This window comes from Chaetodon auriga, chromosome 7, assembly GCF_051107435.1.
Source record: "Chaetodon auriga isolate fChaAug3 chromosome 7, fChaAug3.hap1, whole genome shotgun sequence".
Lineage (NCBI taxonomy): Eukaryota > Metazoa > Chordata > Actinopteri > Chaetodontiformes > Chaetodontidae > Chaetodon > Chaetodon auriga.
The window spans coordinates 22150748-22294926 of record NC_135080.1 but is presented as its reverse complement, the minus strand read 5'-3'; the positions used below and the strand labels follow the sequence as shown (position 1 = coordinate 22294926).

General features: G+C 42.8%; 5 protein-coding genes across 6 annotated transcripts; 3 read left to right on the top strand and 2 right to left on the bottom strand.

Annotated features, from left to right (window-relative positions):
* Positions 1–42097: 42097 nt before the first annotated feature.
* On the top strand, positions 42098–44070 carry foxl2a (forkhead box L2a). Its single transcript, XM_076736057.1, has one exon. It carries the CDS (start codon positions 42289–42291, stop codon positions 43207–43209), a length of 921 nt encoding a protein of 306 aa, XP_076592172.1. The 5' UTR covers positions 42098–42288; the 3' UTR covers positions 43210–44070.
* A 9297-nt stretch (positions 44071–53367) lies between these two features.
* Positions 53368–105673, top strand: pik3cb (phosphatidylinositol-4,5-bisphosphate 3-kinase, catalytic subunit beta). Its single transcript, XM_076735375.1, has 24 exons — positions 53368–53656; positions 66452–66524; positions 83480–83675; positions 85951–86179; positions 88147–88376; positions 90381–90560; positions 91566–91733; positions 93801–93890; positions 94540–94794; positions 94920–95016; positions 95137–95267; positions 95626–95676; positions 96658–96846; positions 97262–97383; positions 97658–97801; positions 97918–98017; positions 98477–98673; positions 98777–98886; positions 99033–99111; positions 100630–100797; positions 100948–101071; positions 101173–101318; positions 103433–103565; positions 103891–105673. The coding sequence occupies exons 3-24, from the start codon at positions 83517–83519 to the stop codon at positions 104026–104028; spliced, it is 3240 nt and encodes a 1079-aa protein (XP_076591490.1). The 5' UTR covers positions 53368–53656; positions 66452–66524; positions 83480–83516; the 3' UTR covers positions 104029–105673.
* Positions 105674–110054: 4381 nt separating this feature from the next.
* LOC143322973 (period circadian protein homolog 2-like) lies at positions 110055–128040 on the top strand. 2 transcript variants are annotated; one of them, XM_076734449.1, is made up of 22 exons: positions 110055–110217; positions 113879–114454; positions 116467–116559; positions 116887–117041; positions 117200–117321; positions 117416–117617; positions 118577–118628; positions 119289–119431; positions 119656–119734; positions 119826–119932; positions 120042–120195; positions 120310–120418; positions 120535–120808; positions 120941–121100; positions 121277–121413; positions 121586–121783; positions 121917–122162; positions 122458–123623; positions 123774–123996; positions 124157–124394; positions 124660–124810; positions 125091–128040. In XM_076734449.1, the coding sequence occupies exons 2-22, from the start codon at positions 114000–114002 to the stop codon at positions 125241–125243; spliced, it is 4617 nt and encodes a 1538-aa protein (XP_076590564.1). In that variant the 5' UTR covers positions 110055–110217; positions 113879–113999; the 3' UTR covers positions 125244–128040. The 2 variants fall into 2 exon arrangements, with proteins under 2 accessions (XP_076590564.1, XP_076590565.1); XM_076734450.1 differs by having other exon boundaries at positions 110076–110217; positions 120944–121100.
* A 3499-nt stretch (positions 128041–131539) lies between these two features.
* On the bottom strand, positions 131540–134515 carry her13 (hairy-related 13). The gene is made up of 4 exons (XM_076735436.1): positions 134101–134515; positions 133851–133937; positions 133681–133762; positions 131540–132965 (listed from the first exon to the last, which is right to left on the bottom strand). Exons 1-4 carry the CDS (start codon positions 134185–134187, stop codon positions 132499–132501), a joined length of 723 nt encoding a protein of 240 aa, XP_076591551.1. The 5' UTR covers positions 134188–134515; the 3' UTR covers positions 131540–132498.
* A 3271-nt stretch (positions 134516–137786) lies between these two features.
* Positions 137787–139330, bottom strand: her8.2 (hairy-related 8.2). The gene is made up of 4 exons (XM_076735719.1): positions 139214–139330; positions 138961–139056; positions 138792–138870; positions 137787–138542 (listed from the first exon to the last, which is right to left on the bottom strand). The coding sequence occupies exons 1-4, from the start codon at positions 139274–139276 to the stop codon at positions 138172–138174; spliced, it is 609 nt and encodes a 202-aa protein (XP_076591834.1). The 5' UTR covers positions 139277–139330; the 3' UTR covers positions 137787–138171.
* Positions 139331–144179: the final 4849 nt, after the last annotated feature.

Here is a 144179-nt window from a genome sequence, read left to right as displayed (position 1 = left end):
GACTCGAGGGAGGAAGGAAATGGCTACGGGTTTGTCCGTTTCGGATTAACCGCCATATTGATCAACAGGCCTCCCCTGTGGCCTGATGGGCTGCTGATGACGTGCAGATAGAGTTTTTATTGCTTCGAGCCCCCACCAACATTTTAACACGTCTGACAGCTCTGAAAGGCTCCGCACTTTGACTTTTCAGACATGTGAGGTGTGTTTTCGATGTGGGAGTGTGCACACGTATTCTATGTCTGCACAGGTTTAGCGTCTGGGTGAGTGTGTGTATGGCTGCAAGCTAAATATGTGCAGATGTATCATAATATTTTCACTGTAAGAAAGCGTCTTTGAGGGACAATAACCTGCAGCTGAATCAGCGTGCTGCCCCACCACGCGAGTGCCTTTCATATGAGCCACCCAACTATCTGGAGAATGTGTAAGCTCGTTCAGGGTGAAAGTTGGAGCGCTCATTTTCTCTTTGCTGTTTTTTCATGCACTATTATGGCCTGTGTGTATATACAGTGAGCCACTCCGACATCAGCTTGAATCTACTGTGTGTCTTTCTTTATCTCTTTCAACACACACCCATGCTTTGACAGCACCGCCCTCTCCGCGCACCGTTTCATCCACAAATATGGTTTTTGGCACCGCTACTGATATCACACACACCTATGCATGTCCAGAAAACAAGGCCGCTTGATCTGAGACACCACTGTTTGACTGCACGCAGCCCCGTTCACATTTGCTGATGAAGGGAGTAACAAGTCTGCTGTGGGGGGTATTTGGGGCAAACAGTGGGGAGATGAGATGTAATCACAGGCTTGTACAGCTGGGTCTTGTTTAGCTGGTGGACACTGTCGAAGGGGGAGGAAAACTAATTCCCAATCAAAATACATCAGCATCAAAGAGCCTCCGATGAAGCCTGAGAGTGAAGGCTCCGAGCCGTCATGTGAGTTTGGGTGATCTCTAAATACAGAGCTGAATTAATGGAATTATGAATAGACTTTTGTGTGATTGACAGAGTGTATCACACTGATATGTCAAATAAATGTGAGTTTATTAAGTGTGGTGTAATGAAAACACAGCAGCAGCTTGTGGAGCTCGTGGATTTGCTTTGCGGGTGTGTGGGGAGAGAGTGCAGATTCACGAACAATGCCGGCCACAAGTGATTTTTAAGACTGATTTTCTTCCTAACGTCTCTGTGATCACTGTCCTCTCACTGTCCTGTTACCATAGTTCAGATGAGAGAAGATCTGAGCTGATAAAGTATATTGATTTACCCATCTGAGTCGCATTCAGTAAACACTGTGCACTCAAAGTAATAATCTTAATGAGTGGCAGCAGCAGTAGTGAAACAAGTGCTTTTCAGACTTTTTCTGACCTGGATTTCGCCTCTCAGGTTACATAGAGACTGCCCTAATTTACTGGTGCGGGCTGCTGAGGCTGAAAGGAATACCACTGACACTACGTGAACAGGACTAACTAGAGGTACTGTAAATGTCATTTTTTGTGTTAAAAAAATCATTTTATTTATGTTTTTTTACATTTCATATTGTTCTAAATATGCTGGAATTAAACATCAGTTTAAAATAACCGTTAAATACAGAGCTTTTTGGAGTTTAGTTTGTAGTAAACATATCATAAAATATCTGGTTTATATTGCTTGTTATTGTTATGTAAGTGTTGACTACAACCAGTTTTATCATAATTTGCTGTTTGCTCAATTTATTTTTTTACTTTATTGTAAAACAAACTACCTCAAAGAGACGTAACGTTCCTGTCTACCTTCCATTCAACAGTTTCTAAACCCACCTCTGATGTGCACAACCAACACATAGATCACTCTCTTGATTTTCACTTCATTTATTTCCATCTTTTTCTCTTTATCTTGCAGAATAACAGAAAAGGAAAACGTCAGTTACACAAAAAATAACACGGCAGATCGAAGGAAGAAACTGTGCATTGTAACTGCAGTCATGATCATTCTGAACATCCACACACTGATGGCCTCTTCAGACCCTCACCCTCTCTCCTCGCTCTATATTTGCAGGGCACAGCATGTGATCTGCAAGGTCACCCTGCACCCACTGATGCACAGGCAATGTCCAAAAAATGAACATGAGTGTTTGTATTATGTATTTTCTGTGCAATTATTTCTGTATTGAATCTTTGTATCAGCATATACACAGGTGGGTGCATAACAGTTCACTTGAATGCACCACATAAGCATGCTGAAGGAGTGTATGACGACATGTTGTAACCAAAACTGCAGATTGTGTCTCGACTCCTTCCTCCACCCCATCTCCAAATCCCTCACACACACCCTCAGTGCAGAGCCAAACAAATAATAAAAATAATTAGAATATACATGTACTTTATCTCCCAGAATCCACGGATGTCTCCACACACAGACTTAAATATGCCCACAGACATGCATGCACCAAAGCGCTCATAAGGACCGACAACGTGTACTCGCAGACAGATGCAGTACATCCATGTGTTTATAGTGTTTTTTGGCAAGACAATAGCTAAAGGTAACTCTTTTTGCATGGTTGCATGCATGGGAAGCCGCTGTAAAACCACAGTGCCTGCATATACAATACAAAACAGTGCCTTACACATTATTCCCAGATGATGACCTTGCATGAGGGGAAAATGAAAGCAATGAAAAGAGACTAAAAAAGGACATAAATAAAGAAGTCAATAAATACATAACCAAAAACAGACACACTTTAGTGTATTTCTAATTTTCAAGGTTTGCTATTCTGTGAAACTCATTGTAGTAATGATTGATATTATGAGTAGCACCACTCCTGATAATTACAACTTAAGTTTGTAGTTTTGGACATTTACTTTGTTTTGTTAGTTGAGATAACATTGTTACTAGTTAACTGCCAAGATGCAGTTTTCCTGTACAATGAGGGTATTATTACCAGATCGAAAACCTCACTTTTGTTTACCCCACATGAAGTGGTTTAGATAATTATGCTGGAAAAAAAGGAAACTTGTTGACAAGAAGTCTTATCATTTGGCTGCCGGTGTTTCTCGGCCCTCCAGACTTTGCTGGAACAATGTCGCCGTGTTCCCAGCTCTCTGGAACAACTTTGGTGTGTACAGTAACATATTATCACTGCTGATAGAAGTGATGGCCATAGCTGCAAAAGTCAGACCAGGAACAGGAATTCTGATTTAATGTGTGCACATATGCACATATGATATACCAAAAATGTAGACACTAGGGCTCATGAGTTTTTCCTCAATATTCCAAAATTACTTTCTAGAACACATAATAAAGGGTGTCAGAGCTGCTGGGATTCATGAAAGTGGAGCTCCTGCTTCCATATTTCCTGGAGCCAAATGTTAACTCCATCCTTGTAAATGTTATAAGACATGTAGGTCAACTTGAATTGAGGTTTTTATTGTGGCTTTTATTATGAAGCAGCCACAAGCACTTGCATACACAATGACAACAAGATATTGCTTAAATAAAGCTGATCTGAAATTTAGATTTGAACATTTTTGTTGTATTTTTAATCAACAGATGGGCCAGGGGCTCCTACTAGATAATGCAGAATATTATTACTTAATTTCTTCATGTTGGGCAGCTCTGGTATACATGCATATATGCAGAAGCTTCCCTCCGTCCACTCGCCCCAGCCCCCCTCTCTCCCCTCCCTCTTTTTATTCTATTTGCTGAATAAATATTCTGCTGGATCGCGGTCTCGTTTGGATTGACAGCCTCTCTGAACTCCACAGAAAAGCCTCTTTCTTTCACACTCTGGACCTTATTGGCTGAGCTATCTCTCCATCTTTGGCCCGGCTGAACCTCTCCATTTTCTGGCCTGCTCTCTATCTTTACATCTCCGTCTCTTTGCCTCTCTTTCTCCCCTGTCTGCATGTGTCTGTCCTCATCTATCCCCTCAGCTTTTTTTTTTTTTTCCAGAAACGCCTCATTTTATTACCTTTTCCTGCATTTCTCTCTTGGCCAAAACACATATTTGTACAAAATCATTTAGCGGTGGAGTTCTAGAGGCTCATGGGAAAGACCTATGTTCTTCAGCTGATCTCTTTATCCCTGTTTTCGCCTGCTTTTGCATCATTTTTCTTTTGTTTCCCTCTCTTTGTCTTCTCTGTGGGTCCACAGCAGCGTTATTTATGTTTTACTCACTTGTCACCTCATTATTTGTTGTGCCACGGTACAGTAAATGTTTCTGATAGAGATAGGAGCCACTGGAAAAGCACTCCTTCATTTGTTTTGTGTTTATTTTGTTATCCTTCCCTCACTCTCTTTCTCTTCATCTCAGGGAGGCGAGCAGGGCCCAGTCTTTATCTGGTAGCCAAGTTTACACACTGGAAGGGGAGAAAGGCTTCAAACAAACAGCTTCGCTACTCTTAATGTAAACACCAGCACTTTAACTAGACCAAATATTTACCTTTCGCCCCCGTTCATCCCTCTGTTCAGCTTCTTTTTCACCTCACAGTGCCACACGCCGGCAGATGGATATCACACACTCCATAATTTGGCTTGAATATATGGAGCCGATGGTGAGTGAATGAATGAATGACTGGTGCTTTTACTTTTAGTAACAGGAAGTATTGAAAGTAAATAAAAACATGTATGACAAATAGTGTCACACACATCAGGGGTGGGGGGGAACGCATGCACATGGGTGAAAAAACGTACCTTGTACCTTCATTACTACAAATCTGCTTCATGTGTGGGGTTTGAGTGTCGGGGAGGCACCGCGTGAGGAGCACCTCTACTGTCCAGCTGCCTGGTAGAAAAAGAAGCATCACCTGTCTTTTGACCAATGTGATGATGACAGAGCACAATCCAGAACAAGAGGCTGCATCCAGCAGCAACCCCTGGCCACATCTGGCCACACTTCCCATCCCAAAATCTGAAAAAGACAACAGTTCCATGATAGTGCGAACCTTAACTCTATCTCCAAACTCCTTTTCTAACCTCTACATACTGCCACAAGCACATTGAAGTAGGTTCCACTTCCTGCAGGAGAAAATGTATTTAGTTAGCTGTCGTTAGCTATGTTAATTGTTTATGTGTGATGTTAATGACTTTAACTCATCTTATAGCTAGTGGTCTGCTGGGCTTTGAAATTGGTGTCCTTTACAATTAGTTTGCACTGCCCCACACACCCTAAAAGATATGAAAATGGAACTAAGTTGTTCTTTGAGTAATTCATGAACCAGGTACTTTGTCACTTTTACTTGAGTCATATTTTTATGGGAGTAATTGTACTTTTATATGAGTATAGATTTCCCGTACTATAACATTTGTTTTCATATTTATTGTTAAAATAATGAATCAGCTATTCTCTCTCTCTCTCTCTCTCTCTCTCTCTCTCACACACACACACACACACACACACACACACACACACACTTGCACTTAACACACAGGCTTTCATAATGGCCTTGGCTATTATGGCAAACACACACACGCACATCTTAGCAAGCACTTGATTGTTTGTTTTCATACTTGTCTCAAAAATAATAAAACATAAGTGGCTCTCTCACTCTCTCATGCGCACACACACACACACACACACACACACACACACACAAAAACGCTATACACACTTGTGCTTTTTAGAAGAAGTTGGAACGAGGAAGGATATGGTTTGGGTTTGCATGCCTAATGCTCAGATTCACACATAAACACAGTTTTGCAGATAAGCTGACTTTACGCTGGAGCTATTTATAGCACTGTTACATGCGTGTGTGTGTGTGTGTGTGTGTTCAGCTCTCTCAATGCTCATTGTGCTTGCGTGTTTGTTTAGGGGCACGGCTTTTGTTTGCTCCTGTCAGACACCCCATCACTCTCTTCCTGTGCCATGTGTGTATGTATAGCTGTATGCATGTGTGTCTGTTTAAGTGGGTGAGACGTGTATTTCTGGATTTGGTTTTCTTGATTCAAAGTCAGGTGAGCCGTGCGTTAATTCACACTTTGGTAATCATTGCTGGTGGTCCATATGGGGCTGGATGGTGCAATGCTCTCTGAATCGTGACCCCGAAATAGTTGACAGTGAGGCTTCTCTTCTTACTGTGACACAAAGAAAATGTCCAAAATGCCCAACAGGCAGGAGTGAATAAATCTCACCGTGTCTCAAGAAAATCACCTCACATTCTTTGCTTAGCTAGATACGACCTTGCAACATTTTAATGAGCATACACAGGGCTTATGTGTGTGTGTGTGTGTGTGTATCTCGTTGAAGAACAGCTGCAAGCAACAGCAATTAAACTGAGAGTTAGCACTGAGTGTCACTTCACACTTGAGCCCTGAGCCAAAGTCTGCTGTTTTTTCCACCCTGTCACTACTGACACCTGCTGCAGCACACACACACACACACACACACACACACACACACACACACACACACACACACACACACACATGCACACACCAATCTTTGAGGTGGCTCTGCTGTAAATAGTGCAGTGTAGATAAAGATCATTCAATCATTCTTTGAGCCTATAATTGTTCGCGTGGTGTAGGGTAGATCCAGCCTGAAGGTAACAGTAGTTTTCTTTGCGCTCACGCAATTCTGAGGCCTGACTGTGTGAAGACATACAGCACACAGCACCTTACAGAACCACGACCACAAAAAAGCTCATGGATACATGGTACTTTTGGAGTGTTTTACCCAAACAGCTGTTTTGACCATGGTAAGTAAATTAATTTAATTGAATGGATAATAATGGATCGTTTTGAATCATTTGACAGATTACTTAGTACATCCTGAAGTTTGCCATGCAAAGAGTTTTCGGTGTAGAAGCAAGTCAGGTTTAACTGTCAGGAGTCATTGTCAGGACGATACTAACAGATGTGTCTTTCGTCCATCCACAGCAAGAATGAGCATTTCTTTCACCGCGTCATACTGTGTATGTTACAGTATTTATTAAAACATGCATATGTCATACTGCACCAAAAGAATATGCCAAGAATCAGTCTACATGGCAAACCCCATTGAAAATGCTGATGTTTAAAGGCAACCAGCATATCTGTAAAGATGTTGTCTCAATAAAAGAAAGCCAATTCAAAGTTAAAAGAGTGGGGAGACATTCAACTCATCCTTTCAAAGTGTGGGTGCAGCGTCTCTTTTGTCTGCACTGGTCCTCTGAGGCATGTACTGAGAGCACAGAGCAGTGTGTCTGTCACAACTGTGACAATGAAGAAAGAGAAATGTGTTATTTTTACACTGTTACATTGTTAGAATTTCAATATACATACAGTTTAAACAGTCACTGTAAAAAGTTTAATGACACTGAAAAGTGCAATCGAACATGAAATGCAGTTTTGTCAACATTTCTTATAAATGAGCAAGAACATTGTCAGACTTACATTTAAAGTTAAATTATACCAAAGTTGTTCCACATTTGAACAAAATAGCACCTGGTATAGATGTGGTCTATTATGTGTGATACCCAAGTAAATTTTTGATGATCCAGCCGTAATCAGAGAGCACTGATCATGATGGGAGAAGTGCTGTGTGTGTGTGTGTGTGTGTGTGTGTGTGTGTGTGTGTGTGTGTGTGTGTGTGTGTGTGTGTGTGTGTCTGTAGGTCCGTGAGTACTGGAACTTGCAACACAGTAACATTAGGATGTTAGTGTGTGGCCAGGAAAATACAGCAAAAACCACAAGAGCTACAGCAGACTCATCTTGGAGAGCACAAATGAGAGCAATGCTAACATTAGCAGCCATAACAACAAATGAGCAATCGTTATTTCAGTTGAAAAGCTATCTTTATCATGCTAAATGCAACAAAACTGCAAAGCTGATACTAAACAAGTTGTGTTTGTCGTCCATCACTGTGACGAGCAAGCGATTGATGAGCTTTTGCAAAACGTGGGTCGAGCTCGCATTCATCACAGCTCCATACTGACAGGACCACAGTCATGCACGTGGAGGAGAAATGTTGCCTAAAAGTACTTCTCTGCTTGCAGATACTGTTCTGTGTGCTCGTATCACATGCATGCCCCTGGTTTTCATGTGCGCAGGGTCTGAGACTAATTAAATGTCATAGAGATGCCATTTCTCGCTCGTTATCAGTCTTCGCCTCTTTTTTTTGGTGCAGCCAATGCAGCGTCTCGTGAGATATATCTCAACACGCATAACACTGAGTCAGTTATATCCCGTGAGTAGTCAGTTTGCTGAACTTGGGTCCACGCCATTTACCCTGTTTTGATGGTCCTGAGGTTTAGGCCTGTGTCTAAATTCATATTGACTCATAAACAAAGCTGGAGTCATTTAACACACACACACCACATGGACTCGCCTCCCTGCTGGGTGGAATAGAAACTCTTAAAGGGAGCACACAAGAAATGTTGTTGCATTGTTTTGCACCAGTGTGCTTCATTTCTGCTTGGAGAGATAAAGCACCAGGCTTTGGGCATTTCCCTGCCACAGCTCCTCACCACCATCCTTCCTCCTCCCATCCCACCCTGGTATTTGGGAGCCTCTCACGAATACCAGCATGGACAAGCGTGTCCTACCACTGAACCCCATCCCACCTCCCTGGTGACACACACACACGCATACACACAAGCACACACACTTGCACCCGCCCTTATCGCCAGCATCATGCTGCAGAGTAGTTCGCTTCCTGCTTTGCTCGCACACATATATGCATGAGGCACCGACAGAGCACGAGCACACACAACTGCCACAACACACATTCTTGCACTTTCACACAAACAGCATCATCGTAGCATCAACCTTATCTCATTTGCTGAGATTCAATCACACATAACTTTATGCACTCTCATACTCAAACCTCAGACAGAAGCGTACACTCACTTGCTCTGTGGTTTGAGATGGTGGTGGTGTGTGTGTGTTTGTGTGTGTGTGTGTGTGTGTGTGTGTGTGTGTCCTGTCTGAGTTTTAGGGGAGATGCCTATCTGGACCCTACAATGTGAGTTAAGCAGAGAACAGAGGAGAGGACAGGGAACGGGATAAACAGACAGAAAGAAGAAGGACAATGACTCAGAGACAGACGAGCTGAGCTGTTTTATCTTTTGCTTCCAAATTTACCTCATCAGACTATATACAGACACACACCCAAAAACTGCTTCTAATTATGGATTTGTCACCTCTAATGTCTGCTGTGACTAAAGGGAATGCTCTAAGTGCTGACACTAAACGCAGGGAATAGTTTGACATATTATTCACTTTCACTTTCTTTCCGAGAGCTAGATGAGAAGATTGATTTGACAGAGCCAGGCTAGCTGTTTCCCCATGCATGTGGTCTTCATGCTAAACTAGTGTGCTAGCCTGGTTCTAGCCAAAGAAAACAAACTACCAGCACCTCTAATGCTCACCACATAATTTGTTAATTCTTGCTTGTTTAATTTGTGTGAAGTGTTAAAGAAAGTTAACTTTAAAGGTGCTCATAGATGGATTTTGTGTACTACCCTGGCTAGCTGTTTTCCCATGTTTCCAGTCTTTATGCTAAGCTAAGCTTGTTAGCTAGCTTCATATTTACCACATAGACTGAAGAGTGCTATTTCTGTTTTCATCTAACTCTCAGCAAGAAAGAAAATGAGCACATTGCCGATAATATCAAACTATTCCTTTAATAATGACAACTGTAGCTTAGCTCAATGCATCAGTTAGTCACACAAGCAATGGAAAAATCAAACATAATTTCATTTGTTTTCACTTGTTTCCACAAAGATGCCTGTAGTTAGTTTGCCTTTGGAGTTAACACATTTTATTTTCTTATGAACCCTGTTAAAGGAACTGTGACTTTAAAGGTAACATTTCTCAAGAATCTCCAGAGAATCATCTCTCTCTCTCTCTCTCTCTCTCTCTCTCTCTCTCTCTCTCTCTCTCTCTCTCCTTCTCTCGCTATCTCACACACACACACACACACACACACACACACACACACACGCACACACACACAAACTAAAATTAGCAGTGGCTGTGGCCCGGAGGCGGTGAGACTTGGTAATAAGTGCTTGTTGATGTTTTCCAAATCTTGCTAATAGAAAGAGTAAACATGGCCTAACCTTTTAATTGAGTGATGACATGATGATGATGGAGAGATTGTTAAGCACTCAGTGTGGAGCCAAAGAGGAGTTTCCTTGTGATCCCTTCTTTCATTTCACCCCTCCATCCCTCTCCATCCATGTGCCCAGTTCCTGTTTGTGTTAATTAGCGCTGCTCACAACGTCAGGATGACTCAGGAGAGGGTATTGTTTTCATTTCTTCTCCTGTCTGGTCAGTACAGCATGCCTGTAACTTTCATACCCTTTTTGAATTTGAATTCCTCTGATCTTCAGCAAATCTTCCTTACTGTCAGAGGCACATGAGCAACAGATAATGCTGCAGTCCTTCCTCGTCTTCTCCTCCTCTCTCCCTCTGTTGTGAGATCCCCTGTCAGAGCCCTGCCAATGCTAATCTCTGTGATAGACTCCTGTCCTTTATTTCCTCTCTACTAACCCCCACTCTAACCCTTTCTTCCTTCATTTTCTTTGTAACGCTGACCCTAGGGGTACTGAAGAAAACACAACCTCACCATGTCCATGTAGCTTTGGTCAAAATTTTGTCTCATGATTGGCAAATATACTAAATCACAGCACTGAGCATACATACTGTATATCCTTTGTCTACTATGGTGCCACTACTGCATGATCCATTTGATCTATTATTTTGTTAAATTCTTATGAATCAACCAAAATTCTTATTGGAAATATAACTCTTCTGGTGTTTGATCTTTTCCACTTGGCTCAGCTTCCAGGTGATCCTAGTCCGTCCTACCAACGGTGGGCAAAAAGAGCTGTTTATGAATGATGGTGCAGTTCGGCTCCCAGTTTATTGTGATTTCATTTTCCCCGGCTCATATGTGGTGATGAGGGTTGAACTCTTACCCTGGAGAAAACTCCTGTTGGCAGTCTGGGGGGTTCAGTCTGGGGCTGAACCATGAACTTCTGTGAAGTTGGATCCACAGATGTTTTGTCCTCCAGCTCTTTTAACTGAGCTTGTAGCCAGAACAAATAACAAATGATTACTGAACATATAGTACAATCTTAAAAACGTGAAGGTAAGTGTGGTAGCAAATAGCCTTTATCATGGAGGACATGCTGACTCACCAAACTCACATTTCATATTATTTAGACTACAAGCTATAACTACCTTAGCACTAAGGTGGCTAAAGCATTAAACTGTTTATCCCATTTTAAATTAGCCAACAAATGCTAACTTTGCAGTAGCATTAATGCTAGATATCTTATTTAGTTGTTGCTTTGTGTGCTTAGAAGAGAATAAAAACAGTCCTTAAGGACAGATGGCATTATTCACAATTATCATCAATGCCAGCTGTGCTTAATGTCTTCCAGCTACAATAGACATTTTCATTTGTCAAATACATGTATAACTAGCATTAACAATGACTGCATTTGGGATATTGTGCAAGGTCAATGTTCTGTCACACCTAACTGAAACCAAGCCATCATCGGTGTTATCAGCTAACTGTGCCTTCCCTGCCATGACATGTCAAAATGTTGGCTTCAAAAAAGGCCTCACAAGAGTGACTAGTACTTGGAGAACAACTGTAGCTGGTGAGCTGGCTCTTAGCTCACTGGGCTAATGCTACTTAATCACAATAGCTCCCAGAGCTCCTCTTTATTTCCTCTCTGTTGTTCTGTTTACTTCCCTCTTGGCAAATGTCTCTGTTTTAAATCCCAGTGTGCAGCCTTTAAGTGTCTTGCACACTTGCACACAGGTGTATTCAATTATCTGATTAGAGCTCTGCTCAGGTTGAAGTTTTGTGGAGCTACTCTGGGAATAACATGAGGTCCACAAACTTGGCAAACCAATATGGCAGATAAAAGTGTGGGTAGACAAACAAAACTAACAGGAGAGTTCAGCAGATTTCAATCATGCACTGTCTCTACATGCCCAAACAGAGCTCTAATCAGGCAAAATAGGTAAGGGCAAGTAAGCAGTGTAAAGGAGTGTGTAAGAGCCATTCTGGGGTTGTTTTTCTGTGTGTGTGTGTGTGTGTGTGTGTGTGTGTGTGTGGGTGTGTGTGTGTGTGTGTGTGTGTGTGTGTGTGTGTAGGATCCAGTTGTACAAGACAATGTGCTTGTGGGCCTTTTCAAATCTGTCAACATGCCATTTGGAGGAAGTGAATAAAAGCATCCAAGTAATGCTTTCATCATGTTGTATGTATTACAGTGCCATGGCAGGACACAGTGACATTGCAGTGTGTGCCATGCTGTACGATCTGAACTCAAATGCATATGTTTGGAAGTGTTAAAAAGCTGACCCGGAGCATCCAAGGTCAACACAAATCTTCAATTACAGCATGTTAGTGCTTTCAAGCAAGTTCACATGTATGATCACTTCCAAACTGTTGCTTTATAAAGATGGTGATCTCCACAGGATGTGGCCACATTAAAAAACACGACCAATTCTCCACATCAGAGCACAGCGAGTACTTTCATCCCTCCTCCGCCTTTCCCCTCTCCTCCTCAGTTTGGCTTCAGAATTTCAGCTTCACTTCCACACAAGTGACAAATGTATGTTGAGCGGCTACAACAACAGACAGGTGTACACTGACTCTGCCCCCCCCCCCCACACACACACACACACACACACCCGCACACGCACACACACACACACATTCACATGCACACAGTTGAGTGCCAAGTCTGTATCTGTCTGAGTGTGGGGGAGGTCCATGGCCCCCAGGGAACCAATAGCAGGTCAGCATTGCGAGGCCGGGGGGTCTGTCAGCCTATTAGAGAGCCGCAGAGGAATTCTCTGTGAAACAGAGACCAGCCGACTGACAGAGACACCACACAGCTGCAGTGCTGCAGCGCCGCTGACAAGCTGTACTCGCCGTCTTTTAAACCCATTTTCTGCGTCTTCAAACCCATTTCCCTTTGTTGTCAATCTTGTGCACTTCCTCCAGCTGAATCCACTTGTTCAAGTGGTCACGAAAGACAATGAGGGACAGACACTAGTCTTTTGAGGCAGTATCTGCAAACAAGTAGCTGTTATTAAATAGATAATCAGTTGGACTCACATAAGTGTAATAATATGAAGATTTTATGCTTGTTGGAGGCAATAGTGAGAGTTTAGTGTGGCAGGAGAATTTTGGATTTTCCTTCAGTAGATATGATGCGATTTGCACCATTCCCAGCACACACACACACAGACACACACACACCACCTACCTTAAGTTTCAGCACATCTGGGGAATTGGGAGGAGGGAGAGGTGTGTGTGTGTGTGTGTGTGTGTGTGTGTGTATGTGTGTGTGTGTTGAGATATGAGTGTATCACACACACCTAGTGTTTGCCTTGGCCTCAGAGGTGCAGACACAGACAGAGAGAGAGAGAAGAGCAGGGGAGTGGAGAACCATGCCCTGCAGTGTTTAGATAATGAGCTGTGCGTGTGTGTGTGTGTGTGTGTGTGTGTGTGTGTGTGTGTGTGTGTGTGTGTGTGGTAGGATAGAAGCAGCATGTGGATTCTCTTCCCACCAGCTAAATGATTTTCATTCTTTCAGCGTGTGAATTGAGACAAGACATTATCACACATGCCAGTCAGTGCTTCAACAAGGAGAAACGCCACGCAAGAGCTGCACGAAACAACTCTCTGTAGCCACAATGTTGTGTTTTGTCTCATCCGATGAGTGTGTCAAATGTTTCGCTCCCAATTCATTTCACTCCCCCAACTGGCATGACATACAGAAAGGCCAAAACTCGAGTTATTCTTCAACCATATAAACCACACACATAAATACGCGGTGACAGCGACGCTCTCAGACGCACACTCTAACATACACATACATGTGGTTTTGCGGTGTGGCAGGTTGATTGGCAGGCAGTAGAAAGGAGAGGAAGTGAGGCTGACAGGACTCTCAGGTGGTGTTAACTCCTGAGTGACAGGCAGGCCGCGCCCTCACTCAGAGCCAGAGTCAGTTAACTCTTTCCTTGCCCAGACTTTCTGCAGCATGCGTGAGTTAATGCCACATTTTTCAACATAAATGATTTTTTCTTTAATGGGAGAATTGCTTTGGAAAGTAGCTGAATGTCATGTAACAGAGGTCATGAAACTCACCTTGACCATGATGTTGAACCAATATGATCTTGTGACATTCATTCTTTCTTTCATTTTTGAGTGTATTACATGCGATTTTACTGATTCACTGTTTAGAAATGTTGACCTTTCAGTCGTTGCTTCTTGTCTTTGTTTCAGTCTCAATTTTTTGGTCCCCCCTCCTTCTCCACCTCTCTCTCTTTCTCTCTTGTTGAGTACTATCTTGCATCTGGTTCCTTCTGTCTTCTCCTGTTTCTCTAGAGTGTTTCTGCTGATCCCTGACTTTCCCTGCAGTTCCCCAGGGTGTGTGTCTGTGTGTGCATGTGAAGCCAGGTGTCTGCTCTTTGGGCTGTGTCTGTCAATGATGTCGGGGTTAGGGGGGAGGTGGAGGAGGTGTGAGTGTGTGTGTGTGGGTGTGTGCATTGGTGTCTGTGTGTGTGTGGTGAGTAGGAGCTGCTGGGGCACTGTGACCAGGAGCGTCTGGGAGAAATTCCCTACATTCCCAGGGATCTGCCTGGGATAAAAGCTCTACAGCAGTGCCATGCACCTGGCTGAGAGGAGGAGACAGAGATATACAGGCATGGCCCGAACCTTGACACACACACACACACACACACACACACACACACATGCCCAGAAGCACACACACACAGCCATCATCTCTGAACCAATTAACCTGAAATGTAAAACTACACCATCAAGTACAAAGGTCAAATAGAAAAATTGAACCCAAGGACCACCCCTCTCCTTTCCTGACCAGAAAAACAGATATTTCACTCTTTCATTTGTTTCTTTACAAATAAATGCCTTTTCAAACAGCCTTCTTGGATGCTGAAAAACAAATATGAATGGATTTTCAGACCGACGAATAAATACAGCAGAAAAACTGAACATTCAGGCCTTTCCTCTTGATACCTTAGAGTATAATTTTCATCCTGTTCTGCTCTGGAGGGGTCAAGTCAAGCTGAGTCTATAAAAGCGGGTGTAACAGTGAGTGAAAGTGTGCTGGTGAAGCTGTTTGTGATCAGAGGCCCTTGACAGTCTGTCATCTGTCAGCACTAGTCATCAAGAGCACTGTGAAAACAACCACAGACACAGACAGGCACAATGTGAGGAGGGAAGAGTGTTATAGGAGATGAAACCTTGGTTAAATGTTTTGTTTATATGGTGATCTAATACATGGTTATATACAATGCATGGATACAGCAAGTCTGCACTGGAAAACATGAAGGGATGAAGAAACAATACACTTCCAAATATGTCTAGTGTGAGTGGAAGTGTTCCATTTAATAATATTTAAGTGCACTTACTCAAGTACTGTCCTTCTGTACAAGTTCTTCTAACGTCTCAAACACATACAGTCCACGGCTTACATTTATTTATCATCCAAAACTGCACAAATATTTTGCTATATTTTGCTTGTAAACACTGCCTATATATTTAGTTATATAGTTAGTTATTTATTTTATATATTTAGTTGTTTAGTTATATTGTATTATATTTTGTATTATATTATTATAATATTATGTAATATGTATTACACATTATAACACATATTATATAATGATATATTTAGTTTTACTTATTGTTGTTATATGTATTGTTATATTGTTATTTTCTGCTTTTTAAACCACCACTTGTAAACACTGAAAATTGAACTGTGTCCCACTGCAAAGATGTTCCCTTCACAGACTCCATTTATTCCTTGGTCACTTGCCAAAGAAAAAAAAATACAATACTAATAATTTATATTTTCACAAGCCATAGGTCGGTTTCCCTGGTATCACCTGAGTTTGGCTAATACCTGGAATAATAATTACTTGGCACCGGGAGATATTTCTAGTCCACTCAGTTCATGGAACCATTTGGCTCTGCTATGAGCCAGAAAGCTAATGCCATGATAGCAAGATTCAAGGTCAATAACACTGTGCAGAGTTTTCAAACAGTAAATATAATTTGCTATTATGTTAAACAACAAGACTAGCTAGATATCCATCCGTATCTTTGTCCCCAAATCAATATCAAGATTTTCACACACACATGACAGGCCATGTGCACTGTTGGTTGCAGCCTGATGAAGTGAATGGGATGTGAGGTGAGACTTATGGGATAAAGCCTCAAAGTAAGTCAAGTCTCAGCACCATCCTGTGGTGCTCAGAAGATGAGGCACTGGAGGACTGTAAGTAAAGAAAAAAAAAAAAAAAAAAAAAAAAAAAACATTGTCTTTCAATGTCAGACTCAGGTGGAGGCCAGTATCTTTGCCACTTTTCCTGTAATGTTTAAGTGTAGCTTTAAACACTGCACTTTGAACCTGGTGTCAGTCATGACACTGACTTCAGTTACATGACGATTAATACCGGCCCTCAGACTCCTTAGGCTGGCAACACTGTACTGGACTGGACAACAGCATGAAACTCCCATCGCATTTCATTGAGAGCATCATTGGTGTTAAGTCCTTGTGTCAGATCTTAATATTTTTCCACCATTGATCAATTCATTTGATGTCACAATTTTTTTCATACTTGAGTCATATAATTTATATTAGCTGTAGCTGTACAAAAGATACAGGATGTTCTCCAAACTATTACAATATAATGTGTATAACATCACTCCCAGCTGTGGTGAATTAAATCTTACCTACACTAACTCAGTTTTAAGCCTGTCTCTTTGATTCAGAGCAAGTGTTTACTTGTACTTCACTCCCCTCCTGTTCTTTTGTTATTCCTCCCTTTGCTCTCCTCATCCCACCCTCTCTTCTGTGTGTATGTGTTTCAGCACACATCTGTGTGTGTACATGCCAGTGTGTTTTTGTATGTGCTTGCGTGTGTGCGTGTGTGTGTGTGTGTGTCTGCTGGAATGTTGACCCACACGGAAAGAGGGTGAAAGACTTCCCAGACATCAAAGTGCAGGTAGCTGACAGGGAGAAGAGGGGCCGATAAGTTCAGCTGGATGACAATAGACCCCAATGCACACCTGGACTGTATGGAAAGGCAGCGACGTGGAGAGAACTGCACGCACACACACACACACACACACACACACACACACACACACACACACACATATGCGGCACGCTTGCCGCTCAACACATTCTCATTCATTTCCCTCTCTAGTTATGCTTCAAACACACACACATCCTCTTAAACGCCTTCAAGCACTTAGCTCAGTTACCATGCATGTCTCCGCAACATTCATACGCACCTCTCAGCCTCCTTGCTATCCACCCACAGAGACCCCCATCCGATCCTCATCCCCGACCTCTGCACCCACAGGTGTTAGGGTCTTTGTCCTTGGACATGTGTGAGCAGCCCGATGTTGTGACGAGCACTCAGACTCTCATCCACCCTGACATCTCTACTCTCAGGTGCAGCAGGTTCTCAGGTGGGTTTGAGAGGGGGTTGGGGGAAGGATGAAGATTATGTATAACTTCACACCTCACAAGTCAAAGCATTTGTGTTTGGATCGCTGTGTATTTTGTTTATTTGTGTCTATTTTAGACTTAAATCCTTCACTTGGTCTGACAATTTCATTCAGATGATTCAGAGACGTTGTACATCATACAATCTACACGGATGTGTTAAATATTCAAGGGCCTGTTTTATGGGAGCACATTACATTCACCAAAGGAAAAAAAAACTGGAGACCTTATCTCATTATCATGACTTCAGTGTGTCATAATTATTTATTATTATATTATTGTCATATAATTATTTACTATCTCACAATTATGAGAAATAATTGTATATATACATATTAAAATGTATACATATGAAAAACATCACCTTCAAAATGTTCACAGTTCAGTAACCTGAAGGCTACTACTGGATGAAAGCACATCTTGGTCTTAACAATATTTTTACATTAACAATGGATCTCATGGGGCTGCTCGTATCGATGAGCCCCACAGAGAATAATGTGCAGTTCCCTCCAGCATTACAGAGCTTTAACTTTCAGCTCACTGTTTTGGTTTGATTACTCACAGTTTTGCTCTTTTGGTTTGTCCACCGCTCTCATAAAGTTGTGTTGAACTGCATCAGGCAGTTGTTTTAATTGAATAAGCCCTGATAAACCCAAGCTACCTGCTCAGCACCAAAGGACAGGCAAAGACAATGCAACTAGATGCTGAACTGAGTGGAGCATTTAGCAGCTAATGGACACCAAAAACAGCACTAAAAGTGGGACGAAATATTGTACATACATTCACCAGGTGGCCAGATACATGACTCTAAATGAATGCTAATGTTTCACCTTAGGATATAACCATGATCATGACCTTTAACCTTGAATAACTGATTTTTGGTCACATGGGACCAGAAGAACGAGCCATAAACACATTATCATATTATCACCTGATAAAGTTGTTATGGTAAACATGTCAACAACAAATTGACAATTTACGCATGACATCGTGTCTCTGGCCACCTCCGTCCAATACTGACTGTGTTTTATAGAGATCTGTCTCTTTAGCTGCTCATGGTGCCACTATGCACAATAGCTAGAGAGCGCAATTTGTCTGTCTGCAGTTTAGTGCCGGGACGATACCGTACAGAGGGTTTTGAACCAAAATGGAAAAGCCAAAACCAAAACAATGAGCTGAAAGAGGCTAAATGGGAACTGTAGGATCGGGTGATAGAGTTGCTTCATAATTCTCTGTGGGTTTGTCACTATGTGCAACAACTTTCACGTTGCACACCGACCCATTGTTCATATCAAAGTCTTGAATTCTGCAGCTTATCGGTGCAACAAATGTGTCTATACACATAATGCTTGTGTGTCGTGTGTCGTGCTCTCAACAGGTTAAATGTCTAACCATTGTGTTCACAAACATCTCCAGTGGGATCCTGTATAACTTCCTCTAGGAAGAAATAGCAAACATATTATACATGTCAAAACACTGTGTCCTTGATACAAGCATCAGCCTACAACATCAGCTGGGCTCGAGACCAATGGTTAAAGTTCTCAGAAAGGGGATTTTATCTGCCTAAAAAATTGTTTCTCTTTTAGGGGGTCAAGCTGGGTCGCAATGATCTCAAAGAGGCAGAGAGGTCCACGAGTCTGAGTGGCTCATATTCATTCTGTTTGTCCAAAAAAGACGCTGAGACATGACTAAACTATACTCAGAATAAAACGAAGGATAAATGCTCATCAGCAGTACTGTCATTGTTTGGATTCTTTAAACTTGATGAACCTAAGAGCTTGTCTTCTGGGTAGAGAAGCAGCTATTTTGACTGATAACTAGACCAAGGACTCGGAGGGGAGGAAGAGTTGGAGATAACAGAGAATAGAGAGAGCTTGATTAACAATGACCTCGACTTACGCCCTATCATTGAATGGTAGTACACTGGTGTGGATAGCAATAGGAGGTGCAAAGGAGTCACCGAGCTCTGGGAAAGACTGACAAAGGCATCACAAATTGCCCACGACTTTAAATATCAGTGTATGTTTATGTGTATGTATGGGTGTCACATGTGCATTGAGTTACTAAGTCATATGTATGCCCGAGGCATGTTCACATGGTTGCCATGTTTATTTTAAGTGACACAGTCCCATTAACACTGGTAACACAAATGAAAGAGGACAAAGGGGCTGCACGCGAGCAAGGAGGGGTCTAATCAGAGTCACTCCTTGCCCTCACTTCCTGTTTTTCCTGCCGGGATGTCCCGTCACCTTGGCGACCCAGTGGCACACGCAGACTTTCAGGACCTCCTTTCTTCAAAGCGGTTCGTAAGCTGCAGGAAATTAGTTTAAGGTCTCTGAGAGGGAATCAGTCCATTTCCTAATGGGCACTCATTAGAACAATGGTCGACTGCCAAGTCCACACTGCCTTCACTGTGACGTGTTTTCTTTCTTCTTGTTGATTGCGTTTGATTCCCGACCTATTTCATGTCCCTTTTTTTTTAACCAACATCCTAATTTGTACTCTCTCTTTAGATTGCAAGTGTATTCAGCCTGTAAAACCTTAAAAACCTGACCTTTAGAAAAAGTTCCAGTTTGTCCTTCAATCAAGATTTAGTGCCAGAAAATTCAGTGACTGTGTTGTCTTGATATATACCAAGTGAGACCTGTAAATATATTGAATACTGAAGTGTTTAAGTTGGATTTTCAAGTTGCACTTTTTAGGCCACAAGAGCAACCACAATAGTATCCACAGGCTAACAAGCTAACAAGCAGACAGCCTACTGACAGTACATGAATAAATCTGGCCTTTTCACCTTTTTGACGGTAAGGCCTGTGCCTGCCAGGGAAATGGAAGGCGTTTGATGGCGTTGCACAATATACTGAGTACATGCTGATCGCTGACAGCAGAGAAGCTGGCATGGAGCCAGTTGCCAACAGGGTAGCCCTGTCACATTAATCTGATGAAGCTATTTCATTTCAATTGCAATCAGAGATAAAATGAAACATGTTTGAACTTTATTGTAATGTTAATTATTCAGAGGTCACTTCAGTATCATCCGCCACGACTTTCGAAATTGTCTGTAAACATCTGTAAATATGTTGGCATTGTCCAAACAGTGGCTTGTCTGGTCTGTCTGCACATATTGTGGCCATATGTTCTTTGTCTGTTTGTTGGAATCAGGTATGATTGGCCTCTCATTACACATATAACATCTGTCAGTGACTTAGTCAGGCTAAGATTACTGTTGATGTAGCTGCAAAAGTACTAGGCTTGGCTGACATATGCTGGCCACAAGGATGTGGTCCCAAGACTATGTGGTCAGGTCCTTTCATGGCATCTTCCATGACACTTTGGCTTTCCTTAGGCCCATTCAAAGACATGAATACACGCTATGGTTAAAGCATAGCCTAAAGTTGAATCAAAAGATCGCACATGCATACTTGCTGGCATATAACCATGCATATCTGTATGTGGGTGTTCTCCATCAGGTTGTGCTAAAGGTCAGGACCGAACCTCAGGGAGACGTCTAGGCACACGTTCACCTCACACCCCTCTGCCCCATGCACCATTTTCCCCTTTCATTCATAATAGGGTTAACGAGATCTGTCATCACCTCGCCCTGCGTTTATTATGAGTGGGCTCTTTCCTGTGTCAGGTAAAAATAATCGAGCAGTTCCACGGACGCATTTGGCCACTGGGGTCCTCGGGGGTCCTAGATGGCTGATTTGTTTTTATTGCAGATCCTCCAGGGGCAACGTGTTGGATGGAGGGGAGGACAGGGAGGAAGTGACTTTAGCTTTTAGGTTTGGAGTCAGGAATGTTGCCACCATCTCCAAAGGATTCTCATCTTACCTGCTAAAATTCACACTGAAAAATATCTGGGTATTTAGGGGCTCACTTGATTTTGAAAACACAAAATGTGACCACTCATAATGGCAGCGACAGTTAACGGCATAAAACATTTCAACTGGAGCGAAGAAATATTTCAGCAACATGTACACATTACAGATAGAAAACAATGAATAATCTTACTTCTAATATTAGAAATTAAAAATGTTTACCACATTACTGAAGACAGAGACTTCTTAAATTATGTGATGTCGCAGTGCAACCATCGACTGTTATGTAACTCTGTGCAGATGCCAACAACTTCATTTGCTGTAAAACCAGAGGAGCCGAATCTGCTCTGGGGACATATTTAATATTCAACTGACAGGGGTGGGTAGTAACGCACATGGGTAAAAAAGCAGTTTTTTTTAGAGAATGAGTACTTTTCTATTTATACCGTCATTACAACTAGTCTGCGTCATATGCATGGATTGAATGTTGGGGGGGGGCATTGTATGAGGAGCTCCTCCACCTCAGATGCCATGTTGCTAGCTGCCTGGTCTTTTGATCAACATGATGGTGACGAACCAAAACCCAGAACAAGAGGCAGTGGCCAGGAATAGCCCCTGGCCACATCTGGCCACTCTTCTTACACCAAAATCTGATCTGATCTCCACAAGCACAAGTTGCACATCCTGCAGTTGAAACTGTATTTCTTAGCTATCATGCAGCATTAATCTTTGATGTGATGATAATAACACTAACTCATCCTGTGGCTAGTGGTAATGCCAACAGTGTTAACATTACTTTCATATGTTTCATACTTTTTTTCCAGAGGTGCCCCACACACCCTAAAAGATATTCAAATGGAAAGTAACTTGGTCTTTGAGTAATTTATGAACCAGGTACTCTTTCACTTTTACTTGAGCAGATTTCTCAAATGGTAACTTTCACTTTTTTTATGGGAGCAATTGTATTTTCAACTAATTATAGATTTCAGTGCTCTACCTGCCACTGCAAATTAATGATGTGCTTTTCTTGAATCAGAATCACAAGTAGTGCAAAAATATAAAATAAACACTAAATAATGTATGCAAAGAATGATGTGACAATTTACAAAGTGTGGTACTATTTGCAGGGATTTGTGTTGACAGTGACTGAGAGTGGTGAATGCACATGTTAAAAACTGTTCATTAATGGATTAAAAATGGCCAGTCAGTGGACGTTTTGGTGTTAGAGGCTTGGCGACACTGTGTGACTGCTAACTGTTCATCAGGGTTGATGAATTAAACCTTATAAGTTTTGGCTTGTGGCGTCCTGTGGGTGGCAAAATGTCTTGACATCCAAATGTTATTTGAGGTGATCAGAAGCTGTAGTGTCTGCTGTCGAAACTGCCTCCACTCGTTCTGCTTTGACTTTTACAAGTAGCAACTTTCCACCGAGCACTTCGGTTTGTTTTGGTTTGATTTCATTTCCCTTCTATCATTTCACTCTTTCTGACTTGAGGCCAAGTTTTCATCATGCCGAGATAGCAACCTATACCTCACAACTCTCCTCACTGCACCCTCTGCCCCCATTTCACACCCTCAACTGACTGCAAGTCCCCTTGACCAAACACGCACACGCACACACACACACACACACACACACACACACACACACACACACAAGATATCAAGAATGCCTAAGTTGATTATGCACCTGTCAGCAAATTTGGACACCCACAAGCATTCACAGCCGCCCACACACACACACACCACACAGGAGCTGTTTATCCCAACGGGGGTAGAGATGTAGGTCCATGTAGGCCAATGTCAGTGTTAGGAGAAGCAAAATATTTTCATTGCGAGGGTATCTGTTCGTGTCAACAATCTGATAGGGCACTGGGTAGAGATAGGCGGTTCCCATGAGGCCTGTGGCCTCGAAAGCGACAGGGAAGGGGGGGGTGGGAGAGGTAATCAGGGTGAGGAAGGGGTTGCCGGATTGGTTGTTCCCAGATATCAGGAACATGGTGAGTGTCAACACCTCTAGAGGGACAGATAGAGTGAGGTCAGGATGTGACAGACGGGTGATAACCACTGTGATACAGGTGATTCTGCTCAGAGACATACTTTGAACTCCTTTTCTCCCGTCCCTGCACTGCAGCAATATTCTTTCTTAGTTTCGATGCATGTTCAGATAAAAAATTCAGTCGTTTGTCTTATCTTCAATCGTCTAGCAAAGTGGGAAAAATTGGAGCATACCAATTGTCTCTCAAATGTCAACATAAAGAGTTTAAGTTTGACCAACAGCACCTGTCATCATGTCTCTTTCTAAGCCTGAGAGACAGGAAAAACAGAAAGGAAAGAGAGGAACAAAAGACTATTTTTCATTGACTTTAACATGACTGCCTCCTGTGCTATCTGCAGGAGAAAGCCGTGTATTCACTGTATATATAGATTTATTTATTTTCCCCACTGTCAAAGATGATTATTTTTGCTTCCATGGTGCATATTCTTCAAAAGACTGTGTTTAACCAACATAACTGTCATACAGTACAACAAACCTGGGTCAGGGTGCAAATATTAGTAGATTTCTCGAAGCTGAATGGGCTGGGAAACATGTATTTGGTGGCTCTGATGGGACCCACATCTTATTTTTGCCCCAGAACCACCAGCGGGCTCATTTGGCCATCGCAAAAATTTGTGATTTTGATGTACCGCCTCTTCAAATAACACCAAAATTGGCGATGGCTTCAATACATTAGTTTTCCAAACATAAGTACAGCAGAATGCTCCTTTACTGAATAACTGACTGTGTCTGGAATGTATTTACATTCAATTAGATCCGTTTGCCTGTTTTTCAGATGTTGCATCCTCTGTTTTTCCACCCTGTCTCTAATTATGTTTTGCTGATTATTGCTATTTATTTATTGTTATTCAGTATCACTATCTAGTTCTGTCCTTCACTGTTGGATGTCTTTTTCCTATCTAAATGTATTTGCACTCCTACTTGTGAAAGAGGTGAATTCCCTGCTGCCGTCCTTGTACATACGAATGTTCTTAAATGACCTGACTGCTGTCGTGAAGGACAGCGGAACTTGTACAAGTGAAAATCTGTGCGTGTGTGTGTGTGTGTTTGTATAAGTCTCTCCACAACACCGGCCCAGCACTGTGTCATAGGGAACACACTCTTTAAGCATCTGTCATGGGGAGATGCATTTCTGGCGGTGATATAACAAACTCATTTCTATTCATCCGACACAATGCAAATTGATTGGAACTGCAAATTTATCTTCTCTATCCCATTACCTCTGAAATGTCTTTTAAACACTCCATAGTGCTGTCATAATATTAGTGTTACATCTGTCATAACATGCAGCGGCGTATTATGCCTACGGCAGTTTAAAAAAGAAAAAGCAGCCATTACCCTGGCAATCATTCCTTCAACATTTACGCGTCTTAGAAAACAACAAGTCTTGTTACTTGCTAAATCAACCTTCAAGCATTACATTTGCTGAGTGTATTTAAAAAAATAAAGCCCGATAAGCACGGTCAAGTGTCTAAAAATGACGAGTAGGGTGAGAGTTACAGAAACAACTGTCGTACATTAAGAGTTACATAATAGGGAGGTTTGGTATTTGTTTTATTCTTTCATTCTATTCATAATTCATAAATAAGATCATAGTTTGGTTATTGCATAAAAAGTCAAGCTGAAACAGGCTAAATTACCTTCCTGGTTAATGCTTTTTCACAGCAGTATATGATTCAGACATACTTAATAAAGCAGTGACATTTTCCTCCTCCTGTAACCAAGTATTTACTAATGTGAAGTAACGTTAATGCTGGAATAACCGTCTAAAAATGCAGACCGAGGCTCTACCCTTGAGCAGCATTTGGAGAACTTTCTGAGCTGATGTCTGTGACAATCTCAGCCACACCACTGCGACACCGCCTCTAACGGGACACATGCCGACAGGGCCGGCGATGGCCTTCGCTGAGGAACGCTTAGCCTTGACTCTGGAGCAACAACATCTTGGGAAAATATTTGTGACTTTAAAAATAGTTTTTCCGGACTGAACAACACTGGCTAAAATCTAGAGTCTGATTCAAAACAAACAAAACTGTGGCTATTAGTATTATCATATTAATTAATAAAACCTAGACCAATTGTACCGTACTTACTTAAAACTACTTAAAACTGCTCTTATCGATATTTATATATTACCAATGAAAGGGCTCACCTACTGACAAACAGTTAGTTAGTTTCAGCTCATAGTTTGGATTTTATGACCCTCTACCATGAAAAAGCTCCCATAAACAACATCAGCTGCCTGTGCAGAACTGAACAGCAGGCAGACAATGTTAGCAGTTAACTGCTGAAAGTGGCAGAGTTTTTGCTAAAGAGCTGAATATTTTCCTCAGGAGATCGTGAAAAAGAGAAAACGAAGAGTCAGTATCATATTTACATCCATCAGGTGCCCAGAAACATGGTTCCACATGAATGCTCCATGTCTGCTGGATGTGTTCATGGGCAGCTGTTTGCTTTCAGAACATAAACTTTATAAGCTAATAATATGTCGGTGTTGTGTTTACAGCTTGTTCCACTGCCCCCAAAAGTCAACTAATGCATTAATTAGCACACACACAACAGCATGTATTTGTATTTAGAGGTTTTATCAACATTGTCCACCATAAGCTTCGTCATACCAAACAAAGTAATCCTGTAGCAGCAAAAAGTGCATTTTATTGCTTCTGAATTCAACTTTTCACTTGTGGAAAGGGGGATAGGTTTGCTCTTTCAAAAGTTACATTGTCTCAATTAAAAGCAGGTTATGTTACCAGATTTCCTGTCATTGGATAGTGCAGCATCACACGTATTTCAGGTTCTACCTACACACGCAAGTTATAAATGTCTGTGACATTGTACGTATTTAATGAACCTAGATGGCCCGAAGCAGCTGCAAAGCCGCACAAAAAGGTTTCGAGAGGGCGACGTTTTTCCTCTGAAGGTTTTCTAAGTTTGATGAATAGGACTCCAGACAGACGTTCCGTGTCACTGAAGCTTTTGTGCACCCAAACAGCGAGTCGTACCACTCTAACGCCCAGCTTCCTTCCACAAGCGTTCTCTGATAAAGACACAGTGCTGATGTGAATGTGTGCCTGCTTGTGTGGCACAAAATACGTGTAAGAATTTCAAGCCAAACATGTTTATTTATCGCATTTATTTCTTATTCTTCGATTTATTTAAAAAAGGTGAAGTTAAAAAAGTGAAAAAAAAACGGCATAGTGAAAGAAGATGTTTGTGTATTTATAGCGTGTCTCCTCACATCTGAAATATGTGACTGCATGGACGTGTTCACGTGGCTGTGATCTTTTTTCTCCTTTTTTTTATTTTCATGATACCCTGAACTGGAATACAGAAAGGGGGTGTATCAAGGGGAAGAAAAAAGAGATTGACAAAGAGGAAAAGAAAGAAAGGGTAAAGGAGAGGTTAGCTGGGAGGCAGACATAGGAAGGAGGAAGTTCATCCACCTGTGTCTGATTTACAGCAGTCGGATATAATCTCCCTGACCAGAGAGAGATACAACTCTTTTTTCAGATCGATATGCTTAAACAGGACTACATACGATGAGGCCTGTTCTTGATATCCGACTACAGATATGAGACAAAGGAGGTAATAGCATTGCAGTATAAGAAACGTATGGCTGTACCGTTTAGAGATCAAAGAAGTGAGAATTCAGATGTTCGAGATTTGTTTTGTTTATTTAAAAGATGAAATGTATTGCTGGATCATTTTTTTATTACATGTGCACAGTAATCAATGCTGTCAACAAACCTTCAGCCTGTCATTACTAACATCAAAACAGAAACTAATTTAAATCCAACGTGAGCTTTCGAGAGTCTTTGCATTAATCGCTGCCAGGAAGTTCACTGTTTGCACGCCTACCTTCCATAGAGAGGTCAAAAGTCAGGTTCAGCTACAGACTAGTGCCTCAGGAGTTGATAGGTTTCTGTTTCTTGCTCATGGACACTTCGGGCTGACACTCCATTTGGCCCAAGGTTTCACCATGCTGCTGCTTGAATATGCTTGGAAAGATGGTGCGAGACATAGTGCCTTTATTTAGTCCAAGCTTGTCTTCTGCCAGTCGAGTTTCTCCAGAAGCGAGTACAAGACTCAAGGGTCGGATGTATCAGTGTGCTTCCTTCAGACACATCCTGCACTTTAAAGCTGCATTCAGTGACTATTCTTTTCTTTTGGCCACTTGAGGGCGACAAGCTGAAAACACAATACAGACATATTATCACCGCATAAAGTGGCAAATATGCTATCAAACAGTTTTTATTTACACACCGGGCAGACACAGAGCCCCATTAGCATTTATTCTTTAGCTGCTAAATGCTCTATTATGTCCACCAGTTAGCCACAAACTTTGTGTGTGAGCTGTTTGGTGCTTGGAAGGTAGTGTACCGTGATCTTAACCCTGCGTCTGGAATCAAGGCTGATGAGAGCTAAGAGACTGCGCCAAAAAAGTAAAGTTTTGGGCCTCACAAGCAAAAAGCCTGTGAAAGCAATGAAAGATGCTAAACACTCTGAAGAGCTGACGGAAATTAAAGACGATGATAAATCTCTGGGGGTTTGTTATTTTTTGAGGGGCACCTTTTACGTTGTATGTAGTCATTTGGTTCATTGGTAATTTAAAAATACTGACAAGTGCAGCTTTAATGCTTGTGTTATCTATCAAAGAACTTTTCCCATTATTTGAGCCTTCAGCTAGAATGTGCTCAGTATTCTCCTATTTAATAAGAGGGACATTGTAAATAGCAGATGATACTAATTAATACAGTTTGCAGGGGTCTGTTTTGAATGGAACATTGCCTTTCTTTAATTATGCAAATTTGCAAAAAGACAAAAGAAATGGCAATGCCAGGAGACACAAGAGCACAACATCCTGCACCAAAATCATTTTTAGAAGTCATAACGGAGCCGTTCTCGTCCTGCCCAGCATGACCGTCTGCTGAGCTCCTGCAGTAATCTGCCACCAGTTGTGGTTTTCTTGAACTTTCTCTGTTGTGCATCTCTTAACAGAAATTCAACTTGATGTCTTTAAGAGGTTTGGTTAGTGATAAATCTAGCTGTGTTTAGATCAGCACGCATGAAAGCATTGAGGAACTGGACATGAGGTGAAACTTAGGTTTTTGTTACTGCTAAACAGATGGAAACTCCTTCTCCAGTTCTAATTTTAAAGGCCTTTTAACTCCGGCAGCCACACTTCATCTCCAGCAGCTATCTCTGTGCACGGAAGAGCTAATCAGCAATTAGTGATTAGTTGCGGTATGTCGTGCCACCATCGTAACCCCACCACAGTGACATTTCCTGGCGGCCGGGGCCATGCTGACTGACACCCTCCGGTTCTTGCACTGTTACAGATCCCTCTCAAAGAATCTGATGAAGCAAATATGGCCGCTTGTTACGTCGTCCGCACGCTTGCAGCCTCCTCTTCCCTCACTCTTTTCTCTAATCACGGGCGAAACGGGCCTCGGCTCTCAGAACAAAGGGTGGTGTTTGTTTTCTTGCACGACTTTTACTTCAGGCGTGTTCCTCCGTGTGCGTGTGCCGGCCTTTGATGTATAGCACACCAACGTTCGCCTCCGCCGCCCTGCTCACTGAACTATGTGGGCCCTCGACAAAAGCTTGCAGAAAGGAGGGAAGGCGGGATACAAGGGAGAGCAGAGGTGTTTTCTTTCCTTCTCAATCACTAATATACTCTTTACAATTGAATGTTTGTAGGCAGGACCTTTTCATTCAGTTCAGCTCTAATCAGCTCACGTGACAATGAACTTGTCAACTTCAGCACACGACAGACCTGATGTGAATCATTCCAACTCAAACTAGACATATAATGACAATCATGTTTTTTTTTTCTCTGGCCCCAGCTGTTTATCTCAAGGAAACTGTGCTGTGTGAAGCTTTTTTTTTTTTTAACTTGCTTGTCGGTTTCATGATATCTCTATTGAAAACTCCTCTTCCTTTGTTTTATTTGTCTAGACAGACTCTGAATCACAGAAAAATACATGATATGTGTCAGAAAATACAGACCACTTATGGTAAATGATGCTAAGACATATTCCGAGCTCAATCATGCTGATTGTCTGATAGGAGGGAGTCCCCTCTCAGAGACAAACAGACAGATGATGAAGAGACAGAAGCTGATAAGGTGGTGCTGTATGATGAGACCCCCCAAAACACACACACACACATACACACTTCTCCATCGTCTGGTGGATATTATGCTTGACCTAACGTGGAGAATGCCTGCGTGTCATCTGTGTGTGTGTGTGTCTGTGCGCAAAGCAGGGAAGGTGTGAAAAGTGTGACTTCTAATTCACCTCCCTCTGCATAGGGGTTAATTCTTCCCTTCCATCCGGCTTACTTAAGATTTAAGAAAAGGGGGGTCTGAAGTGGCAACAGATGCATAAATGTGCCTGCGTGTTATTGAAGGAACGACCTCTCTCAGATTCAAATGTCTTACCGGTGCCCCGGCTCTCACACACCCGCAACCTTTAATTATTTGATCATTTTGAGCACCACCCTGCTTCCTAACATGAATTCAAAATGAACACACATTTCTGATGCAATGATTATCATTTCTCCCCTCTGTGTTTTTGTAGTCTCTCTGAAGAGACGGGAGCTGTTTGGGATAACACGTCTACAAAACCAACAAAAACAGACTGATATCAGGCTGGGATCAGTCAGTCAGACAGTCAGTAAAAACCTCTTCTCTGCAGCGGTCCACAAGGGGGCAACGTCTGTAGGCCAAATCTGTGACATAATTAAGAGCTGTGTCTCAAGTCCATAGTATGCACTTATTCTAGTAGGTTTTATTCAAACTAGAGGGGAAAAAACACAAAAAACATCAGCATGCTTACAAAAGACACTTCTGAGTGTAATGTTGTTGGACACTCTTGTTCAAGAAGCACAGAGGAAGTGGAGCCCCGCACTGCACAGATACTCTAATACAGTAAGGATGGTGAGCAGCTCCAGGAGGATCTGGGAAAAGAAAACTATTAAATCTTTGGACAAACATTTTGTTCTTTCACCATGTATGTGCAAAATGTGTCAGAAACCGTGATTGCTACGGCGCATTTTTCAGATATCCAGTGGGTTTTAAAATTGTTTATTTAGCCAAAGAAGTCATCCGACTCACAGGATGTAGGCTGTGGGTATAAACCTGCCATTGGCTGCATATCCTCAGCATTCTCCTCCTCTTCCAAGAGCTTTAACTTACCATTTTCAAAGTCCCCGTCGCTGTGTGATACAGCAACAGCCTGCGAGCAAGCAACCTGCTATACGCTGAAAATGGCAAGTTACTCGAACCCTAACCTGTTCACTAAGGGTTTGATCCTAAACAAGGTCACAGCTGTTATCTTTTCTTTTGTGGGTATTTAGCCATTTTAATGCCGGGGCTCCCCTCCCCATGTGTAAATGTTCTACATGAACAAGTCCCCTTCAAAACTATCCTGCAAGGACATGATGCTGCACCCTGGATTTGTTTGAAGAAAAACATGTGTGGAGTAATTGTGACATTGTCAAGCAATTTTAGTCTGCATACATATATTTTACATGTAGCTCATTTTATCACATTCCTAGTGTGAAAGCCTGACACACTTCATAACCTGTTCGGAAATGGTGTAAAGACTCTCTCTGAGCAGCGTGAATGAACACAACAGAAGTAGAAGAAGGAGGAGGAGGAGGAGGAAATGGTGAAGAAGAGGAATTCTGGATGTTCTGGAAAATCACTTCTTCTCTACCTCCACCGCCCCTCGCTGGTAGCCAGTCCTGGTAATACCATACATGCCCTGCGAAGGCTCATAATTGCCAAGTGCTATTAGATGGCCAAACGGGATTATTTCTTCAAAAGAAACATTAGCCGCCTTTAGGAAGGAGTGTGAGGGATTGGGGCTTGCTGCTCCCCCTAATCTGGCAGGAGACCCCCACAGTCACACTCCTCCACCTGGCTCCCATTACCCCTCCACAAATCCCTAATCCCTCCGTTTGTTTTCCCGGATAGAGACCAAGAAGAATGGAGGAGAGTGAAGGCGGAGGAGGAAAGGGAAGGCAGGAGTTGGGGTCATGGGTGACGGTGATAATTGTGATTTGACAGTGATTTGCCAATGCTGATTTACAGCTGCTGAATATTTATGTCAAAAAAACAGAGATTTTGCTCCCATTTATATTTAGAGAGAAGAAATTTGTCTTTTTCTCTCCCTCTGTGCGTGTGTGTGTGTGTGTGTGTGCGTGCTTGGCCTCAGCGGCCTCCTCTCTTTAATAAAAGTATTGTTTGTGTTTCCCCTGATTGGGAACACATTGGGCTTGGGTCAGGCCCTGCCGGGGCTGGGGTCTGGGGTCTTGGGCAGACCGGGGGTCCTGTTCTCCGGGGGTCTCTCCTCTGGTCCTTCCTCATCTCTCCTCAGAAGTCCCGTCGGCTCGGGGGGCCTCGAGGGGCGGCGAGGTCACCCCTGAGAAGTGTCCCGCCGCGGGATGACCCCGCGCTGCCTCTATCAGGGGGTAACCTTAGTCCTCTCCTAACGGACCCCCTCCCCTCCCCGCAGGGATGTAATACATGCACACACACACAAGCCAGTCACCAGACAGCCACACAGGGTGATGAAATACACGTGCGCACACAGAATTCGCATACCCAGCCATTGTTCTCTCTGTGAAATACACACATACATTCACACCCTTTTGCCCGCCCAGTCGCTTACTAGACGCACACACACACACACGCACACACATTTACAAAGAGACCATCATGCAGGTTGAGCCCAGCTCTGCCTGTGTGGTTTCAGCTTTGTTGTCTTGACGACACCCTGTGTTTGAGATCTGCACATCTGATAGTGTTAAGATGATCAAATTCAAGCTGTTAGAGCCATGTCGCTGATCGAGAGACACGGGGAGAGAGAAGCCTTGCTCTTTTCTATCGCTCTAACCGTCAGTGTGATGATAAACAGGAGAATAGAAAAAACATACATGGCCAAAAGGATCAAAATTAGGCGGTGTGACGGCAAATAAGGAAGCATGGGATGAGAAAATGATAAGAAACTGAATTCGGAGATGAAGAAAGAACCCATGGCCCGCCACACCTCCACACAGCATGAATAACGAACACATGGACTCTTTATTAGCTCATGGAGTTAACAGGCAGCAGCGGCGCTCTGACATGAGCTCATGTGTTTGGACAGATCTGCTGAAGGTTTAAGACCAGTACCGAAGCCTTATCTGATCCAGAGATAAAGTCTCTCTCGCTAAGAATGAGAGGAAAACACACACAGAGGCAGCCAGTGTGAATGAATGGTCAGAGGAGAGCAGAGGAGAGAGAAATGTGGCTTATGTACGAAGGGGAGAGAGAAAGAGGATGAGAGGGAGAAAGTCTGACCCTGGGTAGAGACTGAAAGAGTGTAAGCGTGTCCTCGGAGACCTGCGGCCATACAGTCGACACAGGGTGTGCATTATTGATGATGTATGTGTGAAATACAAAAGTGTGGACAGATATGAGAACAAAAGTCACCGCAGACCTCAGTGTGTGTGTTTATAAATGAGTGTGTGCATAATTGTGTGTGCGTACTTCTATGTTATTTCAAGTGGTCAAATTTTATGAATGAACGTAACATCTGTATGAGTGTGTGTGGTACATGTATTATAAGCACAGCTGCATGCAAATAAATTCCCCTCTCTAAATATGAATGACCATGTTTTTGATCTCATATTCAACTGGAAAATTCAGCCCAGTGTATTATGACTTTTAGCAGTTTCTCTTCAACTGTGTGTGTGAGCTGCTTTCACTGCTTACACGTCAACATTCAATTCCAGCGCTTTTGTCATTAATTGTTTATGAGAGTTCATCTTCAGACATCACTCCCCGCTCAGTGTATCACACTTTGATGATTTCAGTTCCTCTCTGTGCTTAAACTGAATCTGAACTTAAATTAACACTTCAGCTCCATTTGGTGCTTCCACTGACACTAACATTTCCAACTTCTTTCAGTATTTCAGGTGCTTTAGATTTTCAGTTGTGAGCAGTTGCCTTTTCCCTTTTCTTTGGAAGTTTCTAGAAGTTTGTGGTCATCAGAAATTAAAGTAGAATTTGTCAAAGTCAAAGTAGAATATGGCACATTACTTATGTATCAAGAAAATGTTTTTATTATTTTCATTATTGAAGTTTTTTCAGTGGCTGAGGAATATCTTACCAAAAATGTTTACACAGTTCGTCATCTTGTCATTTTGGAAAACGCATTCAGTATCAGAATTCTCCATGCATTTCATCCTGAAGACCGTTTCTTGAAGTGACATGCTGTAACATTCAACTCTTCTCCCAAAGACATAAATACAGTGGCTCAACCACTTGCAGTACTTCTTCAGCATCTCACGTCAATTACATTTGACTTTTTGCACATCTGTATGTCTGTCCATTATTGTACATCTGTAGACAGCGCACATCAGTACCAGATCTGAATGGCCAGTGCTTGCCAAGGCTTTGGTGCCCAGCGTGATGTTGCTTCCTGCAGGAAGAGGGAGAGCAGAGGAAAAGCAAAACAGGACATCTTCAGATCTGTCAGGGGAGCAGCCCCACTCCTCCTTTCTGCCCTTGGGGGAAAACGCACCAAAGGAAGCGCTCTCTCCCTCCTTTTATCCCCCCTTTTCTGCCCTCGCCCTGCTCTGCTCTCCGTGGGATGTGTTCTTCCTTCTAATACTCCTCTTTTCCCCGGTGACACTGAATCCAACAGTAATGGATGTCACCTTGCATGATCTCAGTTTCTGTCAGTCACCTGTTTCCCTCAGACCAGCGTTAATTCTTCATCACCATAGTGCTACTTTCTATTACAAGTCTTTTTTCTTTGTAAACATAAGTTCATTAATAACAAGAATCATGTTTCACACAAGATTTTCTCAAAATGAAAATATTTCTCAGAGGCACTTTTATTTCTTTTTGTTTCACTCATTTGAATTAATTGTACATTTTCTCATGTGCTTTGCCTTTACCAACCACGTCATCTGCTAGAACTATGCAGAACTTTCATGGTTTGATAGATTAGTCTTTTGTCTTTTCAGTCAGTGTGATCATTAAAAAAAAAAAAACTTGCAAACAGCTTGCAAAAGCAACCAATGTAAAGAACAGTACACAGCCAAAACCTTGAGAATATGGCGTCTCCTGGGGGGCATAACTGTGTACTGACTTTAGATGGATCAATATTCATATTCCCCACATTTTATTTTCCAGCAGTAATTAGGTGTTTATGACTGGTCCGAGTGGAGCCAGAGGGGATTCTGCTGTGTTCCAGTTGGAAACAGTAACCCTAAACTCTGCTCTCATCCTCTGCTCCTGGCGAGCCCACTCTTAAACCATCGTCAAGGTTACCACAGCCACTGTACGTGCTGCTTGTGTGCGAGCATGTGTGCCTGTTTTCTTGAAATGTGAACGATTATGTCTCTTCGTGCGTGTGTGTTCCATTGCCTGGGTTTCCTGTTTGCTATTGTGGTCATGACGGAGGCAGGAGAGCTGGAATTGGCGAGGTTTGTGTGGTGTGCTGTGTGCAAGCGGATCCAACAGAGAATGACACCCTTCTGGCTGAGCCCAGTGTGTTTTAGTGGTGCGTGTGGTTTCAAGATCTCATCTTCGAAATATACTCTTTGGATCTGTTTGAAGTCAGCAGCGGTGGCCTCGAACATCATCTCTCAGCATTTCCAACATAATGTGCTGAAAGAAAATGATCTCAAATTCAAAAGTCTCTGATTGCCTCAAAGTCCCTGTTTGATGCTTGATTGCACAATCGTTTAGTTTGTTTGTGGTCATTTATTACAGTGAAAAAGCTGTTTCTTTGCATTTCCTTCATTTAACATACTTTTATTTTAGATCCTAAAATATATTTCACAGTGTGTCATTATGTCTGTACTGCTGTGCTCAATACATATCCTACTTCCCTTTTCTTTGGTAGGTGTATGCATGGAGCAGCATATTAAGCTGTAATGCATGGGAGCCATCTCTTACAGCAGCATCTGTGGCACCAATCAGTAAGATTGTCATTAGTAAAGTAGCATAGCATGGAGGCCGATCTATATCTGTGCTTAATGAATATTAAAGGGATGGACAGATAAAGGAGCAACACAAGAACAATGTGTAACACTGATGAGAGAGAGAGGAAACAAGTAGAAAGACTATAATGGACAGCTGGTGTTCAGTGGAGACTGTCTGGCTTCCCATTGCTCTCTTTCCATGCAGCGATTAGATAACATCTCTTACCTTATTCACTGCAACCCACATACACTCTGCTCTATTGTACACGGGTAGGCTGGCATGTTAGGGAAAGGAAGAATAACCTTGCCTGGCTGCCCTAACAACACTGTGGTTCAAGGGGAGGCTGCAGGGTGTGTAAAGAAGAGAAACAGAAAGAGCGAGAGAGAGAAGAGTATTTGGTCATTTAAAAACACTAAAATTACAAAATGTTTCAAGTGCAACTGTCAGATAAAGGGCGTGGTGCTTAAAAGCAGGCCCAGCGTTGAAAAAGTTAAGATGATGTGAGACTAGCAATAAGTGGAACAAGGCCTGAAAGTGGCTATTATTATAGACTTGTCATAGAAAAGAGCCACATTGACAGGTACCACATCCACCATGTCCGGTATCATTCCTCACCAGGATAACACACACACACACCACCAAAGCAGAGTACCACCCCTAGCACTGTACATGCAGTACACCTCTGCCGTTCTGCACCATTAACACACACTGTTCTCACATGCAGCTCAACTGTAAAGGTTGCTCTGTTCACCTCTGATTCATCTCCATCTTTCAACTGCAGAATCCCCCTGCCTATATAAAGGAAGTGCGTGAAGACGAGGGTGTGTGATCCGTGTGCATGCTGCCATGAACCCATTCACACAGCTAGTTGTGCACAAGTGAGAGAAAATGAGAGAATGTGAGTGGTTAACAAGCCAGTGTTTGAATGTTCTCCTCCCGCTCCTTGTCAGGCCCGCACTTTGATCTGTCTTCAGGGTGTCAGCTGGCAGCCATGTTTGTTTGCCCAGCGAGGTAGGCTACCTGTGTAATTACCTCTAACGAAGTGACTTGTTTTGATTTGGCCTGAAATCTAATCCCTAGCCGGGATGAAGATGTGGGAATGGGTTTGAGGTTACTTGGGGATTTTGAAGTGAGTCTGGCGGTGGCTGTGACTAGTTAAGCTGTTTCAGGGGTGAAAAAAAGGTTTGGCCGGTGAGTTTCCACAAAATTTATGTTGTGTGGAGGAGAAATTTGGCTTCGTGTTAATTTGACTTGTTGGTGTTCTTTTCTTCACACCCACCTAGAGCTTTGATAATCACCAGCTCATCTTATTTTTCTCCTATCTCCCTCTATACCTCTCGCATGAATATACACTAGTTGCACAAACACGCCAAAAAACGTACATGTTGACTCAAAAGCTCTCTGTGAGCTCGAACATGCGTACAGTACACACATACTTGTGCTCCTGTGAATCATTTAAGCCCTGGCAGCGGTTCAAGAAAACCTCAAAGAGAATCTTGTTGGCAGGAGGCTGCAGCACTTCACCTCCCTGTGAAGGTTAGCAAGACCACAATGTGGCTCTCCTCTGCTCTGTCCTCTCTCCTTGCCTCCCTCCATACTCTGACTTGTCCTTTTGCCTTTATCTAACCTGTTACATCCCATGATCCTTTCATTTTTTTTTCTGTGATTGCACTTGCAGAAAATGATTGTCCATCCTCGATTTCTGCATATTACAGCTGCAAAGGCAGCTTACTACTATTATATCCACATGCCACTATATTCATTTTTCACTTTGTGCAAAAAGTACTGAAGCAATTTTATCCAGTGTCTGGGTCATAAAAACCTGTCAACAAAGTGAAATATGCAAGTTAAAGTGTGTTTTGTTGTTTTGTTTTGCTGTGTGTTACAATTTCTCGTAATTCAGAAACTGTTCCTGTGAAATTGAATTTGGGGCATCTTTACTTTGATGGACTATGTGCATGTCAGAGGAGTTACTGTGGAGGACCATAGAACTTCCCATAGGCTTCCTGCAGCCGATAAGAAACGTAAACACGCCAGGCCACCAGTAAGAAAAAAAAAACACGCCACCCTCCACACTGGAGCTGATGAAGAGTGCTGGTAGGGGAGAGGTGGGGGGGTGGTGTACTCTCACACAATAATCTGAGTGTTTGAAGAGGGGATGGACTGTACAAAGTAAGGAAGTGTCCCTCACACACCACCCGCTGAGCATCCCCCCTAATAAGACATTTTTTTATGTGAGCTCACACATATACACACATAACACCTCAAAAGTGAGACCATGTGTGCTTATGCATATGTGTTTATGTCTGTGTGTACTCCCACCCCATCTGCATCCCCCTGAACCTTAATCCATGCGGGCGGGGATGTAAAGATGTAAAGGAGATGGGTGGAATCTGGTGGTCAGTGTTTATTTGCTCTATCTCTCTCTTCTTTCTGAGAGGAACAAGAACCATGTTGGAGACGCTGCATGAGGGCTGAGGGTACATCCTTCTTCTTCCTGTTCACCTCATCATCCATACTATTGCCCCCCCCCCCCCCCCGCCTCTTCCCTGCACCTCATAAGAATTCCAGAGAGGAGAGGCAATGTCTTGTTGATCTTTAATGATGCAGGCAAGCAAGATGCAAATGAACCAGAGACCAGTCCAGAGAGATCAGACTGGGACAACCCATGAGAGATGTTTCTCCCTTGTGCTTATGGGCTCAAGATACAGCACATGTTTTAACACTGAAACATGTGACTGATTACGACCAACACACATTAACTCAGACATAATATCGGTGTATTTTACCCAACTTTATGCTACAAATGTAGCATGTGTAGCACGTGTGTAAGGAAAAAACAAAGTAAGAGCATCAAGGATCAGAAATAAGCTGCAGGGCACTCCTATAAATTTAATAAACACCAAAATTAATTAATTTACAAACTGAGTTTGGTGACTATAAATCATTCCATTCAGCCCTTAAATTCATCTCATTTTTTAAAATTGTTTTTCCAATTCTTTCATTTCAATGTATTTTCTTCTCTTACTGAAGAGATAACATTTGGGTTGATAATCCTCTAATCTTTCCTTTTTTTCAGCTAAAGCTTCAGCTTTATTCAAAAAAGTTGGAGGTATCCTTGTGATACATAAGGAGATATATATAGATATATGTATACATACTGTATTGTTGTTTAAAAATAATGTCAGTAATAATAATATCAATGATCCAGTGTAAACTAACATCATTTTTAAAAATGTCATAATAGAAGAAGAAGAGGAAAAAGAGGAAAAAGGAGAAAACCATGTAATTAAAAAACGTAATAACTATAACGACATGTATTTTGTCATTATACTCATTGTTTTGTTATAACTGAGTGGTTATTACTACTTACTGATTACACCATACTGTATGAGAGGGAATAATAATAATAATAATAATAATAATAATAATAATACCGGTTTTTCTGCCTGTTTCTACCTTGTTGCCAGAGCCTGACTGAAGCCTCTCAGCCCGGGTGGTTGTTCTCCGGTCCCGACCTGACCCGACGGATCCGTCCGCCGCATTCCACCCGCACGCGCTATCATAAACATCCTAGTTCCAGACCTGCGAGGGCAGGATGTGCGCGAGGACAGGAATTCCACTCTTTCAAATTACATTACAGCCGGTTACAATGATGGCTCTTCAGTTTATTGTACCACACGCACACCGCGCGTGTCCGGACACAAGTGGGTATGTCAAATAAAATATACAGTATTTGAGACAAATAGCACTTTAAAGGATCTAATCTCATTTTTCTCATCACCCAGTTCACAGTTATGCAGTTGCCTTTTGGGGGTTAGGGACAATAGTGCTGTAGCTTGTGATTGTGACAGATGGCCTGTTGGTCTCATCACTAAAACATAGGCCCGTGAACATACATGTCAGCAAATAAGAATGCAAATCACGTTTCTAATGTTTCAGTATAGTTGTGGCAGTGTGTGTCTGAGCGAGTTCGATCTTTTTGTGGGATTTTTTTTTTTTTCTCGAGGTGTTGAAAGACTTTCAGACGATGAATATCCACGTGAAGAAGAAAACACTGTCTCACTCAGGTCATGCAGCCCAGAAGATCCACTTTATACACGAGTAGCAATGCATGTTCACAGGATACACCATGGTAGGCAAATATGGTCAAATTAAATCGAGTCAATCTACAAATCATACCTACATTTTGAGCACATCAGTGAAAACGGTGTCAATGCCGGTTTGATGTGGTAAATAAATAAATCAGAAATTGCTAGAATTTTGAGAAACCATGCATGTGTCAAAAATACATTTTAGGTTAGCTGAAGCATGTACATTTCCATCATATGAGCAATTAGCATATCAGCAGGCACTTATTCCAAAAGTTCATTTTTATTGTTACTTATTTTGTTTTACTCATGAGTTTATTTGTTCATATTTTTATTTATCGCCTACTAAGGACCGTTGCCTTCAGATACAGGCCGTCAAATTAGCATTCCGCGGCCACGGATGCCCTCAGCCAGGTCAAGTTTCAGGCTGCTTGTTTTGTTTACGGATTGTCCACATGCTAGTTTTCAGCTTTGTGGTGACATGACGCGCGTGACTGCAGCAGCTCAGACGCGGGAAGGTTACAGGTAATGGAGGAGGAGGGGGAACTAAAACATTACTGCAATGACTTTAACCTGAAGATACAGTGTCAGCTGTCAAGTAACTAAGCTATCTTTTGCAACAGAGAGAAAATATTTACAGCCTTTTCTAACCATGTAAAGCATAAAACTACGGTGCCTGACAGCCCTTGGGGTGAAATAAAGGTTAGGCTAATTGGTGAAGTTTGTGAGGACATTAGCATTACCATGAAACTTTTTCACAGCAGGGAGGCTGACAGGAGCATTTTCCAGCCACTGCAAAATGCCTGGTAGATTTTACTATTTGTGCATGAACTCAGTCGCATAACTATTCCCAAAGGCATGGGCTACATGCATTCTTTGGGAAATGTGTGGTTACATCTTAGCATTTAGCATTTTAGCCTAATAGTAGATAATAACAGTGTCTGTAACAGTGTTTTTTCGGGTGATCTACGGGGACCACCATGGGGTCCTTGAAGGGGTTATGTTAGTCTTATAATTAAGAGGACATTACTGACAGTGACAGTTCATCACTTGCCAAATGATGACTAAATTGGACTTTTTTGTGACGTTTTTCATACTCATATTTTCATATTAGGTGGAAAGATTGTTGTAGTTCGGTGCAAATGTTAAAATAGTCGCGTAAACAGACCACATGGCAAATTTCAACAAGGTCTTCATTCCGAAGTTTGTTCGGTGATTCCTACTTTTATTTTTGTTTGAGTTCAGAACCAGGGAAGAGGAGAAGACCACAGACTTTCTCTGGAACAATAAAAGAAGACTAAACAACTCCCATAGTCATGAGGTAAACCTAAACACATAGGGGGCTTGAAAAAAAAGGAAGTTTATTTTGTGGTTTCTGCTTTATTTTGACCAAAAAAAAAAAAAAATCAAACAAACAAACAAAAGAAACACTCCACCATATTTCTGCTGTGCTGTGTGTTTCATTTAAATTAAGACTAAATGCTTATCATGTTATTGATCTGCAAATCGATAACTGAATTGATCTCATCGTGCCTTATTTGATAGCAGTGTTAATTAACATACTGAATGATGTAATGTTTTAACTAAGCCAAATACTTAGAAGGCAGAGGCATAAGTGCTGTTGAGATTATCGGGAAATGCTCTCTGTCTTAAACATGTGAAAAAGACATTTAAACAAGAAATAACATCGCGCTGTAACGCTTGAATCTGTGAGTCTGCGGTAATTGCACGTTGAGAGATGGTTGGCTCTCACCGCGGCTCAGCTGCTGCGGCCAGGCTGCAGACTGGGTGCAGGGTGATGACACACATGCCAATGCTGTTCCACCTGCACAGACTCCCAGAGCACGGAAATACACTCCCAGAGAAAGCCGAGGGGACCCTCATGGGTGGCCAGAGAAATGTATACCTCTCCGTGCACTTCCCTCTCTGTATGTGAGCTAATTAAGCCGCACTATCTGTCCAGATTTTCTGGAGCTGTGGACACGCAGCCGTTTGCTAATGTTGCATGGCTTTGGTGTGAGATGTGAGAGTCTCCATTTGACAGAATTTAGTCAAACATATTTGGCCATAGTTTGACTAAAGTTGTTTGAGACCAATGTTTTTGAGAGGATTGTCTGTCCAAACATAGCAAACTACGTAAAATGATTCTGTTCTAACGATTTGCAATCGATCAAACCTATAATTTCTTCTTTCTTTACTGATATGCTTGCTTGTTTTCGAACCGAAAAAAACAAAGCATAAGAAAAAAATAATTCATAGCCTTTTATGCAATAGATTTTTTTTAAAAAAATGGAATATGACACGTGCTTAAACAAATTGCTAAATCTATTGAAATAGCCGTTACGTTCGTTTCCCAGTGATTTTTGTCGTTTTTGAATGCAAATCGATGTTTAATGTTTTTTGTGTGCTATTTTGACCCAGGAGTGATATAAACGAATTTCAACATGTGATGATGAGTTGATCATTTTTTCATTCACTGTAAGCACAGGAGGTGGAACTCTAATACACACTAATCACGAAGCACTACGTCGGTCCATGCAGAGCGTTGGCGCAAAAGCAGCCTGTCAGTGCGCCTGAAAAAAAAAAGAGGAAAGGGCTGGGCTTACTCACTCAGAAACCACAACTGGGGTTGCGCCTCCATCAAAAACCAGTTTAGAAAAATCCGTGTTGAAGACAGAGGAAGGACTGGTGCATGTCACCTACTGAGCAGCAAAATCTGTGCGCAGTTTGGAAGACAGCTTTCAGTTCGAGGTGCATCGTGAGGCTTTGCAAGACACCATTCTGCTCGAGCTTACAAGCGCCATTGAAAGGTTTACTTTTCGCAGTTTGGACTGAACTTGTTTTGTTTTGGTGTGCGCAATGATGGCCACTTACCAAAACCCGGAGGATGACGCAATGGCCTTAATGATCCACGACACCAACACGACCAAGGAGAAAGAGCGACCCAAAGAGGAGCCGGTCCAAGACAAAATCCCGGAGAAGCCGGATCCGTCCCAGAAACCACCGTACTCCTATGTCGCTCTCATTGCCATGGCCATTCGGGAGAGCTCAGAGAAGCGCCTCACTCTGTCCGGTATTTACCAGTATATCATCAGCAAGTTTCCCTTCTATGAGAAAAATAAAAAAGGTTGGCAGAACAGTATCAGACACAACCTGAGCCTCAACGAATGCTTCATTAAAGTTCCGCGGGAGGGCGGCGGGGAGAGAAAAGGGAATTACTGGACACTCGACCCAGCCTGCGAGGACATGTTTGAGAAGGGAAACTACAGGAGACGCCGCAGGATGAAGCGGCCGTTCAGACCCCCACCAACGCACTTTCAGCCGGGGAAGTCCTTGTTCGGAGGAGACGGCTATGGCTACCTGTCTCCACCCAAGTACCTGCAGTCTAGCTTCATGAACAACTCTTGGTCATTAGGCCAGCCGCCCACTCCGATGTCCTACACGTCCTGTCAGATGGCCAGCGGCAACGTGAGTCCAGTGAACGTGAAGGGACTGTCAGCCCCCTCATCTTATAACCCATACTCCCGGGTGCAGAGCATGGCGCTCCCCAGCATGGTGAACTCTTACAACGGCATGGGTCACCATCACCATCCTGCGCATCCCCACCATGCCCAGCAGCTGAGCCCGGCCACCGCAGCACCGCCTCCGGTCTCCTCCAGCAACGGAGCGGGCCTTCAGTTCGCTTGCTCTCGACAGCCCGCGGAGCTCTCGATGATGCACTGCTCTTACTGGGAACACGAGACCAAACACTCGGCGTTACACACGAGGATTGATATTTAAAGTTTACCAAATGCTCTGTGTAAAATGAGGACTCCAAGAGTGAGAGTTAATTCCTGTGATTTCAAAACAGAACCAAGAGTATTTTTTTTGAAGAGACCATTCTGACGGGCTGTTTGGGTCCAGCTGACATCCACAAATGCAGATGGGGAGGTATGCGCGAGTTGATGTGGAGAACGTTTTACAAAATGGAATCGGGAGGTAAAGAAGTCATCAAGACACATCAGGTAGCACAACCTCATGGGAGTAATGTCGTGCGCCTGTATTACACATGGACTGATGGCCATAACTTGGTGTTGTAGTCAAAATTGTGCCTTTGAAAAACTTTACGGGGATAGACATCGCTGACATCGCTTCAGCTGTGTGTTATTGGTATGCGTAATGATTTCTCTCAACTTTACGCACGGCTCATCCAAACTATTGCCGAATGAAACATGAAACATAGGTTAGAGCTTTAAAATGTAATTGAATCAGGGGTCAATCTGGCCTTCATAGTAACTTGCACTAAGCAAGGCCCGCATGGTGAAACCTCACCTCGTATCATGGTTGTGAACTTTGTTGGGTTAAAAAGTGGAAGTGTGTGTAGAGATCCAGCAGACTGCCAAAACGACAATTCAGGGTTTTTCATATTTCTTGATCCCATATGTATGTATGATATAATTTCTAATATGACACCAGCTAGTGCCAGGTTTTGTTCGTCTTTCTGATTATTATTATTATTTTTTTTTTTTTATAAACGTGATTAGTTATATTGTCTCATTCATGTTGGGGCCATGTTTCATTTTAATTAGCACTTTTCCCTCTTTTCTAGGTTTGTGAATTTCTGAATAAACTTGTATTTCTTAAAGTAATACAGTGGTCATGAAGTAATCTGTTTTATGTTTTAGGCTTGATAACCACTGTTACTAGAAAAACGGCGATTAACAATAAACAACTCTGTGAAGGTAACGCAGCATAAATGTATTATATTATTAACGTAGTTTTGACAGGTTGTTAAATGCCAGGGACATAATGATCTTAAGTAAACCATTGTGCAGGCTTACGAGGCTTGGCTCTGCGCCTGTTCCACCGTTTACCGCGTAAAATGTGTGATATGCAGGTAGACTACGACGTCTCTGAATTTCAGTGAGTGGCTCATTATTTACTATATTAGTGGGACTGGATGAAAATAAAGAACTTCTCATCTGAACTCAATACTACTACTATTACTACTGCTAATAATGCTAATAATAATAATGTCCGTTTAGGCTATTTAATATGCTGTGTGTAAATGTCTTTCGGCTGCTCCCCTAATACTTGATATAATTTGAATTTTAATACAATTCACAAATGATCCCTTGTCAGTAGTAAAATGGCGATGCGTGGAGACTATCGGGTATTTTTTCTTTTTCTTTTCTTTTCTTTTATTTGTTTATTTATTTATTTGGCGACTCCATTCCAAGGCCGGTTAAGAACCAAAAACACACAGATCAGATGAAGTGCAAAGTTTTCCACCCGCAGTTTGATATTACTTTTGCGTTGGATGTGTGATCACATAGCCTACCGTGATAGTCCCAATCTAAATAACACCAAATCAATAGCAGCAGCAACAATAACTATAATAAAAGCAGTGATCGTCGTAGTAGTAATAACAATAACAACAATAATATTAATATTAAGAAGCTTTGATGTCACGATGAATTTGCCAGCGTTGCACTAGTTGTGTGTTTCCTTCTTGTAGTTGTGGATGTTGTTTGTTATATGAGGACTGGCAAAAACAAAGACAGTAATGTTGATGCAGTTAACTCGTCGACTAAATAATCCAAAACCATGTAGGAAAAAAGGTCAACAAAGACAGGAAGTGACATGAAAAAATCGGCAGCGCTACGTCTTGTTACAGGCGCACATATTGACTCTTTCTAAGGTCGTGACATCATACATCGACAGTCATTTGCTAAAATGTTGACATAAGCCGCCAGAGTCTTCAGCGGAGGATGAAGGTAGCAGGTTATAAAATTCAGACAGACAGCTCCTCCTTCTTGCTGTGTTTCAGTGAGAGACTGTTGAATTACGTAGACATGTTCCCATGAGCCCCACAGGACCATCCCGCCGCCCTGAGGCCCCGCCGGCTTCTTCATAAAAGAGACATGTTGACGAGAGAAACGCCTTCATACGCCGACTGATCTCAGCCCGTCCCTCCTAAAATCACCGTCATATTATCACTACGCATCGATATATTAGTGCCATCTGGTTTTGACTTTTACTTGAAGGCGTGTATCACTGAAAAAAGTTAGCTGTTTTGACAGCACATCACTGCTATCATGCGCACGGAAATATTATTTTAAAAGATGACCGATTACAGAATATTGCGTTTTAACATCGAAAGGCATGATGTTAATTAGATTGTAGGATCACCCTTAAAAGATCAGACGCATTTGGCGAAGAAGTTAACGCCGAAGCCCAGCACAGTCCAGAGTCTCCCGACATGCCTCCAGAGCGCCTGGAGGTGTATTCACACCTTGATCGACCGTCTGTGTAGACCCTCAGCTGTCCACAGCGACCGTCAAACACAGGCTCACCATCCAAACCTCCTCTAGAAAAACTGAAGTGAAGGAAAACACTTACTACACAGCCAGTATATCAATGGCCCGGCACACGTGTAGCAATAGAAGTGGCCCTTTAACTCTTGTAATAGCTGCTGTTATCATGAGTACATGATCGTAGGTTAATTCATTAGTGGTATTCGCATTAGTGAAGGGTTGTTTAGATATGATAAACAGTTTGATTTGAGGTTTCTTCATTTGTTATACTTGCCCATATACGACCCAGCAGATTAGTTTTATGTTTAAACTCCTCGACTTAAATCCAAGTGAATGGAGGCAAGAAAAAGCAACGAGCACAAAAAGAAGAAGAGGAATTTTAAAATAAACAAGGGGAAAAAAATAATAGTCATGAGGTAGGAATTTATCATTAGGAAACATGTAGACGGAAACCTCTACATACTAATTAAAACCAAAAATGAACACTACATTGATAATATAGATTTTTTTTATGTTCCCCATTTTTGTGTTTAATCTACCGACAATTTTGTTCACGTAGGCAAACAAAAATCATTAAAAAAAATTTCAATACAATTTTTTTTTTTTTTTTTTTTTTTGAAAAGGCGATTTATGTTGCATATTTATATGACTCACTCCCCCCTAAATTGAACCCTGCCTTTCTTTTTTTTCCACGTGTTATGTATTTTTGCGGAAGTCCACACATCTTTGTGTATCTATATATCAGATATGCCACAAGCTCATGATCCTTTGCTGACAGTTTGGCGTATTTTAAGATTATTACAGGAACTGAATGGGGCAACATTCAGACACACCAGTCCACCACGCAGCGCGAGTATAGCAAGAAGGTATAATCACACTGCTAAAATGGGAATTTTATGAGCCAGAGAGTGGAGCGGTCTGCAGGCTGCAGGAGACTAAGCGTCTTCTTCTCAGCCAGCCGCCGGGAACCGTGAGCACAAACAAGCTCCTCACGTCGTCTGCTTGATAGGTCTGTCACTGCATTAAATAAAACATGAAATGAAAATGCCGTCAGCTTCGGGACTATTCACGAGTCGTGGTCGCAGTCGGAGTCACACTGACACTCCATCCTCCTCCTGTGTGCAGAGGCGAGCCTGAAATGTAGCTGTGTACGTTCTCTGCTTCCTCACATTAATGTTTTGTAAACAATAAGGAGATAAGGGCGCGTTTGAAAGGCAAGTGTATTCTAAACACTCTTCCAAAAATAATAAATACAAGTGTTTTACTAGAAATTATGTTTCGGCGAGTGTAACTAACCTTTACATAAATTGTACAGAGATGGATTTAAGGATAAAGTTCCTCTTGATTTAAAGTTGAGGATCTTAACACATGATATCATTAAATGTTGTGTTTTTGTTTTTTTTAAATCGACTAAGAAAAAAAAAACACATTGTTTATTGTCTCAGGAATAGCTTACATGCGTTTTATTACTGGCATATGCCAACCTGGTATCACATAGCGGTTATGCTTACGTATATGTGTATAATCTATTATGAGACATAGTTCTAGGTGGTAGTTTCAGCTGTTTATTTGTTTAATTTTACTTTTAGTCCTGTGTTTGCCGGGGGAAAGTGTGAGTTGCCCATTTGTCAACTATCACCATAACATGATCCTCATACAGAATTTTACCTCTGCAACACGCGCATGCACAAGTAAGACATAAATACACACTACACACACATATACCTTTTTTTTTTCTTTTTTTTTTTTTAATCGGATTTTGAGCCCTACATCTCCTCTGGAAAGGCCGTAAACGGAGTATGTGTGGACCCGGGCGCGGCAGGTGTGCATTTGCGCATAAAGGTTGACAGTTCAGCCGGGCGGTCGGGAACAATGGGCCTGCATACAGGATGTCTCAGGGGCTGAGGGAGATAAGGCCAGCCGAGCCTCATGGCTCCAACACAGGCCTGCTTTAAAATGTAGTCTTCTTTTACACTGATTATACAGCCAGCAGATCAACCGCTGCGCCCAAACCATGTGCCTCTTGATTCGTTTATGAAATATGTTCTGTACATTGGGTGTTTAGAACAATTACTAGTTCGAAAATTAATTAACTGATTAGTATTATTAAATTAGCTTAGATATAAAACAGTTTATGTCACTGTCGCTAGGCCGTTTGACTTTTCTATTAGATACCCTTGAGTTGTTTGCACACCTGCATGATTCAGCTGGCGCGAGTTTATTATGGTATTATTGTGAGTTATAGCTTTAACTAAAACTTGACTATTTATAGAAATTATTATAATTATTATCATTAACCTAAGTGTAGAATTAGGGGTCTTGCAACAATAAAACAACAAAAACTCTTATCACGCTTCCAAATATGCAATAATGTGTACCAACTGTTAGGCAGGGGTAAAGGCCCTGTGAGAGCTGAGCAAGCTGTAGAGGTGATGTTTCTGTTAATTCCCCATTATTTGTGCAGGAGGTGAAAAAGGTTTAGCGCAATGTGCGCTTCGCTTTTATGCGTCTTTTCCGCCGAGCGCGCACTGAATAACCGTGATTGTATCCTTTGTTGTGCTCTCAGAGATGACAGATTATAATCAACAAGACGAATGAGGTCAACTCATTGTAGAAGCAACACATTTGACCCGCGTTTCATCTTCGTTTTACACACACACACACACACACACACACACACACACACACACACACACACACACACACACAGAGGAGCGTACCTGGACTCGTTCCGGGTATGACAGCTTGCATGCTCGACGGGGCACCGGCGATGCGACCCGGCCGGTCAAGTCACACGCAGGTTGCAGGTTTCCCAATGCCTGCACACAATTGAATTCCTGGCATTCTCGCTAATGTTTGAGAGTGAAGAGCAACAGTTTCCACTTAGAAGCGGCGCACATCACCCCAAACCCATTGAAAAGCAGAGTGGGGGTCACCACTGTTTGGTATACATCTGTTCCAAACAGGAAAATATGCAAAGATTTGATTCGCAGAAAATCCGGCAATTGTTCCAATCAGCATGAGTGTTTTTTCTTTCTCTCTTGTTGGAGCAGAAATACTAGAAGTTTCGTTCTGTCCGCCGCATATCTGTGCTATTTCTATGACGTTACTCAATATAGAGCTGTTTATTTTTAAAACGCGTCCTCTGGTGAATCTCCAATGTAATCAACTTGTCACGGTGATCTACGTGATGTTTTCAGTGACTGCTGATTTCTATCTTAATGACAACCCAGCGAAACAATAGATTACATGTAGTAGTACTTTAATAAGCCAAAATAATTACAATAGAGTGCGCGGTTATACCGCCACAGTTGATAAATATAGGAACCCGTGCGTTTGTTAGCAGGACCTCTGGTCAACAGAGGTTCATCAAATGTCTAGAAATACAGTGTCTATAAATACACAACAGTGTCATCTATTCAAGGAAAAGGTGGGCTGTCGTGAGTTCACAGAGAGAAATCATCGCTGACCTCTGTTTACCCTCCAGCCACCACCGGGCCACTCAAATGTCACACGCGCCATCAGTTTGTCCAAATGAGGGTTTACATTAGACTACATAAAGGTTAATCCACTTTGGAGAGTTTGGAAAATACACATATCAGTTAATCTCATTTGTGATAAATTCTCATCAAGAAAATAAACTTCATGCAGCAACTCACTTCACCAAACCAACGTGTTTTTATAATATCACCTCAAAGCAACGTGCCAGCAGACCTGTTTGAACAGAAAAACGCACCAGCCAGCAGTCACCAACATTAGGCTGATGTTCATTTCTGCTGTGGATGTGGCGGAACTGGTCAGCTTATACTGTAAAGGGAAATGCGATAAAATGTTTCCGTTCTCTTGATTATGAGCTGCAAATTGCTTTGTCGGGATTTAAATGGCACGTCTTTTCCCATCGTGCACTGATGGAGTCTATTTTTAAACCCCTTTCCTTTCGCCCCCTAAAAACTTCCGCAGGCTTGCCAACAAGAAGCTATTAGGATAACTCTTCTCCTGTTAACATTCCAATTAATCAAAGATGAAATCAAATTCCCACAGGGATCATTAAGGGGCAGCACCTGTTCTTCTGATACTGTATAATAAACCAGTACAACTTCTTGGTCAGACTCTGGCTGACCTCTGGGGATGGTGTGGGACATATAATCACTGCAAGCCTATTAGACATCAGCCCACTATTAGTAATAGAAATATGACCTAATTCAGATATGACTGCCAAACACTGAGCTTATTTCACAACCAAAACAATTCCAATGTGCCATCTTACTCATACTATCTGGATTTCCTTAAATTTCATAACAATGCAGCCTTATTAGGATACAAATTGCACGAGAGGCAATACACAAATTTAACGACACATTCTTCAGTTAAATTAAGTGAAGACACAGTCACTTGGCTGTTATTGAACTAGCTCTGCATCAAATGTGTACGCCTTTATCATATTGTTATTTTATTGTCATATAAATGCCAAGGTTTGTGAACTAAGTCTCTCTATTGGCTATAAAGTATGCATGCAAAACAGGAAGCTGGCCTGAGGCCTGACACTTGCCCCGCCTCTATGTACACCAAACCCAGTCCCAGGTCAGATCCCAATTTCAGCCATATTTCTTTCAAGCAATTACATACCTCTTGGCAAGGCCTCACAATTAAACAAATGATGATATTTTGATATCCATAATTATACGCATTCACATAAGGTACCCTTTCAAGTTAAATATGCTTTTTATTACACGCTTATCATCTATGATGAGATTATGCACAGTGTGGGTTTGGACTGAGTTAGGGTACATTTAATCGAATAAAAGGAGCAGTAATGGAAGCATGCTGGACCCAGGACTACACTACATAGGCTGCTCCCTTTGAGCCCAGCTTATGTTTAACAAATTTCAGACAATGAGAGTGTTATGAGGGGAACTCTGAGGGAGAGCCTTTAACCCGTGCCCACCGGTAGGTCAAGCACACAACGCAATTTCTCTCTCTGTGGTGAGGTGCACCACATATACCTGTGGCCTGGGGAGACTGTTTAAATGTACATAACTTTGACAAAATAGCTGATAGTTCGGTCTTGGTGAGACACGGTGCTCCCAAAGAACTTCTCAAGGCCAGCTGTACCCATTGCACTGTGCAAGGCAAGTATCCACGTGCAGTTATGGCACTGAATACCATCATTCAACCTTCATTGAAAGCAGTCACATTTGGAAGATAATTTTTAACAGAACTCACCCAAATGTGCTCACTCTCATCTTTAGCTCTGCCTTGGAACTGAGTCACAGTTGGTAAAAGTCTGCTGTGTGGGTTATTGCTGCCCCCTTGTGGCATGAGGAAAGCCGTCGTTTTGTCATGTGACTCACCGCTGCCTGTTGCTTGAATCAGCCAAAATGATGTTATCCTGACAACCAGAAACACAGTTAAAAGAGTGTAAAATACAGTCGACAACAATTATAAACTAGAAACCATCTGCTGTGAGCATTTTTTCATGGACATTGTGCTTGAACATACTGAGCATTTCTAAAAGAACAAAACAGTTAAATGTGTCAAAATAAATGTCCCTAATAGATAGAGATGTCTTACAGTCACCTGGATCATTCATTTCTACCAAGAAGGAGCAGAACCCACTTTGCATCTTGTGTTAAGAGGTAAGTGAGTGACTTTAGAATCTCTGTATTTCCAGCAACTGTAAATCAGACGCTGGCACATAATTTGTAGATATTACCTTGAGTTTGTGATAATATCCCACACAGTGACATCCTAATCGTGCCAAAATCCCGGTGGCTTATTTAGTTCCGCACTTATGTAGGCAAGATCAGAACTAGTTTTCATTGAGGATAAACCTCTAATGATGAGAGATTTACAGAGAAGCCCAATGTCATTGCCATGGTGAAAGAAACAAGGCCCTGTTAATCAGAAGACAGTTTAACATGTCACAGTTAAAAGCAGAAGTAGAAATAAAAAAGGACTGATGGCTGAAGCTGTAGCTGTTTCACTCTCAGGGTTCTGGTATAATATAAAGGCTCACTGTCACAGTTTACTGGGACACCTGAATAAAACAGTCATTATTGATGTTATTTGTAACACCTTTTCCAACCATAACCAACAATTAAGTATATGATTCTGCCACATATATATTGACTGATGGATCACCGTGTACAAATTGTTAATAAGGATTTGTCAAACTCCTAACATTTCCAATGACAACCAACAGTACCATTCTTCGATTCAAGACCTGTATAATAAAGTGTGGTCTCATTATGTTTTGAGCTGAACAAAATCAATTTGATCAGCAGAGGGCAGCAAAGCTCATCATTCACTGCCAAACGCTCTTAGACAGTCGTATGTATTTCATGAAGATTACAAACTGGGCCATTCCTTAATAAGGATGTTTCGTGGCTAAAGTTGGTGTTTAAGGCCTAAATAAAAGACTAACAGCGGCTACAGAGATGTATATCATCGGCTCATGTCTACAAGCAGACTGCCATGTGAGCGTTGTGTCTGTCTGATACGTTCACTCCGGGCTTTCGTAAAGGGAAAGTTGAAAAATATTGTTTCCGGGTGAAATCACTGTTCAGAAGTTTTGTGCCGGGTGTATGCGGTTGTTGGAAGAAAGCCGGCTGCCCTCCATGCTTCATCCGGAGAACTGCACCAAACAGTCTTAGATAGACAGAATAAAACCAGAAGAAAGGAAAATAGGCCTTCACAATAAAAGCCTAATAGGCTGGCTTTGGAACAGCAGGCGTGATTTCGATCAAGTGTTTTCTGTTTGTTTTGTTTTGTTTTTAAACAGTGATGAATGCAAACGATGTTATCTTATTGTGTTTTTCCAAGAATATGTACCAGCATTTGCAGTTGATGTAATCTGGAAACAAATTGATTCACGTCTGTAAACAGCACACTCAGATTAAACTCTGATTTAAACTTTCAGGATCAGGGTGGTGCTGGACCTGGATCACATATAGGCCTCTCATGGACGCAACAGTTCACGTGCTTGCCTGCTCAGACCAGGTTACACCTGGTCCTGAGGATCATTAATACAAGTCCCTCAGCTTGCAGACAGTATTTTTTCTAACACAGAACCTGTGAAGTGCTGGAGTCTGTGTATTTGTATGCTGAAAGCACAGTGTTGTATACATGAGCAGTGGAGAGCAACACTGTCTGATAGAAACACAGTCATCTAGAATAACAACTAGTTCTTGAAGGAGAAGCAGACATGAAAGGTCTAACACTGATATTCCGTGTTGATTTGTGCATTGTTTCCGTGTTGTACTTTCTAGATGGCTATTTGAAGATAAGATAAGCCTTTGTTCATTGTACTCAGGGTGCTGTGTATTTATCTGTCAGGTATATCTACAGTTGAAATACTACCACCCGCTACAATTTTGTGTTATCGTTTCTTAGCCTGATCATTTAAAGAGTCTTTAAACTAAAGCACCCAGTATAAATGTTACCAACCCCAGAATCACTGGATAACCCAACCAAAAAAATCTTTCTGTTCTAATGTCCGTGCAGTACTGTATGTTCATGCAAACTCTGGAATAAAACAGTGTGGATTCAACTTCAGGATGAGTTTTCTCTTGAATCACGGCTGTCGGTGATCAGTGAGGGTTTTTATTTTGAACATGTGGAGCGGAGGTCCTGTTTTTCTGTTACTCTCTCAGACTTGACGGTGGTGACGGAGGGAGCGGAGGCAGAGCTGGCGGAGGAAAAAGCAGCGGCGGTGGTTCACCTTACGAAACAACAGGAAGCAAGAACGCGCTCCTGTCCACCTGCGAGATCCGCGTCCGGCGAGCGACACACAGGCGGGCTGTAGGTCGTGTGTGACACGCACTTTGTGCATGTGAAAGCACTCTGTCGTGAAGACGCAGCAGCAACACTGACTCTCAGCTGTTTGTTCATCCGCTACGCTCCTCAACGACCCCACACCAGAGAGACTAAAGGTAAGTCCTCACTTGTTCTCTTCATGTAATGGATTCTAGCCCCGTACTTTTCACTGGCCGAGCGAGGACCTGACGCCAAACTCCGTTCATCAATCTGTCACTTGAACGTCGCATTGCTTAGGCTGTCCATAAAAAAAAAACCACAACGCTCCCTCGGACACACAACTGCAGAACTTCTGCGAATCTAAAACACCGACGTTTCAATTCAACGTTTGACCAGCAGACTAGTTTGTCAGCCGTCATGTAGATAAAATGAATTTGATATAATTGTTTCATCGGTTATTGCCTTAAAACAACGCTTGCTAAAGTGGACTGTGCTGGGCGGCGGTGGCGACCACAGTTTTTATGTTGCAAAGTCATGAAGATCAGTTGTAGTTGCCGGCTGTAAGTGTGTGCCGAATACATCAGGAGATCCGGTGGATTTGTTAAGAAATCAAGATGAGTTTGGAGGATCGTTAACTTCAGCCGCTAACCGAGACAGAAACAAACTAAGGACACTGCTAACTGAGTTTGTTCTATGTCCCTCCACACGAGAACAGATTGTAGCATTCCGCAGTGATTACACCTCAGCCGAGCCTGGTTGTACTCTAACTGTATTGTTTTTGGTTAAGTGTGTGTTTAATTTTCCCATTTTGACAACAACAGAGGCACCTTTAGCTGTGTTAGCCAGCTCCGTCACTCCAGTCCAGTCTCTGTAGTTTTTATGGAATAACAGTCAAGTTAGTCTAATTTCTCTTTATGTGTCCTCCTAATAAGTTTTCCCATGTCAGACCTACAATTAGGTAGTCTGCATTCTCTTTTTGTGATCATTTATTTTAGTTGCAGTGAGATAAACCTTTTTAACTATTACTTTTCTCATTCTGATAGAGATTCTCTTGGTCTTATTTAGTGACCCCTGATCCCTGGTCCCTTTCTCATGAAGCACCCATCTATAAAACCAAAGGTAGTCTAAGGGACCATTGCAACACATTACACTGCGTCACTGATGACAACTGTGTGTGTTTAATTTAAAGAGGATGTGAAACTGTGGAGAGTAATTCATATGGTCAGCTTTTCTGTCGTGTCCATATTAACGTTTGGGGTTTTTATTTCATTTTGAGACAGAAGGCAGCAAAGGCTAAAAATCTTAATCTGAGTTTAGCTGCAGGGTTAGGTTTTAGGACCTTCCTGATTTAGTGGAACTCAAGTTGATTCATAAAAACCTTCATAAATCCAGTTGTGTATTTGTTTTACTGAGTTTGGGCAGAGGGTCTGTCCCAACCAGCCATATCTGCTTGAGGTGTCATAGGAAAGCATGGAATGGAAAATAATACTCACCTGATAGACGTGAGGAGCTTGTTTTCAGTATTTGACAAACAATGGGGGACTTGACAGTTAGGCCGCTTCTTTAGAAGTGCCACCACTTGGATTCAGGTTTCAGCTTATCCTGCAGCCTTTCTTTGTAAACCAAAATGATCAGTGCCAGCTCTGTTCCATGTTTCATACCTGTACATGAGGGAATTGACAGTTTTGTTTGTGCATGTTTGTTTGGCATGTGACAGCCCTTACACATCCTCAGGCTCAGTTTTCCTAAAAGGTTCCCTCTGCTCTTCATTCAGCATACGCCAACACAAATGGTTGTGAAATGGTTTGTGAATCAGTTTAGTTTGAGCTCAGTCTGCGTCAGTGGAGGTAGGCTGTAGGTCAGTGGTGATGATTTCAGGCAGCACAAGGAAGATGTAACAAATGCAGCTTTGCTGATATGTGAATGCCCTCATGTGTACTTACAGTATGTGTTCAGCACCTAGCCTGAGGGCTGAGCATTGCGGTGTTGTATGATGTGTGAGATTTTCCAATCATTAGAGAAGCTTCTCTCCATTTGATGTCTTTGGCTGTATTAAGACATTGCAGGCAATGTTTCAAGTCAATGTGCTATATTGCCTCTAGCAATGTTGGATTTCTATTGTTTTTACAGCAACAATTTCTCCAAATAATTTACCAAAAACAGGCTCTCCATCTGGTTATTTGGTGATATATAGGCTATCATGACATACATTGCTCCCACCTCAAACTGAGCCTGAGGCCCACCTGTTCTGCTGGCCCAACAGGGCAGCGACTGTGGCTGGATTCAGAGTACTTCATGTCACGTGAAACTCAATCTGACATTTCACACTCGATCATTTCTAACCTTAAAACACACACACAGACACACATAGCTTTAAAGATTGACCATTCAGTAGTTAATTTAATTTGGGGAGGCTCATATGTCCCATAGTGATGCAGGCATTTAAAGGCATCTTTACAGCATTCGCACACATTTCCACCTGTGCCGTCCCACACAGTTGATTACTCAAACTTGGATCGGTGCTTTGCAGAGCAGAGAGCGAATCTTAGAGCCACACAGCATGTTACAAAAGAGGAGAAGAATTTCCCAAGACAATTAGCCAATATGTGCTGTTAATTTAGTTTCGTACTGGCACAGCACTACCACTCTCTGACACATTGTTGCTCAGTTGATGCGTTTGAGAAAGTTATTTTGATCAGGCAGTGATTCTGGCTGCCCTTCCTTGGGTGGGGTCTGTTGTCAGGCCCCCTCTGAGGTAAAGTTAGAGAACACTGATAAGGCTAACTGACGTCACTCCACAGACATCTGCCAACAATGCGGCTATTTACTCCAAGCCAGATTTTGTCCCAAAGCAGGCCTCACCCGAGAAACTGGGCACAAATGAATGTAGAATTCTAAATAAGTGTGTCACAAAAAAAGTTTTGCAACTGTGGTGATGTTCATATTCTGTGTCACTGGCCTCACCAAGTTGAACAGCACTGTAAAGCGAGGGCATTTTCTGTGGGAGCCCTCTGATTTGTATTGTGGTTTAGGATTGGGCTCCCTGAATCATGCACATTGTTTGGACCTGAATAAACAAAGAGAAAGAGAAAGGTGGACTGCAAGTGGAGAAAAGGCATGTTTCTGGTCTCAGTGACCAACAGCACAGTGAAATTACAAGATAAGGCTTAGAGCCTGTGGCTAATACAGCCAGACCTGCAGCACTTTACATGCAGCAGTGTGTTTGCTGTCAGTAATCAGAACAGTAATGCATTTTATTGGTGTAGCATGTTCCACTGTGCTCAAAGACTCTGCAAGTCTGACAGTGAAACACCTCAGAGCATCAGGGTGTAGTGGCATATTGTAGCAAGGTAAAACTAAACATACAGTGCAGTTTGCAAGTATTTAGAGAGTGATGTGTTTTTCTTTGTTTTGGGAGTAGTCCTCCATGTTAGATTTCAAATCAAACAATACCAGTGAGCTGAAAATGCTGACTTTCAGCTTTCAAATCCAAGCACAGGATAAGAGAAGGAGAAAAATCTGTACCTCTGAGTTTCTGTGTCACTGTCTGCCTGCTGTGTTCAAATACTGCTAAACGAAGCTGTGAAAGGCAGCATTATTGAACTGTGTGGAGACTGAAGAAAACGCTGTGTGTTCCAGTCTATTGTCATTTGTTTGAACAACATGAACAACTCACATGAAACACCTACATATTTTTTTAAGAGGCACACTTTTGAGACCTGAATAGTGTATTCTATTGTCAGTGTCTTTGGAGTGAAATGTGCGTTTGCACACGCGTGTGCGCGTGCACATTGCATCTGTTGTCACTTATTATTTGTGCTATCCCCCTTATCGTCTTTTCCTCCCTCTCTGTCCCTGTATCTCTCTCCCCTCACTCTCTCACACTCATTCACACTTCCTGCTGTTACGCTTTTTAAGTAATCACCCCCCATTACAGTGAAAGGCTTGCGTAACATCCTCTCAAAGAGTAGTATGAAAGGGAGTCGGTGGACGTGGTGTGTGTTGTGTTTTTTTTGTTTTTTTTTTTCATTTGTGTGTGTCTGCAAGCTGGCTTTCACAATTTGTCTGTTAGCTTGCATGCTCACACTTGTCTTTTCGAGCCCCACAATCTCATCTGTTACCACTACTGACAAGAAAAGGGAACTGTAACAATGATACCTCACTGCTTATTATTAGACTATACATAGAAATAGAAACTGCCACAGCAAGAAATGTGACTGACTGTGAGATGAGAGCGGCCTGCTGGAATTCTCCACTTTGCTGCACAGCAGGCCGGGACCTGCCAAGGAATGCTGGGAAGACAGCAGGAGAGGGGTAGAGGGAGACGTAATGAACAGAGAGAGAAATGCCAGAGAAGGCACAGTGAAATATACAAGAGAGAAATCTTAAATGAGATGCGTGAAGTAAAGGAGTCTACACACTAGCATAATAAACTAATAGCATCCTTTAATTCTCGGTGATTCGTTAGCATGCAGAGCAAAACTCAGGGCTTGACAGCATCCTTGCGCTCACCAATGACAAATGAGTCTTGTTGTTATACAAGCAAACATGCTCTCGCTTTCTTAAGTCGGACCAGTTGTGAATGAAATTTGAAGCAAACCGACTCCAGTCAAATGGAAACAACACCATATTATCTTCAGTCACTTAGAAAGTGAAGACTCACCATGAGAGCTGCTCCGGGCTGCCCTGAGTGACGCAGACTCTAGTTGCTGAGTGTTTTGTGCGGTGTTTGTTTGACCTTTTCAACATGAAAATTCACTAATGAACAGCACTGCATTCATCAGCTCTTCTTTCAGAAAATCAAACCTAAAAGTGCACATTTTGGTGTCTTCATGCATTAAACAGGTTGCTGGTCAGCTGTCAGTCCCCACTTGTTGCTCATTATCTTCATACGTGTCCATTCTTTGACTTGGTGTGACATTGAGTCAGTGCGCCAGCCGTTAGTGCTGATTATATTTAGATGATCAATATTACCGATGATCAGATATCAGAGAATCATGTTATATCAATGTGTAATGTCCAGTTAAAACAGACACTCGCTCAGGGAGGAGAGGAAACAAGGCATATGATTACATGCAGTCCAGATAATTCTACACTGACACTGATGAAACAGTGAGTGTGTCTAAAAGGGCAAGTGTGCTTTCTTAACTTTCCTTCAGAACAAGTTTGATGATATTGAGATGTCTAGATGACAACTGATCTGGCATCAGCTTTGAAGCACATTGCTCACACTGCCTGTTTGAAAGCATAGGGACAACTAGGCTATCGGCCTGCTGCATTTGATATCTGCATCTGTGTTATACAAGTATCTGTTATCACATTTCCTATTGTGGTCCGTAGGTGCGATACTGATTATGATATTGTCTTTGTCATATGAGACTACATATTGTCTGGTATTGCGGCCGTCATAATGAAGCTAAAATGCTGTCTGCTCAGGGAAACTGTTAAACTGAATGGTGTTAGTGGGATTGAGCCAGATCAGATGCAGTTTGGATGCAAGACATCTGATAATGTCAGGTGTCCTTGAATTAGCAAAGATTATGTTGTATAATGAGGGTATGAAGGCAGGGTTCATACACTTAAAGGTGTATGTGGAGCTGTGGAGGGTTAGAGTGTCCATTACGACAGTTTCCTGTCTTTGGTTTCAGTGATGATGCAGGAGGCAAACGTACAGTAGATGATCTGTTCTCATAGAAAAGCGTTAGCATGTGACAACTTCCTGTTAAACCCACTGAATGATTTCAGGTGAAACTTAAGTTGCAGCTACAGTGAAGACTAAATGTACAGAAGTCAGCAAAGACCAGCAAATATTTCTGTTGACCAAAATAATGTGTTGTTTTCGTTTCTAAATGAATTCAAAAAGTAAAACAGAGTATGATTATGATGTCTCATGACATGAAACAATTACCTAACATTTTGGAACTGGTTTAACCCACGTCAGGTGATATTTGAAAATTATGTCTAGCGTTTCTATTTGAGCAGGGTTTTTTTTTTTTTTTTCTTAAGTCCGCTGCACGCAGACAAAACTTCTGTCGCCATTGGCACGCACTATGACTGAATGGAAACTGACGATTTAAACACACAGCAGATGTGCCAAATAAAGGCTTCAGTTGTTTTTTGTGTACAGGTACTCAAGTTTACATATTCAAATAAACACTCACAATTCCATTGTGTCAGGCCGTTGTTAGTCTGTCTCTGAGCGGAGAGGGACTTTGAAAACAAAGAGCAGGATGAGAAGAAGAAGCCGAAGAAGGCTAACGAATAAATACTTTGAAAAAAAAAGAAAAGAGATTGAATCATTTGTTCGTCTTGGTGATAAGAAGAGGGCATGTGTGGTGTGACACCTGTGGCTGCAGTGGTCGTTCGCTGTCTCCTTGCATGCGAGACATCTGATAGTAGCTTGATGCGGTAACCGCGGCAGCCCCAGATGCATAGATAGCGTCAGGTTATGCTGCCACCCGAGGGGGCTCCAGCCTCCTCTCTGTAACTTGAGAGTGCAAAACCTCTGCTTCTCATTTCTATGGCAACGCTTTCTCATGGCACAGGTCCCTCTCTGCATCTGCTGATGACACACACATACACACTCTGTCCAACACGCCGTGTTCAGAGCACGCTCCGAGCCTTGTGATATCTTCATATGCTTATGGCCCAAGTAGTTAAATGTGCTTGTTACCTACTACATGCTGCCATCTTGCTAGCTCTCTTCCACCCACGTATCCACACATTAACTGAAAACTCATTATATTTCTATGCATATAAGCATGTGCAGTGGTGGAGGAAGTATTGAGATCCTTTATGTAAGAAATAGTACTAATACCACACTGTCAAAATACTCAAGTAAACAAACATTGCGTCCTGCATTGGCAATGTTACTGAAGTGAAAGTATGCAATATAATCAGGAAAGTGTACTTCAAGTATTAGAAGTGAAAGTACTCCAATTCCGATCATAGTGAGAAATGTCATCACAGTTCCCATCCCAGAGCCCCCTCAAAATTACTCAAAATAAATTCAAATAATCAAAAGGAAATCCTCACATTTGAGAGGCTGGAACAACAAAGTATGTGTCAGTGTGTTAAAATAGTTGCCAATTTTCTGTCAGTTGATTAATTGACTAATAGCTTCAGCTGTACACAGTATGTATACTGTGGTGTAGTTTAGAACAAAACTTCATATCTCATTAGCTCTTTATATGTTTTGTATGTAAAAATCTTAATTTCTTAATAAGTAACTAAAGCTGTCAAATAAATGTAGTTAAGTAAAAGGCCAGTATTATTTCCCTCTGACATGTAGTGGAGTAGAAGTAGAACGTATGAAAAGAAAAGCCTCAAGTTTGTAGTTTAAGTTCAGTGCGTGAGTAAATGTACTTACACTCCACCCTTGGGGGTGTGATACAGCATAATAATAGTAAACGACTCCTTTAAGTCTTGTCTCTTTGCAAGAATGTTGTCACACAAGATATGGAAACCTTTAAGAAAAGGAGCTGAGCGTAGGAGTCGATGTGTCCTCATGATTAGCCGAACAGCATTCGGTATGCTCAGAGTTTAGCACCAGCTTCTCCTTATGTTTGCCCCATTGAGTGCAGAGTAGCTTTTGAGAAGAGGATGATCACATTTGTTTTGACCTGCGATAAGTTGCGAAGGGGTGTTGTGCAAATTCATGCTGCCCTCATGATGTCATTACATCCATAAGTCTGGACAGTGAGGAGTTTATCTCTCTCTCAACCTCCTGTAAAACTGTATGACCTATGACTGATCTCAGCCAGCTACATCATTGTGTTTCTGTCTGTGTTGTAATTATGTGTGTGTGTGTGTGTGTGTGTGTGTGTGTGTGTGTGTGTGTGTGTGTGTGTGTCATCTGAGTGATCAGCAGTGCTATACCCCAGGCTGAGACAGACCTTTGCTCAGTCAGGCAGCCTGTTGGTAACTGATTTACAGCGTCTGTGGGGAACTTTTGGGAATAAACACACAGACAAACTCACACTCCACCCACCTAAGGGCAGCCTTACAATAGCACCTAAAAATACACAGTGAAGCAAGTAGCTAAATAAAGGGAGACGGGGGGAAGAAGTCTGTAAAAGGCCATGGGTAGACACAGACTGAGCATAGAGATACATTGATTGAAAGACTTCATAGAAAATACTTGGACGGCACTGACACCCCCCACCTGTGTTTGTGTGTTCCTCATGTTCCTCCGTGATGGAGGGTAATAAACATCCCACTGTGCGAATGAGTGGGTGTGTATTGTGTTTTGGAAATGGGCGGACAGTGCTCTGTTGTTTATGGTGAGGCATTGATGACGCATGGTCAAATGTAATGGCCCTTCAGACCACACTTGATTTGGGAGAGCATTAAGTGTGTGTGCTGGTGCATTCCTCTTGCATTCCTGTGGCATGTTTTGAGCTCATCATTCACCTTTACTTGAGGATCCTTGAGGGTTCTTGAGATCCACCACAGGGATCATATTCCTCATGTTTTTAGCAGTTTGTCGACCTCTTGCACTTTAGAAGCTCGACAAAAGTAGCGGTCAGTTTATTACATCTTATATATCCATGGTATACTTGCTTATGTTTAGGCCCCTGGGAAATAAGTCATTGCTCGGAACTGTAAGAAGACAACGGTGCTCTTGCAGGGCAGGGCAGGGCAGGGCAGGGCAGGGCAGGGCCTTTTAAGAGATTTGGCTCATTAGACAACCCTTCAGGGCCAGAAAAACCACCTGTTTACAGTAGGCACTCTCACTCGACCTTTATATCCTGGAGGTTGTAAGGCTATGATAGATATTTATGAGGAGTGAATGGCAAAGAGTGAAAGCATGCTCCCCCAGGGACAGACCAACATGACCGATTCAGAGAGTGTGAAAGTGCCTCAAGGTGAGGGACAGTGAAGACTTGGCTCCCAGTGAAGCCCACAGTAATTTTGAATTCCTCACATTCCTGTACCAGAGGATGGGTGGAGGAGAGGAAGGGTGTGTGTGTGTGTGTGTGTGTGTGTGTGGGGAGTGAGGAGTGAGGAAGTCATATCAAAGTTAGATTCGCACTCTGGTGTTTGTACAATGATAACAGTGACAACAACTTGTTGGGAGAAGCTCTGAGAAAACTTGTTTTTTTCTGTTTGTATGTGTGCATGGTCAGTTTGTGTGTGTATATCCTCATTCCTCTTGCATAAGAAACTAGACACTAGATACACATAAGACTTGAAGCTGATGTCACTGTCCACTACTTTGTGCATTGTGCATGAAATATTTTTCACGGTGCTGCTATCCCTCAGAAATAACTTCAGTTTAGTGAGTGGCCTCAGTTGCTTGAACAAACTGGCTGTGGTCATATATAATAATAATAATAATAATAATAATAATAATAATAATAATAATGTATAAAAGTGGTTGTGCAGCAAAAAGTCAAAGCAAACTGGCGTGTTGCTGCGTGACTGAGACCTTACTTCATGGTGAAAAATGGCCGTCCTGGCATTGCAGTATTATAATGTGGTGCATTGTGTTGCAACCGTGTTTCTGTAATACAAATGATGTCAGCATCCAATATCCTGTGGTCATGTTTCAGGTCTGTGTACATCTGGACCGTTAATGCTATGTAACAGTTCTTGTTAACGGAGACTTAGTGTGTTTTTCAATTTCCTTTAAATAAATGTCAGTGTTGGTTTTGAATATATAGCAGTGGCTTTTAAATCTTGAATGATATTTTGAAAAGATGTCACTTCAGGCTACAAATGCTCGACCAGTTGATTTTTATTTGTTTCCTATTTTTTTAATGAACCCATTGGGGCTGCATTTTCAAGTCCTGGAACTCAAAGTTTTCTACCAATCTTTATAACAAAATTGCCACAAAATGGAAAAGGTGACAACAATATTTTCCTCCAGGTACATGAAGTGATGTTCTAACTTTCAAATCTCTGTGCTGCTCCCAGCGTATGACTTGCATCACGCTTGTAGGCCTGCAGGTCTGACTTGCATTGCCTCCACGGGTTGTGATGTGTGACGTGCACCCAAACCCAAACTTCAGGCCTCAAAGAAATCCATTCAGAGTGTGTGTGTGTGTGTGTCTGTGGGGGCCACAGACAGTTTATACATTCTATCATAAAATGTCATCAGCCTTGAAAATACACTCAAAAACTCATTCACTTTACAGTGTGGTTGTTCCCAGAGAACAGTAGCAGAGCTAATTTGGTGTTGGCCCTCCAGCAAAAACATCATCACTAAACCGCTCTATAGTGAATGCTCTGTCTTTGTTGCTCTCTCAATTTCTCCTTAAAGTCACTGTAACACACACACACGCTTGCTGTGGATCATGTGACGCTCTGATCTGAAACCCGTCAGGGAGTTAAACATTGACTGTCTCTTGCCTTGATTTTATCACTGTACACTTCCTGGAATTGGTCATTGCCACGTGCAGTTTTACTGTATTACTGTGTGGACAAGAAATCACTGAACCCTTTTTTTTCCTGGGGAAACCCAGAGTGTCACCTCTTTCTACAAATTTATCCTCAACCCCATTGTAAGGTTCTAAATATCACTGTGTCTGTACATAAAACTTCTGTGACTCACGCAGACCATAGTTGTTTTTGTGGACCTCTCTGTGTCACACCCTGGTAAACAAGATAGAGCATCTTAACCACTGGGGAAAAACAGGAAGTTTACTGACCTCAATCAAAGTGTGTGCATTGCGTGTCGTCAACGTGTATGGCCTCACTGTGTGTTTTTGCCCACAGTGTATTTGTTTACGATATCGGTTAGTTCACATCGTGGTTTCCATAGTTGCAGCTCTTTGAACTGTTGGCAGATGATCCCGATGGAGAGGCCTATGGACCGCCTTGGGCACATGCAGAGATCATGTCCTTCATTTCCTGTTTCATCTCGATGTTTCGATTAACAAAACTCGAGGTTTTGGTGTGCCATATTTGGATTTCAGGTTTTCTAGATAAGACTTTTGAGATGCTTGATGCTCACAACTCCTTATTTGGCTGAGATGATACTTAAAACCACAAAAGATCCCAATGAAATGACTCAACAGCATCTGATGTTTTCAGCGACTGTCAGAGTCTCTATTAGGTCTAACAGGGTGTGGATCCAGAGGCCAAATTGTCCGTGAGACTTGTTGATCTGGCCCTTGATGTAATTCATAATACAAAAAATACAAATCCAAAAAAGCAACTTTTTTATTTATATGCCTGTTTTTCCGAGCGCCGCCTTTAACACAACACACACACAGTGGCTGATATCACGCTGTTAACAAAAAGTGGATGCAGAGTGTCGCACTTTCTAAGAGAAATGGACAGATGTTTCTTTTTTGTTTTCTTTTTGGCAGTAAAACACAAGCCAGCGTGTCTAAGTTAGTTTGCTGGGACATGCTCACAATAATGAAGAAGGCTAATTTCGAGCTTACAAACATGCTAAACTGGATGAGCTTGGATAAAGTGAACACTCCTCAGCCAAGTTTGGATGCCCAACAAACAGCTTGCACAGACCACATTCTGATGGTGTTCTGCAGGCAGGTCTTGTGGTGAGAGAGTGAATAGCCAAGGGGCTTAAACCTCATTCAGAGGGAGATTTTTTGCCTTGTTGCTGCTGTGCTTTTTGAAAAACCTTTTCTCCCTTTGCTGCTAGATAATTGGAAATTGAACCACAAGAAATCATTCTGAATAAAAATATCTTTAATTCTGGTGTTATTGCTGCAACCATATTTTCCTTTTTCAATCAATGCAGTGAGTATTTTCTTGATTAATTGATAAATTGTTGTGTCAGACAATAGTGAAAAATGCCCATGATGGCGTCTTGAAATCTCTTATTTTATCTCATCATCAGTCCAGAGATTTGCAGTTTTCTATCATATATGACAAAAACTTTGAAAAGTTTGTTAAAAAGACAATTAATAGATCATAGATCAGTCATAGATGATCATCCCCAATTCATTTTCTATTGGTTAACTAATTGATTCATTTCATATCCATCTGTCATTGCTATACTGAGGTGAGAACAAAGCAAGGAAGGTAAAATGTTGAACTTGTCTAATAAGCTTCATCTGTACAGGCAATATTAAAGCATACACATCAACAGACTAACAGTAGTAGATGGTTCTGATATATTTTGCTGTGGCCAAACACAAAGTTAATACATTAATGATAAAATCTGCTGGATGATCACAACAGTTTGGCTCCAACTTCCGTTTGCCTCCAGCATCAGCTGTGGGGAATTCCTTTTGCTATTTCAGATGGTTTATTTTGAGCGCGACAAGGATTCAACAGCTTGGAGATGTGACTCAGACTTCCTTGTAGGTGTGATTGATATTTTTCTTCACCAACTCACACTAAAAAAAATATTTCTTCAGGCTGCAGTGAACATGTCAATGTCAGTGATTGTTACAAGCAGTAATCTTCTTTGTTAGAGCTGATCGTACAATTTGTGGACTTATTCAGATGTTATTCAGATACATCGGCTTTTTGTTTCAGAGTTGGCTGTTTTAGTTTTCAGTCTTTCCAGATTTAAAAAATACCAGTCAGAGGAAGACTCAGTTATTTCTCAGATTATCTCCACAATGACCTTGAGTGCAGGAGAAATGATGAGGTACCACAGAAAAGCGATGCAAGGGGAATAGATGGTAAGAGAAGGGAGACAGTGAGGAGGGTCAGGAGGGGCACTTTGCTCCGAGCGCTCTGTGCTTTCTGTTGTCTTATCTTGAACGATGGGGCAGGCAGGGCCTCTGAGTGTATGGGAGGTTGCCTTGGATGATGCAGACTTGTGTTCAGGCAACACCTGTCTTGTTCTGTTTCCATACTGTGTGTTGGATCAAACACTTTTCACCACTTGCCATTTATTTACTGTGTTTTAAACTTGCTCTCTAACTTCCTCACCTTCTCCTTGTATACGGTATGAACACGCAGACATACACACACATACTGACAGGAACCGCTCCCAGGCATCTCCCACAGTTTTTTTCAATCCGTTCTGTCCTTTCGTCCATCAGATGCAGTGTCCCAGCCGCTATCCAGACACCCCCATCAAGGAGCAGAGGCACAGGAAATAAGAGACTTCAGCAGGTAAAGCATCCTTGTGTGTGTGCATGTGTTGCACGTGTGTGAACATGCCGTATCCCGTAATTATCTTGACCTACTTAACCTGTGATGCTGGTGTGTGTGTGTGTGTGTGTGTGTGTGTGTGTGTGTGTGTGGGAGAGGAGGAATGGAGCGCTGACTTGGCTGGAATCTGGGAGAGTAGGCCTCGTCCTGACAGGCGGGGAATGTGTGGAAGTGGGCCAACATGCTTTACTTTCATGTCAAAGATCAGTGTTACACCACCTGAGTCTACTCTCACTGTGTTGTCTGTGATGTATTATATCCTCCTGTTTGGCTGAATTGCTATGAAACTTTTATGGGGTGCACCAAAAAATGCCCTGTGGTGTTTTCTTTTGTCACTGCAGTCATGCATTGTATGAAAACTATGAGCATCTTTTGCATCCTTCATTTTCTCTTGTACAATACTGATTCCAAAAAGTTTGGGATGTGAAGCATAAATAAAAAAGAATGTGATAACTTGCTCATCCCTTTTGACATATAATCAATTTAAAACAGTACAAAGATTATATATTTCAAGTCTGACCTCATCAACTTCATTGATTTATGTAAATATATGGACTGAATTTGATGCCAGCAATACTTTTCAAACAAGTTGGGACAGGAGCAACAAAGACTGGGAAAGTTGTGAAACATTCCACAGGTTCATTGGTAACAGGTGATAGTATCATGGTTGGGTATGAAAGGGGCATCTTGGAAAGGCTCAGTCATTCACAAGCAAGGATGGAGCGAGGTTCACCAGGAACCTCGAGGATCAGACTACGCAACATTTTTTCTTAGATAAGCATATTCCACAATAAGGACTGGGGATAATGTTATGACAGCAGAGCCAGCTACTCGCTGCTGGCTATGTGGCTCCACGCTTTCTCACCAGCGTTTGTCTTGTTTTGACTCAGTTCTGGTACTCCCTCGGGGAAATGTCGAGTAGGCAGGGGTACTGTTACCACAGCTCAACGAACTTTTCCTTTCTTTCGTTGTCACACCTGACCACAGCAACCTCAGCATCCCTCCTGGTTACCTGACTGCACTTTGGAGAGAGCACCTGATTGGTCAACGATCAGGAACATGTTATGGGAGATGTTCCACTAGGTGTGTCAAGACAAAAAAATTCTGATATGCCAAACTTTTCGTCTTGCAGCGTCTGGGACGCCCCACGACAAGTCGTAGCACGTCACACTACACAGCCATAGACGCTTGACTGTCGTTCACTGTCGGCCACAATGCTGGTAATTTGTCAGCTGCGACAAAATCATCTCAAAATAGGACATTACTACATGGGCTCAGGGACACTTCACAAAACAGTTGTCATGCATGTATGATTGCATTAAGTTTTTATGTTTTACACAGCGTCCCAACGTTTTTGGGAATCAGGGGTGTAGTTTTCTTGGGTCTAGTCAACATTGTAAAGTCTCAAGTATTTCATCTGATTTGCGTCGTTGTTGCACTTTTCCCTGTCATAACTATTGCATCTTGTGACAAATTAACCAGACCTTGGACTGTGTATTTAACAGTGTGTCCATAGTGCAGCAAATACTGTGCACTGTAGTACTATATGTATACATAAAGATTAGACAGACCTTCACACAGTCAATGGTTTTCCTTTACTTTCTAAATTGTTGATTAAAACTGAAGACATCAAAACTATGAAATAACATGTGGAATTATGTAACAAGCCAAAAAAAAGTGTAAACAAAGCAAAATCTATTTTACATTTCACATTCTTCAAAGCAGCCACCTTTTGCTTTGGAGACAATGCTGCACACTCGAAGCACTCTCTGAACCAGCCTCATGCGATAGTCACCTGCACTGCTTTTCCAACAGTCTTGAAGACCCTCTTTTAGAACAGATGTGGTGATTGGATGAATAGCTGTGTAACATTAACCATTAAAAGACAGAACAGCAGCACTCTCAGCACTACTGACCCAGTTTTTCATCATAAATGGAGTGTGAGTCTGCTGCTTACAGAGGGCAGAACAGTTTGTTTATTACAATTTGTCTTTTTTTCTGTCATCACTCACCACAGGCTCTCCTGCCCCTTTACGCTCTAAGCATACTAGAGCTGAAACAGTTAGTCAATTCATTCATTAGTTGACTGACAGAAAATGTGTCTGCATTAGATAATTAGGGCTGGGAATCACAGAGTAACTCACTATGTGTTACATTGTTCACTAAAACAATGGTATCCTCCAACAGAGATTCTGTAATACTTCATACGTGGCAAGACAATCATACACATAATAACACGATGCAACTAAAGATGAGAAACTAAGGCAAAAGCATGTATTGATTCATTTCATTGTGGTGTCAGTTTCACAGAATTTGGCAACTCAGATGAAACAATGTACAAAGCAGTGCATAGAGTCTTAATAGATAAATTTATGCATTTCTTGGATAGATAAATGAGTTTTTGAAGAAAAAATGGGAGCTTCCCAAGTATGAATATTTGCAGTTTTCTTCAGTCTTCTGTGACTTTTTTAGGTTTTGGACTGTTGTTTGGATAAAACAAGCAATCTTCCATTGTTCTACACATTTATAGGCCAGCTGATTAATTAAATAATCAACAGATTAATCATTTCTGAGCCTTCTCATTTGATTTGTTGCAGCCCTAAGGCGCACCATGTCCTTAGCCACATTGCAGTTTTATTTTCTGCTCTTCATCACCACAATGGCATGTGTGCCGGCTGCAGAAACTCAGAACAAATAGTCTTAACTTCCTCCTCTCACATGTAATGCTGTCTAAAAGTGGTAGTACAGGTGCATGAAACCCTTGTTTCCTGCTGTCAATCAGTGCCAGCGACCAATAACCCCAATAATCAGTACAGATGCCTGCCATCTGCGTTTGCCCCCCCCCCCTTCACTCCCACTCAGATGTGGAAAAATAGCTTGATCCAGTTACTCATGCTGTCTTCTGTCTCCGGTGATCTTCCCACTAACACATCATATTATCACCACGATGCAGAGGGACTTTGAATGGCACTGCAAGATCATCACATAGCTCTCATAAGAAATATGCCGAACCTGCCCCCTCCTCCTTTTCTTCTTTTTTGTATTAACATGATAGTAATTTTAGTGTTTGACTCACAATCCTAGGAAGCCCTGCCCTTGGGCTCATTCTTAGGATTCTGTTTGGGTGGCATTATCGCTATGGCAGTGACCTTGCTACCCGAGCTATTACAGAGGTTATATAATTAGACTAGCCCGTGTTTTCAGCTGGACAATAGAACATGTACTTCTATAGAAAGCTAATTATAGATGGAGAGTAATGAACGGCAGTCTACATTATGTTTTCTGTCTGGACTAACAAGAGCTGTGTTTGTGTGTCTATCTCTGTAGATAGTACAATATATGTGGGATTGATTCGGAGGGATAACATTGGCTTTTGTGTGCTGTAATAATCATTAAACAGAAAAGGAAGCTTTGGCAGGGCAGTGTGTGTTGTGTTGAGTGGAGAAGCCCACACAGATGGATGGATGTATAAACTGGAGAGGCGGACATCAGCGTGTCATTTACCGCAGCTAAGTGTTCCTAGCAACCCAGTCACCTCTATAGTGAGATGACAGCCAGAGCCAAGAAATGTCTCCCATTTCCAGGCTTGTGTGCGTCTGTGTGTGTGTGTGTGTGTGTGTGTGTGCCATTCAATGGCAATGTATGGCCCTTTGTTTATGAGGGAGATAAATGGTGGTTTGGCAAGATGCTGAGAGACCAATACTGAAAAATCAGCAGCATGTGTGGGAGCCATCCCCGCTACATTCACAGCAGCTCAGTGTTATTTTTGTCCATTTCTTTGCAGTTTCACGATGTAAACAGCAGCTGTGCCCTGCAGAGGCTGTTTGTGACAAGCTTTCTTTAAGTCTATTTTCAAGCTTCCCACTTTTGAAGAATCTCATTGCAGCGCGTTGCGCTTCTGGCAGTGACCTCAAACGACCTCTCAATCAGCTCTGTTGTTCTTTTGCTGAACTTGTTTTTCACATTCTATCAGGCTCCTCTCTTGTGGTTGGAAATGATGGTGCTGTCTCTACGCAGACTTGTAGCAATGCTAATGAGAGTTCTTCACAACATACTTTGTCTTTAGGACAATGCTAATATTGAATATACATTCTACACATCATAGAGCTGAAATGATTAGACCAAGGATATTCAAACTGCGCCATGCTTCGCGTGAGGGGCTTGGCATGCAGGAGTTGCACGTGGGGTGCGGAGGGAGAATAGTGAGACAAAGATACCGCATGAGGTTTAAGAGACAAGTGCATGCTGCAGCTCTACAGACAACAGGAAGTCAATTACTGCAGTTGGGCTTGATGATTTGGCTCATTTCAGCCACACATTGGAGCTGCAGCAGTGGACACACAAGTCATGCAGGCTATTAACCTACTTTAAAACCCTTAACACAGTCACACAAGGATGAGTCAAATCGTATTCCTTCAGCAATGCAAATTTATCTTCCATCCATCTCAAGAGCCGTCAACCCGATCATGATGACGAATTTGTGAAGAACAAAGAGAAACATGCATCAGTGAAAAAGCTGTCAGCAGTAGTTTTCTTATTTTGTCAAGTGAATGTGTACATTTTCATAAGCGTAGTATTTTATGTCTGCATCTGTCAGTGGGCCATCACTGTAAGCAGCAACTGCCTGGAAAATATCAGTCTATCAGCTATGGGCAAAAGTCCAACATTGTGCACCGTCAGTGTAATCCAGTGATAGTTCTGTGCTTCCATGGGTTCATCGCAAACAGGAACTGCTGATTAGTACTTTTAATTGTACTAATTAGCCAAAATGTAAACATATATAGACTAAAAATACAGAGCCTATATTGCCACCCACAGTGTAACAATATGAAGCTGCCATCCCACAAAGCATTTTGGGAGCTGTAGTTCCAAAACTTGATTATTGACCAAACAGAAGACAAAAAAAATCACAGGAAATCACGGAAAAAATCCATTAATATTACATTATTTGATGTCGCGCTGTCAGTGTTTTGATATCACTGAGGTTGTGAATGTCCCACTGACAGGGGGAGACGGGGCTGCAGTGGGTGGTGGGGGGGCACAGTTGTCTGGAAAACCTGATGTGAATGCGTTTCTAAGTCCTCTATGATCATGAACTGAACGTCTTTGGGTTCTGGACTGTTTGTCAGACAAAACAAGCAGTATGAAGACATCACCTGGGCTCTGAGGACTTACCTGACATTTTATAGACTTTAGGGTTAAATGGTTCATTTAAAAAACAATGAACAGCTTAACGAATAATGAAACATTCCTTAGTTGCAGCTGTAAACATATTTGGGTTTTGGGCTGTTAGAACATAAAAAGCAATGTTAATATGTCTACTTGGGTTTTGGGAAATTATGATGAGCATTTCTTGTTATTATTAACTGACATTTTATGGATCAATTAATTAATCAAGAAAACAATCTGTAGTTGCAGCTGTAATCCTAAATATTTACTCTATTATTGTCAAGTTTTTCAGTGTTCACGACATCGTGATAATATGAGGTTGAACTGGTAAGTGATGAGTGAAGGCAGATTTCATTTATGGTTAGTAAATATAAGGAAGTTAATGTTAATGGAAAAACATTGACCTAAAAAAAAAAAAAAAAACATGTCCACAACATGTTCGCTCCCTAATGATAGCTGTTCATTGTTTCCTCTTTGTCAGAGTTTCCGAGAAGGCTTCCTCTGTCCTTTTTTAAAAAGAAGCTGTCGTGTCAGATGGAACAAAGGCTAATCATTATGTCACCCTGAGCAGAGCAGCTGTTAGCACACCAGCTTACCCAACATCAAAACAGGACGAACCTCGTCGGCCACCTCCAGTCAGCCTACATATTGTCTGTGATGCTGAGGTGAAGGAGGGTGCAGCTCAGCCCCCCAACACCCCAGTTATTCAAATAGTCCTGTTTTAAAGAAGAAACACGGAAGTAGCCCATAAAATAGTATTCAGAACAGGGTTTCTGTTTTTGTTTTGATGACATCATGCGTATTCATGGAAGAGAAGGATTTATTTTTGTAAAAATGTTCCGGGAAATAACCTTCTGCATTGATTAATTAAGAGCACACCAGCCAAAGAAGAAGAAGACATGAGTGCGTGTGTGTGTGTGTGTGTGTGTGTGTGTGTGTGTGTGTGTGTGTGTGTGTGTGGTTATGCATGTGCATTTAATTTCTTCATTTCCTGTTTCTCAAAATCAGATTGGCAAGGCAAACTTTGCATGTGTTTTTTTTTTTTTCCCGTTAGCCTTTCTTGCGCCTGTGGCGTGTGTGTGTGTGTGTGTGTGTGTGTGTGTGTGTGTGTGTGTGTGTGTGTGTGTCTGAGCTTGCTTTGAATAATGACCTGTGGTTGTGATATAAGTTTGCATAGCCTTTAGCTTTTCAGCAAAGGTATAGTAAACATCAGCTGTGTTTGGGCTCGTTGCTTGCATACTGACAGGAAAGCTGCTGATTATTTACTGTAGTATTGACTTTAATCATAAGCGCTTAGACTGAAAGAAGCAGCTCATTTATATGTGCTTAGGCAATGACCCTTGTGGCCTTGTGTGCGTGGGTGTATGAAAGCTACTGAAGGTGTGAGTAAGCTGCCTGAAGCTACAGATCCCACAATGCAAAGTACAGTAAGTCACGTGAGTGTAGTTGTTTATTGTGGGGGGTGGGGTGGGGGGGTGGCCACTGCCTGACCAGTGCCATGTGACCCTGTTGCCCCCTCCAGCCACAGTGTTTTTACTGGAGCTCGGTGTGTGTATTGGCCTTTGAGGCTTTGTGTGTGTGTGTGTGTGTGTGTGTGTGTGTGTGTGTGTGTGTGTGTGTGTGTGTGACAGAGAGAGTCTGAGAGACAGAGAAATGTTGCAAGGGAGGGAGGGGGGGATTGGTTGTGAGGGTTGATGGGGGTAAGGGCATTACAAGGGCAGTGTTTGTGCAGGGCACGGGACCGTCCTCACTGGCACGCACGTACACATACAAACATGCACACACACTTGGCAAAAACAGAGGCTTATTGTGGACACCCAGCCCAGTTGGGTCCACGCACTACAGTCACACATTGTATCACTCTTTGCCTCTCCATCTCTTCCTTTCTCTTATCTTTCTCTCCCTTTGCCTCTGTCTGTTTTTCTTCCTCTGTTGCCCCCCCCCCCCCCCCCACTATTTTCAGCTTGTATTCTAGTTTCACTTCAGTTATGACATTATCATGACCTCACGCTCATAGTTCACCTTTATGTTCGGCTCCTCTTCGTCTCTCATTTGCTTCCCTTCTCAAAAGCTGTTAACCTCATTTTATCTTTCAACCACCCCTTCTTCATGACTCCTTCTCCAGTTGTCCTCCTGTCCCCTCTTTCGTTCTCATCTCTGAGGGAGGTGTGAGAAGTCTGACAGTTGAGTCATGGAGAGAGATCGGCCTTAGTGCTGCTTTATATTGATGTCTGTGTGTAGCCTGTGTTCCTCTCCTCACTTGTCTTGTGTCTGTGAAGTGAATCAGGCTCTGTGGAACATCACATCTGATTTGCCCCCCCGCACCACTCTCTCACCCCCCTCCTCACATACACACTGACAGATGTGGAAGCTTAGAAGATTTACTCATAATCCATCTTTATTATCCGCATAACAATTCAAATCCACAGTATATTAAATTACTTTTGAATTATCAACAAATAAATGATGACTTCTCAGTGCTAATCATTGTGCTTGTGCCTTCTGTTTTGTAATTTTCTCAACATGTTGCTAATTGATATTCATGAGCTACGATACCATGGTCACTAATGCAACAGCATTGTTATTATCACTCACTCACTCACTCACTCCTCTTTTTCTCCCTCTATACCTCAAGTAAAACACACACTCTTTGTCAGTGATGCACCTCTGTCCCAATATGATCTTTTGCAACGTCCTTTATTACAAATCTCTGCTCTCTGTCTGTTCAGCATCTGCCTGTTTATTGCCTTTTCGGTCTCACATGTTTACTTTGTGTGTGTGTGCGTGTGCCATAAAAGCAGATGAGCACACGTACAGTATGCACATCATCACATGTGAGGCATATTGAAGCCGAAGAAGAGTGCACATCAAAGGTCCATTGCTTTCTTTAGTAAACGTCAAATATTATTTCGAGCTTTAATAGCTTGTCATCAGGTCAGATTTCAGAACATTGTTATTTGATGTTCAGTATGAATATAAATGAAATTCTGGTGTGCTGGCTGTACATCAGGATGGGGAACATTTTTCCCTCTCAAGGGCCATTTCAGTTTCTATAACATCCTTTGAGGGCCATGCTAAATTATTGAACACATATCACACTAACCTCTGCAATGACTGGAGCTGCTGCTCTTCGGTGAGTCATCTGGTGTCAGATGTAGTGATGATGATGATGATGCTACTGGCAGCTTTGACAAAAATGTCACAAAAAGTATATTTATTGAAATATAATGAAAATCTAGTCTCAATTTACTCAATGTAGTTACTCAGTGTGAAACCTGGGCCTGTTTAGTTGAACACAAAGCTGATATTCTTGCAGGAATTGAAGAAAGACACACAGGAAGTTTTCACCTGATTGGTGCTCTAAGCCAGCAGTCCGCAACCTTTTTTGCACCATGGACCGTTTTCACGTAAAGCAGTAATTTGCCGGACTGACATAGAAACGAATAAAAACAGATTATCAAAAATACAACTCAATATTACCCTGAATGTCGTTATAATTAGTGGGAGCCCTGCGCTTTTTTCTCTTCATCGAGAAGGCTTCATTGCCTCATTTGCGAGCCTGTCGCCACATATTACGCACAGTGGGCTTGCGTGAGAATCACCTGAAGCGATAAACCCGTATTTTAAGTAGGACTGCTGATATTGTCTCTTAAATTCAGCTTTGTTTTTCTTGGAAGTTGTAGGCTCTTCTTCTTCTTCTGCCTCATCATTTGGCCATTTCCCCCTCCGAAGAAGCTCTCCGAAGACGTTTGTCTTTTAGTAATTTTTGCCAGCTTCTGGGCTTACTTTTTTACAACCGTATCTGTACAGAGGCACAGGCGGATGCACCTGACTTTCAAAATAAAACTTCTCTCAGACTCTGATGATCAATAAAATATTTTTTGTTCAGTCTCTCTGTGCAGCCCGGCACCAAATGGCCCACAGACTGGTACCGGTCCATGACCCGGTGGTTGGGGACCGCTGCTCTAAGACTTAGAGCAGCTACTTTTCTTTGCAGTTGCCATGATGCCTATCATCAATGTGAAATCCACTTGGAAGGACACCTTAGTCTCCTATTTACTGTCATCTTTTCTTATCGCAGGAAAACGTAATTGCTGTCTAGAAAGGCTGGATCATACCGTCTCACAGTCCACATGTCCCGGAGGCGGAACGCCCCCCACCCCTGCTTTACATTAACCCACTGTGTGTGTTTGCTTTGTTTGATATGATTTGTGATTGTTTTAGTATGTAGAAGTATGTTTTCCTCTTCTGTCACAGATATTTTGATGCTGATTGTCACACTGATTGTGGATGACACAATTTCCTGTGTTGTGGCACCATTTTTATCTTAGGCAACATATCACGGTAGTTATATGTCCTCAGTTAACCTGTAATTCCAATCAGCACAGTGAAGCACATGGAGCTTGACATGCCAGCAAATAATGCATGAACCAATACAGACAAACCAGAACAGTTCCAGCCATGACCATGTCTGCATGATGAACATATATATACTGCATTAAGTCCAACCTTCGTGGAGGTTTTAATGTTCAGTTTTTGTTGCAGTTTGCAGTTTTTGAGTGTATATAACATAGAAGATCGATAGATAGAAGATTTTATCCATATGATCCACCCTGAGAGGCAATGACTCTGCTGCTGTTACCACACACACACCTGAGCTCATGGAGAACATGGTTCAGCGTGGACAGTGTGTTCTAGGCAGGTTCAAACTCATGCTGCCTTTTAAGTGGAACTTGTGACATCATGCTTTTGACATGGGAAGTTTAGTTTAGTTTACGTAATATGCACGGTGTTCAGGTGTCTTTACTTAAGAGAGCACCATTGCTTGGCAACTGATTTTAAATGAATCTTCTCTTTTCAAAAGTGATGAGTGATTGTGTTTTCTGCATTTCACTGTGCTGTTGAAGGCATGCTCTGTTCACTCCTCCGCCAACAATGTCTCTGCAGGTGTTTTTCTTCTGTTGTGAGGAGCACAACTCGCGTTGTGACGGGGTTTCATGCCACAAAGATTATTTGAGCATTGGGACAAATTCATATGCGGAAATCACAATAGAAAATAGCTTTGATACAATAATATGCAAAAAACACCACAGTTATTACCTTAGTGGATTCACCACCGATAGATACATATAGATGACTCATTTGTTCCAGCTGGAATTAGATGAGTTAGATGACCCTTTGACACTTGACACACCACAAATGTTTACTTGCATCATTATGACATGTGAGATATGCAGTTGTATAGCAGCAGAATTGATGTGAATTAATGTGTTGAGTAACATAATAATTGTAGCACATATTTGAGGAAAGAAATGTTGTGGCATCACTCATCAGTCAAGTATATCATTCTAATTATGCATTTTAGCTGTGTCATGTTAAGACACAAGGGCACTGGAGTGCAAACTAGCAAAATCAAACATCCACGCATGAAAAACGTATTTTATTTTGTCTTCAGTCTCACTATCACAGTTAATTCCGACAAACACTGTTGCAAACTACAAACACACACAGACTGCAGTGCACACACTGACATACGAATAGTGTGTCTTTACTACCCTAAGAGAGTGTTGTTGGAGGGATTTTTCATTGCACTAAAGGCAATCTGTGGTGTGCATGAAATGAGCTGCTCTCACTGTAGTCTCACCGCATCAACTGAGCGAACTGATCCTCCCGATACAGATGCAGAGTTAGATGGCAAGGAGTGCACATTAGATGCCCTAATGTCGTTCAGACCTGATGTAGGCACAATGCACACTTGCACTGTCACAATCTATCTGGCAGAGTGACTCATCATGATGTCACAGATTTGACATTTTAGTGCACAGTTGTCACAAGAGATTGATGATGATGTGTGATCTTCCTTTCTTATGATGTAACAACAATAGGCACTGGATTAGATATGTGTCACGGTGGATTAATGCTCATGTAACACATGTCACTTTGATGGCATGTGATTTGTAACCATCTGAATTGTAATGCAGTAGGAAGTTTAGCTCAGCACAAAACGCCCAGTGAAAACATCATAATGTTATACTGTAATGCATTATTCAAGGTGTCCCTGCTCAGACAGGATAAGCACAAATGTTTTGCTCAACTTGTGCAGGTGCGTCTTTGACTCAATTTCTGCTGCTTAGGGCACATTTCTGTCTGTTCGCATTCACTTTATGTACAGCCCTAATGCCGCTAACAGTCGATTAGCTAATTAAGAAAAGCTGTTGAAATAATTCTGTATAGAGGAGACACACCACTAATGTGTATGCTATGGATTCTAGCTTATTATGGGCATATTCAAACGTTGTTGTGTACAGACACACCACACAAAGACATTTTATCTTCTGTTCCCGTTGATACAATCATGTTGATTTGACTAGAATGCAGTAAACAACATTGAAAATAACTCTTCAAGAATAAGAATAACAGCCCAACCTCTGACTCAGCATTTGTCATCTTTTTTTATGAATGACTTGTAGGGACTTTTGCTCTGGTTGTTGTTTATCACTCATTTCCTGTCTAGTGTCATTGCTTCCTGTCTGAGTAGCAGGCATGTGCCACTGTGTCACTGGAGGTGGTTAACACTGTTAACTCTCCGGATGTGGTCATTTCACACACACAACCCTTACAAACGCACACACAGAAACACACACTCCCATTCATTTGCTTCATTTATGTTTACTTTCTGACACTGTATTCACAGGCTGTGAGAGTATCTTTACAGGGAATTTGGTTTCATGACACGTCCTCATTTCTAGTTCCTGACGGAAACATCACTGAGATGATGATTTGATAAATGGTAAAATCAGATGAAGCTGATCCCTGTGGAGGAACCAAAGCCTTGAAGCAAGGAATAGTTGTAGAATGCTGCAGATGTACAAATTAAAGCATGAAACAAAAAGAAGCAGCAGAAAGACACATTTGAGGCAACACACTGCAGTCACTTGGTACAAATATTAATACATAAACACACTAACGTGTCTAGTCAGTGACCCAGCCACAGTGTGTCAGAGTCAAAATGACTGTTACACTTCAGTTTGTGTTTACCGTCTACAGCCACCACCTACGTACACTCCTAAATGCAGTAAGTGCTAGTATTGCTCGCCTGGTGACACACACTCACGCACTCCAGCCACAGTACACAGGCACACACCCCAGCTGACCGCTTATCCACACACCACTCACACAAACACGTACTGTTGAGCTTAACAGCTTTTCTGTTCACCTACACACAAACACACAGAGGCCATCACACACTAATATTCAGACAGATTTGAACACAGTAAGTATATTGTGCACAAAGCTAAAAGCACTGTTCATTGATCTCCACCAGTCTGACGGGTTTCATTGCTCTGTGAATTACCTCAGGTCGTCTGCGTGCTGTTTACAGTCATCTTTGCTAAAGAGAAAAGGTATTCCCTGAATGAACGGACCATGTGCTGGTGCTGGCATGGATTTCAGTGTCTGTAGACTAAACATTTTCAATCACAAGAAGTGAGAACAGACTGTGTGGGTACAGTACAGAATCATCCAGCTTTGTTGTGTTACAGCTTAATAAACAGTATTTATCATTCTGTGCCATTGTGGTTAGTGGCCTCAGATTTGAAACATCATCCTAGTAAAAGAGAATTGAGTATGGAACCAGTGTGCGACACTTTTGTCCTCCTCTCAAGTCTGTCCAGTGATCAGCACCTCAGTTCAACTGGTGCTGTGCGTCACTTTTCTCTGATGTACTGGCCGAAAGTGAAACAAGATATGTGGTGGCAGTAACATATCAAACTAAGTGGGTTGACTGTTCAGTTTAATATCATGTGGTGATAAAATTAGGCTGCACTTATTGATTGTTTTTGTTATTGATGTGTCCCCGAAACAATATCTTTCCACACAAAGATGTGGCGGATTGAGCCACAGGAGCCATCTCTCTTTTCTTTAAAGATTTTGCATATCCACCATCTCACCAACACGCACACTCACTCACTCACACACGCACTCACTGTGCCTGCCCAAAGGGGGAAATGCTGACTCAAGCAGTCTCAGTACTGCCTATGCGTATGTCTTCATACTCATTTACAGGAGTACAGTGTTTGTAGTGGACAGGTGAAGAGGTCTTAGATCCTCTTTGTGAACTTTATTTTTAGCACAGTGTGGAAGAAAACATGTCACAGGACTCTTAATCACCAGGCATGACTTTTTACACACACACACACACACACACACACACACACACACACACACACACACACACACACACACACACAGCATTTATGTTGGCCCTTCTCTCATCAGCCACACCCACAGACGCATGGACACACACTCCATTGTAGAGAGCCTCACAGGCCTCTTACTGTCAGGCAGAGAGCGCTTTAGAAAGAGAGTGCTGAGTAACACCAGTGTTTAAATAACCATAAATGCATCTGGGTATGTAAGCCTTCATAACACTCTAACTGCTTCAGAGGAACTACTTCCATTACAAGCACTGATTTGCTTCTTCTGTATTATCTGAGGTATGACTTTGCGGCACTGTATACGGCTCATTTAGGACTTTACAATGCACGTTTATGCACATTTGTATTGTAGTTGTCCCTTTATGCTACTCACAAAACAAAAATTATACAATGAATACATACTGTCATGAAACTTTATTTATGGTGGAGTGTGGAGGATGAAGAAAGAAGCTGGCCTGTAGTTTGGTGGCACAGCAGTGGATACTTCTGTATCATTAGCCAGACGGCAGCAGGGCGAACAGGCTGCGGCTGGAGTGGGAGTTGTCCTTTAGTATCCTTTGGACTCTGCAGGCACCACCAATGATGTTCTGGGCGGTTTTATTCACCCACTGCAGACCTCATCCAACACATGTTGAAGGTTATGTTGCTCTGTGTTCTCATATACCTTTGAAGTCAATGGCATTTTCACAAAAGAAAACCAGTTTGTCTCTCAGGTATGCTTCCCTGTGATCTTCCTGCTCTCCTTTGATTCACCGACACATCCCTTCCCAGATATTTGATTGGACATAAAGATGTGAACAGATGACTGTCCTCTTTTTCATTCCAGGTGACTGTATATTCTCCTCCTGTATGAGGAAAATGTATACACAAAACTGGGATTAATGCATTGAATTGCAGTCATTTTTGTATATGTTACATAGATACAAAATCCTCCTTGGTTTGCACAGAAAACAGGCAAAGCAAATATAAGCGAGATCATATTTCTGCACCTTCAAACACAAATCGCCATCAAAGTGTGCCTGGTAGCTGTGGACTGAAGGCTCCATAGTGAAACATTGTGTACAGGTAACTGGACAGATCCCTTCAGGCCCTTCAGTTTGTTGTCACATGAAACTCCCTCTTTTCTCCCTGATCTTGCAAACCCACTTGTTCTCTTCTGATCCAGCCACTGAAACCTGACCTCACAGCAGACCTCTGGCTGTCTGCCACCACATCCTCAATAACCCTGCTCACCTGTGTACACTCGGGGTGTGTGTGTGTGTGTGTGTGTGTGTGTGTGTGTGTGTGTGTGTGTGTGTGTGTGTGTGTGTGTGTGTGTGTGTGTGTGTGTGTGTGTGTGTCGGCGTCACAGCAGGATGAGATGGTGTTCAAGCTGTCTGGTGTGAAAACGTCTTTCTGGAAGCCCATAATTAATGAGACAAGCGTGTATATGTATAGATGTGCATGCACATGCACCTGTTCATCCATTCCTGAGCACCCAGTGTTGTCAGTGTGTCAGACAGACATGCTGGGTATCATGTTACTTTTCATGTGTGTAACTATGTGCACCTTTGTGACATCATAGGCTCGCCATTGTTTGCCCTGTAGCAGTTCATTTGAATGGTTTCTTGTTGCCACCTGGAAGTGTGTGTCTGTGTCAGAAAGGAAAATGTGTATGTCAGAGTTATTTTCTCCACAGTCGGAGCTGTGTAGGGTAATATGTGCATTTGTGTCTATTGTGTTCAACTGATTATGTCTGCGTCACTCCTTGCCACATGCAGGAACTGCAATGTCCCTTTAAGAGATCTTCAGACAGCAATCTGCAGTTTGAACAACAAACAGAAACACACACAAGATTGTTTCCATTTGCATGACTGATAATATTAAGTGGCTGAGATCGAGGCTCCAAATGCACAGCAGATATTGCACCATTCTCGGGCACGTGGCATAATAACGGCTCGTCTGCTCGTAGCTGGAGCACTTAACTTACAGGAGGAAAGACCATTAGAGGCAATCAGGGCTGTCACTTTTAATGGGCGGATCGAGACGAAATGGAGATGGACCTGTGGCCGAGTGGAAGAGTTAATGTACTTGGCCACTTGAGAGCTAGGTAATGAGAAAAAGGCAGGTGGAAGTGCTGTGACGGTACAGCTGTGGTCGAGGCATGAGCCCAAATGGAAACCAGGCTGTGGGCTGTTTTTACACCAGCAGCTGGGAAGCCACTTACTGCAGCTCAGTGGAACTCAGTGCAGTTAACATGCAAGCATTTATGAGTCCTCAGTTGTGCATTTTTGTTTAATACTTTTGTCTGTTTGTTTTTTCTGTCTGTGAATTGCATGTTTACCCTGTTACATTGCCTGTGCTGAATTTTGAATTGAGACTTGTGCTCGTCTCATTGGCAGACAGAAATAGCCTTTCTGACAGTCAGCCAGTGCTTTTGAACATGCAGAGAGGACCTGTGGCAGGCTAACCCCCTCCTGCCTTTCTTGATAATTATCTTCACAGCAGACGCTCTGTCTTTCTGTGCGTACGTGTGTGTGTGTTTTGGGACTGTGTGTGTGCTGCCTATACATTAGCGTGCACTTTTATGTATGCATTCTCTGTCCAAGTATGAGTGTTTTCTTTATGTGTGTGTGTGTGTGTGTTATCTGCCTGGGGGACCAGATTGTCTGATGAGGGGAGGGCAGGCTGACCTTTTGTTCTGTTTGCTTAGTGGGCATTCCTCTGAGCACTGGCCCTCACCCAAGTTAAAGCCACCAGCCACACACTGGACTCAGCACAGTGCTGCCCCCTGGGACACAGGGACACTGAGTCATTTGCACTTGTCAACTCGTTGTTAATTAAAAGGATAATAGAAGAGAGTGTGCATGTGAAACAGCACAATGCTGGTTTTTAACATAGGATTGAAATGTTGAATGATTTAAAGTGTGCTTCTTTTATTATATACTTATTACTCGATTGTTTGAACAGCCTAAGAAAGTGCAACATCACAAGATTAGCTCTGTCTTTTTGAGCTTTGTCAGCTTGACGTGTTATTTAAGAGCTTTACATTTGAGTTGGAGACATGTTCATGCCTGATCTGTGACGTCTCAGGTCTGTGACTTAGAGCTGAGCATGTGCAGCTATCTTGACAGTTTAAAATAGGTCTAAACTATTAGGTTATCTTTGAGGAATGGCCTAATGGCTTTCTGGAATACTGTCCTGAGCTGCAAGGTGTCCAGGAAAGTGTTATCAGTCATGACAACATGGGATTATAACATGTTCACATGAAGCGTGTTTGTCTTTAGGTCGGTTAAGTTCGTTGTTTGTTAAAAGGCTTAGTGGCTCATGAAATAATTAGCTTTCTATTAGTTTTGAGATTATTTTCACCGACTTTCTAACTACTGCTATCATTTTCTCCTCTGTAATTACATTTTTAAAGGCTAATGTGTACTTATTTCACAACTCCACCAAAGGGAAAGAAAGCTTCTTTCAAGAAGTGCCTCCTTCAAATACAATCCACTCATTCACTCACTCAAGTCCAAACTTTGTTTCTCTCCTCTGTCCCTGCAGGTCCTTATGGTTGAGGTGGTGAGTGGTACCCCTTGCCATGCCTCCTGCCATGACAGACCTCCTGGACATATGGGCGGCCCACTCGCCCCTGGCCGGCCACGCTCTGGACCAGATCACTGTGGATTTTCTGCTGCCCACTGGTATCTACATCCAGATGGAAGTTCCACGCGAGGCCACCATTCAGCACATCAAACTGGTGAGTGGTACTGGGTGGGTGATGGCACAGGTTTAGGTTAAAATGGGATTTCTACACATTAGTTGGACTCAAAGTCACATGTTGCTGCTGAGGTGAGGTTTTTTCAGCTGTGGTGTCACAACATAACCAATAAGTAATTAACTTTCAACATGCTTAAAGGAGATTAAATGAAGTGCGTCCTGACGTTATGTTATTATCCTTACATGCCTCTTGGCCTATTGTCCTAATAAGGAAAAACACAGTCTACATCCTGCACACATATACTTACACAGAGAGAGAGAGTCACACAGCTGGTCAGTTAGACATTATCTAATGCCTGTGTTGACAGAGGTGGCTGCTGCGGCTGGCTGGGTGTTTTTGTTTGCGAGTAGCTCTTGCTTTCAGCTTGCAAATAGCTCATGACATCATGCATGACTGCAGCTAATTTTGTGAAGTGGAGGTCAGAAGTCACTGACTTGATGGGCCTTTTAAAAACTGTTAAGAAAATGGCTTCAGTTGTTTACAAAGTGGAACAAAGTAAGTGCTAGTGTGAAGGTGTTGGAAATCATGTTTTAACTGTTCATGAGCGGACGTAATCCGATCCTGTGATGTGATTTGTCATTGATTTCAGCAACGCAGAGTGACCGGAAAAATGGAAAAACTTCTTTGATGCAAGGCAGTGAAGTAGAACAGCCCTGCAGTGCTACTGAATTTGAGGCTTATTTTGTGAAATGTATTCCATTACAACATCACCTCAAACGACAGTCTCAAATATGACTTCTGAGTTTGTTTTCCAAAGATAGTGTGTATTACTTTGTGTATTCAGCACTGTATTGAATTGCATTACAGTGTAAAGCATTTGTATTTTTCTGGTTACTCAGTGTTCAGTGTTCTCATAGCTGATATAAAAGTGTTCTTTTTTATTTTAATCAAGGTAGCAAGCATGTCCTGCATCAATACGCAACCTCAAACATGTTTTCCCCAGACTGGCACGATTAAATCAAACCTGAGGAGGTTGTTCTGAATAACAAATACACAATACAGTGTGTGTGCACGTGTGTTTGTACAGAAATCACTTTTGAATTTACAACATGACCAAAGATACAGACTGATTGGACTTAATCTAACATTCATATATTCACTCTTGTAATGTGTGCATAGAACTTTACGATTAGGGAGCTTTCCGTCCATGCTCAGGCCTTTAAATTCTTTGGACTAGCTGTATACGTGGGCGTTCATGCATAAAGGATGCCTGTTGACATGCACATGTGAGAAATATTCATTCCCTGAGGAAACCATGCACAGAAACAGCAGAATGCTCTGACAGATTATATGTGATTGAAGTAAGAAAGAGAAAGAGGAAGATTCCTCTGAGATATTTTTCTAGTAAATGAAAGAGTCAGAACAAATGCAAGGAGGGGTATTAGTTTAGCCAAAGGGTTGAATATCCCTTTGACCTTTGCAGGCCTTCCAGACAGCTTTGAACCGTACTGTAACTATTCATTCATAATAACAAATGCCAGGTCAGATTTCCCAGAAAGCAGATTGTTTCAAAATGTTATCATCTGCAAATCTGCATTTTCCACTTGTAACTTTTTGCTTTCTTTTAAACACAGCATTGCAATCATTTTCCATAGTTGAATCATTTTCCAAGGTTTGTAAGGTAATTGATTTGTAGGAACATCAGAGCATTAAATTGCGCATGAATTTTGCATGTGGTTTATGGAGAGATGTGATCAACATGACATCAAATCACGAGTATTCCTGGAGGAGAAGGTATTTGTTGGGAGGGCAAATGTCTCCTGTTCCGGTACGTTACAGCATAACTCTGTAACCTCAGACAAACACAACACACTCAGCTTCACACACAACCCTGCGATCATGCTGTGGGGGCACAGGGACATGAATCATGCCAGGATTGGCTGGTGGACGTATTATTCACATCCTGATTGGCTCACCCACGAGCTGTGTCATGTTGCCATGAGTCGTTTTTGTTCCTGATCATGACACATACACTTTTTTTTGTCAACATATTACATCATTGCAATATATTGTTCTTATTAGTTGTAAGGCATTTGGGAAATCAGCATTTTACTGTTCAAGCTATTCATGCTTGAAGGTAATCTCATATGTACATGGCTATCAAGCCAAAAATGAGGATGCTGTGTATCCCGGTTGCGCGTATTACTGAGTATGAGTTATTTAATTGGGTCTAATTGAGCCGATAAAAACACTCCCTGTGGTTTTGTTGTGCAAAAGCACTTGTGTGAAACCCCACTTCTTCTTCTCTCTCCAGCTCTTATGGAAGCAGGCTCAGTCATTCCCACTGTTTCCTGCCCTGGGCGAGATGGAGAGCCACATGTTCGAGTGTGTCAACCAGGCAGCTGTGCACGAAGAACTCGAGGACGAAACTCGCAGGCTGTGCGACGTTCGCCCTTTTCTGCCGGTCCTCAAGCTGGTGACGCGGAACTGCGGCCGAGCAGAGCGCCTGCTGGACTCCAAAATTGGCGTGCTCATTGGCAAGGGTAAGACAGCAACACTTCTGAGGCTTTCTCTCAAGTTAAAGTGGCAGATTATCATGCAAACTCTCACACACATTCCTCCCTCCCCGATTGATTTGTTTACTGTCCCTGTTTGACATTTCCAATAAAAAAAAAAGCACTTAGAGTTGGTAAGTGGGACAGTAAATCTTTCTCCACACACACCACGACTTAAGCGCCTCCTCCACTACACTAAGTAGCTCTCCTACTCAGCACATTCACCCCAGCCATCAGACCCGAGGCCCGTCTGCAGCTGGCTCCTATCAGTGACCCTGCTGTCTGATAGAGAAGCGTGAGGATTGGCTGGACGTGTTCCTGACATGTCTTCCATCACATGTCACTTTGTATTATCTCTGCTGAAGATTAGGCCTTTTAGAGGAGCAGATGGAATTGATCAGAACTGTAGAAAAGTGCAGTCCTCTGAAGTGATTAAACATCTGTTGACAGAATATTTATTTATACATAGGAGGAAAAAATACTTTCTGACTTGACCCAAAAGACTCATATATCTATATCATATATACCGGCAATACAGTGGCTATCATAGATGCAACAGTTTAATTGATTGGTTGATTGATAGGAAATTCATTTAAATGATACATCATTCGTGGTGTCTGTCCTCTCAAATGTGGAAATTTGTTCTTTTTCTTTGTCATACTGTATGACAGTAAACAAAATATCTTTACTTTTGGACAGTTGTCTACTTTAAAGAAAGCAATTTAACTGCATCTCTTTGGGCTGTGGGAAATTCTAACAGTTGATTGATATATCAAGAAAGTAACTGGCAAATGAATCAATATTGGAAACTTGTTTCAGCCCTCCTAGATGTAGTTGCATGGAACGTGATACATGCATGCACACAACTACTTGCACGATAAATTATTTTATTTTTTTTTTTTATCTAGTCATGCAGTGACATAAAAATACATCAAAATGCACAATTAAAAAAGAACCAGCTATTTCCTCTCGCTCTCTAACAAGCTAAGACACACACAAACAGACTTTCAGCCCTCTTCTGATCAAGATGTCCAGGATTATGGAAGTCCTTCGGTCACTGCAGACCTCTTCAGAGGAAGAGAGGCAAAGAGAAGGGAGGAAAAGGGCTCTGAGCCTAATTGAAGGAGACTCAAACAATATTGATATTCTGCCCTCCTGGCTCCACTTTTGTCTGACACGATCTTTTAAAGGCTTTTGTCAGTCTGAAGTGGTGTTTTCAAAGGGAACCCCACGGGCACGTCTGGATAGTCCCACACAAACACACACACACCTAACCTTGGGCAGTGCACAGTAACAAACTATTACACACTCACATGGCCAACCATGTTTTTTTTTTTCTTTTTTCCCTTCCAGATATACAGTTACACAAACCTGCTCGCACGCTCACACAATGCAGCTAATGTGGTCCAGAGCCCTTCTTTGAATGCTGAGGGTCATATGAATGTTAAATGGCTTTAAATGTCAACATGTTGTGTTCGTTACCAGTGGAGTATTGTGCAGCATGCCTTTGATAAAAACACAAAGACAAAAGCTCACCAGGGAGCAGAGAGATAAAGTACAACCAAACAGCAGTTTATACCTCTGGCATTTGGTACTAGTGTGAATATTAGGAAGCCCTGCTTTAATCCCACAAGAGACCACTGTTTATAATCCTTTTTCCACATTCAGCACTACGAGGGGCATGTGCCTGCCATCAAGTGTTGCACAGGTGTTTGTGCATTTTTAATGAAAGCAAGAGCACGTTACCCTCATATATATATACAGCTTCCTACTTGACAGCTCTTTGAACTTCACAAGCTTCATGCTGAGTTCACATGAAAAACACATTCTCATTGCATGAAGATAGGAACATTATAAAAAATATATATTATTAAAGACACTGTGGCAATTCATCATGATACTATAGTCTGCTTTGTAGCGATGCTGTAATGATATCCTCTCCTTCCCGCCGCTAGGTCTCCATGAGCTCGATGCCATAAATGACCAGGAGGTGAAGGACTTTCGAAGTAAGATGTTTCGTATAAGTGAAGAAAGGATGCAAAGAGTCCAGATGATGACATGCATGGAGTGGCTGCAGGCCTGCTTCTCCCCACAGCTCGAGCCCGCAGCAGCAACAGCCATCACCGATGGCCTCAATGATCGGCTGGCTGACCTGAAAGTCATCATCCACTTCGACCAGTCTCAGGTGAGAGCTTTTCATTCAGTGCTGCAAATGCTGAAAACTTTTATTTTAGTTTAGTAGTTCAGTGAGTGGAGTCCAAGTCCAAGCATGTTTGTGGTTTGTTTAGGAGAGTTCATCCTTGTTTGTGATAAAATCATTGATAGCTAGTATACTGAGCCATTTCTTTGCCTTTAATTCTATCAGAAATTTGTTCCCCATTCGATCAATATAAGAACCCAATCTTGTAGATGTAAAATGTGATTGGTTAGTTTCAGTATTACCCCAGAATGGGTCCCATATAGCGTCTTGGAAAGGCCATGCAAAATATGCAAGGAAGAGCCTTAAAGGATGGAGCGCAGGGGTATTTTTCTCTTTTCATTTAATTTAATGGGAGAGAATACGAATAGATATAAACTATAAAAAGCAGCATTTGATGTTAAGTTGTCTTCGACCTGTTTCGTTATACCTGTTTGCCTTACAGTCAATTGTTTACTTGGATAGATTACATTATGATGGGAAGTACTTGTACTTCTTGGTAGAAAGCTAGTAGTTGCTAAGAATAATGGATTGTTTATTTACATATCTCTTTTCATGTCATTATTTTTCTAAATGAACTAGAGGAGACCAAAAAAAATCCATTGATTAAACCTATGAGCTGAACCCATTGTGTGCTGCTGGAACAACAATTCTGCATCCATAATGAGCTCCGAGTAACAGTGTGACTTGCTGCTGCACCACTACAACAGACAAAACTACCTTGTTTGAGTAGCAAAAGTAGCCATGTGACTCCACCAGCGCAGGCACATGCACTGTAGCTCAGCCTCTTCTTCTGATCACATTTGGCAGATCCACAATTATCACGTGACTTAGCTCAACTAGCAAGTCATGTGACAACACTAAGTGGGTCAAAACCATCAGCGAAATTATGCCATCCTCCCGGACACACGCGCATATTAGCATGGCAGCTCAAGGGAGCGAAACCCTGATTAAAATGAACCTCCCTCTCCTTCTCTGAACTCTCTGACTGTCTTCTTCCATCTGTCTTTGTCTCTCGCAGCATATTTCTCTTTGCCTCTGTTTTAGAACTAATGTTATATCATAATAAAACAGATGGTCGGGTCCCTCCAGACCTGTGTACATCAGCTTTGATCAACATCACAGACACTCACATGCACATACACAAAGACAGGCCATCTGTGCCACTGTGCTCAGATGGACACTGGCAGGAAGTCTTATTTGGGAGGTCAGACACAATGAGCCACATTATAGACAGGAAGTGTGGCAGTGTGGTTTAATGTTCTAAAGTGAGTACGACCACGGTTCAGTGTGACCTTTGTTTTTGTGATATCATTAGGATTATAGAGTTTTCCTCGCTGCATGAGCATCAGACTCTCATCTAACTTCCACTTCTAAATACTGTTCAGACAGTTTAGAGAGATGTTGTGAAATGCCAGTATACGCTCAGGATAGCTCAGTTGGTTTTGTAGTTCCCTGACAATGTAGCCATGGCCATTTTTTTTTGTTGGTAATTATTAATGGATGTCATTTTTATTAAACCTCCAGGAAATAATGATTTCATCTCAGGTATCAGGTCAGTGCTGTGCTATAAATAGGACGCAGTGAGCCTCAGTGTGGCACATTAGACTGTGGCGACGTGTAGAGGACTGGCATGCATGTTCATGTTTTAGTGCAGTGTGAGTACATTCAGCCACAAATGCATACATGCATACAAGTGATCACTTGTTCGTGTGCGTTGTTTGCACACATGAGAATTCCTCCTCTAGAACTCTGTATAAACAATTGAGTACTGAACTGTATGTCTTTGTGTGGTGAAGATCATGTTTGACTCTTAACATTCCTCTTCACGATCTTATATGATTCAGCAGCAAGCCCTCCAGCAGGGTCATCAAGAGTCTGCATTATCATGTTTCTTTCCTTGTGCTTTTTTGACGTATGTTATCTCCTTAGCTATATTTACAAGGGCTATAGTTTGAGCTTTGAGCACTTTTTTCCTGTCTTGTCTTGCAGGACTCAGCCAGTCTGAAGGTGCCATCATCCTGCACTCCCACGGAGCTGATGGAGCTGGCCGTGAGGAAGTGGCTGACCACCCACGGGCCCGAGGAGGAGGCGTGGAGGGGTCAGTATGTGCTGAGGGTCAGCCACTGTCTGGAGTTCCTCTGTGGAGACCAACCCCTGATTCAGTACAAGGTCAGTAGCTTCACAGTAACTCAGTCAGGTGTCTGTCAGTGAGTGAGGGACACAGATCCTGATTTAGATGTGTCACACCATGTGTCAATATCATGTCCAGAAATAGCAGATATCACCCACATGAAAACTGTTGTAGTGTTATACTGGTATCATAGTAATAGCCCAAAGCCTGTTTTATGGCAGGCTTTGGAGGAGACATCAGCAAAAGATTAGCTATAGATTAGAATGAACAGGTTTGAACCGTGCAGCGGATGGCTCAACAATAATATTTTGGTAACAGTGCAAATGGTGGATTGTGTGTTTGCAGTATGCATGTTTATGTGTAACTTGTTTTCAGCAGTTTGAGAAAAGATTCGGGCAACCAAAATTATGACTCCGTGTGCACCGGGCACAGTCAGCTCATGCCAGATGCGCTGGCACTTTATGTTAAAAATCAGTAAGACTGCAGTTTTCTGCCACTTGCTGGCAAGTAACTGTTGTTAGCAAAGACATGTATAAATAGTCATAGTCAGGTTAACTTTAGCATAGTGTAATGGCTCCAACTACACACGCGCTGATGAGTGGAACAATTGTGGTATCAAGGCAGGGTTTTGAAGCCACAGTAGCTAAATGTGTATGTATCTCAAGCTCTGGCTTAATGTGCTTACAGGTGTTGTTGTGTTTTTGAACATAACACATAAATCAGTTCTAACATCTAAACCAAGGTATTTGAAATGGGATGTGTTCCAGTCTGCGTGCACTCTTGCATGTTAATTTGATCAAGTCTGCTGACAAGCTGTGCATAAATTTAACTTGTTGTGTCTTGTTTATTTCTCAGTCCTAAAAGTGCCTGACCTGATTCTTTCAGAAAAGCAGTTCCACTTTCACTTAGTATGCAGCAATGCTTTTGCAAGCTCAACTTTAAAATGCAGCACGACTATAAAGAGGGATCTGGCTTTTTATGTGTTCAGAAAGGCTGAGATATGCACATAGCTAAACAGATTTCCTGTCCTGTCTTGTTTGCAGTACATCCGCGCATGCACGCAAGCGAAGGAGTCTCCACACCTCACCCTGGTCCGCACCAGAACCGTCAAGGCCATGTTTGACAAGGAAATCTCTGCCATCGGAGCTGTGGTTAGCCGCAAGTCCTCCAACCCACCTTTACCACTACCTCCCAAGAGAAGGGTGCCCACGGTTAGTCCGGTCACGTGTGTGGCTGTGTGAATGAATGTACTTCTCGGTTCTATTTTGTGGTGCTTTTATCTGTTCAACATCTGCTGTTGAAGAGGAGCTGACTTTACTAACAGTCACATATGCAGGTCATCTGATTGTTGTCTGCTTTTATTTATGTTGCTGAATTCATTGTCACTGACGTATGAACATGTGCAAATTTGATCAGTGGCGTCAGCACGACTAAGACTGAGGCTGTGATGCACATATGAAAGAGTTTTCTTGTACTCTAGACAACAACCACTTAATATCTGCCAGTGTTTGCTCAGTAGTGTTCTTGATTCACCAAAATGGTAAAAGCTGCACAGTTTGATTGATTCACCTGCACTGAATGAGGCAGGTGTGAAGGTTTGCTCAGTCAACATGTACTTGGCAGCTGCCACCTCTCTTTTATGAGACAGTGTTCGTTGTCAGGAAACATCGCTGGCTCCTCTCGGCTGCCGCTTCCAGGTGCACAGTGACGTCACTCCTGGATGTGTGCGTCCACATGTACTGTGATCATGACAGCATTCGAACAGTCGTTTCATAAGCTGTTGTTACTGTTCCCGCCTTATGATTAAACATTTCCGTCGGTTTACAGTAAAAACAGGCACCAATTTACCTCACTTCCACATTTTTATGATGAGTGCATGTACACTCACTGGGCGAGGAATTACAAAGTGTCACAATCACCGTGGATCATGATTTATGATAAATTCAGGCCTACTGTAAAAATGTAAAGATGAAAATGCCCAACGATGTTTAACAAGTTTAAAAATGCATGCTTCTCATTTTAGGTGAGGTGATTCTATAGGCCTTGAAAGAAGACACTAGATTAGCCCTTGAAGCCTTGGATAAATGCAAATATTGTCCAGCCAGCGAACGTTCACATTTAAGAAGAGAAATTTTTAAGATTTAAGATTCTTTCTTCATGTTTTACCTTTACTGGGAGTCCAGGGAGAGGCAGGAAACATGGGGGGAGAGAGGTTTTAGTATGTTTGAGTTGAACCATGAATTGATCTTCAACATTGTTGCCAGTCAGTTTTCTTTTGATTGACTAATCGATTCACTGACTAAACGTTTCAGCTTGAAACTCGGTCTTCTGTCCCTTTCTGTAACCTCTCTTGCTCAATCTTGTTTCCATCAACACATAAATATTGCAGGCTTCACTTTTTTCTCTCCACTTCTCACTGGCCCTTGTTCTATGCTGTATCTCCAACATGCCCTCTGTTTCTAACATCCTCTGATGATTTTGGTCCAAGATCTATGTTTAGACACGGAGATGAAAGAGCCTGTGCTGCTATGACTCCCAGACCACAGTATCAATTGCTTGAATTGAATAGCAGTGAAGTGCAGTGCAGGGAGAATAGAGGACATAGCAGCAGGCAGAGATTCTTGTTGGACTCTAATATGTTTACCGAAGCAGTGTGGTTGTCTGTGACAGGAAGTGAGATTTATTTTTGGTAAAGGAAGCTGTTATTGGATGCTCTGCTGTTGCGTGGTTGGAAGCCTGACTGATGATTGGCCAAAAGAAAGCACGAGAAGACAACAGAGAGATGGGCAGTTTTTGTGATGGCACGGTACATGGTCTTGTTTCTGCCTGTGACAGTAGAGACACCCACAAAAATAGTGACTTCTGTGACAAGAAGCAAATTACACACACCATCGCAGTCACACATTTAGACACGCACGTCCACGCACAAATACAGAGGCAAGCAAACAGCAGGAAGTGTGCTTGTTAGTCATGTTCATAGAGTCTAGGTGTCATGTGATGCTGTTTTTCCTGCTGACTGCTGACCCTCGCAAATCCACTTGGCTTGACATCAGAATGACCTGCCTGACCTCCCACATTGTTTGTGTTTTTTATGTGTGTGTGTGAGAGAGAGTGAGAGAGAGAGAGAGAGAGGTAGAGAATGTGCGTGTGTGTGTGTGTGCGGGGAATTGGTGGGTGTAAAGAAGCAGCGTGTGGAGGTACATATTTTTACAGCACATTATGCTAATACTGCTCACTCATTGCAGGTCTCTTTTTCTCCTCTCACTTTCCCTCTGCAGCAAGTACAGACGTGTGTGTGGGACGTGTCTAGCCCGTTTAAGATAGTCCTAGTGAACGGCAGCAAGGTGAACGCAGAGGAGACTGCCAAGGTAAACTCTTGTTTTGTCCACCTCTGTAAAACATTCATTTATGTTCCTGTTAATATGTCACTGCACACACAAGACCTGCATGCTCAGTTGTGCCATGTCTCCAAAATTTCACATTTATTGTAGTAACTTAGGTAACACAAAGGATTTGATAATAGCTTTAGCTTCAACGTGAATCCACTGTGAAATACTTCAGATTATCTTGTTGATCTCTTTGCCAAGAAATCCCATGAAAACACCAAACACAACAACGATTTTATCCTACTAATAAATGTTGTCTTGTTGCCAAAGCACGATATACAGTATCTCATTCTTCTGTGCCGTAGAGCTCCATTGTTGTCCAAAAACTATTAAAAACACATTATGAGTCACACTGTCACACTGGCAGACATGTTCCTTCATTAGCATGAACACACACTGTAGTTTATTTTGAGTCAGTCCCGCAAACACTGTTCTGCTGCCAGAAATACTCAGTGGCACATTAAATGTGGATTTTAAATTCCCCAGTAAACGCACTATTTACTCCTGTTTGAGTGATCTTTGGTAAATATTTCAGTGGCCTTCATTTTAAAACTGTCAAATTAAGCAAAAGAAGAGTATGACAGTATATCTTTGCTGCTCCTCTACATGTCAACCTCACCCCCTCACCCAGGTCCAGGTGAGGGCGGGGCTTTTCCACGGCACAGAGCTGCTGTGCAAACCGGCGGTGAGCAGCGAGAGCAGCGGACGCTCAGACCACACATGGAAAGACAGCACGCTGGAGTTTGACCTCCCCGTCTGTGACCTGCCACGCATGACCCGCCTCTGCTTTGCCATCTATGCCGTCATGGATAAGGTCAAGAAGCAGAAGTCCACCAAAAATGCTCACATAAACAAGTACCAGACCATCCGCAAAGCAGGGAAAGTGGTAAGAAACATGTCTTGTAGTGGGTTAAATCAGTGCCAAGTTCTTCGGTTTCCACACATATACAACATCTTTATATCGTTCTTAACTCAGTCTTAATTTCACAAATTTCTCATTCTGGGATGCAGCACTACCCCATAGCTTGGGTCAACACCATGGTGTTTGACTACAAAGGCCAACTGAAGACTGGAGACATCATCCTGCACTGCTGGTCTTCCTTTCCTGGTATACACAAACAAACACACTCATGTTTACTTTATATCCACTAATGCAGTGAAGCTAGGGTTAAATGAACTTCTCCAGTGATCAAATCATTTCATGCGTCTCTGTGTGTGTCTTACCCAGATGAACTTGAAGAGATGCTGAACCCCATAGGAACCGTTCAGACCAACCCGTACACTGAGAACGCTACAGCGCTGCACATCCACTTCCCGGAGTACTTGTCACACTCCATCATCTTCCCTCCCTTTGACAAGGTCAGACAGCCGTCATTCATTCACTCACAGAAACATACCTGTGTGCTAGCATTAGCACACAATGCCAATAAGCTTAAATGTGTAACACACACAAACATCTCAAGGCTGCCTCGAATGTACCATTCTCAGACTATGTGTGAACTTAGACTCCTGGGTGAGACCTTTGGCCTTTTTTAAAGTAGTGAGTGCAGTTGAATTTGTCATCGCAGTGGCTGAGTGCTCCTCATAATGGTGCCTAGTGATTATGATGAAGTGGTGGCTGTTAACACAAGAGGATCAGGACATGCTTGGCCTGCCTAATGCCCCGTATCAGAGTATGTGTGTTCACTAATACAGTGCTCACTTACTTTTTTTGCAGATACTGGAAAAGGCTGCAGAGATTGCCAGAGCAAGTGACAGCGGATCCATGGTGAGTTGGTGTACGGTGGGAGATAATTGTGTGAACATGCCTAAAGATCGCTGTACATTGACAATGCATACAAAGGCAGACCAGGTGAAAATAGAGTGACATGTTTGTTTCAAGTTGGCCAACAACAAACAGGCATGCTCCATCATCTCTCTCTGTTTCTCACCCTCACACACACTGTTAACAGACACACACCACAGGGATATGGGCACATACAGCTAGTTTCCTTGGAAACCCATTTTCATCACTTTGGCAGGGTGTAGCAGCAAAAATATTTCAATCCCCTTCAAAACTCGAGACTCTAATCAGATTACTTGTATGTTTTCCTGCCTCTCCGCCCCTCAACTAAAACCCCACTCCTGGGTGTGTTACGGTTGGTTACATAATCCTGTGTTATGTAGAGGGCATGCCTGAACTCACCCCTTTTAATGCGAGGTGTGTGTGTGTGTGTGTGTGTGTGTGTGTGTGTGTGTGTGTGTGTGTGTAACTATGGATTAGTACAGACTACAGTCCTAGTGTTTATTTTTTATTGTAAGTCACTGTGTTTGCAGTCACTTCACAGATCCACGCAGTTCCTCTGACGTTATTCATCTGTGATCAAAGTTTCAGCATACATCATTACTCACTTTGCATTTCTATTGTTTAAAGCATGCATGTCCCCTTTGAATCAGAGCGTATACAACTTGTTTTAAACAGAGACAATACAATGTTAGTCCTTGTTTTGTTTATGTGGATGAATTAAGGCAGCTGATGAGAACTTGCTGGATACTTTGATACACTCCTGCCACCTAGAGGTTTATTACAGTCACTGCTGCTGCTCCTCGTCATCTTCTCATTTCCTTTTACATCCTGGTTCCTCTTCCAGTTTTTCTTCATCAGCACTCATCCTCTCACCCGTTTTTCTCCTCTACATCTTCTTCATTCTGTCCTCCTCCAACCGCCCAACCCAACCGACCATTCTACCTTTTTCATGGCTTCTGTCAGGGTCGTGGTGGTAAGAAGTTCCACATAGAGCTGAAGGAGATCATGGAGCGTGACGCGCTCTCACAGCTGTGTGAAAACGAGAAGGATTTGATCTGGACACTACGCTACGACTGTAGAGAGAATTTCCCTCAGTCGCTGCCCAAGCTGCTACTCTCCGTCAAGTGGAGCAAACATGAGGACATGGCCCAGGTTAGCCGGCGCAACACCTGTTCATGCATTTTGATGGTTCAACGTCAGTTCTTTTCAATCTGCAATTAGGTGACGCCCCAGATTAATGAAAGAGATTTATACCAGTGACAGCGGGAAGAGTTAGATTTTTATTGGTTGGGGCTGCAGTTTTGACACTATTACTTTGTTCAGCATTAACATGATGGTTATGCATCAGTCTTTGACAACAGACAATGCTTTCTGACAGCTACACACAATTAGAATGTAGCTCAGTAGTAAACCAGCTTCTCATATGTGTGACATTATACCTTTTATTTACAAAGCTACACAAGGACTGTATACTGTATGTATGTAACTCTGATTAAACATCTGCGGATCAGTTTCTTAGCATCTGTGTGTGTGTGTGTGTGTGTGTGTGTGTGTGTGTGTGTCTCAGCTCCAGGCACTGCTTCAGATCTGGCCCAAACTGTGTCCCAGAGAGGCTCTGGAGCTTCTGGACTTCAACTACCCTGATCAGTATGTCAGAGAATATGCTGTGCGCTGTCTCCAGGATATGAGGTAAACTTATGTATCCACCCACACAAAGACTTTTATATAATACATGTCTGTTTTTCTGTGTCTCATGTTCAAGCTTCAACATTTACATCACCCACTGCAGTCCAGGACACTTTGTTACATGCCTCCTTCTCCTTACTGATTTCTTTTATTTTCTGTTAGAAATGACTGTAAATGACTATGCATGAGTAGCCCAAATGAAAGGAAGATGAAAGCTAGAAAGCAGTTGTTCAGAAACCCTCCTCTCATGCTTCTCTCTCCTCTCTCCCCTCACCAGTAATGAGGAGCTGTCGCAGTACTTGCTACAGTTGGTGCAAGTCTTGCGTTATGAGCCCTACTATGACTGCGCCCTCACCCACTTCCTGTTGGAACGTGCCCAGAGGAACCGCAAGATAGGACACTTCCTCTTCTGGCACCTGCGGTGTGTACAGACACCAGTGTCCGTGTGTGCATAGAAAGAAGGGGAAAGAGATCGTATGTTTGATGAGTCCTGAGAGGTTTCTCCTCTCACTGTGGCTGTTCTGCTGCCCTCTACAGGTCAGAGATCCACATGCCAGCTGTTTCAGTCCAGTTTGCCCTCATCCTGGAAGCCTACTGTAGGGGCAGCATCCCTCATATTGAGGTTCTAAAGAAACAGGTAGGTCACTCATGCTGGCACACACACAGGCTGTTTTATTTAGTGGCTTTCTCATTTTTGCATCCATAGATTATGTCCCTCTTCCTCAATTCCATGTCTATGGTTCAGACTTTTACTCTACTAGCCTTCACTCAGGTACCAGGACAGCTGTGTTCTCGTGTTGATCCTGACAGGACTAGATTTATGATATTTTTAGCGAGCAACAACAGCGTCACCCTCCTGCCCTCTGCAGTATTGATTCTAACTGCCACTTCTGTGGACACTTCCTCCTACTTCCTCATCAGCACAGTCATTTATCTGGCCGCTTTCCTGTTTGTGAGAGTGTGCTCACTGACTTGAGATCACAATGCTGACATAGTCTGTTTAAGGAAGGATATAACAGGGGTGATTCCACTAATTCTGAAATATTGTTCCAACTTTTCCAACACTGTTACATGTTCTGTTTTTTGACTGTGCCAGGTGGAAGCCCTGAGTAAGCTAAAGTCGGTGAATGAGCTCATTAAGCTAGGAACCATCAAGAATGCTCGGAGTAAGACCAAGGAGGCAATGTTGACCAAGGAGGCCATGATGACTTGTCTGAGGCAGAGCGGCTACTCAGAGACTCTGTCAGACCTGCACTCCCCTCTAAACCCCAACGTCCTGCTGTCTGGTATCAAGTAAGACAGCACTGTTGTGATCACAGATCAAAGTTACAGATCGGGTTGAATTTTTTTCTCCTCTCAAAGCGTCATTTTTATCTGTCTCTCATTCGCCCTTCAGTGTGGAGAAGTGTCGGTACATGGACTCTAAGATGAAGCCACTCTGGATCGTTTACAACAACAAGCTGCTGGGTGGAGACACCCTTGGAATCATCTTCAAGAATGGAGACGGTAGGGGGAATCAAAGAAGGCGGGCTTTGGCAAGGAGGTCATGATGACGAGGGGTTGAAATCACTTTTCATCTTTGAGTAAACTTTTGCTTTTAAAAGTACAACATTTTCTCTTGAAAGTAAGAAACTGTTTTCATTTTCTTACAGACCTAAGACAAGACATGTTGACCCTCCAGATTTTGAGGTTAATGGATCGGCTATGGAAGGAGGCTAGTCTTGACCTCAGGTGAGTTTCTTTGTGCTCACATCTGTGTGCGCGCGTGTGTGTGTGTGTGTGTGTGTGTGTGTGTGTGTGTGTGTGTGTGTGTGTGTGTGTTAAACGGACAGACCTCGTCGAGCTTGTTTGTTCCTGTTCTCTGTGGGGAAGGGGAAGCTCTGGTGGGGTGCAGCAGAGGAGGGGAGACACTAAATTACCCCATGCTAGTTTGACCTCCAACCTTCTTACACCCTAGACTTCCATCCATGCAGACACACACTCATACACACACACACACATTCAATATCTGCATTACATCCTAATCAAATCCACACTTTCACACTTTGACAAAACCCTTTTCTGTCTTCGTCATACTCTGACACATCTGGAGCTGAGCAGTGGAGGGGGTTGTTTTGACAGTTGAGCTTGAGGACAGTGCTTCAGATTACAGGGACATGAGTTCATGAGTTCGAACACAGTGACGGGACATTGTGAATGAAGGGAAGGACAATGTAATGAAACCAGTATGATGGTGGGTGTGAGTTTGCTCTGTGATTTCTTGCTGATATATTTTAGCACATGTAGCCTTACTTGTCGGCTGTCTGTCGTCATTTTCTCTGATTTATTTAAAGTTGAGTAAGAAATGCCTTGAAGGCATTTGGTCTCCATCAAACTTGTCAAACTGCAACTGAAATCCAGAAATTGAATCTGCTTTGAGCATCATTGGGTCATGGCTGTCTGATCTATGAGACCTTTGGGCCACTGTGTCAGAAAATTATTACAAAAATGGAAGTATTCTGAGGAAGATTTGTCCAGTTCCTGTATTTCTGAATCCTGAAAAATGAAAAGCTACTGCCATCTTGTGGAAAGAAAGAAGAAGGGAATGACGAAGAAAACCTACCATCATCTGGCTGGTCTGCACGTCATCATGTAATCACCATATGTTCTTCACCAAATGTTCCCATCTGTCCTGTCTCAACTCAGTGTAAACACAACGATATTTTACACTGTCAGAAAGCGTGAATTGCTCCCAGGGGAGTGGATATGGATGAACATCCCAATAAACCACAGCCTAGTATATTAATCTCATGAATACACAACAGTGGAAATGGAACTGGAGCAACACACAGAAAGCTACATTTAGACTGCCTGGTCATCAAGCCCAAATCAGACGTTTGCTTTCATATGGCACGGACTTTTGGATCTAGTTTGGATCATGTTTTGGGGGACTGTTTTCATTGATATGTTGAAATAAATGTGACAGAAATCAGACACTGTCACCATATCTGACAGCTCTTATGGTACGCACAGTGTTTCAAGTGTAAGCAAATGGGGCATGTGTAAATAACAAGCGATTGGTATTTTCCAGGCTAACTGACTGACGTGAATGTGAAGAAAGGCTTGATGAGCTGATCGTGTTCTGCATGTATCAATAGGGGTAGCAGTTTTTTTCAGATCTGCCCACCAAATCCTGCAGGATGGACATGTTCACAATGTTTAATTGACAGCATTAAGCTCATTTCTTCTTCTTCTCTACCTATCATGCAGAATTGTACCGTATGGTTGCCTAGCGACAGGTGACCGGGCAGGGCTGATCGAGGTGGTCTCATCAGCAGACACGATTGCCAACATCCAGCTGACCAGCAGCAATGTGGCAGCAGCCGCCGCCTTCAACAAGGATGCTTTGCTCAACTGGCTCAAAGAGAGAAACTCTGGGTGAGATGCCGCCTGCTGATCAAATGAACCTTTCAGTAACTGCAGTTTGAGCATCTTTGGAGCAGAGGATGTGTTACAGGTGACAGGGACCACTGAGGCTCACTTAGAGGAGAATCCAGAATGTATCCTGTGTATGTTTTGTCTTGACAGCGACGCGCTTGATCGGGCCATCGAGGAGTTCACTCTGTCATGTGCAGGCTACTGTGTAGCCACCTACGTCCTGGGCATCGGAGACCGCCACAGCGACAACATCATGGTCCGCAGCACCGGACAGGTATGACAGACTGTGTGATTTATCTGTGTGTATTATCCACTCTCTCGCTTTATTTTTTACTTGTTCCACTGCACTCACTGATTGGCCTTCTTGTCTGTCAGCTCTTCCACATAGACTTCGGCCACATTCTGGGCAACTTCAAGTCCAAGTTCGGCATCAAGAGGGAGCGTGTACCATTCATCCTCACACACGACTTCATCCATGTGATACAGCAGGGCAAGACGGGATACACAGAAAAATTTGGCAGGTTTGTTCCACTTAGTTTATCCTTTTATCTGAAGCCTGTTTTTCTTTCACATTTATTTGTTGGGGGATCAGAAGAGGAGTGCAGACACATACACAAAAGTGCAGAATAACTGTAAATATGAAATGACGGTGGACCACACAGGGGAGCCAAAGATGTATGTATGCATATAGAAGGCATCACAATCATACCACAGCTTGTGTGTTGGTGCAGTACTCTCTCCCACCAGCAGTTGGCAGTAGAAGCTCAGGCACTGATGAATATCTAGTTTTCACTGAGGAGAAATGTTCTATGATCAAATTCAGTTTATTTTTAAAGGGATAAGGAAATTGCAAACATATAGTAAAGTACCAGGATCATCTCATATTTCTCTGATTATTTCATCCTCTTAGTGCTTCAAACACATTCAGTGTGTTAAGAAACTTCAGGTGTTCTGTGAAATTTAAAGAAGACATATCTAAAACATTAAATTCAGATATTATACAGATGCTTTCTTAATTTTTATTGTTGTTGCATTTTTTTTTTCTGCTAAAGATGCATCATTTTAAACAAACCTGTGCAGTGTGGGCTGATGCCTCCAGTGAAAATGTTCAAGCGAAATTAAAAATCTATCATATGAAACTATGATGTTGGCCTTTATACTCCACTTGTTAGTTACTATTCCCGTAGATGGATAGATGACTGAGCTGAAATACATCAAGAGTCTGAAAATATATAAACCACAATAACCTGTTTCTGATACTGAGGCTGATGAGAAGTGTATGCTGATGTGAGATGCATTCGCTTCATAAAGCGACTCTGTTAAAGCAGCATTGTTTACCAAGTAGGTATGATAGAAAGCGTGCAAGTCATTTTGTGAAAGTGGAAATACCCGTGTGTTACGGTAATCTGTGTTATTATGACCTACATTCATACTGTACCACAGGAGTAAACATGTGGAGACAGGTCCTGCGTATCAACTGTTTCTGTAGCCAAAGTTACTACAGCTCCGAAATCATCCAAATAAACATATAATGCTCTCATGTGTGGTAAGAAGTCGGGGTCCATCGTGAAACTGTTACCGTCTTGTGTTTTCACAGTAGCCTGTCAGCCATTGTTTTGTTAGCATTGAGTGCTGGATTGTTAGCAGCCTGTGGCCATGTCATCTGACACGGGCTGAAGGGGTCGCCCAAGTCTTTACATCTGTAACATTCACTGACTGAACGGCTTTACATATACACTTGCTGACATTTACACTGCCTAGTTATGCAACAATTAGGCTTCGCAGCTGGGTGTTGGTGATATATTCTGCCTGACATGAGAGCATGAACTCGAAAGTGATCTATCCTCAAAAATGTTTATCTGTAAAATGAGAAGTATGGTTGTGGTACATTGTCACGTCAGCATGTGGTGAGCGTGGGTTCAAGAAATGGTACATTGTGTGTCTAGTCAGAACGAGAACATGTATACAAACATGTTGTGAAAGCGGAAATGCCCTGGTGAAACCATCGCCTACCCTCTATATGATGACCCACAGTGTGTTCAAAACATATTTCCCTAACACCTGGACATTAAAGTAAGTGTCTGCATGGGATGTTCAGCACCCCTTACATTATTTATATGCTACAACAACTAAGCTGTCCACAGAGGATCTATTTAACACATAAACACATTGTGATCATGTAGGTGTGGTTGCTAGAAAACCATTAGGTTTTAATGTCCATGCTTGTAATGTGTTCCCTGAAACCACCTTGTACGCTGACCGAAGTCAGAATGCAGAGCGTCATCACTGCATGGTTGACCTCAAACATAAAGGAAGTGTTTGTCACTTGTTATGAACAGTGTGAGGAAACCTCATGTCGCTGAGCAACAGATCTACAGATTTTTTTACACACAGATGGTTCAGAGCATGGAGTGCAGTCCCAAAAAAAAGCCTTCTCACACTGAGGATATACTGTGTTTACAAAGCATGCTGAAGGAGGCCACTGACTTTTTTTTGGATGTTCTTTACTTTCCTTAAAAGGAAGCATCACAAGAGAACATCATGCATATCGTTATCGATTCAAATAACTGTTGACACTGTCCTGTATATGTCGGAACTAATGGATCGTGTACGCGTGTTTATGTTGGTCTTGTAGTTTCCGTCAGTACTGTGAGGAAGCCTATCTAATCTTGAGAAAGAACGGGAACCTCTTCATCACACTGTTTGCCCTCATGCTGACCGCTGGACTGCCTGAGCTCACTTCAGTCAAAGACATCCAGTACTTAAAGGTATTACACACGCATACACAGCAGTTTTTATACATGTGTACATGTACATGTGTCAGTGTGAAAGAAGACTGATAAGCTGTGCCTCACGTAGACTACACTTTATCACAGGACATCTTCAGTTTGCATGTTTTGTCTCGCCTGTTTCACCCTTTTTGGCACCTGAATTCTCCTTTGGTATTATGTGGTAAATTCTGTGGACATAATGGGTCCAGTAGTGTATAGAAATACAGTTACGTATCTCCAACATACCAGCGTGCTGCGTGGGAGAAACTGTATATTTAACACATTCCACGTCCCCTCTTACAATCCCCCTTTCCCCCCTCAGGACTCTCTGGCTCTGGGTAAAACAGACGAGGAGGCGCTGAAGCAGTTCCGCCAGAAGTTTGACGAGGCCCTGAGAGAGAGCTGGACAACCAAAGTCAACTGGATGGCCCACAATGTGGCCAAAGACAACCGCTCCTAGAGCTGGTGAGACCCCTCATAGGCCAGGGGTCAGGGGCCAAGAGGACACAGTGAAGGAGCGTGCAAGTGTGTGGGAGGGGAAAGGTGTGCCGAGGAGACGGGGTGAAAGCCACCCTGGATTAAAGAAGGGAATCTAGCAGAATATCCCAAACATGAGCAGATTCACCCCCATATACTGTACGTACAGAGTAAACCTGCTCTCCAAAACATTTCAGTTTAGCCCGCACCTTTACTTCCTGTATCCCTCCTCGCCTTGCGTCACTCTGGCATGGTGCCTCCTGAAAATCCAAACTCACGGTCTTGTGACATTTCTGTGGAATCATGGTGGGTAAAGTCGTTGCAAGTTTTGCACAGGCACAGCAGCTGACAGAGCACACAGCCAAAGGAAGGGAACTGAAGCACCCACTCTGCCCACACTAAAAATGAACTGTCCCTGCATAGCGGGCCGTGTGTTCGAGTGGTTGAATTTCATCAGGCAGACTTGAAACTCCGCTGGTATGGACCCTGAAGGGGGCCGTGGTCTGACCACACCCCTGAACTTATATAAGTACAGCAGAGATAACAGATGGGTGTGGAAAGGGCGGAATGGAAAGGACAAACTCGTCTGACCCCCATGTCTTAAAACAATGTGCACAGCACCCACAGGAAGTGCATCTTAACTGTCTTGCTCCCGCTGCCTCAAAGTGTGCCTCAAAACTGCGGGAAGATTGTATTTTTTATGAGTTTTCTTTTTCTGTTGCCATTTAAGAATTTATCGTGAGACGTCTATGTGCCAGACTACTTTACTAGTCCACAGAGTAAACTTGCATTAGGGAAATAATGATGAATGAGAAGGAATGATTAGAGACAAAGATGCCCTAAGCCTTTGGTCCTCTGTCTGAATCTGACTTCCTTTGGTCCATTGAACACTGGAATGTTTTCAGCAAGAAATTTCAAAGTCTTTTAATGAACTAAACACTTTATTTTTCGTTTCTTTTATTTTGAAATGACAATGTGCATTGTTTCTTTCAGAGATTTCAAATCAAGAGCATTATTGGACAAAGAGTTATCACCTGTGAGTTGTCACTGTTCAGCTTGTCTTAAAGCCTAAAAGGATGTCAGCGGTTTAAAGCGCCACCCCGCCCATGCTAGCAACCATGACAAAGAAACTCACAGAGGAGCGACTGATGCTTTTTAACATGTTAGTACCAAAACAAAAAGCAACATTTAGTAATTTCATTGTTCATACTGTGTTTTTAATTGTCTGTTTCTGAATTGAATGTGAAAATATGTGCCCCTCTCTTTTTAAGTATATTTGTTTTTATACAAGCAGATGTGGGCGGAGTTTATCAGTAGGGATATTACACTGCGATGCAAAGCTACTTCCTCGTTTTTGACATACGGTGCTCCTCAGCATCTGCATCTGTGTTTGATTTTCGTGCAATATCCGAGTATATGAACCATATCCTATTACATAAAACCTTAGGCCCGGGCCTAAGCCTATAATGGTGTTTCTCTGTTGGTTTATGTGTGATGCAGCTGTATTTCGCACCACTAGCCTTCAAAAGTCTCAGACACTGGATATTGTCAAATGTACAGGCTTTTATTGTTTTGCTGGTTTTTGTTTTCATAGGAGTTTTATTAAAGTTATTTTCCACCGCGCTGCATTTCTGCCTGTAGTCTGTTTCCTTGGTCTAGATGTGGGTTGCGTGACTGCTCCCACTCAGAGCAGCACCATGTGTATTTTGGCCAGTTTTGAGAGCTTATTGATTCCTTATCAGAAATATACTCCGACATATTTTGCCTGCTTTATTCTGCAAGAGAAAATAAGAAAGTAGCCTCATCGCCAGAGAGAAGTTCACAGTGCCTCTGTTCGCCTCAGCTAAACAAGTGTGAAAACACTAAAGTCTTTATTTGAAGATGTTAGATTTGAGCAAGGGCAGAAGATATTGTTGCTCACCCTGACACACTTAAAAGAAGAAGAGAAGAGACGCTGACTAACAGCTGAAAAAGCTCCAGTCGTTACACAACTGTTATTCTCTCAGCAACCAGACGCAGTGCAAGGAGTTATTTAAGGACAGGTTTTTGGCTTCTCCCCACACGCAAAATCCACTGAGGGAAAACGGCAATTTTCAAACCTTGTCACGTAATCTCATCTGTGGAAATAAAATTAGCTCGATTACCGTTTGTGAAACATTAAATCTTTTTCATTTAGCTGCTTTTTCTGCTGCTAGAGACTTAAACTGAGTGCAAAGCCTCAGTGTTGGTCCCAAAAATGACGGCAACTTTTAGCTGTGAAGTCAGATCCTGTAAGAGTAAATGTAAATGACTCTGCTATACCTTTGGGAAAAATAAAAAATAAAAAAAAATATTTTACTATTACGCAAAATTATATATATATAAGCGCTTAATGCAGAAAGTATAGTCTTACACATTGTTAATTTCATCAATGACAACAGAAATGACATTGATAATGTCAAATGTAGCATAAAGGTGGAGCTGGTGTGGAGGTGGGTTTTAAATGGCTTGAAGAGGAAGCAGTGAGGGTAAGCAGGCTATGACAGCTTAAATAGAGATCAGCTGTCAGCTGATGTTGGCTGGTCTGAGATCAGCTGAGCCATGAGCCAGTGAAGCTAGAATGCCAGTTGAGCTTGACCTCTGTGGGCTGCCTGCACTTGCGCCAGTGTATGCATGATTAAGATCTAATGTTTGCGCAGTACCTTTATATAAAAAATCTAAAAATTACTTCTCCCTGCCTGTAAACACCGTTCACTGACTTCAGATGAGCAAATTATTGTGCTGAATTTGATTTATGGGAAGTGAAGCCCCTGTGTGTGCTCCCTCACTTGCGTGTGTGGTGGTGACCTTGGTGACCTCCTGCCTCTACACTACAATTAAAGAATATTATGTGGATGTTTGCAACTGCCACCCACCTCATCATCATGGGGATCCTTTGTGTGCGGGCTCTTCCTCATCTGAAGTGTACAGAAGTGCTTTTTTAATGCTGCTTGTATGACTCAGAAGGTGTATTTCTTTTCACTGTGGGGAATGTTGAAGTCTCGAACTTCAGCAATCGTCATTTGTTGCTTCTCAATTACTTGGACCCACGTTCGTTGCTCAGAATGAATCATCTGCTGTATGTGCGTTCTTGTTCACTGGCGTTACATAATTCAATACCTGTTAGAGGGGAGCACAGACACAGTAGTAGATAGAAACAAGGGAGGCTGTTAAGTAGCTGTGCGCTGTCCCAGTCTTCCATTGATGCATCCGTGACACTCTTTTCCACTCCCTTAATTTTAGCTTGCACACATTTGACGCTGGCCTAATTTAAGAGGCCTTATAGTACATGCTGGTTACTAAACAGGGACCTTTATACATGAACAGGATCACACCTACACAGTCAAACATAAAGCCAAATGCTGTTGACACTGTGTTTTCCCACGACCAGGACATAAACACAACAAAGGATTCTGGAAATGCATTCAAAAGGGATACAACGGAGTTCAGCCCATCAATGCAACTGACCTTGAAATGATGTCTTTCTATTCATTTCTGTTGTTAGTGTCAGCCACCTGACCTGCAGAAGGATCCATGTTCAAGCATCTGTGGAGTAAGCTTTGTTTCAAGATTCAGAAGTATGTAGCAGCACTACTCCACTACACACACGTCAGAGGGGATACTATCCTGATGCATTAATAACAATCTAATATATCTCTCAGTATATCAGTCACAGGGGTCATTTTTCAGCATAAATACCAGTTTTACTTTTGATTCGTAAAGTACATTTTTTCTTCTTTTCTTTTCTTGAATGTTTTACTGGTACTTTTACTTTAAATAGTATGAATACTTCTTCCACCACTGCATGCACAAATATGACACTTTTTGACAAGTCAGTCCTTCATTTCACAAAAATGTTGTTTGCAGCCTTGAAGATATATGTTCATATGTCATTAAACATGTTGTCAGTGGTAAGAATATATGTTTTTGCAGGTACATTTGTTCATCAGTTTATGATATTTTTTTTCATGCTTTATTCTCAGTTACTTCCTATTCAGCCAGTGTGAGTCAGGTTAGTCCTGCTTGCTCAAAAGCACTGATCTGAATCCCACCCTGACCTCTCATCTCTGCACCGTCAGTAGCAGGAAATACATCCCATGATCCTGAGACTTCCCTTCAAAAACAGTAATGTGTCAGTAATTTAATGTATGCACAGTAAATTATGTGCCAATATATATCATTTATATTCAGATGTAGTGGATTTCTGGTTAGATAACCATGATTGTCATGACCGTCAGTCAAAGCTCTCACAGGCTTTACAGTTAAAGCCACCCACATAATGACTCACTCGTGTTTAGGGAGTTCCGCCCACCTGTAGGATCCCCCAGTCTGCTGTCACCACCAGCAATTGACTCTGTGTGTGTGTGTGTGTGTGTGTGTGTGTGTGTGTGTGTGTGTGTGTGTGTGTGTGTGTGTGTGTGTGTGTGTGTGTGTGTGTGAGTGAGAGAGAGAGAGAGAGAGAGAGAGAAACTCAGATAAACACATACCTCTGTGTTGAGGACATTAGTCGTTCCACCTGTACAACATCCACAACTGGATGCAACGAGTGTACACCTCGTCTTAGGAGGCCTGTCGAAAGACTTCCTGGGAAATGTTGGAAAACACAAAGCAAACATGGCGCGTAAAGTCAGCGGTAAAGCCTCATACATCAGTGGGGTATCACACAAGCCAATTTAGAGAGGGCGGATGTGTGACACTTGGTTCTTCACATGTTGTGGTGTGTGGACGCTGAGGACCATGAGGCACACTGCAGGGTGGAAGGTAAATTAGAGGGCCTGCTCAGTGGGGCGCGTGGTACAATCTTGAAATTGGCATTCGTGGTACATAGGGAGCTCGAGAGCGCAGATTTCCACTCTGTGCTGCTCCACGGAGGCGCCTGGCATGAGACGAAGAAGTGTGGTGTTATGGCTGCCGCGCCAGCTTGTGAGAATAAACTGCGTGGTCTGCAGGCTGCGGCACTCACCAACTGCGATGAGCAAACCTGGCACAAGGCGGAGTCCCATTCATCCACACAGACTGATCAGTGATCAGATCTGTGTGGAATAAGACCATGATGTAAACCCTCATCCCACCCAGACATTATGCCCGATACGCACTTGCTGTCCTGTGTCATCTGTGTTGTTGTCTTGTTTTCACTTGTATGTTCGCGCACACAGTGAGACTGTGAGACATTTTTATCTGTATGTGCCGAAATTGACAATTTGAGTGGTCATGCAAGCAGCACACGGAGAGATGTCTGGAGATGATTGTAGCAGTCGTGTTCGTTCGTAAGCTACAAATGTGCATCTATGAAATGGCAGGCAACAAATAATGGTTCATAATGCCGGCAGACATTTTATCCGTGCTTTCTCAAAGAAAGGGAGCGTCACCGCAGTGCAATGACAGACGTGACGCAGGAAACCATGGGATAACTTGTCCGGCTGTGCCACTGAACGTAAACTTTCCCCTTCGCTTCCAGACACTCTCCATACACGGAAAGCGTCTTCCTCAACAGACGTCATGTTTTTAAGGTGGTAACATTCATGTAGCTATGTGTGCAATAACTTCCTTTACGGGACACATCATCGCACTCACGAGGAGTTATACAACTCCATTAAGGGTAGCATACAAACAGTGTCGCGCACCATACTTAACAGCAGAAATAGGGTAAATTCAATGAATTTATGTCTGATATTTTGTGTGGTTCTTCGTTTCCTGGTTGCTTCCTTCTCAGAGTTTGAAATTTATGTAATATCAACACTCGATACGTTATTCCGGTATTGGCGTAGTCGTAACTATCCCTGTCTCACGCCGCACGATACACACAACATGGGATTCCACGTGCAGTGGATGACTTGTTTATATAAAACGACGGACAGCGCTCTGGACCAATGAACTCACTCTATTGCAATTCCGTCACGTTCTCCATGGAAACCCGTAGTTTCCAGCCAATTGGGAAGCGAAGTCTGAAATGAGGTCGCGCGCCGTGCTCGCCGATTTGCTGGAGTCGGAGAGAGCCGGGGAGGACCCGTTGACTACTGTGTCAGCCCGTCTGAGTCGGTCTCCCATTGAGGAATGCTGGATGCTTTAACTAAATGTTTTATTCACTGCTCGAGTTTTCTTTTACTCGACACCGAGGACAACAAGAGGAGCGATTTTAATTTTGGCAGCACAGGTTGGTTACCTTAATTTGCACCTTTTCGTTGAAGTAAGAATGAATAATCGAGCTCAAAAAAATAAGTTGCATAACGGAATTCGATGTGCGCATGCGCGGAAATCCAGATCGCTCTACTTATTGTACTTTTATAACATAAAAACGCGTGTTCGAGGTTTTCTTTTCTGTCGTAGAGAAAGAAAATTGTCGGCTTTAGTGAAGTGGCCCCTCAGCGGCCAAGCGGGTGCTGTTTTGTTGCGGGTTTTGAGCGATATCGTTACTTTTACATAACTGTGTCAGTGTACCGTGCAGTGGATTGCAGGTCAACGTGTGTGTGGATTTTGAATAGCAGGTCAATGGGAGTTAGAGGGGGGGAAGGGGTGTTTGTTCCCTTTACAAACTAGTTTTTGCCACATTTTCAATATTTTAACCTTTCTGTTGTGAAAGCTTGTCTACGTATGAAATATGATAGACCTTTAGATATTTTCCTAGACGTTTAAAGTGATCTTATAGCCAATTTTTAATTCCTGTAGGTTGGGCTCAGAAAGCATTGGACACATTACACTGACTTATTTTCACATGTATTACCTGAGACAGTGGTTTTATTTCAGAAAACTGGGTAGATTAATGTCAAATGTAATTGTTCGGAAGTCGTTTTTAAAAACAAGTTTAATAATACCATTATTTCTATCTTACTACTGTTCAAGGTCCTCTTAGAGGCCTACTGTGCATACACACACACACATACAGAAGACTGCCCCTGTACCTGTGAATATTAGGTCAGCATGTTAATCACATTACAATTACACAATATCCAATATGATCTGGATATCGACCTTTATCACAGCACAGGTGGATCTTGAGCTGCTTTTGATTGCTAATTATGGCCATTGTGTCGCCTCCATATGACCCCACAGAAAGCAGCTGGGAGTCTACCTGTAATACAAATGGTGACTTGGTCACATAGTTCCTGATACAAAGAAAATCCTTTGTATCACTCCACTGTTACTGAGGTGTAATGAGTAATGAGATGTTACTATTATTATTACTGCAGTGGTACAGATACTGTCATGATTAATGGGGTAAAAGGTAAATGTAATGATTGAGAACATGTAGCATAGCGACAGAGATTGTGATGTAACTCATGGGATTGTAATGAAATACTGGTGTAGGACTGAACTTGAAAAGTATTCAGTTATACTTTTACAGTCTCTTCAAGTAACACTATTGGCCAAATGTTTTGCCCTGTGATTAACTGGGTTATGGAAATAATGAGCAACATTTTACATCCCATCTTCAGTCTATTCTTTAACTTAATGGAATTTCTGTCTCACATTTCATTCAAGGGTTCCCTTCACAAGCACTGTGGTTGGATACAAGTGTAAGCATGTGGTTTTATGAAACAAGGCTACCACTGCTTTGTGCTGCACTCTAGCCAAATCCATGTGACTGGAGCAGCGTTGTATAATGCCTGAGATCTGTGCTAGTGTGTTGGGTGGATCAGCGCTGTAGCTGAAACAGGGCTGCGCTGGAAGCAGAGGGAGTTCAGCTTCATTCTGTCATTCTCTGCTCTGTGTTAAGAGTGACATGTCTGTGCGCGTGGATCTCGAAAGAGTTTCGATGATCCGGGGAGAAATTTGTAATTCAGCACTTGTATAATTGTGCCTGCTGGTCTGTTGAGTATTTCTCATGGAGGAAGGGGTGTTCGGTAAGATCACGTCCATATTGCATGTCCTTTCAAACTTCTAGGGACTTTAAAAATGATTAAATATACAGGAAATTGGTCAGAGTTGCTTATTGAGATGTGTGTTTTGTGTTGTGGTACAGTAAGAGGCATGCCAATATCATGACATCCAAAGTGTTAATTCTGTTCATGACAGTACAGGATTTTTATGTGACAAACCACTTAATGCTGCAGACCTTGATGTATTTTGTGTTTGGCAATTGTTTCATTGTGCTAGCCTACTTTTCGTAGCACTTATTGTTGCTGTCTGTAGCTGCTGCATACAGTTCACATTGTCTCAAGCAAACAAGCTGAGGAATAGTGAATAACTTGCTGGCTTGCACATTGTTAATGTGATGTAGCACCCTGCCATGAGCTTAAACATGCTAATCCTGGAGTTTTCAGTCTTTTTTCTCTTAACCAAGGGAAATAATGAGCCTGTGACAGATTACAACCTGCAGTCAACGCAAACTTCCTCCTGATTGGCTGACACCATTCTAACCTGTTGACACTCCTTGCTCTCTCCTGATAGGTCATTTGCTGTAACCAATAGAAAGTCCCCTGTGCCGCTTTGCCACCACCTCAGTTAAACTCCAAGCAGGTCATTTTCTAAGGTGGCAGTGGGTGTGAGCGTGGCTGGAAACTGCTGGGTTTTTGTAAATGTTTAAAACATGAAAACCCTTCCCTGAAACTTAGAGAAGTTATGTAAAACTGCTTATATAAAGAGTGAAGCATAGACAAGCTGCTGAATTTGCACTCTTACATAAATAGCTGCAACCAGATCTTGGATAGCAGAAAAACAGTGAAATATTCTGGGTTTGGCTACAGTATCCGCTGCCAGTATTTCCTATTATGGCTTTAACTGACATAAATAGCTCCGACTGCTGCTATTCTGTGGTGTGGGTGTAGGATGAGGAGGAGGAGGCTGCAGAGCTGATGAAAACTGTTGCTTTTGTATTTTTTATCACATTTATTTTAGGTGACAAATAAGACGTTTATGCCCCTGAATGCTTGTTTAATTTAGTAGGGGTTTGCCACAAACTAGTGAAATCCACCCTGTGTTACAGTGTGGATGCTTATCATAGAGTTGGCACAAGTTGTCTGAGGTGACTTGTGTAATTACTGAACATGATGTTGTGATACAAGGTAAATGGTACTGAAGGAACAATGCACATCTTTTGTTGTTGCCGGCTGATTCAGGGGCACTGCACTGTGTTACATAAGGCTATGTATATTTGATTTAGACTTGAGTGAGCATGGACAATGCATCCACACATGTGTTTATCATCTGTTTGTGTGGGACCAGTATCCTTTGCATTGATGGCAATTCTGTAATTTGCCATTTTCTCCCCAGAGATTGGTTGTCAGTTTTTCCTCCTACCTGTTTACTAGTTGATTTGTGAAGGGCCGGGTCATTGGCTGTGGACAGAAGGAGGCAACTTGAATGGTACAAATAATTTCAAAGCATTTTCTTCTCTCCAGACATGGGTTTTTGTTTGTGTTGTTTTTTTCAGAGCTGTGCTTTCATCTGTGCAGACTCACCTTTCATGTGAAAAAGCTCTTTTGAAAAACTGAACTGGATCACACTGGTCTGGGGCTTATGTCTACCCGGAAAGGCCAAACGGCGGCCTATTTACTGTGCAGACCATTTGAAGGATGGATAGCAGAAGCCTTGGTGTGTGTGTTGTGTGTGTGTATGTGTGAACATCAACAAGCTCTGTGTGGCTGTGCCCTTTTGTTTATCATTGACTTTTAAACATGTTGAGATCCAAGGCTACACAGGCCAATCACATCAAAGTGCACTGCTATACTTTTGATGGATGGTTGCTTCTAATCCACATTGATTGCTTCTTATTTTAGGTGTGTTTCTATATTATTGATTTGCTATCTATAGAGCTGCACTGTATTGTAACGAGTTTGTCTGAGTAATTTCATCTGTCTTTCATTTCCCTCCTTTAGACTGCACCCCCACTCCCGAGTGAGGCATCAACCCTATTCACATCCCACTGCCATGCACCTCATGGCATTGCCATGTGGAAGGTAACCTAACTCCCCATCTTTAACTCCTTTGGTCCATCCCATGTCTGAGGACAGTGATCCAAAGCACTACCTGTACTCAACCCTGGACGGGCGCGAACGGAACCGTGAAAGGGTCGGCTTCCAGGCGGAGGAAGAGGGGCGCTCTCCCTGCAGCTCCATTAGCCAACTTCACTGCATGGCCAGCAGTTACAACGAGGGTTGTGGCGGGCAGGATGGGGTCGAAATGGAAGCCGACTTAGGATTGGCCTCCGAGGGGAGCGACAGCAGCCACGAGCACCCAGCCTCGCCGGGCTCCCCACACGATGACAGGAAGCGGCCACGCCCACCCTTGCACGAGGATGTGGAGATGGGTGGCAGCGGCTCGAGTGGGAGTGGGACAGAATCCCATGGTAATGAGTCGCATGGCAATGAGTCCCATGGCAATGAGTCTGTGGGCAGCTCAAATGGTAATGGCAAGGATTCTGCTCTCTTGGAGTCTTCAGGGAGCAACAAGAGGTGAGAGCACATCAAATGCACTGAATTGTAGTAAATTAAATTTTTTCCCTCCACCATGGGGGAGTGGACCATCTAGGTCACGGAAGTATGGTTCGTAAAATGTAATAGAATTGCCATTTTCTCCTGTATGAGTAAGTGCTGGCCTGAGTCATTGTTGGAGTCTAGCAGCGACCCTCTCAGACTGAGGACAGAAGAGGGTATTTTACTTGTAATCATGAGACAGACAAAGAAACAATGACGCTGGCACAATTTCATTTAGAAATGACTTCAAAAGAAAACCATCTCTGCAGGAACAGACTCTTCAGTTAAGCAGCTTCATGGTCTACATATAGTCAATTGTGTAGGTGTTATGAGATTAATCATATGGTGTGACACTCAAATAACACTTTGCTAGCTCTGTGAAGATAATTATTACGTGACTTTGATAAGAATTGTGGGTTTCAGTTGTAATCCTAAAAAGCTGGGGCCTGATGTTTGTTGATTAACCATATGCAATTCAAAGATGCCAGTCTTTCATTAACACGCCCCCCTACGTCTGTCTATCATTTCCATCTGTGGGGGTCGCTTGTTACATAACCAAGCTCTCCACCTCCGTTTACATCGGTGAGGTGGAGAAAACACTGCAAACACTTCAACATGCAGTCCCCCACAATGCCACCACTAACTTGAGGCTCCAAGTCAAAGATAAATTCTGCGACCATTTAGTCACATTTTGCGACCATTTTTGTAGACAGTGACTTCATTTCATAACTAGGAGCACGAGTCACTTTTTGATGGAACAGGCTACCAAAGCAAAAAAAAAAGAAAGAAAGAAAGAAAGAAAACATCAATCATGTCATAATCACCACTTCCTCAATAGACTACAGTGGCGTTTGTTACTTTACCCATGAGGCCTGATCCACCCCACAGAGAGGAAGAGGGAGTGACACTCCCTCCCTCTCGTTTTAACTCAAGCAGCCCCCCCCACCCCCGGAGTACAGTACATCTAGACATCATTAAATGAATACTCTGCCAGAGCAAGCTTTATTGACCAGATCTATTTTATAATCAAGAGTTACTGTTTAACCAAATCACATGTCCTGATGTCACTGTGCAGAGGCAGTAACAGCAGCTGAACTCTCCCCAGGACAGATAGAGCCGTGGGTTTTGTAATGTCTGCCTTTAGGATGTACTTTATTTTCTTATTTATTTTATTACCAATGCATTTATTAGTGATATAGTTAAGATAAAAAAACATATCTGAATGTGTGACGTTGCATGTCGACCTAAGCGCTGCTCTTAAATTTTGTGCTGGTGCACCTTCAATTTTCAATAGGGAGCAGCAGCATTCCTAGTGTAAATAAATTAGCCTGGGGCCCTGTGAGGAATGATGCACTCAAGAATATGATGACAGAATGAGTTCAGCATTTGAACAGACACCTGAGGAGCTTGAACTTGCCTCCCGTTTTGAGTTTGTAAAGTAAGACATGGCCCGCCCGCTTCAGCTTTAGGGCTGCAAACTGCTGCTTGGTTGAAATGTAGCTACCTCTTCTTCTGACAAGGCTGACACCATTTCCTAATGTTCCAAAAGACGACTGGCAGATGATATCTTTCTTGCTCTGTTTGATAGCTTTGACAAATGCTAACATTTTAGCGCACAGTGTGTTAAGAAGTTATTAAAAACAGGCACCAACTTCTGTTGCGGTTTCTTACTGTCATGAAAGGTGTGTTAACCTTTAACCGACAGGCAACTTTAGAACGATGATATAAAACAAGATCCCACTAATCAGAGAAGTACTTTTCGAAGAGATTTTGATATTTATAGATGATCCTCTTTCGTGGCGCACTGCCTGGTCCTTGTCATGATCTGTGCCATTGCTCGTTCCTCGTCAGCTGCTGTCCATGTTTGTGTAAACACGCAGGACACGCTGATAATATGTTTGAGGTACACTCTAGTCCTTGACTCACTTACATTTTGTTTTGACTCCTTTCTGTATCCCTCTAATCACGCGACATGTTGTTTGTTGTTGCAGCTCAAACTCTCACAGCCCCTCGCCACCAAGCAGCTCCAATGCCTTCAGTCTGGTGAGCTCCGAGCAGGACAACCCCTCAACCAGCGGCTGCAGGTTAGTGCATGACTTACCTTTCACAATTCAGTTGGAATTGCAATGCAATGCTATTTGATACACTTTGAAAGTTTGACAGAAAATAAGCCATCAGAACATTACTTAAATATTCCCGCTTAGATGTTTCTATTTGCATGCAGCAGTAGAACGTTCTCAAAGTCAGACCCACACTGCCACTCAGTCCCCTCTTACCCTTTCCATTGGAAGCTCCCCCCTCCCATTCTGCCCTGCATGCTGGAAAGCTGTGCCTCTCAGAGTGTGACAGCACCGGTGACACCGTGTCATTTTTTTTGATGCACGTGTATCTGTCTCATGCGCACCCTGCAGCAGCGAACAGTCCGCCAAAGCTAAGACACAGAAGGAGCTCTTCAAGACCCTGAAGGAGCTGAAGATGCACCTGCCGTCGGAAAAGAGGAGCAAGGGCAAGTCCAGCACCCTCAACACGCTCAAATACGCGCTGCGATGTGTCAAGCAGGTGAAAGGTAAGACTCACATGCATGTTTTCACGCTGACATTGACTGTCGTGTTGGTGAATAAACTAACATGTTCTTAGCTAAAAATATGAGATAAAGCTTGGTAGTATCTTCTTCACTGACCTTGTACTGTGTGTGACTTGTGTTCATCCGCCTTCTCTTTGCAGCCAATGAGGAATACTACCAGATGATGATGATTAATGACAGTCAGCCACCAGGGTTTGACGTATCCTCCTACACCATTGAGGAAATCAACAGCATCACCTCTGAATACACCCTCAAAAACACTGTAAGCTCCTCCAAACTTCAACTCACAGCAATACTTGTAAATGAAATGGAAAAACACCTAATCAACCGATTTGTTTAAATCTTTTCCCCGGCAGGATATATTTGCTGTAGCCGTCTCGCTCATCACGGGGAAGATTGTTTACATCTCGGACCAAGCGGCGTCCATCTTGAACTGCAAGTGGGAAGTGTTTAACAATGCCAAGTTTGTGGAGTTCCTGACGCCTCAGGACGTCAGCGTGTTCTACAGCTTCACCACGCCTTACCGCCTGCCCTCGTGGAGCATGTGCACTGGAGCAGGTACCAGCTGTCTCTTAACTCAAACCTTTATGTGAAAATATGTCTTCGGTTCAGCTGTGATTGAATCTTCATTTCAGGTTGTCAAATTTGAATCCCACTCAAATTAACATCATTTGAGTGTGATTTCCATCGCACACAAAGGACACGTTGAAACCCCACACGAAGCATGACCCTAACCACCTGCACACACACGAGCATCTATTTCCTTCACTTGACCCACCCCCACACACACATGCTCATACACACATAGCACGTATTTCATTAACATGCTCAATCACCCATTAATGAATGCACGCCTACTCACACTCCTTCCACACATTTGCTGAAGACATCATGTAGGTGCAGTCAGAGGCTCAGAGTTACTGGTTTATTAGGTGCACCTGCATAAATCATAATGCAAACCACCACAGAAGCAATAAGTTCCACTTCTTGTGGCTTCAAATCTTTTATTGGATTGCTTTATATTGATAGATGTTTGTCATATTCTCTCCTGTACAGCTGCGTTTAATGATGTAATCGTTCAGTTTTGGAGCTGGTTGCAGCCTTCCACTCTTCCTACAATGCTATTTTTGGTTTTCAATTCACTTTCGAAACTGAAGTTGATTCTTAGTCTCACTTAAACAGCTTGTGGTCATTTGGGGATTTGCGAGCTGTTCTGCTGGGATCATTGGGTAATTCAAGCTGTTTAAGTCATGGCTGAGTAGCTGTATTTTTTACATAAGACTCCCAGAGTGCTCTGACTGAATGAATCTTCAAACTTCAGTTGCATAATTGTCGGAAACTCTCACAATGCCTTCCTTGCTCTTGACCTCTTCCGTTTTTGGAAGAGAGATCAGACATCTAAGGTCCTGTTAGCAGCCTGTTGAATATATATTTCTAACAGATGGGTCATTTGGAAGCAGTCAATCTGATGCATTTGGTGATCCATTCATTCCACCCTCTCCCTCTCTCTTATTCAGAGTCGTCTCCCACGGAGTGCATGCAGGAGAAATCCTTCTTTTGCCGCATCAGGTGAGTGACAGTGGCTGGCAGCTTCTCTGACCCATAGTTTCCTGCTCAAACAAGCTCTGAGTCAACACAGAGTTGATAAGCAAGAGAGAGGGGGACTGAGAGGAGGGAGGAAGTCAGCGGCTGTGAGCTTTTAAGCTGTTTCTCCATCTAGTGGCCAGATGGGGTGTTACAGCTACAGTTTAAGATAAAAGGTGAAAAGGGATCATGTTATCATATGGTAACATTAGTGTACAGGTTTGAAACTTTCAGGAAATAAATGCAGGGTGATTATTACTACCCCAAAATCAAACCTTTACAGCAAGAAAAATAAAAGTAGCATTTTATCTAAATGTATGTCATTAATGAAAAGCAGGAGGGTTTAAATCAGTTCCACTTTCTTTAGCCTTGATTGCATTATCACATATTAGGTCATTATTACATTCATACATTTAAATCAGGTACAATTTTCAGGAGCTGAGGTGTCAGACCTTTAAAAGTCTTACTTAATAATCACTCCAGTGTACTGTGACTAATTAGATCAGTCATAATTATGTTAGACATCAAATGTGAGCTGACTCTATTCAGTATGATGAAGCCAAATCTTGATGTCATACTATGACTCTGTGAAACAGTATTTTAATGGTGTGTCTGTGTGTGTGTGTGCGCGTGTGTGTGTTGCAGTGGTAATAAGGAGCGAGAAGGGGATCTCCAGTACTACCCTTTCCGTATGACTCCTTACCTGATGAAAGTCCAGGATGCTGAGGCAGCTGAAGAACAGTTCTGCTGCCTCCTGCTGGCTGAGAGGGTGCACTCTGGATATGAAGGTGAGGCCTGCGACCTCATTCTCATGCGTTCAGAGACATTTGTAATGTTCATTTTACTACATTGCCTCACTGAAACATATAACACACACACACTTTCTGGGTGTATAAAGATAGTACAAACATGAAATAAAATAGAAACATGGTACTTTATATGTTTAATGATCACTGTTTGCTTATTTGTCTTACTGTCCAATTAATTTTTTATAATTCTTCTCTCTCCACAGCACCCAGAATCCCTCCTGACAAGCGTATCTTCACCACCACACACACCCCTAACTGTGTATTCCAGGATGTGGATGAGAGGTGAGTGGACTGTGCCCCCACCCCTGCAGGACTCAGCCTATTGAGCTCATGTGTTATTAATGTCTTAAACACACTGTTGTTTCTCCATCAGGGCTGTTCCTCTGTTGGGTTACCTCCCTCAGGACCTGATCGGGACCCCTGTGCTACTTAATCTGCACCCAAGTGACCGACCCTTGATGCTGGCTGTGCATCGCAAAAGTAAGAATCCCTTTTATTCACTTGCTTCCTTGATCAACACAGTGTCAGTGCAGTCCATTCATGTTGCTCAGCTGCCTCTCACACACACTCTACTTTCCTTTGCCAACAGTTCTGCAGTGTGCAGGTCAGCCGTTCGATCACTCCTCGATCCGTTTCTGTGCAAGAAACGGCGAGTACATCACCATCGACACCAGCTGGTCCAGCTTCGTCAACCCCTGGAGCCGCAAGGTCTCCTTTGTCATTGGCAGGCACAAAGTCCGCATGTGAGTATACCTAATCTGTTGTTTTAGTTCAGGTTTTCTTCCCGTCAGTAGTGATATGTTGGCATGTATTTCACTTTGAACATTCTAGATGACAGTGGCGTGTGTGCTTTTCAGGGGTCCTGTGAATGAAGATGTTTTTGCAGCACCTGCTTTCCATGGAGGGAAGATCATGGACTCAGACATCCAGGAAATCAGTGAACAGATCCACAGGCTGCTACTCCAAGTATGCACACACACATATGTGATTAAAAAAAACTTTATGGATTTCATGGGAACTTGAAATGACACATTTTCATACACTCATCTGTCAGTTTCTCTAACAACCTTCTCTCTCTTCAGCCAATCCACAACATGGGCTCTAGCGGTTATGGTAGCCATGGCAGCAATGGTTCCCATGAGCAGCAGGTGAGCATCAGCTCGTCCAGTGAGAGCAATGGGAACGTCACTACAGGGAATACAGCAGAAGAGACGGGCAAGGCCAAGCCTCCCAGGACGTTCCAGGAGATTTGTAAAGGGGTCCACATGCTGAAGAACCAGGACTCCCAGGTCAGCCTGCGCTCCCCGTCCCCCGCATCATCGCCGTTCAAGCCTGAGCAGAAGAAGACCACTGACAGTGAGTTCAGATTATCACTAAACAAACACCATTCTGTGGCTGCTTTGACCCAAAGCTCATCACAGGGAATGACTTAGTCAACATCAGTATGTCTAAAATGTTGTAATCATTTTCTCATCTCTTCCCCTCCAGCAGCAGCTCAAGCTCAGAAGAGTCCAGCAGTGCGTCTGAAGGACTCAGTGCCCCATCTGCAGGTCAGAGACAGTACTGCAGCCAGCATGGAGGACTTCCCCTGCAAAGACCAAACCGTCCACTCTTACCAGCAGATCAGCTGCCTCGACAGTGTCATCAGGTAAGGTTTGTGTGAATGAGTGATGACAGGGTTAGGCGATATGGCCTGTATATGTGCGTCTATAATGACAGTGATTGTTCTATAAATTCAATGACGAAATGGTTTAAATGATGATGGTTAAAAGATCAATTCTGTGAGGTGTGCACTCTCTTATTAAATCACTTTCTTTTTCCCAGGTACCTGGAGAGTTGTAACATCCCCATCACAGTGAAGAGGAAGTACCAGTTCTCCTCCAACACCACCTCCTCCAACTCGGACGATGACAAGAAGGGTTCAGAGGATGGCATGCAAGTGCCTCAAGATACAAACCCAGGCATGTACACATCATGCATCTGTGCACACATAGACATCTCACACACACCTCTAAGGGTATTAGATTCAGTCTTTTGATACTTCACTTGGTTTCACCTGCTTTACTCTTTATTAATTAGACTGTAATCATCTTTGGCTTGCAGCTAACAGAGGATTTGTCTCTCCCCATACAGACCCTTTGATGCTCGATGCCCAGCCAGGCCTGACAAACATGAAAGCACCAAAGAAGCCAGCAGCTGCTGTGGTGGGGGGCCCCTTGGCACCCCTCACTCTGTCCAGTAAGGCTGAGAGTGTGGTGTCCATCACCTCACAGTGCAGCTACAGCAGCACCATCGTCCATGTGGGAGACAAAAAGCCCCAGCCAGAGTCTGGTGAGTGTTGGTGTCCGGTTGTTTAATAAAAGAGATGTTGAAGACTTAGGTGCAGAAAGATAACTGGAAAGTCTTATGGTGTGTATTCATCCAACTGTTTGACTGATGAGTATGGTCTGATTTCCTTCTATAGAGATTATTGAGGACGTGGCAGAGAGCCCCGCACCCCCGGCTCTGCCTGTCAGTGTGGTGTCTCCACCCAGCCAGGAGAAGGAGGCCTACAAGCGTCTGGGACTGACCAAGCAGGTACTGGCTGCGCACACCCAGAAAGAAGAGCAGGCCTTCCTCACCCGCTGCCGAGATGTCCACAACGCCAGGTCCTTCCAGAGGGACTGTTCCACATATTTGCACAAGCAGAGAGGGCCGGCCAACGCTGAAGGTACACCACAACACTGAAATGGTTGATTTGCTGTCACTTTTATTTGTGGCTGTTACATCAAAACAAATATGATGTAATATCCTAATTGAAGGTTTCACACTGTACCTTGTTCTGTACTTGGATGTTCTTTACTGTAAATATACTGCATATAATTCAGTGATTGTTTCAAAATAATCCTAGCCAGGTTAGTTCCTAACTCTTTGTTGCTGAGCCAAGCTTTTAGTTCACAAACGGCTGTAAACCTTTTTGCCACACCTGAAAAACAAACCTCTTACGTCTCTGTATGTCATCTCAGAATCATCTGGTCTGCGAGGAGCAGCCAAACAGGGCACCACCAGGCCTGAGACCACTGCCAAGAAGGGCACCCGCAACAGGAAGTCCAAGAAGCCACGGAAGAAGCATCCTGATTCGTCAGACAGCGCTGTGTTAAACCGCAAACCCCGGCCCCCTCTCCAGGGTCTCAACCAAACCTCGTGGTCCCCGTCAGAAGCATCTCAATCAGCTTTCAATGTCTCCTACCCAGCCATGGTGCCTGCATACCCACTCTACCCCACTGCGCCTGCGGCCCCGGCTCAGGCCCCCGTCCCTGACCCCTCCCTTTCCACAGGCTTTGGAGATGGTCAGAGTACCCAAGCCCCAACTTCTGCCACACCGTTTTCTGCACCCATTGTTACACCTGTGGTGGCTCTGGTGCTGCCCAATTACCTCTTCTCCCAGATGGGGCAGTTAGGCCAGATAGGGCAGATGGGGGCTGCTCCTAGACTAAGGTTTTTTCCTGAGCAGCCCCAGACACAACCTGCATACACTACCCAGCAGCCCTTTCAGCCCCCACAGCCGGCTTACACCATGCAAACACAGCCCCCCTACACCAGCCAACAGCCGTTTCCCGTGCAGACTGCCTTTAGCCCTCAGCAGCCATTCCAAACGACTCAGACCCCCTACACTGCCCAGCAGCCTTTCCAGGCCCCTCAGACGGCCTTCACTGCCCAGCAGCCTTTCCAGGCCCCCCAGACGGCATACACCACCCAGCAGCCTTTCCAGACCCCTCAGACGGCCTACACTGCCCAGCAACCTTTCCAGGCCCCTCAGACGGCCTACACTGCTCAGCAGCCCTTCGCTGCTCAGCCTTCTTTCCCAGTGCAGACTCAGTTTGTGGCCCAAGCCCCATATCCAGCTCAGCCCTTCTCTTACAGTCTAGCCTCCGAGCCCCCCAAAGTCCTGGCCCGAGAGGGGGCGGCTTCACGCTCCTCCACCCCAGCCTCTGGAGCAAGGGAGCCCACCACGTCACCACCGCTGTTTGAGTCACGGTGCAGCTCACCCCTGCAGCTCAATCTACTGAGCATGGAGGAGGGACAGCGCTCAGTGGAACGGCAGGACAGCACAGCGCCCTCTGCAGGAGGAAACATCAGTACAGCAGCAGACAAGAACAGAGGCACAGTGAAGAGTGAAAACCTCCAACAGGTGAGGAATAGGGTGAACAGGGTGATAGAGAGAGACAGTGTCTTTGATATCTGTCTTATAAAGACATATACACACCAACACATAAAGCCTGTCAGCTCCTCACTGAAGTGTGAGGGTTTATTTCTTATGGTTTGCTGCCTTGTGTCTCAGGTGGACTCTCCAGGAGATGGGGCTCACAGCGATGGTAACTCCTCCTCCTGCGACTTGCTGGACATGCTGCTGCAGGAGCAGGAGGACTCGCACTCTGGCACGGGATCAGCCACCTCTGGCTCCATGGGCTCGGGATTGGGCTCAGGATCAGGCTCTGGATCTGGCTCAGGATCTGGCTCAGGCTGTGGTCGATCAGCAAGTGGAGCTTCTGGTAGTGGAACAGGTCAGTAGAAGAACACTCAGGCTTGACAAGAGCATTTCTATCCACAGGGTAAACTTAACTTTTATTCATGCCACTTTATGATATTGATAGTTTCTGATGTTAAAAAACACACATGTGTCTATTTTTTAACCTTTTCCTGTCTCTCCAAAATTGTATACAGGGAGCAGGAACACCAGTAAATATTTTGGCAGTGTTGACTCCCTGGAACAAGACCCCAAGGCCAAAGCCAAAGCCAAGATGAGAGGCGCAGGAGGCTCTGAAGGCAGCCAGCTGCAGTCCAAAATCTCAACACAAGGGGAGGGGGACCATTTCATCAAATATGTTCTCCAGGAGCCCCTCTGGCTGCTCATGGCCAATGCTGACGACAAGGTCATGATGACATATCAAATGCCATCCAGGTAAGACCCTGGAGGAGAGATTGTGACCATGTTTCACATTTGGTCAGATACTGAATTGGTGACTCTAATCTATACAGCCGCAAGGCAATGATTCTGATTTAGGAGGGGGAAATAGAATTTCAAACAAATGCCAAGTATAATCTTATTTAGATGTTATCAGTTAATTTTACATTAGAGACCCTTCTTTTGTGCTGTGAGTGTGCAGATTTGTATTGATTATATGTATCAGCCTGTTTGTAAACTGTGTGTGTTTTCTGATCCTTAGGGACATTCAGAAGGTTCTGCGAGAAGACAAGGAGAGGCTGAAAGAGATGCAGAAGAGCCAGCCTCACTTCTCCTCGGACCAGCGACGAGAGCTAGTGGAGGAACACCCTTGGATGAGGAGGGGAGGCCTACCTGCTGCTATCAACGTGAAGGTCAGGACCACACACGCTATGTACATCTCAGAAATCACTTTGCAGCAGCATAGATTCTTTCCACATTAACATAAAGCAGCAACAAACACACATATATACCAGTGAGGAGCAAAACAGTCTTCTGTATCACAACACAGCTAACGCTAGCTGAGCTGATGCACAAATGAAAATCTGAAATAATGATCATGGTGTTGACATCCGTTGGAGGGTAAGATGAAAACCACCATACAAAATAGTCAAAAGGAATTATATTTAATATGAGCTTTGTGTTTGTGTTTAGGAGTGTGTGTACTGTGAGGATTCAGCTGCAGCCCCCATCGAGGAGGACCTGCCAGACATTGATATGAACGAACTGGGTGAGGACGTGAACCAAGAGAGCCGGAATACCCAGAGCCAATCAGAGTCTCAGGCTCAGCCAGACGCTGGCTCCTGAACAGACACGCTGCCAGCAGGGGGACACATTCGACAAGCCATGGACCCTGATGATGCACCCACACACAAACACAACATGGACGAGGGACAAATACACACAACATGAACTCAAGCAAACCTCTGTGTTGCCATTGTGGTGAATATGAGAATGTGTGCTGCTCATATGTTCATGTGTGTTGTGCAAAGGACTGCTGATGAAGTTAAGGGGGCCCACACAGGGGGCGGTAATGCTTTATGAGGGTCTTTGTGTACATGACCCTCATACAGTTCTTTTGCCAGCTCACTGAAATGATCTGGACCCAGCCTGTGCAGTGGGTGACCTTTGGCCTCCCAGATATGTATATTTTTTATTTAATTATTTCCCATCAGAGACAGAGCTTTACAGCAACATAAGCAGGTATTATTCTAAAAAAAAAAAAAAAAAGACAAAATTTAATAGTTAATGGACATCTTCTAAATATATTTGATTAAAAAAATCTATATATATTGACAAAATAATTGTCATTTAACAATCTAAAGATGTTATTAACGAAGAACCCAGCATTGCTGTTTAAATGCTCTACCAGGCGCTGTTTGTGTTTTCTTATTTTGCCACATGGTCCCACTGAAGTCTTTCAAACCCCAGGATTTCCTTTGTTTCCCCAGAAGAAACTGTGTCCAATTGTTGTGGTGCTTATTGGATGATGTAGTTCCATTCAAAGGGCACCCCACTTTCAGGGGGTGAGTTTTTATCTCGCTAGTCTTCTCGGGCCTGAGTATTTGCAGTATCCAGGCACACAGCAGTGATAGAACCTGACTCGACAGCCAAAACCAGGCTGAGTACAAGGTTTCAGAACAGTGACAATCTGATACATGGTGTAAGATATGCCCTGAATCAAATATCGTATTTATTTTCTCCCAGATATTATATCTAGAATAGTTTTTTTAAGCCAAAGCCAGATCTATTCAGCTAAAAGACAGTACTATATATGAAGATTTTACAGGCGCTGACAATGAACTCCACAGTTTATTTAGAGTCAGTTTACTCTGAGAACTAAGATCTGGAGCGAGTTTGTCGATTTCACTGCTTAGCCTCAAAGAGTTGTGAGCCGACCTGCAAACAGCACAGGTGCTATGAAGAAGCAGGGAACATCACAGATAACGCTGCTGAAATATTTTTTCTTATAGAAAACAGTCAACATCCGAAAAGCCATGCATGAAGAGAAGAGGTTGAAAGAAAGGCGGTTATACAAACTAAATCCTTGGGATGAGCACTTCCTTTTCGCCTCTGATTTGTACCTGATATGACACATTTTATTTTCTTCTTTTAAAAGGAAAGTATGTCCATGTACAATGCAGAATATTACCAGAACTGTTGAGTAATATTCGTTTTAGACTCTTACTACAAAATGTAGTTTTTAGAACAAGCCAGGGCTGTTTTAAGAATTTGTACGTTAAGAAAATGATTTGTCTCCACTTGCACCCTTTTCAGAGACATTTCCGTTGTTCATTTTCTATTTTTATGGATTACAAAATATAAATGCATACTGCTTTACCTCACCAAGAAACTTTTTTTTTTTTTACAATACTGGCATATTTCATGCCCCACCAGAAAGTCGGTGCAGGTGTGTGTGCAGCATTTCAGATCCCTTTGTAATTTAAAAGCTTTTGGTCAAAGCGTTGTGTGATACCGTGTTCTTACCAGAGGTCGATACTAAGCATCAGCACTGAAATGTACTGTAGATTATGGTGGGCAAAGAGCATTACAATTGTAGCAAATAAGGGGACCGTGTTGCCTGAGTGACCTTCCATGGAACCCCAGGTTACGCAGGAAATGGTGACATGCGTGCATTAGCAACCGTGCAAGCCCCTCATCGTCTCACATGAAGTGTTAAGGAAACTGTGATCCTGCCGTGACGTCGAGGTAATCAGTAGGAGAACTGGGAACAACTCTGGTGCTACAGCAGAGAAACTGTCGGGCTTGTGAATGTAACACAGACTGGACCAAGAGCATCTCACTGGCTTTGTTTTCATGATTTTCTGTTTTGTTTTGTTTTTTTCTTCTTGTTCACTTGTCAGAACTTTTCTATTTTTCTATTTTTTCTCTCGCGTATTTTATTTTGTCTGACAAAAGTATGAGCTTTGAGTGTCGCCGGGGACGGATCCTACCTCTACTAAATCCCAGGTCGTGTTACTGTAAGCAGGACACAGAATGTCTGCACGTGTGGGCAAAGCACAAAGGACAGAACGGTCAGATACTTCAGTGATTCCGATAAGAAACAAGCAGAGGTTTGTGGATTCCTCCTGTCTGCTTTCTGTCTCTATGAATGAATGAATGAATGCGCGGGGAGGGCAGGCGCCTGTCACCACCTTTCAAACTACAGTCAGTCTCTGTCCTTTGTCTCTTTTCTGTGCAGAATATCTCAAGGGGCCTTTCCAACACTCACCTGTGTGTAAACCATTAAAGAAGCAAGAATGTTGTTTATTCATTTGGGAACTGAAATGTGAAAATGAGCTGCTCTGAATGCTGGAGAGTAAGCCGGAGAATGATGCTGCACTCGTGTTTAAGCCTTACCTTTCTTATCGAGCAAAACCATTTCTAAGTGACTTACACACTGGTGGGCTGTTGGAAGCCCCCTGACCTGTAAATGCATACACGGTACTGGCACATGATGCTGTGCGCAGTCATGTAAATTTGTTTCATTGCCACTGTATGAGTCTGTATTATGTTTAACTAGCACGGCTCAGTGTATTTTTGTAGGTGAGAAGATGTGTTTGAGACATGGAAACAATGTTGTAATAAAACTACAGAAATCTAACCTGTGTGGCTCAGGCGACATGTTTTCCTGCTCACTGCTCAACGTTTTAGGGCTGGACACTGATGGCTGGAAGAAGACAGAAGCAGCGATGTTTACACTAATCGATTATATGCATGCAGGCCAGTCCAGCATATTAGTTAGCTCAGCTAGCTTCACTACATTATTCAGTTTGTCTTGCTATGTCTTTTGCTAACATGCTTGGCTATGTCTACATTGTTGGATGGTAAGAGTGATCATCTGATGACCTTGTAGACTTGCCTGCACTCCTAATCACAATTTCATATATGAAATATAACCTTTCTTTTGTAATATATCCGTGGAAAAGTTTGGGACACCAGAAGGATTACTAATGTGTGGCTACTTGTTCGACTGGTGGAAAAATGAGGCTGCAACTCAGAAATATTTTGCTTATAATTTCCCATTTGGTCTATAAAATGTCCCAGACTACAAGGTGACATGTTGAGGTATCTTTTTTCCCAGGCTAACAGCTCAAGCAGATTTATTTTAACTAGATGCAGACCAAAATAAAACAGCAAATTCTCACATTTCAGAACCTGGAACCATGTAAAGTTTTGCCATTTTCTGCTTGAAAAATCTATTTTCTTTCAATCAGTTAATCATTGCAGCTCTATAGATAAGCAGATGGTGGTCTGACAACTGAGTGGCGCATGACATGAAGCTGTTTATCAAGCCAATTGGGCCAGTCAGGGGTTGTTTTGATCACCTGTAGATATAATGTCTGATCAAGCAGCCAAATGATAGGTCAAAACATAATGTGCTCCATAGGAACAGGAAAGGGAGGAAGGAAGAGGAATTTATTTTTCAGATTTCATCACATTGATAAATATGAGAGGATTAGTGAAGGCAAATCAGCTCGTGCTATACTTTATAACTCAGTGGAGTGATGAATTGTGTATAGAACAGGTTTCCCTTTAATTGATATGCATTTTCTTGCATATTAATTAATATATTTCAATATTTGAACAATGATTTAATTAATGAATCTATCATCTTAGATCTATGCTGTTCTAAAGTGCATTGTGTCTTGCATACATAAAAGCTGCTGCTGCTGCCGCCCAATAAGAAGTGATGGTTCTCTCACAGTCAAAGACAGTTGAGATGGGATGGCGGGGTTCCCCCGGGGATCTGTTTCAGCACCATATGTTCACCTCCGCCGTTGAATCGCTCTCACGCCAACTGTTGCACTACACTGACCTTTAACCTCAGAATTCATATGCACGCTCACAAACCCACAGCTGATGCATTTAGTCCTCCGCCCTGTCTGATTTTTTCACCTTTTTCCCGTTAAAGCTAAATCTGGTCGAGTGGTCGGCCTGTCATCTGCCGTTTTTAGTTGGCAGATTGTGGTGACCTGCAGGGGTTTGATGGTGGGAAGTATTCATCCAGTCATGAATATCCTAAAACACACAATTTTATAGAGAATCCTAAAACTGGTTGCCTACTTCTCATAATACTATGAATTTATATCAGGGGAACTGATTGGTGTGTTTAGGCTACATGTTTAGATTGTTTTAAAGTTAGGTTAGGCTTTATTCAAGGTTTCAGTTCAGTCATGTTAGTTTGACGAGACAGAATGTGGCGTGACTGTAACTTAATTTTCCTTAGGGGTCCTTAAAAGCAACATCCACACACATTGATCCACCTGCTTCCTTTTAGACACCCAACATACACACTATAGGGTTTCCAACCACACAGTGGTCCAAGATTACAATGGCTGGTGTGTTTGGGGACTAATGGATAGTGTAATTTAATTTACTCTGTCTGAAACAGGGTCTGGCTCTACAAAAGGCCAGAAATAGAATGACAGAAGATATAATTGTTCCAGTAAAAGACAGCTGTGCTGAACTTTGGTGACGGCTGATTAGGAAACAAACCGCAGCTTCATGTCCTGTTGAACTTGGCCAAGATTTAGAAATACGCCTCTATTACAGCATAAATTCCAGTATTTGTGGTAAATTAATCAGCTGTTGGCTATGTTTTTAATGGACTTGCATGAGACTACATATTCTCATCTAACTCTCAACAAGAAAGCAAATAAGCATATTTCCCCAAACTATCTACGTATTCCTTTAATATTTTATATGTGTTGTTAAAGATGGAAGTAACAGTATATGAAGTAGTTCAAAGTGAGCTCCACCCAGACCAGCTGCAAAAGTAGAATGCTGGAAAAAACAAAGCAAACTTGAAGGGCTTCTTTATCTTATTGTTTATGAAGGCATTCTAGACAAGTCATAGGCAAAAATAAACAGAAGCAACTTTTGTGTTTCCAGGTTGTAAAAACGCATTTGGTAACACCAAATATCCATCTTAGTAGGGAGCCATTAGTTTTACTTACTCTACTTTCACTTTGGGCGTTTAGTTGGAGTATTTCACACTGACCTGGAAACAGTCTGCAAGTATAAGTAATCGATGTGAACACTTTCTCCATCACTGCGCTTTACTCTTGATCCCACACAGGTCATCTCTGCATCTCTTTAGCTGTCTGACGATCAAGTGTCAGTCAGAAGTCTTGTGTTCCAGCAGCAGCAGCCTGTGTGTGTGTGTGTGTGTGTGTGTGTGTGTGTGTGTGTGTGTTTGGCCCCTTTGAAGAACGGGCCAGCTTATATCCTCTATGACTGCGACCATTTGACGCTCCTCTGTCAAATGGTCTCAGCTTTGATCACCGTGTCTCGTCCGCTCCCATTTCAATGTGCTTCCTCCGACATTCACACCCAGGTCCACCCGACCCTCCCACCCCCAACACACCACCACCTACCCCAACTACACCTCCGCCTGTACCCGAGGTTGTTCATTAATCCTTCAAGACTCCATCCAGCATGATCTGACAACGGGCAGCTAATAACATGAACCATGCGTAACGATTAGACCTTAAATACGTTATTACGATCTTATCTTCCGGGTGGAGACCGATTCTTCTCCACTTGGTTTGATGGCAGGAACTGAGGAGCCGCCGGCGCGTCGAGCTTGATCTCTGGTCCGGACAGGATGTAACAGTCCGGTGTCAGTGCGCTCTTAGTGTGCGAGGTGAGAGTGAAGACACCTGGGGAGGTGCGACTCTTTCATGTGCGCACACGCACCGCGCGTCCTCGTGGTGAGGAGGGACGGAGGTGTTTCGATGTGAGAAGGGACGTGATCTGAATGCCTTGCTCATGAACACGGACTTTTAGGCTGTGGCAAAGAAAAGGACACACAAAGAATGTAAATTATGCATATCACGAACTTTTTACTGGCACGCATCACGCATTGACCAGGCTATGTCTGTTTCTATGAAACCACATTAATTGCGGTTAAAAAGAATTGAACGCAGCATCCAATCAAACCTCAGTCTCATTGCTCTTAAGCCTGATGTCCTGAGACATAAGCATGAAACTTTTCATTCTCTGACATTTTTATTGCATAAACAAAACCTTTACCCCATGTTTTAAAAGTTATTATCTTGTTTCTATCGTACATTGAGTCCAGTCAGGCAAAAGATTTTCAATTACATTATTTTATTTAGCAAATTCAGACAACTCTAAACATTACAACATAAAGAGGTCATTCCAAATGCGGCTAATGGTCCAATAAACTACAGGTCTTATGCAATACAATAGAAATATTTATATTAATCAGAGGCATTGCCAAACGTCTCGGTTTCTAAAAGAGCTTTTCTCCACATACAAATCCTATATACACAGAGTGACTGACACAAAAAAGTGTGAACTCCAACTGTTCCTCTTGTTGTCTGTCCTTTGGTGGGTTATGAGTGAGTGTTGAGAGGGATGGTTTCATCTTGCTCCAGGTGGAAAGAAAAGCCACAGCAGAGGACTAAAAGCCAGGGGAGCGACGACTGAAAAGGAAAGGGGAGCCCCAAGCTGCAGAGGCCCTTGAGTGGAAGGGCCCCTCTAATGAAATAAAGGAGAACTCCACAATTCAAAACTCTTAGATGTTTCTCTGAGATGTCCAAAGCACTTAAGGAGATTTTTTCTTTCTTTTTTTTTTTTGGATGAACTGATGTTCCATCAGCTTGCACTGTTTATTTCCACTTCACTGGGTGATATCCTCTGACATTTCCCAGAATGCCACGGAAAGGCTGTAAACTGACAGCATTCAGTCTTTTAGCCACAGTCGTAGTCCCTCCACAAAATGCAACTGCACTGCATTTTGGTCAACTGAGTGGACATATTGGTCTCCTCTGTGTCTACTAGAACAGATTTGATTATTGAACATCGATGTAGGGAATCCAGAAAAACATCCATGCGTGTGGCCGTGTGACTGCAGTGATAAATGAGCCATGAAATCCAAGGTACACCATGTTGGTTTTGTTTTTTAAAGAGTTCATGTGTTGTAGGGTGGATTTTTTCCTTCCAGTAAGAGGCCCACAGTCACATCTTAACAGAAAGCCCACAAACCCTGCTCCAACATATCCCAACTGCACCCCATCCAAGCCCCAGACCCCTACCAGGGTCTCCACATAGACCGTGGGTAGGTCATGGTGGGCATGCTCAGAGCCTCCCTGTTCTCCAAGGCCTCACTGGTGCTCTGGTTGTGCTCGCTGTCTGTCTCATCCAGGTCCGAGCACAGGTCCTCGCTGGACATGGTGGAGGGGGCTGGAGAGAGGGCCGAGGACGAGCCGCTGGACAGACTCCTTCCTCCAGGAGAAGCCAGAGTCATGCAGAGCGCCTCGCCACCTCCGTGCCAAGTGCTGCCGTTACTCCCAGAAGTGTCAGTGATTAGATCCATGAGCACGTCCTGGAGGTGGTCCTCGTTCAGGGGCATGCACTCCAGCAGATGGTTGAGGAGCTCCGCTGCCACTGTTGCATCTATCCCTGGACAGCTGGACACGAACATGTGGACCTCGTGCATGCACTGGATGTAGCCGGCCGCAAACCTCTCGCTGGCTTCCCGGTTGAGTGCTGCTGATTCTGTGGGAGGAGAGAGACAGACCATGAAATGACTGTACCTTACTGCAGTTGGACTGCTCATAGTCCCAGCCCAGTCAGTATCAGTTGCATGGATTGCATTTCTCATGAGTAATCAGATTAAACTTTTGAGGAAACACCACAAAATGACTTTTATAGCTTCCAGATCAGTGGCTGCAAACCTTCTTTGCTTTGTCTCTTCCATACGTCTACTAGTCATGACCCATTCACCCACAGTGATATTCTCTCCCTGTGTTTTGAATAATTTTCCTGAAGAAGTAAAATCATTGCATGATTTGCCAAACAGAAACTTGAACTTTAAAGGAAAGTACAAAAAAAATTGCCACAATAATGACAGAGAAGACATCAGCAGGGATTCTGAATCATAATATGATGATATATCTTGAAAATAGACTTTTTTTCTCAGTAGTTTATTTAACTATAATACTTCTGAATTTGATGAATTATTATAGCTGAGTTAAACACCTGCTTGCTCACATAGCCATACTGATAATGGCATTTTCTCCAAAATATCAGTAATATTTAGCCAACGAAAAGATGGCGAGAACATTGTAACATTAGATCACTCAAATCTGAAGATGAGAGGAAGCAACCCTTAGTGGTCAGAGTATAACTGAAAAGTAATACCATCTTTTCCCGGTGTCATACTCAGGATTTTAGGATTAAATTCTGTGTCTGTATAAAGATTTATGCGGACCTTGGGTTCGGTTCTTCAGTATGTCCTCCACCTTTTTCACCGTCATCTCCAGCACCTCGGCGTTCTCCATCTTGGAGTGAAACTGTGGAAACAAGCAGCAGAGCTCCATCAGAACCAAAAACTCACGGGGACAGGTGAGCTGAGGTGGAGGGTGTGCGCACCGTACTCACGTCTGTGTCTGCCAGCAAAGTCCGCAGCTCCTGCAAACTCTCATTGATGCGCGCTCGCCTCTTCTTCTCCACCAGAGGTTTCCTAGTCTGCAGGGACACAAAGATCACACTTCATTACATGTTAGAAACTCACAGCGGTGGACACAGCTCTTCAAATGCCGTGCAGACTCCCGCAGGCGTGACAAGTGCGTCGCTGCCAAGTGTGCCCAGAGAGCGCTTGTTTCCCCATCAACAGCCCCGCTGTGGCTACCTTTCGGTCCGCTTTCTGAACCCCGTAGTAGGACTCATCTTCTTCCATATCAAGCACGGTGTTGCTGGGTCGAGCCGACGGGGCCATGTTGGTTGGATCGCCGCTTCTGTGGCTTCTCCCGCTGCTGCTGCTTCTTCCTCCCGACTCGTCAGCGAGGGGGCAGCTGGCAAACGCAACCGGTTTCAGGAGGGGATAAAAAAAAAATCGACAAACTCGCAGGCGAGGCGAGGCGCCCTGTGTTTATTGTACAACCCTAGTGAGACGTGCTGCTGGCGCTGAGTGGCTGTTGTTAGTATTTATACGGGCTTATTAACATGTGAATAGGGGCTGAGCTGCTCCTGCTGGGGGACAACAGAGCGCACACGGCCGGAGCCAATGAGCGCTCGCTCCCTTTGTCTGCGGTCAGCCCCGGTCTGCGCCCCGAGGAGCTGCACGGCTTGGAATCACACAGTTTGTTGGGTTAAGGGACCGACCGCTCTGTTTTTCCCCCTCACTGCTGTTTCTAATCAACTGTGTGTGCTTCCATTCGGCTGTACACAAGTCATTATCACGCAGAGGCAAAACAGGCTGCCAGTGACACTTTTATTTTAAAATGAAACTATGTTATAAATGTTTTCATGAATTGGAGTGAAATTAAATTTAGCACTTTATTATTCCCCATTAATACTCAAGAATGGGTTGTGGCATACGTTCAGAAAATAGAAAATATAGTCTACTTTGGTGGCATTACTCAAAATAGTGCTTCGTGTTTGCTCAATTTTCTGATCACTTTTACGCGTCAGAGCATCATTGTACCACAGCCACAAACTATCTGCTCTGTCAGTTTGTTTTTTTTTTTTTTTTTGCCCTACCCCGTTCTTCGTTCTGCTGGCATTTGTGTCCGAGCCTCAGCAGATTGACCCGGCTGTTTGGCGGATGTAACGCGATGCCTTCAGTTGGCAGCTGCTGCCGGCGGCCCCTCGGCCCAAACTGAATCAGCCGGGGGAATTAAGGGCCCTTCTCCAAAGAAAGCGACAGGTGTTGGCCTGCGCCTCGTTTGTTCTCCCCGTTGTTTGGTGACTTCTGATTTGTGTGCCACTGCATTCTCACGTTGCCTGCTCTGCTGTAAGAGAGTATATAATATCTCTTGATCTTCAGATGACACCCTTTGTGTTGGATGGCATCTTTACTGTAATGTGGTGATTGTACAAACATGCAAATAATGAAGCTGTCATCCTTTAAACAACATTTGGACCGATGAGAATTAAATGATGCTTTTGCATCTGGTATCACCATTGGACTTTTTGCGTTTGGATGTGCAGGTTGCGCACAATTTCTATTTGTTTCTGTCTAATAAGCACGCTCAATCCTCTGTCCTGGTGATTATACAGGTTTTGTACACGGCATTATCATGTAAATTGCCCTCACAATAGAGCAGCCCAGTCTACTCGAAAAAGACCACGCAGTCATCTGTGCCACCTTCCAGGTGAATGCAGCGATGTGTTTTCAGGTGCTCTTTTACGCACGGTAATGCCGCAGTTGCGCAGCAATTCCGCAAAAAGCACCATAAAACTCCAGTGCACCAAATGAAGGAAGAGATTCAGACCTTTCAAGTGGAGGAGTTTTGGCACCTCGCCACCCCCAGATCCCTGTTCCAGATCTTTAATGGTGTGGACTGTGGAGAGAGCAGCTGTCTCGGCTCGCTTTTGTTGGAGGGCTCCGCTGAGGGACCAGGCGTCCCCCTCTCTCTCTCTGTCTCTCCCTCTTCAGACTCGCCGCCTGGCTCCAAGTGGCGGCCAATCATAACGGCAATAATAGCGGGAGAATGGGCCATATGCATGCTTCTATTTTTCAAAACCCAGTGATGAATTGCGTCTTTATTAAACGCAAATGTACCAGAACACTCGCCACACTATATACGTACGCTACATCCTGACTGATTGATGGCTGTGGTGCTCTGAAGTGCTCCCAAATCCCCGTTTCAGTGGATCCCTTATCTGATTATCAACTTGTTTTTAATGTGACCCCCCCCCACACACACACACACTGAACTCATTATTCATTTATGTCAGTCTTGAAATACGTGTCTTGTCGTCTCAGTCATAAAACATATGATCTATGATGATAATTCACATCTCAATAATTAATACATTCATGCAAATGCGTGTGTTGGCAGGCCTGGTATTAAAGGTTTAGTTCCCCAAATCATTAAAAACCATATTTCACTAATCTTTCAGTTGTCTTGTCATACAGATGGTCTGCATTTTGTGGCCCACGTTCTGACAGTGTGAGATTTTTGTCACCAGCCCCCAAATACAATGGAGTGAATAATTCCACTTATTTTGTCCTGTTTCAATTATCTCAAGATGAAATTTGACATTTCAAAAGCAGCTTGTCTCAGCACCAGTGTCTTGGTCACTCGGGATAATCCAAAGAACACTGTGAACACTTTTTATTGGAACTACCGTCTGCCAAAGAATTAGTCTCTATGGAAATTGTCATAGTTGGAAAAGCACAGGTGTTATCGGTAACATTAATGATTGCTCTGTTCCATTCAAATGAGCTTCAACAGTGTGGAACTCAGCCAATGTTCACTTTCCTGACATATTGTGGTGAAAACAACTTTAATCATATCACACAGCTGAGTTCACTGGGCATGTGAAGACCTCAGTGCATAAAACTGAAAATATACCACTACAGGTAAGGTTGCTTTATGATTTGGGTGAGCTGCCCCTTTAATTAAACCTGCAACTTTGATCAATAGGGGGCAGAAAAAACTCCTAAACATATTATCTGACATACTGTCAACACTCTAAGATGTTGTAGCTAACGTCTTAGCTGGCAAAGAGACATCAAACAGTATAATTTTTTGCATGGAATACATGCTGGCATCCCAGTAGAAAAAGGCACTGGTGTACATAATAAGATGAATCTTGGCCAAATTCCATTTAGCTGCTTTGGTTTCAGGCTGGTGGTAATGCGTATTACTCACTGTCACACTGTCACAGTTTACTGGGACACTCGAATAGAGCAGAGTGAATGTTTTTATTGCAGTTATCACTAACACATTATTTTCCTACCCTGCTAAGTCAAAGTGTGTGCTCTGAAAAAGGCTGTTTGATCTAGCCGGTACCTTTCTTCACCAGTTAGCTGCCAACTTCGTCTGCCTGACATTTGCTGCCGGGCAGGTAGCGTGTTCATCTGAGTTTATTTACTGAAAATACCTGCCTGCTCCTGCTGCTGCTGGGAATGAGGTGAGACTGAATTGTTCAGTATTTGCAGTTGCAGCCAGTCATTAAAACGAGTTAAAAGAGGCTAAAAAGATGCACTGAGCTGCAGAATTGGGTTGCACAATGCTGTGTGAAATTTATTTGACTATTGATTAAACACCTTTAAAGATATTCTCAAAACACATCAGTCTGTAGGTTAATATCTTTCTTTTTTTCTTTTGAACCTATTTTCGACCTAGCTAATCCTTCAACTGCAAAAATCCAGGCTGACTGTTGTAATAAACACATCAATAGGCCTCATTTGCTAATTATATGTCCATATCTGTATGATTACATTTGTAAATAGCCTGATAAGTAAACAGTTGGGGTCTCCTTGTCAGACCAAGGGAAGCTGTTATATGTGCGGCCACTACAGCAGAAATGTCAAAACATAATAGGCAAGAGTAAGTGTATATAAACAAGACTGAAAGCTGAGTTAAACCTCAAGATCATACAATAAGTTTTATTATTATCAATGTTTGGGTTAATTATACAGCAAAGGAAGAAGACATAAAAATCTATGCAATGCCGAGCAAATGGTCTAAGAAGCAAAGTCATGCCTTATGATATCAAATAAATAAAGCTGTTAATAAAATAAATACATGAAAGATTAATAAGAGCCTTCTATAATGCAGGCTACAAGAAGTCGACTTCTGAAGGGAAGTACTGAGAAAAGGTCTGTATAGAATCATTATAGCACACCTACAATAATAATCACTGGAACAAAACTGCCCCACGTTTGTCTTCTGAGCAGCATATCTATAAGATACATAAAAGAGGATGGTCTAAGAAAATGGACAACCGAGGTCATTAATCCACCAGTTCACCAGGGCCTCCACATCTCCAGCATCCCCAGGTGGGAGCTGTGGAGTGCTGGCCTCTCTCGGTGCCCAGCCACATGGCAGGTGGGCCCTTCTCTCTGGAGCTGCCTTACAGCCAGAGGATCTCCTCTTAGCGGTGTGCCGGGGATCCCTGTGTCTTGGCCGGCTGGAAGAGGGGCATCTTGTCTGGGTGAGGGCTGCAGGGGGTGCTGATCGGTGGACCTGGGCAGGGACTTGAGGAGGTGGTTGAGCAGGCGGGAGCCCAGAGTTTTGTCCATCCAGTCGCAGGTGAGCAGCATGTTGTGGACCTCGTGCATGCACTGGATGTACCCTGTGCTGTATTTCTGCTGGGCCTCCAGGCCTAATGTGGGGTCTGCAGGAGAGAAGGGAGGAGGCGTGAGCTTATAGCAACCCCTGGTGGTGACAGCACAACATGCAGCCGGTGAAACAGCTTCAACTGATGCTGTCTCTCAACAGGAGCCTGCTCTGAAATACTAGATCTTTCGCAACCGGTCGACACAAAAGTATAATCCAAAGTAATGAAAGCAGTGCATTACATCCAACATACTACATGTGACCCATAGAGACACGTGCACTCACAGAGCTGCTATATGTTCCTTACCGTTGAGTTTATTGCTCTGGATGTTTTGCAGATGCTTCACTGTCATCTCCAGAATGTCGGCTTTCTCCAGTTTGGATTGCTGTTGGGAGATGAGCAGCCTTGAAGTTAACGTGATCCAGCCTCCATTATTTACTTGTGGAGGGGATGAGACACGTGGGGGGATACTCACATCGAGTCTGAACGCTCCGATCACAGTTTCTTTCAGCTGGTCCAAACAATTGTTTATCCTCTCTCGCCGTTTCCTCTCAATGAGCGGCTTTCTCAGCTGTAAGAGGTTAAAAAAAAAAAAGAAAAGAAAAGAAAAGAAGAAAGTTAAAGGCAGCAAGGATGGTGAGACACCATGCTCGAGCTCAGAGGACGAAGTGTGTATACCTATGTCCTAAAGGAGAAATCGATCTATAGTATATTGAAGAGTAAAATACCTTTCTCTCCTCCTTGGCACTGGGATGTTTCGCCACGTTGTGCGTCGTGGATGAAGCAGTCATGTTTCTTCTCGGGTGTCTGTGCGCCTGTGCCTCCTCTTCTCTGAATCTCAGCGCGTCTCTAGGGCCCTCGGCGCGGCACGGCTCTCTTATTTATCGGGCTCAATTAGCATGTGAATGCTCCAACTCTTTTGGCTGCGGGATTTTCCCACACACGGGCTCCCATCAGTCAAGACTGACAGGTCACTGGCTCCATTCAAAAACCGAGAGACCCGGCCTAGAAAAAAAAAAAAAAAAAAAAATACTCACAAGCGACAGATGTCCAGCCTGAAACCATGCACTTCCCCTCCACCCCAGGCACCCCCGCCCCCCCAAACTCTCCACCCAACAAAAAACCTCAGTTTCCTCTTCTCCCAGGATGAACAAGAGTGTGCAGTTACCATGCTTTACTCCAGAGAGCCCCTCGCCTATTCTTTTCAAAAGCAACATTACACTACCTGCAAAAAAGCCTAACCTGTTCCCTCAAAGCTCGCAGGAAGAGACAATAGACTGACAAATCAGCTGAGAATATATCTGCCCATATACAGCACAGGCTTGCCCGTAGGCCCATGGAAGATGCTTCACTTCACAGATAATTTGTATAAGCTATTAATATTATTTTAATTCTGATTCTTTGAAACCCGTTTTAATTCTCCTAAACTTAAAACTTTGTCTGCTTAATAGCACCAGGAGACTCAGACTAATAGGCCGTGTCACACACACACACACACACACACACACACACACACACACACACACACACACACACACCTCTTCTTTTTGTGAAATGAGGACTTGTCTTCCAAGAGCAACACCCTTGCAGTGTATTTAGCCGGCTTTGATCACTCTCCATGTTTTCAAATGTCAGACATCTGCTGTTAACTGTTAGCGAGCAGATGTCAGATTGACCAGATCCCCCCCACCTCCACCCCCCACCTTTGGTCCCTTAAAGTGAGGGCCCCTGTTTTAGAGCCACGCGACTGCCAGGCGAATGCCGGGTCGTGGGAACTGGAACCCAACAAAGGCCCCTATTCATTCAAACCTAATCAGCATGAAGGGCGTAATGACCTTCAGAGAGGGTGGACAGTCCGGCCGAGGAGGAGGAGGAGGAGAAGGAGGAGGAGGAGGAGGAGGCTTTGGCAGGTGACCAGTGGATGACCCATCGCCAGGTGTAATGGATATCAATCCAGTATGCTACTGCACAGATACATCTAAATCAATCAATTAGATCCAAATATGTAGAAAATACCCTCTCACAAACCATGCACACACACATCCACCCACACACACACACCTCATTAAATTCATACAGTTTGCTCTCCCACTGGTATGTCACCCCTACCTGCCATTTTAAAGTGCCATGTCATCATTTTTGCATGACGACATTATTATTGAGAAATGTAACAAGCATGAATTTGACAACATTCACTACAACAGTCTGTCTTTCATGTCCATTTCATGGGCAAATTAATGTCCTGAGTACATCCATGCAACAGGTGGCCGAGACAAGGCGTGCCTTGTGATGATGTAAACCATCTTCGGGGCTTCTCTGCTCACATCAAAGCTATGTAATTAATTTAGTTCAATTTCCAAAACTCAAGGATTTAAGAGCCATTTGATTTTTTTATTGAGTGAAGAAATGGGGAAATGGACAAATGGATGATTTTCTGTACAATAAGCAAACATAAAAAATATATTACCATGTATACCGTAACTAAGAATAATAAACAAATGTTAGCTAACATTGTTAATGCATACAATAATGTTAAGAAGGAATTTTCCAAGCCTTCATGAGGAATCTGTTTACAGAAAGCACAACAGAATAACAATGTATACAGTCACTTTCTCCTCTACATTGAAACAGTTTGCTTTACTTACAGGTCTCAACTTCACCTCACAGGTAAGTATGCTGACTAGCTCCAACACAGCACATGATCTGCTTCCAAACAATGCCACCTCACTCAGAGGTGGGTCTATCAAACAGCTCCACAACAACACATCATGATCTGTTTGGAAGTCAAATACACACATTAAATTTGGATGCATAGCATGTAGATGTAACTCAAAGGATATACAATGAAGCATCTTAAACAAATGGGCAGAATCATTTCAAACAAACTTAATGGTATGACAGCATGGTCTCACCCAAAGGAACGAAGGATTTGAACTGACCCAGCCTTTATATAACTTCCTCTGCACTAAACACCTCCCCTGCACGCTGACAGGTAAGTCTCTCCAACCACTTCTGGTCTCACAGTATTTAAGCCTCAGGATGTTGGATGTGTTTGGTAACATGCAAAAAAAAAAAAAAAAAAAGCATCTGACAGGAAACATAAGAAAATATAATGAATAAAAATCTGATGAATATAAACAGAAAATGATATATAATAATGTGATTTGCTTACCTCTAAAACAATTCAAAAACACCTGAAACTGAAAGGTACTATATTTAATTTATAATTAACTGCCGCTGTTGTAGCAGTCAACCATGAAAAAAAATCTAAATTCAACAAACTTGAATGCCAAGACAAAAGTCAGTACATGAAAAAAGTCTCCCTAATCGAGATCTGCATCAGGGTTCAGGATCCCTGTGACATTTTCCTTAAGTAGGCTAACAAAAACTCTATTTATTGATATTATATTTGGCTGCAAAGTGTAGGATTTGAAACTTTCAAAGTATAGCACCATCCAAAGGTCACATCAACAAGACTGATCAACAGCCACACCAGCAGCTCTGTGAGGCTGTAGCATGGGCTGTGCTTAGACACGAGTACGAACATCAGCATACTAACATGCACATCTCCTCCAGGTCCACAGAGGAGTCTGATTTCACCACCTGCTTCCTCACTGTAACTTCTGGGATAGCAGAAGTTTAATGAAGTGTTTTGTAATGATGGTGTGGTAACGCAGTAACTCTAAAATTGACAGCCATGTCACAGGCAGGTTCTGTGTGTGTTGTCTTTCAGAACATAATTGCAGATCATAACTCACCGCTGCAGACAAAAGCATATTTGGCAGAACAAAGCGGTGCGTTCCATTTCCTATGAGTTGTCACCACACACGAATACATATGATTTTAACAGGCTGACTCTTATCCCAGTTGCTGAATGAAGTCATATGCACGAGCTGACCATCTGACCACTTCCATGACTCTCTGTACAGGCCGATCCATGCAAAGCTCCTCATGAGATTCTTGATCTCACCTTTCACAGCTTTGCTCGTCATACTGGCAGGGTCTATGTTTTCACAAAGATGTATCTAGTATTTAAAAATTCATTAAAATAAAAATCACGATTTAGACATCTCAATAAAAATTTCAGTCATGCAATGAATCGTGCTTTGCGTAGACACAGAGGTGCCTTGAGCTAAACGCTAATGACATTATGTTAACATGCTGTTAGTTTGAATGAATGCTTGCACTCATTTTTTTTGTTCTTCTCTTCCCATTGTAGCAGACAAATGAGAGCGCGCTGTGACCCTGATAATCCGACCATACTCCTGAGGGTGCTATGTTAACAGGGACAAAGGGCCCATGTAGGTATTGGGCTCACGGTCAAACCAGTTCCTGATCTCAGCTTCTCCTTCTTCATAAAATCCCTTCGTTTCCAGAGGCCACTTCCAATTGTTAAAATCACCATACAGGCCAATCCAGATGTCATCATCATGATCATTCCATAACAAGTGACTGAGCCTTACCATGTCTTCCTCACTGTTTATGGTGACCAGGTGTGTGTACTTTGTCCCTGCAGTTACTCTGGGCTTCAGTCCAGGTCTTTGCGTCTTTAATGATGTGGTAATGTTGAGGAAAGCGTGAGGAGAAGACACACAGTGCCATGGATGGGTTTACAGTGGTGTTACTTGAAAGCCTGGTGCATCTCATAGGCACTAAAGGGTCCCCTGTGCATCTGTATGATTCGTCGAGTGGCATGACAAAGCATCAGTATTTGACACTGAACTTACAGATAATGACATGGCTACTGAGAGAATGAAGAGGCTCGATTATCAGTCGGGTGAAGTGGGTCCAGACTCCAGGGGCCCCCAGACATCTCAGGTTCACTGTTTACTAGTTTGTTTGTGGTAATTTTATTAACTGTAACTTTGTTTAGGATCAGACAATTCATTTAACTGATGTTACGTTATTGTGCTAACATGATGTATATATAATTGAATTACGTCGTAAACCTGGAGCCACTTATAATGAACACAATGAACAGAGAGTGGGAAGAATGGGAGGTTAATAGCGGCCCCCAAACAAGTTAATCAGGCAATGAGTAGGACCCAGTATTTACCATTTTTCAACAAGTTTACAGTCATAAATACACTTGTAGTCTCAGTAATTTGGTTTCAATGACTGTTTTCAGTACTTTTAACCTCCTCCGACCTCACTGTTGAGAAAAAACAAGGCTATTAAGTCATGTTACTACCAGGAATGTTGCCAGAATAAGATCAATGTTGAGTTTTAAGGACACTCAAACTATCATTCATGTTTTTCCTACGTCACTGTTGGACTATTGTAATGACCTTTAAACAGGTATAAATCACAAATCAATTAACAGACTCCATATTCTACAAAATGCGGCAGCAAGACAAAAACCAAGAAAGGCTTTGATAAGTGCTATCAAAATAAACATTACTTCTTCTTCTTCTTCTTCTTGTTATTATTATTATTATTATTATTATTATTATTATTAGTAGTAGTGTATAATTGCCCGAAAATAACAATTCTTGTGTTTTTGTAATCTAATAGCCATAACAGCACAGAGTGGCCATGTTAACGACCTCGAAACAGCTTCAGTCCAGTGGCTTTTCATAAATTTACCTTGCAATGGTGGAGGCATTGCTGGATGTACCCACCAGAGGGTGCCAAAAAAAGTAAACGTGATGTCTTATTGGCTGTGCGAACATATGAATCCTCACTGCTTAATTT

What these genes read in the sequence shown, in the direction of transcription:
- foxl2a (XM_076736057.1), top strand. Translation starts at nt 42,289, where the DNA reads ATGATGGCCACTTACCAAAACCCGGAGGATGACGCAATGGCCTTAATG.
- pik3cb (XM_076735375.1), top strand. Translation starts at nt 83,517, where the DNA reads ATGCCTCCTGCCATGACAGACCTCCTGGACATATGGGCGGCCCACTCG. An exon ending in TGGCGTGCTCATTGGCAAGG is followed by an intron (nt 86,180 to 88,146) that starts GTAAGACAGCAA and finishes TCCCGCCGCTAG; the next exon opens with GTCTCCATGAGCTCGATGCC. An exon ending in TACACAGAAAAATTTGGCAG is followed by an intron (nt 101,319 to 103,432) that starts GTTTGTTCCACT and finishes TTGGTCTTGTAG; the next exon opens with TTTCCGTCAGTACTGTGAGG.
- LOC143322973 (XM_076734449.1), top strand. Translation starts at nt 114,000, where the DNA reads ATGTCTGAGGACAGTGATCCAAAGCACTACCTGTACTCAACCCTGGAC. An exon ending in GGTGCACTCTGGATATGAAG is followed by an intron (nt 119,432 to 119,655) that starts GTGAGGCCTGCG and finishes CTCTCTCCACAG; the next exon opens with CACCCAGAATCCCTCCTGAC. An exon ending in GCCTCAAGATACAAACCCAG is followed by an intron (nt 121,414 to 121,585) that starts GCATGTACACAT and finishes CTCCCCATACAG; the next exon opens with ACCCTTTGATGCTCGATGCC.
- her13 (XM_076735436.1), bottom strand. Translation starts at nt 134,187, where the DNA reads ATGGCCCCGTCGGCTCGACCCAGCAACACCGTGCTTGATATGGAAGAA. An exon ending in TTCAGAAAGCGGACCGAAAG is followed by an intron (nt 133,938 to 134,100) that starts GTAGCCACAGCG and finishes GTGTCCCTGCAG; the next exon opens with ACTAGGAAACCTCTGGTGGA. An exon ending in ACTGAAGAACCGAACCCAAG is followed by an intron (nt 132,966 to 133,680) that starts GTCCGCATAAAT and finishes CTCCTCCCACAG; the next exon opens with AATCAGCAGCACTCAACCGG.
- her8.2 (XM_076735719.1), bottom strand. Translation starts at nt 139,276, where the DNA reads ATGACTGCTTCATCCACGACGCACAACGTGGCGAAACATCCCAGTGCC. An exon ending in GTGCCAAGGAGGAGAGAAAG is followed by an intron (nt 139,057 to 139,213) that starts GTATTTTACTCT and finishes AACCTCTTACAG; the next exon opens with CTGAGAAAGCCGCTCATTGA. An exon ending in TCGGAGCGTTCAGACTCGAT is followed by an intron (nt 138,871 to 138,960) that starts GTGAGTATCCCC and finishes ATCTCCCAACAG; the next exon opens with CAATCCAAACTGGAGAAAGC.